At 39.3% G+C, this 144,179-nt stretch overlaps 3 protein-coding genes and 2 long non-coding RNA genes across 8 annotated transcripts in view; 2 read left to right on the top strand and 3 right to left on the bottom strand.

Annotated features, from left to right (window-relative positions):
• Positions 1-15,194: 15,194 nt before the first annotated feature.
• CCDC39 (coiled-coil domain containing 39) lies at positions 15,195-35,149 on the top strand. Of its 2 annotated transcripts, none has more exons than XM_035334954.1 (20): positions 15,195-15,294; positions 16,549-16,668; positions 17,755-17,901; positions 18,958-19,116; positions 20,073-20,165; positions 20,251-20,379; positions 21,951-22,142; positions 22,933-23,036; positions 23,398-23,530; positions 26,341-26,535; positions 27,256-27,420; positions 27,846-27,983; positions 28,592-28,800; positions 30,040-30,163; positions 30,817-30,976; positions 31,902-32,008; positions 33,250-33,390; positions 33,531-33,710; positions 33,946-34,043; positions 34,785-35,149. In XM_035334954.1, the coding sequence occupies exons 2-20, from the start codon at positions 16,558-16,560 to the stop codon at positions 34,948-34,950; spliced, it is 2,751 nt and encodes a 916-aa protein (XP_035190845.1). In that variant the 5' UTR covers positions 15,195-15,294; positions 16,549-16,557; the 3' UTR covers positions 34,951-35,149. The 2 variants fall into 2 exon arrangements, with proteins under 2 accessions (XP_035190845.1, XP_035190844.1); XM_035334953.1 differs by lacking the exon at positions 15,195-15,294 and adding an exon at positions 15,326-15,979.
• A 715-nt stretch (positions 35,150-35,864) lies between these two features.
• TTC14 (tetratricopeptide repeat domain 14) lies at positions 35,865-45,362 on the bottom strand. The gene is made up of 12 exons (XM_035334956.1): positions 45,139-45,362; positions 44,935-45,056; positions 44,555-44,754; positions 43,879-43,963; positions 43,666-43,795; positions 42,958-43,110; positions 42,113-42,184; positions 41,043-41,162; positions 40,827-40,949; positions 39,954-40,071; positions 37,886-37,995; positions 35,865-37,329 (listed from the first exon to the last, which is right to left on the bottom strand). The coding sequence occupies exons 1-12, from the start codon at positions 45,303-45,305 to the stop codon at positions 36,372-36,374; spliced, it is 2,358 nt and encodes a 785-aa protein (XP_035190847.1). The 5' UTR covers positions 45,306-45,362; the 3' UTR covers positions 35,865-36,371.
• Positions 45,363-49,902: 4,540 nt separating this feature from the next.
• Positions 49,903-52,327, bottom strand: LOC118171675. The gene is made up of 2 exons (XR_004753312.1): positions 52,079-52,327; positions 49,903-50,609 (listed from the first exon to the last, which is right to left on the bottom strand). It is a non-coding gene; the product is annotated as an uncharacterized LOC118171675 (long non-coding RNA).
• Positions 52,328-52,373: 46 nt separating this feature from the next.
• On the bottom strand, positions 52,374-117,196 carry LOC118171677. The gene is made up of 4 exons (XR_004753314.1): positions 117,079-117,196; positions 99,763-99,875; positions 78,684-78,693; positions 52,374-52,397 (listed from the first exon to the last, which is right to left on the bottom strand). It is a non-coding gene; the product is annotated as an uncharacterized LOC118171677 (long non-coding RNA).
• A 23,906-nt stretch (positions 117,197-141,102) lies between these two features.
• PEX5L (peroxisomal biogenesis factor 5 like) overlaps positions 141,103-144,179 on the top strand; it is a 103,072-nt gene continuing 99,995 nt past the window's right edge. For all 3 annotated transcript variants that reach the window (XM_035334960.1, XM_035334962.1, XM_035334964.1), the window contains exon 1: positions 141,103-141,474. In XM_035334960.1, coding sequence (XP_035190851.1) covers positions 141,454-141,474 — 21 coding nt within the window. In that variant the 5' untranslated portion in view covers positions 141,103-141,453. The remainder of the gene's footprint in view (positions 141,475-144,179) is intronic.

Here is a 144,179-nt window from a genome sequence, read left to right on the forward strand (position 1 = left end):
AGAACACTGTAGAGACCTACTGCCCTCCACAATATCAGATTTTTACCTGCAGTTGACTATCCTTCCTGATATTCAGTATCTGTGAATCACACCGTACATTTTGACACAACTCTTCCCCTATGCAGTCAAGGCCTAAGCAGTTAAACTTCATATTGAGGTCTTAATGGAACGCACATAATGCGAAGGCTTTAGACAAAGTGATACAAATCAGCTGTGCTGAATTACAATAATGTAATGTTTATATTAAGGGAGCACACAGGGATCCTGGTCAGAACACCACTCTGATAGATGTTAGATGAACAGAATAGAAAAGGTCATCCTTCCTGCAAAAAGTCTGCAATTAAATATCAGTTGTAGATGTATCTTTGAGTATAAAGCAATATGCTACATAAATAGCTTGCACAAAGTCCATAGACTGAAATACATTCTCCTAAAACAACTACAGATAATTTTGAACAATAGTGATCGTGGTTAAAAGAAAAAATCAATCTCCCTTTGCAGACTGTTCTTGAACAGAAGTTAGGAGTATTCACTTTATATAACTTACCCAGATGCACCAGAGAAAAATGAGTAAAAGCCTGTCATGAATTAAAAAATGTTCCAAACATGAAGAACACCAAAAACTATGACTTCTTTCTGTATCCTCTCAAGTACAGAATGTCCTGTGCACTAGTAGAGGACATCCTATACTATAAGACTGTTGAAATACTGTAATTAAAGGTCTGTCAGACTTTCCATTAAATCCCTGATTTTCAGGGTTTAATTAATAATAACAGCGAAAATTAATGTGAGTAGAATTAAAGCCACTGTCATAGCTCTACTGCATATTAATTCATGATTTTAAGTCTCTACAACATGTGGGACTGATCCAACTTTCCCTCCTCAGGCAAAACTCCCATCAGAGGGGAAACCTCTTTGAATGTAAAATTCCTTTGTGGAGACAGTGGATATTTGTCTGAGCATAAACAGTGTGATCAGGCTCTGAAATGCCTATAGCATTTATATGGTAAGTTAGAAGAACATTTCAGAAAGTCGGGAATTACTGAAATGCATAGAGTTACGGAAGAAAATTCAGGCCCTGGGAGTCAATGTGTTAAGCATTGTTCAAACTCATAAACCCTAAAACCCTAAAACTCATAAACCCATTCTAACCCATGAACATTCAGAATTCATCTGTCAAATCTGTCTCATCATAGAACCATATCAGAGTTTGGTTTGCAAGGGACCTTAAAGATCTAATTCTACCCCCGCTGCCATGGGCAGGGACACTGATCAACTCAGCATAAGCTTATGCATTTATTTTCAAAATATTTGTATTCTTAATCACTGCTAATTTTTCCTAAGCAAGAATGAAGGGATTCATCCCCTAATGGAAGATGTAGAATCTATATAAGTACTGGGAAATGTGCTTTCCCTGGAAGTGTGACAGCAAATCCAATGTTCTGTTACTGAAACAAAAGCTACGGGCATTTTGGATTTGAGTGCAAATAGTTTGGAACAGAGAACTTTCCATAAGACTATTTCCTGAAAACAAGGGCTGGTTTTTCACCAAACAACACAAAGAAATTTAATCTTTGGCATAAAAAGATCAAATAAAACTACCTTAGTGTGGAAGTCTAGAGAAGGACCTGGCAGAATACTAGATGATATTCAGCTCTCTTAGAAGTAAACAGTATTACAGCTCAAAAATGTGAAAGCATGAAATTTTCTTAACACTGCTGTGAGAAACAGACCCAGAAATATCAGGCATATGCAAAACATTGCAGTGAAGGGTGGAGACAGTACGTTCATGAATTGTTAAAAATATTAAGAATATTTTGTTTCACATAAAGGCACCTATTATAAGATAAACATTTTTGTCCAGGTTTCAAATGAATAGCTGGTGTCATTTTCTCTCACACTAAGAAGTGTTGTAGTGTAAATATCACATACTATATCACATACTTCAGTGGTCAATAGAGAATAAAGAGTTCAAATCTATTTTTGTGTAACAGTGTTAGGACTGTGAAGTAGGTCAAGGAAGTTCACAAGTGAAAAACTCCGTGTCATAAAGAAAGGTTGGTATTTGAAATAGAATGAAACCTCTACCATCTCAGGAAGAATCACTACCAAGAACAAAGTCCACCTGAATAAAAATTTGTATTGTGTCATGAATAATAAACTGGAAGCAACAGCAGAGAATATAGTATGTTTTCATTGACACTGGATATATTTGCAGCACTTTTTGTGCATTTTTATCACAAGAAGTGTGATTGAAGGTATGCAATCAAAAAAAAAGCATGCAGTTTCTCCTGTGATCTATCCAAATTTAGGGATCTATTGTGTTTGTCACTGCACAATTCACTAAAAGACACAGACTTTGATATGGAGAGCGTAAAAACTAAACAGATAATTTGGACAGAATGCTGGAAAAGAAAGCATTGCCACACCTTTATCAATCTAGAATTGAGGCTATGGTTCCAGAGCAACCTAAAGTAGAAATGTAACTGCTCGGCCCTGCCTTTGTCCTCCCATCTCCATGTGCTGAAAGGCCTTTTGTTGAGCTGGTTTAGTTCACTATTCCAGTTTAAAAGTGTGCCCTCAAAACTGAGCATACTTTTGTGAGTCTAAAGTACGGACATACCACAGCAAAGGAACTGGCAAGCACCTGAGGCATCAGGGGACACAGATGGGTGGCTGGGTGCAAGAGAATGGAAGGGAAGGACTCCTGTTTTGGGACAACAATCAGATGTAGAAATTAAGTCATTTATCCGAGTTAACTTAAGAATTCTATGGCATGCATCATATAATTTTCTATTATCAGAAAAGTACTTAAAAACAGATCCTGAACAAATTTAGGGTGAACATTTCAGGAGACTTTTTAACCACTTAAAGATCAAAAGTTTACATCAGCCATCTTACAAGGTTAACGAGTAAAAATCATAAAGAGATTTTAGATGGAGCTTTGCATTATATGAAATCGTTGACAGAGACGATAAAGAGTCATGGTTTGAAAACTGGGAAGCGTCCTTTCAATTCTGTGCATTTTGAAATGTCTCAACAATTTCAGAATTAAGAAAAGCTGAAAAAAAGCTTCAAGTGTAGTGTTGAAGGCAGTTGAATCAAATGGATGCCAATGCTAAAACCATGAAAAAGATATGCCTAGTTCTGCAACCCTTATGAGCTGAGAATGTACTCTTTCTAATCTGCCAACACCACTATAAACCAGTACACAAAGAACAGTGAGGCTCTTGATAGAGATGAGTTTACCAATAAAAACAGGATAATCAGTATTATTAATCTGGAGTGTATCTTGTCCTACTTTCATAATCCTTCAGAGTTCAAGGAATTAGGAAACCAAAACAAAACTTTGCATAGGGATATAGTTTGCTGTAATCAATGTCATGCTAAAATGAGGAATATGTCAACCAAAAGTGATAAACCTAGTAACTATATGTGTACATCCATTGCTGAGCTATGAGCTCTTGTGTTAGATTTAAGCTGAGCATCACACCATCCTCTTTCTCCTCTCTTTGATTCTGTAATGCTGAAGTCACATGGCAAACATCTGGTGATCAAAGTGAAAGCATGAACTGGATAATTTCTATTTGGACTTTGCTTTTTGGCTCCACTTATTCTTGCAGCTGGAGCATTTCCTTCCAACAGCTCTATGTTGTTTTGTGAGCAAAGCTGGCAAAATGCCACAAATTTATGAGAAACTTTGAAGGGGCTTAATGTTAAAGACTCCTACTTTCAAATCAGTACAGACTGAATCAATAACAACTGCTACTAAATGTAAACAGGCATAATGGAAATTTTACAAAGCGAAATCATTTGTACATAACATCAAAAACAGCACAAGGTCCTCTCTCCATAAGAGTGCAAATCGCATTTAGAGTAAGACCAGACAGAACAGCAAGATTACTTTATGATGATTTGCTGCAAAGTTCACTACACTATTTGCTTGATAATGAATTTCAGTCATATTGCCATGTACTTCAGGCTTCATCAACAGGAGTGCTACACTGTGAAAAAATATGATTTTAGCACGTTGGAACAAAGGTGAAAGAAGGAAAAATATCACATTGAATATTATTTGATTTTCTGCAAATATTAATTCATAGACATTTATGATTTTACTATAAACTAAATTGATGTTTCTAATGCATGCTACACGTCGAAACAGAACTTCTTCACTTGAAGTTCTTAACTTTCATAGTCTTATATTAATCGCAGTGGCGTTTTCGTTTGGTTTTATATTATTGCTGTGCCAGCAGACAAAACACACTATGCATTTCTAGGGAAGAATAGAAGAATAAAAACCAGGAAGATACCAGACTCTCTTTAATGCAGTTTGAGAAAATAAAGAAAGAAAAGAAAGAAGGAAGAGATGAAAGGTGCTGCTGGAAGAGTGAACATGCATTCCAGTATATGAAATATTGTCTGATTATGTGATACAATTTTGATTCCATCAGAAACAATAAATGGGAAGGGATCACTAAACACATTTCTACTGCAAACGGAAGAAAATAATTTCTAGTATGTTGCACTTACAGGAATTTGAACTTTCTGGGCTTGCCATGATTTACAGTATCCTATCTCTACTAGTAATAAATAAAAGACAAACTGTCTTCTATTGCCAGTGATACTTCAACATGCCCTCAAGACCAGATGTGCTATTGCTATGAGTGTGGCTTCAGGCCCAGCCAGAGGAAGCCTTCTGATCGATTCCATGCAGTGACTTGGTGTGCTGCGAGGCCTTCCAAACATGGCATGCATGAGCTACCTACAGGCAGTCAATGCTGATGGGAGATGAAAAGCTCAGGAAGCACATCATGCTCCAAGTGTGCTTTTTAAGAGCTGCATACACTAACAGCAACTGGTGAATAGGTACAAGCAGCCTTCTTCTGGCTTTTGTAAGTGTATAAAGGTATGGCCCCAATTGTAAGTCATTAAAGGGTTTATTGGTCAGGTCAGGATACAGAAGCTGTAGCACACAACAGGGGGATAGCTTGTTTTTTTGTGGTTCAAATTCCCATGGGATATAACAGTTACAGTACTACATAGCTCTCAGTCCTTCTCCTCTTACATTTAGACTCTGGCTGCTTCTTTTCATAAAGCCAGTCTCCTGAAGTCTGCGGCTATGCTTTTGAATTAACAGAAGTAACCAGACATGGAGACAGGGAACAGTTGCTTTTAGACAGGTCTTGCAAAGAATTTGCAAGGGATTTTTGAAGAAAACTCCTCTCAGAAATGAAACTTTTCACAGGAATTTAACAATTTTAGCAAAGTTTTTAGAGGGAAAAGTATCTCAAGTCAGAGACAGGATTTCTGACAAAGAAAAAGAGGCCTGTCCAGCACCTGGGGATATAGCCTAGAATGTCAAAGATGAGCATTCAATTTCACATTCAAGTGACCCTGAGGAAGTGTTTGTAAATTTGTAAATATAACACTCCATTTATTAGAACACCTATTTTTTTTTTTTTTCACATTGTTACCAAAATAGAAATTACTTGGATGCATGAGAGTCCTGTATATCCCAGTCCTGGATGTTGACTTGAGTTACGACCTTACAACATTGAAGCCATGCATAAAAAGCCATCCTGAGAAAGTAAGAAGTACCGTGCTGGTTGAATGCACGGGATGCCTAGAAACCTCAGGCATAAGGGAGATGTAAATAGGAGCTTATCATGAGTTCAAAGAAACAACTGGAAAGTTGCCTAAGGAGTGTGAAAGTACTCTCACAACACCCATTTGCCAATGAAGTTACTCCAGTGAGTTCAGTGAAAGTATCTGCATTTTACACAGGGGTCAGAGAAAACTGAAGCTGCTTAAACCATAAAAACCTACCTTGTACATCTTATTATGCAAATTAAATCAATCAATCAATCAAACAAACAAACAAAAACACAAACAAACAAAAAACCAACAACACATGGAAAAATAGTCCAAAGAACTTTCTCTGCATGTGGCTGTAAGTCATTTAAGTTACTCAATGAGACGGGATAATGGCCATTATTTTTCACTTGGCCAGTTCATATTGTGACACGGGGAGAAAGACAGTCTGTCAAGTTTTTGTCTGCAGCATCTAATTTTTCACCACACTGCTCCTGCCCTCCCTCCATTGTGTCAGGAGTACATTAGGTGTTGGAAGGGCAATGAGAGACTCAACCAGTGGGTGGAGAGGCTGGAGAAGGAACTGAATTATAGGCAGCCTGCAGAGTCTATCTGAAAGGCTGTGCTGTTTTTCTTTATGACTGATATGTATCTATGTCCCCATGCCTTATTACACGGAAGGGATTAGAAATAGGATTTCTGATATTTCAGCCGACATGTCAGGAGAGATCATTTCATGCAACTGTCTGTGTTGGAACTTAAATTCACATAGTCTGCCTTTTAAAGCAATCATACATATTTTCATCTGTACTCCTAGGCTCAGAACATTAGGCATATGACTGATGGTGTAATAAAATGTACCTCAAAGGGTCTAATTGATAGGCAGTCTTTTACATTTGTAGGTGTACCTTACTCCTGTGACATAAGTGACCACATGAAATGGGAACAAGTATTTAAAAAGCTCCAAAATCTAGGTGTATCACAGTTTGTAATAGTTTGGAAGTTGTTTTATAAATTAAACATTAGGATTTTTGTTGTTGTTTTTCTTTTTGTTTAGCCAAGAGAGGGCCAAGAAATAAAGAAACAAAGTAGGGGAAAAATATTTCACATTAACTGTAAGCTATCACTGTCTATAAATATAAATAATGCTGCCACACATAAATCTTAAAAATAAACAGCTTACTGCAACTACCAATAAAACTTAATAGTATTTAAAAGGTTAAAAGGAAATTACAGGATCATAATACCATAATAAGATTACACTATATCCTATATAGTATTTTGCTGTACATATAGCAGTAACATGACAGCAAATATGCACTTTAGAAATATAAATTAACTAACTGTAACATTGTGTGACAAATATTAAGTGCAGTAACAGGTCTTAGGACCATCTGATCTCCCCATACAAAACATTATTAAATTCTTGATAGCCTCATTGTATGTCTCATAGGAAATGTATCATTTTTTATGTCCCTGTGAGAATATGCTTTGAGCATTCCAACTATAATATATGGGTGTAAGATACTCTAACTGTTGCCTGTTGAGGCAGTAGCAATTCAAGAAATAGTACGTTGAAAAATTGCTTGGATCCTGCCCTTGTGGTAGAATGGAGGCACATTTGGTAGGTTATATGCATTTCTAGCACTCCTGCATTGGCATTCTCCATGTTGAATTCATGCAGACCACTGTCCACATCAGATACAATTTAGCACAGTCCTGTTGGTTCAGATGAGATAGTATCTAAGGATCTGTTTCACTGCTTTTATTAAGCTTGTCCAGAATGAGTAACAACTCTCCCAGTGAGAATTTCACCATAAGAATCCAATTGATAGTTTAGACCAATACAGGCCCTTCTTCTGGGCCTCTGAATAGTACTAAAAATATTAATTAGAAAGTTCTGCTTGCTAAAAGGTCTATGTACTGAAGAAAACCAAGCTCCCTCTCCACTGCAAAAGACTGAAAACATTTGATTTATGGCAGTATTCTTTCAAGGTGTAATGACCTTGCACAACAGAACAAATACATGGAAAAGAAGCCCACTTTGGACCTGCAATTATACACCTGAACATATATTAGAATGTTTTTGTCTGAAGCATAAGTTCCATCTCATTATGTTGCACTGTGTGTAACTTACTTTCACTAGCCCTCAAATAGATACTGTTTGCAGTAAAGGGACCACACGCATGTTTATATGATGAACAACAAAAGACCTTGGTTCTCTGGAGGAGGTTCCTGTCACTTTTTCTTATGCTGCTCCCCAACAAAAGCTGTTGCCTTGACAACAATGGGGCATTTTCTGGCTCTACGTATTCTGGTGGGAAGAAGGCCAATTTCTTTCCACAAAAAAACAGAACTGGTAAGAAATAAACAAGTAATAACTGTTCCAATTCCCTCAGTACTAGCAAAATAAGGAAGAAAACAAGGAATCTTATTACAGATGCAGGATTTTATAAGCCAGAAGCAGAAGGATTCAAGCACTGGGGATTTATAGACAAAAGTTGGGAACAGAAGAAATTGCAGTGTCTTGAGACTTCACCAATATTGGGAATGGCTGTTGTGAAGGTCAAGGCCCAGTTTGGTTCTTCTCTTTGACCAGCTTCTTGTAACTCTAATGCCACTACCTTCCATGGCATTGCCCTTGCTTTACCATTATGGTTTATAAAGAAAATGGTAATTAAAACAAAACAAAACAACAACAACAACAACAACAAAAAAAACACACCACAATATAAAAAGGATCCATTTGTAATTTCTGCTACTTTTGCATACAACCTTTGACAACTTTATGTTGAATTTTGTGTCCCTTTTTTTTTTTTTTTTGAGAGCAAGTCTTCTTCAAGGAAATGCATTTCCAAAGTAAAAAAGAGGATAGGAAAATTGAAGGTCAGGAAATTGATCACAGTGTCTGCATTTCTCTGGAAAGAACAGGAGACAGACTCTGTTTATTTGTAACATAGAGGAAACTATGAGTGTGCTGCCTTGAAGCTCTGCTTTTTTCTGTATCCTATAACTGACCTGGAGACTTTTCAGCTATGGAATATTCATTTGTATGGTTGTTCTGTACCAAAAATCTGAACACATCCACAAGGAAAATCACATTCCTCAAAGCTAAAGCTTGTACAAAGAAATGTAGATATGCTGTCATAATCTTTAAATTTTTCACTACTTTAACCATATATCATGCTTTGTACCATTTCTCTTGAGTTATCAAACCTTCACCTAGTTAAACCACAACTACTGGCAATATAGATAGCTTACCTAATGATTACATTATGTGCATCCTTTACTGAAATTGAATTATTTTGGGAAGTATCTATTATTAATTAGAGCTTGATTTTCAGTCAAAAGAGGCTTAAAGAATCGGTAATAAACAGCAATGTACCCTGTATTGCAAAGAAACTGCAGTACATAAATAGACATGTCTGGCAAAAGCACCTAACATCATTGAAGTCCTACCATACATTTTTTATTGTATTTTATTCAAGGAAATGAAAGACAAAGGCTGCTGTAATAATACCTCTGCTAGCACTGTAAAATCAAGGTGCAACATCTATGGCTATCTAAGGCCAGGCTTCATGGTATACCAGCCTGCTAGTCAAACTAATAGCATTTCTATTTTATATTAAATGGAAGGGGATTAGGATAAGAAAACACCCTTTATTGACCAATGAACACAAGGCATTGTTTATTACATAAAAGGTAATTGCTTAGAGGATATTCCCTCTGCTTTTGCTGCAGCAAATGTCTTGGTTTGCCATTAACCCTTCTCCCATTACAGCGTAGTCACATATGTACCACTGCTCACAGGAGCATAGACAGCCTTCTGCATGATTGAGGGCAAGAACTTCGTAATGCACTACCTTTATCTGTCATACTTTGGTCTACAGCAGTAAATTTCATATGCTTCTACAGACTACTGCCTGGAAATATGGTAAAGATGTGGCCTTTTATACAAAGATAAGGTACAGAAACGATATCCAGAAAAAATACGGTAATAGAAAAGAACAGGCTCAAACAACAATGAACAGCTCACAGTCAAATCCAAAAGCATTAGAAAATTTCAGGCTGTGTTGGCAGAGTACAAACCCATCTTGGATCAAATTATTCACCCATTTACTGTGGTCCCTTGCTTGGCCTGGCAATTAGTTCAACTGTGGAATGCTACTTAAGGGTACATTCACAATCCCTACATATTCTCTACAGCACAAATGGACTTTAGAATGGAATAACTGGATACAGGCTATTCCTTGTAAATAGAATACCAATTACTTTCTTGTAGGATGTTAAATTTTTGTCTGAAAATAAAATGCAAGTAAAAAATTCTTACCTCTTACTTTGTGTTCCAGGCAATCTGAGGAAAGTTAGTCAATGTCTTTGTGCCTCTGTTTATCCATCTTTAAAACAATGATCTATGATACTACTGCGTTTATGGGACTCACTGACTATTTTTGGGTCTGAGAGAATTATGAACTGTCCTGCTACATGTAACGTATATATAATGGAGTTTGGGAATTTCTGTGCACTCTTGTAAAACAATGCTTTCTCGTTAGGCCATCTTAACATGGACAAAACTACTCTGCCAACAAAAAGTTACATTACCAAAACACACTTAGGCAAATCAGTATATATGAACAAGGAAGAACCAAACCTGATCTTTCACATGTTCTTGAGAAACTCACTCGAGCAGACTGAAGGTAGAAATGAATGTTACTGGACCATCCTCATCTGAGTTGATTTTTCCATTCTGTTGAAAAAGAAATGCTATTTTTAGAATTACGATTTGAAATGCCTGAGTTAGAAATATTATGAAAAGCAAAAGTATATTATACCCTCTTTTTTCTTAATAGTTCTGATTCGCCATTGCATGACATTATTTCTACAATAATATACTGTGAAATATTACAATTTGTCTAATCCTATAGTGATGTAAGCTACTCTGTGAAGGCGTAAATAAAACTGGTTTATCTAAGCAGAAAGTCTCAGTCTCTTCCCCCAGACTGTTGAAAATAATTTTGGTTTTAATTAGGAGCCCCTCAGAACATAATTATTCTGACTGACAACTTTGCTGTAGAGACTCCCTTCCTGTCAGATGGGTTTTATTCAGAAAGGTTATTTTGGCTAATAATTTTTGTGACCTCTTCTACCCCTCCTTCACAAAGTTAAAAGCTCGAGTTAACACATGATGTCTTCAAAGGAAAGGAGCACTCTTTTAGAAATATACTCTAACCTCAATCATAGGAATAACTTCCGGAGGAAAAAAGTAAAAATTTGTTCTCCTAGAGTAAGTCCTTGGCTTTACTGCCAAATTCCTGAGAAGGCTAATCTAATCACAGCATGAAACAAAAGGGTGATTTTTAATAAGTTTTGTGCTTGAGTCTGTAGGGTTTGCTCATCTAAAGCAGAGTGCTGCTTATTCTTTTGCATTTGCCTGCTTCCACCCAGTGTAAGCAGATCTTTAGTTGCCTTTCAGCTGACTAGTGTCAATGATAGTAACAATACGTTTTTATTTTTAGAACACTCAAATCTAAAGGCAAGTTAGCACTGCACATGTATGCATGCACACACAAATGTAAGTAATATCTGAACATTTCCAAAGGGCAACAAGTCCTTTTGGAATAGTAATGAATAGAGAAATCATCTTGTGCCCTGCATGAGATAGGTGCATTTCAAGATTTTCCTGTATAGCTTCCATGAAAATTGGCCCCTAAGCAAGGGTGTGAGTCATTGATGAATACAGCTCTAAGGCTTCACGCTGTGCAGCAAGAGCTGTAAAAGGCATTAGAGGAACACAGGGGAGGAGGAGGAGAGAGAGAGGGGGTTAGGAGGTTATTAAATAAAACCTAGTAATGGTTTTACATGAACATTTTCTGAACAGTGTTTTGAAAACGTACATCCTAACCCACTGGGCACCGATCAGATTGCTGGCTGCAACGCCCTCTGTTGGCTGATGCTCAAAGGGGCTGTACAGATACAGTCATCATCAAAAAAAAAAAAAAAAAAAAAAAAAAAAGCTTTTTTTTCTCTCTCTTTTTTTTTTTTTTAAAAAAAAAAAAAAAGAAGAAGCTTTTTGCTTAAAACGATTTGTTGTCACAGTTACCCTAGCAGAGTCTCCCAGTTGAAAACTCAAGTTGTAACAGTGAAATCACCCGATGTCAGTATGGCTTATAGCAATTACTAAAATCAATATTCCAGCAAAAGGATGGTTTTCTCCGTTGCACAAATATCCACCACACAAAAGCCTGCATCCACAGCACTGTATCAGCACAAGTCACATCCTTTACCAGAACAACTGTGCAAAGAGAATCGATTGGAGACAAATTTAAACTTATTTAAATTTTCATTGGAATTTGGCTTATATTTGTCTTATTTTCTTTAGACCAATAAATTAAAACTGCTGTCAGTTTCTAACATTCAATGGTTAGCAATTTTTATATGTAACTGATAACACCTCAGTCTTGGATTATGAGCAGTTTACCCTTTTATGTGATTGTATCTCGCCTATCCAAGTTGGAAGCTCCAGGTTTCAATACCAACATTTTAGTCAATATGTAAGTCATTGCCAGGCCAGATCCTCCATCCTTCAAACTTCTGACTTGTTCTGATCTCTCTTCTCATTTTTGCTTACTCTACTGCGTTACCAGTCTTAGTATACCCATCTGAAAGAAAAGATACAATACATCCCATAGTGAAACACCTTGAGACTTAGATGAAAAGATTTATATATAAAATTTATTGTAAACATCGATTACATGACACTAACTGGGTGCATTGTTTTAGTTATAAATAATCCCAAAGCCCTTTAAATCAGTCTTTTTTTTCAGTAGACACCTTAGATCTACAGGCAGGAAAAAATGTTTTCTTGTATTTTAGGTTAAAAAAAAAAAAAAAAGAAAAAAAGAAAAGAAAAAGTATTACTTGTTAGAAAGCAAATCATAATTAAAATATTTTCACACAAATAACTGTTTAAAGAACTTGGGAACAAACAAAATAATATATATATATTTGTTTTTTGTATAACTAGTACAAGAGGAGCCATAAGTTTTAAAGGCAAGAAACGCTCATTTTACATTTACGTACATTGAATTGGCATAGTGGTCTACATAACTGAAAACTCGATTCAGAAGGAATATTAACACAGAAAAATAGTTGCCACATTACAGTTACTTTTGTTTATTCTACTAACTTTAAAAATAGCACTGATACATTTTAAAAGGAAAGAAAAAAACCAGTGTATTTTTTTGTAGAATAGAAATTATATTTTCCCTTTTAAATAAGGAGTTTGATAACTGAAAAAAAAAAAAAAAAAAAAAAAAAAACACCTGAAATACACAGACATGCAGCACCATCTGCTGGATTAGCATGTCTGTCAAAAATTTCTGCACTTACCAAATATACTACTACATGCAAAGGAAGGAAAAAGCCATACAAACAAAAGCATACCATGGAGATTTATTTAGTCAGTATCATGCAAGAGAAATTAATGAGCATGGAATTTCCATGAAAATTGTGAAATAATACTCTTTATGCATGTAACATTTTATACTTTTCAGACACTGTATATAAATACCGTACTCAAAAAAAAAAAAAAAAAAGTAAGTGGAACATTTATGATTACAACTATTCGAAAGTATGGTATGTTTTAAATAACTGCATTAATTTGATTGTGTGCATTATGGTACATGATTATAAATGACCATTTTTTCACTGCATGTTTGTGAACAGAACTGACTGTTCACCTAATAATAAACAAGTATCCAAAAATTTGCTTTCTTATTATCAGGCACTATGTGGCCTTGTGTTATTTAGCACACAAGCTCTGCTTGGGTAATACAAAATGATCGTGTGCTCATCACTGCAACAATACTTTTCATTACAGATTTTAAAACCCTGCAAGATGATTTGCATTTGTTTTTCAGATAATGAGTAAGAAAAAGTTCTTGTTCTGGGTACAGGAAGAAGGATCCCCTAACATGTATAGGGTGACATGTCATTGCAGTCTCTGCTGTACATCTAGTAGTTTCTGGCATCTTTGAAATTCAACCTTTCCATTCTCTCGGGTCACCTAGCCACACTCTAGCTCTTAGCACGCTCCTTCCAGCAGGTCAAAAAGCACAGTACTCAGCAGGCAGCCCTTTCACCTAACACCTTCCAAACAGCTGGAGCTTATGCCTTGTTATCACAGCAGTGAATCACCTCTGCACTGATCTGTTTTCTGATTATCCCCATTTCTGATACACTACTGGGAGTTGCCAGTCCTAAGAAAATTAAAAAATTTTGAAAAGCTATCCATCTTCACATATCAAGTTTCTAGAAGTCTCCTCTGCATACACTAGAATCAAGAATACTTGTATCTTAATAAGCCTGATTTTTGTGCCTATAGAAATTGCCCATCTCCTTTTTAATGGTCACGTATCCATCTTAGCTATATTTTATCCTCCTGCAGATGATCATCTTTGTCTTGTTTACACCGGTTACGTAGGTCAAATCACTCCACGTTCCTCTAGAAGGCACTAACTGCATGCAGCAAATCATTGCCAGCATCAGACTGACATTGTTGCTGAGCTGCAGATGTAGAACTGTATGGCAAGGCGCTCAAACACAGCACGTTGGCAATCACAACTTCATTCTTATCATAGGACAAACAGAAATGTGACAGGAGGCTGCTTGCTCCCTATTACTGTCTCAATCAACTACATTTTCCTGCTGTTTACCAGGACAGGGGTATGATCAGTGAAGTGACCAACAATACAAGATCAACATTAATCTGCAAAACACGACAGGTCGCCATTTTGATATATTCTCATAAGGCCTGACTTCCACTGTTTTTCTGACTTTTTCTTCTCCAAAACATTATGGCATAGCATATACAGATGTTTTAGTCAGTATTTCCTGTCAGTGTTGCTACTATGTTATAGGTCCATGTTGTGTGTTAAACCTCACTGCAAACCCCTCACTCTGCCAAACCTTCTGCAACAATTTGCCTATTCTCCTTCCTCAGGCACATTTCAATCATGCCTTGACTGAGTCCTTTAACGTCTTTTCATCTATCATCCCTTTAAAGGCCTGGCAATATTCACCCAAGCTTTTCAAGACAACTTTTCCTGACAGTACAAAACTATCCTTCCTCATGCTGTAGTCTTAGCTACTTCTTGCTGTTTATTCTGCATTCTCCTTTTTGAGAGAAGATTATGCTGATGTAGAAGTAGTTTGGCTAATTGGATGTTTCAAGCAGACTGCAGAGCAGTTACCAACAGAGGGTTTCTGCAGCAAGACTACATTTCCCTCAAAGACCGGCATGCCTTACTTCATCTAGGAATGACAGAATTCAGTAGTACAGGATGATTTCACAACCCAGACGTTTAAATGGGTTCAGGTTCAACAAGATACTAGGCCAGTTTACAAAGAATATAGCATTAGTGTTCATAATCTCTGGCTCAGGAAACCTACCTGTTAAAAGAGAATGCTAGAGATCTGTTCAGAAGCAGGACATGTACCATGCCCATGTGTGGAAGCGTTAGGCATTAACAACAACAGGTGAGCTGTGCTACATGGTTTGACCGCAGATTTTACACAGCTGTGACAAATTCATGTTCTGGCATGAAGCACTGAACTAGGGGGAATTCTGGAGTGCTGCTAGCAGTGTGTCAGCCAAAAAGGCATTTCAGTCTGAAGAGTTTGAGTTCAGCAAGGTTACAAGCAATTACAGACAAGGTTGTCTTCAGATGACTCTGGTAGGTGCTACAAACAGACCTACTTATGAGCTGATATAAGCACTTAGAAATTTTCAGATTTCTGAGAACAAGAAGTCTGAGAGAATAGAAAAAGGGAAGGGAAGGCTGTGTTTTTACCGTCTCATAACAGAGAAGGCAAGTTTGGGGGTCTGTCAGACTGACGGTGTCTGTGGTATCTGAGCTCTGAGGCGGGAAGCGCTGACTGAACGCCCGGGCTGAGGCGGCAGGTGCCTGCTGGGTGGCGCTGCGCGTCCCATGCTGATCCCTTCCCGGCTCCGGAGGGGCCCCGCAGTCACCACACGGGGCCGAAGTCCCTCCGCCGCCCCGTTACCGGCTGTGGCCCCCTGTGGGACCGTCTGAAGGGCGGGAGGCCCGCCGGGGTGAGGCCGCCAACGGCCGGGGCAAGGCGGGCCAGGGCGGGCCGGGGCGGGAGGCGGCTCCCGGCTCAGCCACCTCCCCTCAGGTCGCTCAGCGGGGCCCCGCCGTTGCTAAGGGGCCCGTCAGCGCCGCTTTCCCTTCGGCGGCCGCTGCCCGCGGCCATGGATAGCGCCGGCAGCTGCTCCGCCGCCTCGGTGCTGGCCGAGCTGCAGTGGGACGATGGCTACGCCGTGCCTATGGCCAGCGCGGAGAACAAGGCGCTGGAGGACGAAGTAAGCTGGGAGTGAAGGGAAGGAGCCGGCCAGCGGTACCCGCACCGACCCGGCTCCCCCAGCGGGCTCCTGAGGGGCTCCCTGCAAGCGGGGACGGCCCTCAGGGGCTTGGGGGGCGGCAGCCGGAGCTCCCTCACAGCGCTTTAGCTGCGGGTAGGGAGGGTGCGAAATGCACCAAGTCGGGAAAAAACAATGAAAAAATAAAAAACTGCAAGGAAAAACGGGAAGCGAGGTCTTCGGCAGGGTACCACCGCCCTCAACAATGGCGAGCGGGGTCCGGGCCCTCGGCCAGCGGGAACACTTTGGGACCTATTTGGGGTTCGGGTGAAGGATGGTTCAGTGGTGTAATCCTGTGATAGGTTTGATTATCTCGATAAAGAAAGGTACTTAACGACTCCAGTGTTTTTGTCAGTATTTTTCTTTTTGAAATCTCTCATGATTTATTTGGAGAAATCACGGCAGGCATTCCACTTTGAGTAGTAATTGCAATTACTACATATTTTTAAGTAGTTGCAGGTACAAAGCACTCAACTAAAAATGGTTAATTGACAATTCTGACTTTTAAATAGCTGCAGAAGATGCAAAAAGAAAAAATGAACCTGCAAAATCAGTTGACTGACTATGAAGAGCGTATAGAAGCAATGGCGTCTCATTTGAAAAATGTAAAACAAGAGTTCACCTTCACTCAGGTAAACTGATATATCTGGTACAGACATTTCATGAGAGATATTTAATCCAATTATCTTTCTGTGGTTGGTATCCTATCTATATGACAGGTTTGTTAGAGATTTGTCTGCCCTTTCTTCCAGACTTTCCCAAGAAAAAAAAGTTAAGCCATGTATCTCAGTGTTACTACTTGGTGGTCAGTATAAAGACCATCCTAGATCAAATAGTTGTACCTAGAGAAGAAAATCAAACAAAGAAACAAAAACAAACAAGAAGTATGCATTTTAGAATTCTTTGTGAATGGGCACTTTGGTAGATTTAAAAAAAAAAGGAAAGAAAAAGAGAAAAGGAAAAAATCAGTGTAAGGGAAGGACAGACACTAATCATTATAACAGTCAAGAGGTAATTGTAAAATTCCAATGAAGAGTTAGTTCATGGATATGAAGAATGAAATTAGATGGTTAAGGTGCAAGTCTGTACTTTCACTACAAGGTAATTGGCTAAAATAGGTGGTTTAAATTTCTAAAAAGTCCCAACTCAAAGCTGTGCACCTTTCAGGTAAGATATGCAAAGTGAAAACGTCTTAAGAAACTTTCCTGCAGCTGAACAACTTTAATGTCATTGTGCTAGATTCAAGTTTTAATTTGCACCTGAAGAAAGAGGCAGCACCTACCATTCCAGAGAACTAATAAGTGATAGATTTGTATTATACAGGGAAAAAACCTCTCAAATCACTTTTTCGGATTAGACAATATACTGCTATAGGCCAGCCTGGTGGTGTTTTTGTCTTAGCACAAAACAATATAAGCATTTATTTTGCTGTGTCTCCTGAATCTTACGTAAAGCTGCTGGTGATCAGGAGACTAAGATACTGACTTTTGAAAGGTTATGAATTTAGGGTGAAATAACTTGTATATTGGGATTTTAGTGCTATAAATGGTTGATCTGTGGATATCTGATATAATACAGTGTGTGTGTGTATGTGTGCTTGTGAATACATATATATATATTTGAGATACAAAAATCCAAACAATAATGTTTTTCTTTATTTTTTTGGTATTAAAAAGACCTATTGTTTATTGTAAAGTAATGTATTATTTATTCTCTAGTCTCTTTACAAAGCCAGAGAGAATGAAATTGAAACTGAACAACACTTTAAAGCCCTTGCTGAAAGAGAATATGGACATCTTAAAAATGAGATTAAACAAATGGAAGATGAGATAGTTGCCTTAAGAGAAAAGAAAAACAGTCAAGAAGTAAGGTTCAATTTTTTTTTTTTCCAAATAACTTCTGTATTGCAGTTAAATTTTATTACTTTTTTCCTCCCTTACATTTAGAAACGTAATAGTATAAGTCAATAATAGCTATTTATAATTTAAAATTATAAACCATAATAAGTGATCTGGATGTGTTTTGTAATGTGTAGGTGAGTAGAATGACACTGAGGATCTCCTTGCATAGACTGGTCAAGACTTTGAAAATAACAACTAGGCATTGAAAGACTTCCATTCTTAATGCCAGATAGACAGCCACACATCCATATTAATGTCTTGTTAATTCTTGCAGGTATTTTCTTTATGTTTTACAAATTAAATTGTTGATGGCAAAGTTTCTTTCTCCCACAAAATAAATTCAGGGTATGATTTCAAAATGAAAAGTTGCTTTACATTTTTTTTATTATTTTTTAAGGTAATCTAATGCTATCTAACTATAATATTTTTGTGTTTCATTGACTTTTTTTCTATGAATCATTTAAATTGTTCAGTTTTCTTAATTTTTTATTTATTTATTTTAATTTTTCTTCTCATTAAATCTGTTTGTAATCTCCAGTTTCTCAGAAAGTGTAGCAGAATGAAGGTATCCTTGCTACTCAGCTGCATCCAGATTCCATCATATTTATATTGGGAAGTCTCTTCACAGTCATATGGGACCATGTGTAAATTTGTATGCAGGATCTAAGAACTGGGCCTTAGTGTGTGAGGGAGAAACTTTACCCTGTGATGCCTCAGATCAGTTTATTATGTGGACCTAATATCCTGCATATAGCTTAGGTTGACTCTTCTGTTTGAAATTATTTGCATTTTAGGTTTGTGGTAACTTATTGTCTTGTTTTTTCTTTAGGATGTGTGTTAGCATTTCCCAAATACAGGATACATTTAACAAAAAACCAAACCTATTTATCAGTTCTGTTGGCAACCAGCTGTGTGTAAACTCATTACGTGTGGTAGCTTGAGCCAGTTGTTTCAATTACTAATCAAATAAAATGTTAGCCATCTAATATTAACCTTTAAATTTATTCAAAATTTTATTAGAATACTATAAATAAAACCACAAAGAAGTTGGAAAGCTTAAAACAACAGATGAACTGTGATGAGGAACTTCTGGAGAGATGGATAAAGGAATCAAATCGTAAATATGATGATGCTGAAGCAATCCAGAAGTATGCAGAAAAAGATGAAGGGAAAATAGGCGTAAGTAGAAATGACGGTAATTTTCAGAAACAAAACAGAACAATTTTTTAGCATCTGAAGACTTTGTTATCAAGTCAGGTAAGACTGACATAATTTTTGCACAACAGGATTTTAAACTCTGATAATTTCCACATAGCACAAGAGTGCTAAGAACTATATATAAGGCTCATTTCAAAGGTCAAAGAAAATAGGTTTGACAAAAGATGAAAGGCGTAATTGAAGACTAATTTATTTGTTCATCTGGGTAAAATTTAAGTTTGAAGTTTTCCGAGTGCACAAATAGCTAATAAAGCCTCAAAGTGATTAGAAAGCTGAATTACAGTGAATTAAGTGGGGCATTTGTTCAAAAATGCATGCCAAATATGGGCAAGTAATGTAGATTTTCCCATTAGACTAGAAACGTTAATATTACTGAGAGGAAAGTATGGCTATTTCACTAAAGCTTCCTAGAGTAATGAAAGATGGTATAAATACACACCAATCACAAGTTCAGACTTCTTAAGGGTTAGTTCTCTAATATAATATTAGTTTAGAGATAAGTATCCTTTCTTTTTAGCCTCTAAATACAGTGGGGAGAAAATTGATTTTTACTCCTTAAATACTTAACACAAAAACTTTAGCTTACACAAATAGTCTCATTGCTAACTTCTATGTCAGCAAGTCACGCAGCATGCTAGGAAGAGTTGAATTAAATAGTTGGTGCTGAGGACTCCATATACACGTTATATATATGGTGAAAGGGTTCTTCTGGCCTAGCTGCTGTCTGTACCTAAGGGCTGGCGAGAAATTATGGCCTCTTGCATGAAGAAAAATTTGAAAGGCTTAGTTCTCAGTTCTTTGTTCTCTAAAATCAATGCCTCAGTAATTCTATCCTTAGTTCTAGCAGAGCTTTAAAAATTGAAGATATTGTGTATTTGTTTTCAAGTACGTTATATTTTCATATCGTTTCATTTCAGGCACTAACCCTTCAAGTAGAAAAGTTAACCATGCAAGCAAATCAGAAACGCAGAGCTCTTGATAATGAACGTACAGAAACCATAACTGCTCAGGTTTGTGCATAAGGTTTTTGAAGATATCCTTTTATATATGAAATCTTTAAAATCAGAAATCATTGGGGTGATTTCTTTTAAACAGATAGAGCTTGACAAGACAGCTGAAGATTTTCGCCGAGTTCACCAGGAAAGGCAAGAAGTCATCAGGCAGTGGGAGAATGCAATACAACAGATGCAAAAAAGAGATCAACAGATTAATCACTGTGCTCTGGTAAGACTGCTGTTAACTGGATTTATCAGTATATCAGCCTACTTCTCTATCTGTGAAATTGATAGGAATTTTGACACAGATTTTCATATATTATTGAAATGGACTCAATTTATTTTGAAAACAGTCTCTCAGTGTAATAGTGTTCTGCTTGATCCTATATAAGGTTTAATTTTCAATCTGAAATTTGTTGGAAAATGCAAAGCATGCCAGTTTCAGTACTGTTCTTTTGTCTGATCTAAGAATCAACAAGATGGAGTGTAGTTTCTTAGTGCAAGGACAGTCAGCTGCAATGGAAATAAAGTAGCGAGCATTTAGAATTGGAAGGAATTAGTGTCTCTACTTCCGTGAACAAATGTATGACTAGCATTTTTGGGGTCAGAATTATGATAAACATTAAGATTAAAAATTGCTCCTTTGCAGAAGTATGTTCTGCAACTGGGGAGAACTCTTGTAATCAAAAAAGATCCTGTTAAATATTGTGAGTTAGTATTACTTTTTAACAGTCTTCATTGTTTAATAGGAGGCAGAAAAAGAAAGTTTTATCCTTTGTCAGAAGAGGTATCAGCTCCTCAGAAAGTTGTGGAGGGCAATAAGAACAGATGCACCAGAAAAAAGGCTTGAAGGATCACTGTATAAAGAAATTTTGTAAATGTGGACTCCAAAGTAACAATGGCTTTTCTGAAGGGGCAAAAGAGCATGATCTTACGTACAAGAAGACTCTACCTAAATCCTTAGTTCTGCTAGTATTGCATGTTCTTGCTGAAAGAATTTAACTTTTGTATTGCCTATATAGAGAAGTTTAGTACCCATGTAGTTTAGGGTAAAACATGGTTTACCCTTCATAGCTTAAACAAGCTTAAGATGTAACACTAAAAATGTAATAATAGAACACTTTAAACCAAGAGAAATACTACCAAACAGAAAACGTAATGGTCTAATTTGGCTGAAATATTTTGGATTTCGTGGTATTGCAGATTGTAAGATTCCTAAAAAGAACAAAAAACAAATGCATATATTAAAAAAAAACAAAACAAAACAACTCCCACCAACACTGACCAAAAAAAAAAAACAAACCATTTCTGGCCACCCTTCCATATATTATTAGTTCTACTGATGCTTTTGTAAACTTTTTTTTAACATTAGAACTACAGTACAATTTTCACAGTAGCTAATCTTTTACTTAACCTTACAAAATACAATTTTCCCTGAATAAATGTAATTGTGTGAGCTAAGGTAAGCATCACTACTGTTGTAATATACCTCTGCTCTTTTCCTTCATTTCAAATCTATCTGAAGATTTGTTCACATAGGGTTTTCTTTCCGCTATTCAATCCATACAAATTATTTCATGTAAGTTTATAAGGTCATATTTTATTTACTGCTATATTATGGAAGTCTCCAATCCAAAACAATTGCAGGTGTTGTGATGTATTAGTGGAATAAAGTAATTTACAAATGATTTGAAACCCCGGCTATCTTAAGCAAAGGAGCCTTAACAGCAATCTATCTTCTAGTTTCGCCCTCTATTAATCTAACACAACTAATGCAAGAAATGTTTTTTATCCTGATAGCTAATAACAGAGATAAAACAAGAGATGCGAAAGAAAAGAAGTGTGCTGAAAGAGAAGACTTCCTTTTTAATGAATGAAACTAATAATAACAAGGAATATGAAAAGAAAATTTCATTTGCTAAGCAGGAAGCTACTAGCCTCCGGAAAGAATACCAAGCTCAGGATACTTACAGAGTTCAGCTGGAGGATGAGGTAAGGATGAGTTCAGAAAACCAGACTGAAACTATAACTTTTAACTTTTTACTAGATGGAAGAAATACAGGAATAGCATTTGCTTTTCTGTTCTCATATTAGACTTCAATGATTCAATAAAATTTCTGGGCTTCTTCATTTACTCTTGATTATTAGGATCCTAACCCTGGACTTAATCCTTTCATTGACAGTGCTGAAGAGAAGCAAACATACAGCCACTGGGCTGAGCTTGTATTCTCTGTTCTCTGTATAGGTATAAAATGAATTAATTTTCTCTTAAATGGTGTAACACTATTATAGGCTTCAGAAGAAGGTGTATCTTGCCTTTAGCATATATAGACTACAGTATTGTAGAAAGATGAGAGAAATCTCTTCTGAATAATTGGTATCCTGTGCTCTCACAAATGAGTGTTAATAGACAAATATTTTCACATAACTTTCTAATCACGAGGCATTAGGATAGGGCCGTCCTGTGAAAAAGCCATGCTTTTTTCACACTTTGTTACTTATATTTAATCTGCATTTGTAGCGATGGAATGAGCTGTGTTGCTTCGTTACTTAAATGTCTGTAGAAGTATTTCTAAGAAGTAGTTCAAGTCTCATGAATCTGTTGAGAAGGGATACACTTGTATTATCTGAGTAAGTTTTCTCTTAACAAGAAAATGGTAACACTGGGCTACTCAGCAAGCTTGGCAATTAAAAAAAAAAAATACAGCTTCAGTTGCATTAATGTTGGGTAGCTTTTCCTTAATGGGTGCTTCATGAACTGATATCCTAATTAATTTATTAGCTGGACATTTTGAAATCCAATGTGGACAGAACTGCTTCTGATTTGGAGTCTTTAAGAATACAAGTAACCAATCTGAAGAAGGAAATTCAGAAAAAAAGCTCCAGGTAAGAAACAGACCTTTAAAATACAGTTTGTAAGAATTACGGATAAAATCAGATCCTTGATCTAGCAAAGAACCTTAAATAATGTTGATTATTAAAGCCTGCAACTTTCTGTTTACTTCATGTCTATTTCATGTCTATTTTACTACTATTTGTTGCAGTTTCTGATGCTGGGAAACTTAGAAAATATTTCTGGTAATTTTTGTTTCTGGATGGAGATGAAAATGTCAGCGAGGGCCTTAGTTTTTATAGATTTGAGTTCAGCCTGCTTTCTTAGGCAGCTGCTCAGTATATGTTAGTAGGTTTTAGCAGTGTTGTGTGTGCAATGTACATGTAACTTGTTAAATCATCTAATTTTGTTTAGATTAAGCTTTCTTAAAGAAAGAAATGCAGGTCTTTCCAATAAGCTGAAGCTGGTGACTGAGAAGACACTCAGTTCAGAAGACAATGTTTTGAGGATGGAAGAAATGCTAAAGGAAGAAGAGAAAACTGTCAAGGTAGAATGTTTTTGATAGCTTCTGCAAATGAGGCTTCATTTGAATTTGCAAGCTCTATCTAGAACAAATACTTGTATGTTAAAATGCATTGTAAATATTAATGTGACATGCAGCTACTTCAAGTGATGAAGTAACCAGCAAGTAGATGGGTCAGTATCTGTGCCAGGAAAACTCTGAAAGAAAGTAAGTGGTCCTAATGCAGCAGATGGTGTCCCCACATATCATACAGGATACTGGAATTGTCATTTTACAGATCAGATATAAAACCAGTAGTTTGACTGCATTCTGAGCAGTGCATTTACCTCTATCAGCTAAATGTTACCTATAGCTTGGCTGGGTTCAAATGAAAGCTATTTACAGGAACATAGCAAATGTCATTATATGCTAATGTTTTGCTTCTGGTTTGTAAGACTATTGAAAAATTTAAAAAACTTATTGTGCTTAGTTCTTTCGGGGTTCATTCAGTTTTATAGGCAGCAAGTGTCCTTGAAATTCTAGGCCATTGTTTTCCCATCAATAAGGTTAAGTGTTGTCAGATTATTTTCAGTAACATTACCACTGAAAACTTCTTGGTTTTAGTAAAACACAACCGAAACTTACTGAAGTGCAAAGAGTTAGGATTTTAAAAAAATATCTTGCAATGTTTTATGTCATATTTGGTTGGCCTAGCCTCCTCTAGCTATTTTAATTCTACTGCAATATACTTTGATACATCTGATTTCTGATGTTGTTGGCTCTTAAATAATTACTGGCTCACATTAGAATTCATTTTAATGATAAATAAAAATTTTGGGAATTAGCATATACAAGCTGTAAAATTTGTCTATTTCTTTTTCAGCATGTTTAATAGCACTTTATTTAAAAATAACTTTTCATATTGTATACTAAGTACAAAAATAAAAATATCCCAATTCATTATCATCTGATGAACTGCAGTGGCTTTTGAATAAATGCAATGTTGTAATGCAGTCACCTGAACTTTCCTGTATTTCAGAAAAAGTTTCTAGTGTTTTGCATTTTTCTCCTAATTCTTTTGTTTTACTATTTAGCTTCTGACTGAACTTGATACAAATCCCTTTTGGATTTTGCTGGACAACTGAGTATTGCATGTGCTAACGCACTCTCTGCTGTAAGATGACCAGGTTACGTGAGAGTGACAGAGCAGGTGTTGGCTCCATCTGTGCAAGCCACTGTATATACTTCTTTTTCTTTTCTGTTTTGTTTTCTGCATCATGTATGTGAAATAATTCATTTAGTAGATGGAGCTTTATTTTTCAAACTTTCTAACTACACGGGCATTAGCTGTACATTTTAAATATACATGCACAAACTGTAGAGGGGATGTCTTTGCTTTATAGAGTTTCCCAAATTACAGACTTTACTAAGGTTTTGGTTTCCCAGAGAATTTTAAAACAAGTTGGAATGCAATAATGCTCCATTAAAAGGAAAACCTTACTTGCTTCTCCTTAAGACTCTTACCAGGGTGGCTAAACCATTAGCAGGGTTTTTCCACTTGCATCTGTGGCGGATAACCTAAGATGACACTGAGCTTGGCAGCTCCACTGCTTCAGGGTAGTATTTTAACCTGGATTCGCTATTCTTGAACAATATCTGTAATGTATTAGTCAGAAGGATGCTTTCCATCAACATTAGACACACCATGACTATTTGCGGCATCTATTAATTTACTGTGAAGAGATACTTACAGGAACAATGTGGATGAAATCTCACCATTTTATGCTTTAGTTCTCTGATATTTCTCCCTCTTCTGTCTGTGGCAATGCGCTGTTGTGGAGTGAAGCTTATTGAATATCCTATCACTATTGACAACTGCACTCAATGAGAAAAACAATTTCTAATAAATAAATAAAATTAGATGTGCATGGGCATGATCCTGAGCCCACTAAAATCAGTGCAAAATTCTGTAGGCATTAACAGATTTAGTATTAAACTTACACCTGCTTTTCATTTGAGTTCTGGATTTGGAATTGCACTTGACAGCAAATTTGAATACAAAAAATTCTGATGGGAGAATTTGATTATAAATCCTTAAAGGAGTTAACTAACTCTACACTGTTACTAAAACCAGCAAAATGTTTCACAAGCAAAATTCACAATGTATACTTAGAAAATCAAGAGCAAGTATATTTTAGAATCAGTTTGAAGAATGAATTCTGAAGTGTTTTCCTGTATTGATTAGAATGTGCATATTCGGTCTGTACCAGACCCTACTAAAACAGGCCCTACTAAAACCTTATTTCCTGTACCCATTAAGATGCTAAACATAACTTATCTCTGAGAATAAGGAACTGATTTTAAAATGTGTAACTACTTTTTCAAACAAAATTATTCCAAATGGAATAACTAAAAGCGATATAAACACATACATACACACACAAGCCGAGTTACAAGTTTCAATAAACATTTGAAAAGATTTGTATTATATTTCTCCAAATGCTGACATATACTAGAAGCAATAAGCATCCTTTTTTTTTGAAAGGATGACAGGAATTCAATTTTCTGAAAGGCTGAAAACAATACCATTCCCATAATGGAAAGAAAAGATCATGTAATAGCAGAGTAGAATCCAAGTTAAAACAAACAAAAAAAACCTTCTCTTGAAGTCAAAGACTTTTCTTGACAGCCATTTTAAAGACCTATGACATTCCATGTTCCTATTAACAGATAGAATTTGAAATTTATATCTGTTCCTATTAACAGATAGTATTGAAATTTTTTATCTTCCTATATGTGATTAATAAATCATCACAACTTACTTCTTATGCACTTAACAATTAATTTGTCATCAGGAAAAGGAAATGGAACTGAACAAGTTAAAAGAACAATTTTTCAAGAAAACTCAGGAGTTAAAGGTGCAGAAGGACAAGGAGAAGTGCGCTCTGGCAGAAATTGAGGGATGTCGAACATCACTTAAAAATCTTAATAGTCGTCTGCACAGACTTGATGCAGATGCACTAAAACAACAGGAATTAATGTATAACCAGGTAAAATATTAACATCTTTTAATATTATGATTTTCCCTTGGGTATAATCAGAGTAAATTGCTCAAGTTCCATAATCTTTGCCAGTATCTTAATACTGCCCAGCATCTTGGAAATTAATCTGAGGTCTGCATTTTTGTTTCTAGTTGTATTAATAAAATTGAAATAACTAATACTTGCTATGTTTCACATATATTACGTGCATGCGTGTTTCATTATTTTTTGGATCTGTTGCTTTATCCACAAATTTCTCAAATCGATTCTTTACTTTTCTTTACTTTGATTCCTGTGAACCACAGACACCTCGGGGTAAATTTTTAAAGCAATACAAGAGGTACAAGCCAAAATCCTTTTATTTACTAATTTGATTTTGTGCAAATTTCTTATGTACCACTTTGTTGTTTTTTTTTTTATATATATATTGACATCCACTGGTAACAGCAAGATGGCAACTCTACTGTAAGCCTCCCTTAGAGCAGACTGTGCTGAGTGTGCTTTGTTATTCTAGAAGATTACTTCTGAACCATCTTTGCACATCAGTCATCTAAGAATATTTTGCTAATGTTTTGCATTTATGAGGCCTATAAGCCATAAATTATTATAAAACAAAAGCTTATTTGGGTAGCTGTCCTAAAGCAACATTTAGATCCAGCATTCTAGCTTTATAGGAAGGCTGTAATTGCTTATCTCAGACTATTAATTCTCCTAAAATTATTTTAACAGGATTTTTATATTCAGCAAGTACAGAGACGGCTGTCACGGTTAGAAGGGGAGGTTAATGCAGAAGAAAAACAAGTTCTGGAAGCAAAAATTGCTGAACTTAAGAAAACCTTAGAAGAAAAGAAAAACACATGTGATGTTTTACTTGCACAGCGTAAGAAACTTCAGGTAACTTCCTTAGAACTTCAGGTTGACTGTGTAATAACTAGAAATGATGTTCCCAGGCTGGAGTATTATCAAAGTCAGGTGGTTTTATCAAGATGAACTAAGAATATCAAAGTCCTGGTCAGACATGCCAAGTGATTTTTTTTATATAGACCAAAATACATGAGTGTATTAGTATTGCTTTATTGGCTGAAAGATCTATATTGCACAAATAACAATGTCTGGACTCCAAATAAAACAAGCAATGACATTAACATTGCAACAGCACTCTATGCCAGGACTGCAGTGCTCTTGGCACTGCTTGCACAACAGAATATGGACGAAAGATGATGATTCCTGGTCCTAGCACTTTATATATTCAAAAATTAACTGGTAGGTTTTGGTGTAACCTGCATTTAATGAAATAAATATAACTTACTTGGAAACAGAGTGATGTCCAGTTTATCAAGAGAGCAATGGAAAAGACTGGAGAAGAAGCAAATGGTCTGATGATCAAGATAAATGAACTAAATCTTTTCAATGAGAAATCAGATCAAGAGTTAAAAAAAGCTAAAGCCGTTAAGCAGGTACAGTATTACTTTGCAATTTTTCTAACATGGGGTGTTTTTTTGTTGTATGGGGGAGGGAAGGTTACAGAGTTTGGAATCCTTAACCAATTTTTTTTTATGATTAAAAGTGTTTGAATGCTAATGAACATATTACTGCTTTAAATGAGCTTCGGTGTATATATAAGTTTGCTCATATAGCAATATGACCTGTAGGCCTACAGAATCTAGAACATATTCTAAGATGATTGTAATAACTCAGTCAGATATTAACTACTTCAGTAGGTTCCTGGTAAGGTCTGCTTAGTTTCTTTGAAACCATCTGTTATATTCTTACCATTCATAATGCTAAACTGAAAGTTGTAGATGGAAAAGTCTAACAACCCACAACTCAGTCTGAATTTGAATAAAACCATTCAGGAAGCTATCTACCCATATGCACTAACCGTGCAAACTGTTAGCAAATCGGAAATGAAGAACCTCTTACATACAGAGCAAAATGACTCTTACAGTTGTGTATATAAAGGATAACATGATAGAAGCTTTACATATTAAAAAAAAATCTTATTAACTCTTATACCTTAATAAAAAATGTTTTCTTATTTTGAGACCTTTTTGGCATTTGTTAGGAGATGATGATTGAAGATAACCTCCTAAAACTAGAATTGAAACGCCTTCAAGATACTCTGTGTAGTAAGACAGAGCAAGTTCTAACACTGGAAAAACAAAAATTGGAGATAAACAAAGCCATAGCAGAAAGAACTGAGGAAATTAAGGTTCATAAGGCAATGCTGGATTCCCAGATCAGACTTGTGGATCAGGAACGGCAACGCATAAGGTAATTATTCTTTATTTTAAAAATCTCTGTTGCAGCAACTCAAAATCACGAATACAACTTAAAACATACTGTAAGATATTTCCCTAAAAATCCTAAAAAATCATCCTCCAGTTCTTTCATCTTCAACATAATTTAAAAACAAACAAACAGAAAACACAGGTTGTTAAGTTTTTTATTAAATTAGCAGTTGCTATTTTTTTTTTTTTTTTAAATCAAGTACCTTTACAAGGGAACTTGTTTAAAAAGAGAAGCATTTTACCCAGTTTTACCATTCAGAGGAATTGAGGGTGAAGTACATCTTTTTTCTAATTCACATAGTAAGACAGTTGAGGCTACCAAGCAATCTTTTCTCTGAAAACCAGCTTGCAGCTTTAACCACTAGGCAATTTCTCTCAGTCTTTACTGTCCATTATTACTGGTAAACAAGAGATTACTGTTTATTCTGTTAGTGAAGATTAATTAAAAACCTGCTGAAGCATGTATGTCTTACTTCTTGCCCATGTATTACGATATGGGAGACACCCTCTTACAAAGCAACCACATAAAGATCACTTTTCCCTTCTGTAATAATCATAGTGAAGTATTTGGGACAGGCTTTAGCTCTGAAATACCAATACCTCTATCTAGCCCCAAATCAATGCTCAACAACCAAACTGGTGAAGTCTGGCAGGCTTTTTATTCACTCCTCTGCTAACCACACCCCACACAATAGGAAATTAGAGTGATTTAGTGTGACTAAAGCTAACTGCTCACTGAGAGTGCACTTATTTTGTGTGTTTTTTCCTTTGATAATTACACAGCTAATTGATACTTCCATGTAATTTGATTTGGGGTTACTGCCTGCTGTTGCTTATGCCCATCTAGTAGTGGCAATATTAAGATAACATCAGCAGGGGGTAGCTTGTACAGCTGTACGATTTAAATGCCAAACCTTTAAATATATTCAGGGAGTTCTGTGGGGCAGTCTTTCGTGATATGCTGATCTGGAATATGAAAATAAATTTGTCTCGTTTTAGAACTGTAATAGAACTGTAGGTAAGCAGAAAACCTGTGTCTAGGAGAACACAGAAAGCATCAAAAGCTAGGAGCAGCACAACTGCTGCCTTGCCTGCATCCTAGTAGACAGACAGACTGCTGGAGTAACACCAGTAATTTAGACTGCTATAGCAAGAACTGCCCAAAAAACACCACTAGACAAACATTTTCTCAACCCATTTATTTTTCCGCAAAATACATCAGTGCTGAATTTCAAGATCGCCTAAATAAAATCGATAAATTGAGATGCAGATATGAAGTTCTTACTGTTGTCATGATGCCACCTGAAGGAGAAGAGGAGAAAACTCAGACCTACTATGTAATTAAGGTATTTTATTAATATTATGTTATAATTCATTATAATTCAAGTATTTAAGTTACAGATTTCCCTGGGCTCCATTCAAATAACTACGACAACCTTCTTGCCTACTGCTTAACTTTGTCTGTTTTAGATTTTCTGACACTGATTATTTAAGTAATACAGCAGTTTCAGATGAATCTGTGGTCAGTCCTAATGTCAGTGTCAGCAGACTTAATTTCAAACTTAATTTGAATAATCTCCATAACATTACCAGGCACTGAATCGAGACTGATAAGCCTGTAATTAACAGGGTCTTCTTTCTTAACCTTCTTGAAAATAAAGACATTTCCAAGCTTCCAGTTGACTGAGACGTCTCCAGATTCCAAAGATTTTTGAAAAATAATTGAGAAGACGTCTCGTAGTGACATCAACCAGCTCTTTCAGTACCCTGGGATGAATCACATTGGGCCCCATTATGTGCATCCAAATTTCAGCGTTGTAAACAACTACACTTGCCAATACCTTGTAACACAAATCTTGGTCCAATCCTGATGACATCAATAATCTCAACATCTACCACAGATGTTAAACCCTAAATGTTGAATAGATTTTTTTATGTATAATTGTCCTAATGTTTTTAGTATGTATTCAGTCACCTCAAGTATCAGTTTTATTTTCAGGCTGCACAGGAAAAGGAGGCCCTTCGACGTGAAGGTGATGATTTAGATGCAAAGATCTGCAAAGCTGAAAATGAAATTGTAGCTCTGGAAAACACACTGCGCATACTTAATAACTGCAACAGCAATTACCGAAACTCTTTCAAAGAAGTCACCGAGACAAGTATGTAAAATGTAAATTGCTATTTGCTGTACGAGTTATGGATGATGGTATAGCTCTGGCATACAGTGGGGAAATTCAGTGGCACAAAATAATGAATCACAGCCAAAGACTAAACAAATTACTGGGAAAAGTCATTACTGGGAGAAAGGAACACCCAGTGAAATATACAGGACTATTATATAATACTGCACAGTACAAAAAGCACTGCTTTTTCTGCAGTACTGCATCTCACACTGCTACTAATTCAAATTCTGGAAGGAGAACAAGCTGTGCTACTGGTCAGCTTCTTTTGGTGTAGGCTGAGCTGGGTCACAAAACTGTACCCAGGGCAAGCAGGCTGCTTCCAATGGTAGCTGGTACAGCCAGTAACAGCGTAACAGCCAGCATTAAGTGCACTCCAGTGATGCTGACAAAGTAGCCACAGTTATACCTGATTTTTGCATGGAAGAGGAGGGAAAAAAGTAGCAACCTGTCATCTGTGGAGGCGATGAGGAAGAACAAGAGAAACTGCACGTTTGGGTAGTGTCAGCAGTTTAAAATTAAATACCTAGCTACAAATGTTTGGATAATGGAACTCTCTCAAAATTCTGCAAAATATCTTCATCTTTGCTTGTTCTCCTTCAGTGGAACTTTATTTAGCTTACAAAAAACATCACCATGAGCAATTATGTAAATGTAAGGCTAGAAAACAGTGCCAAAGGCAACTTCTGTGCTTTTTTCTGGCTTCCGGAAACACTGGCTTTAAAGTCATTATTTTTCATGAAGCCAGTTACTTCTTCCACAATGATTTGGAACATACTGTAACAGTAATATAGTAACACTCCGTGATGCAGTTACTTTAAAGTGCAACTTATTTTAAAATGAAAATTGAGTTGTATACAGTACTTGCTCAGTGTCAACTCTGCCTCTTTGTTTGGGATCACAGGCGAGGAGTATGAAGAAAAACTGAAACTAGAAGAGGAGAAAAGGGCTGCTGATGAAAAATACAGATATAAACGAAGACAGATCAAGGAACTTCAGGAAAACCTCCAGGTAAAATACAAGCAAAAGTCCCAGTTAGACAAGGCTGCAGGATGTTGCCACACAAACCATCTAATTGAAACCATAGAGCATTCTGGAACAATATTTTGCCCATTTTCTTTTACATCATATACTTTGTATTAATGGATACTTTTTTTATTTTTTATTTTTAAGAAGGCTCTACATCTCCTTTCAATAATCATTTAAGTGTTTATCTGAATTTCCTCAAGTCACAATTAAACTCCAGGCTTTTTAGTCAGGTACACCTTGAAGTTTTTGAAATCCCAGGTTCACAATGGCAGATGTTCCATGCTGGCCTCCACTATTTTTGTGTACTGTACTGTATCATCCTGTCCACTACTGCACGACTTAAAATCCACATATACGGTCTTCCCTAGCATTTTTTTTATATTTAGTACTCAGGATGTTTCAGTTTGTGTACGCAGTATTACAGCTTACCAAAAAAGAGAAAAGAGAAAGCAAGCAGGTTGAGCACTAAATGCAGGGAAAGGATAACCTGCCTTCAGTCTCCGCATCAGGGACTTATTCTTGGCTCCCCTTGTAATCAAAAAGCACACTTGGCGCTTACAATATAACACTTAACTTTAACATATATCCCACATGATTATTCTAGGCCCTGAATTGCCAGATATATGTCAGCAAACACTTTTTGATCATTCTACCACAGGACATAGACCTTACTTAAGAAATAACATCCCTGAGATTGATGAAGAGGGACACCCATCCTCAGCAGGGAATAAGCCCTAAGGTATAATGAGGTGTCTAAAACATCCCCTTTCCTACCTTTTTATTTATTTAAAAAACAGAGCCACCCTTGCAGAGCTGATTTTATTCACACTAGTCAAAAGTATTCAATCTTCTCAGGAGAAACGAATGAATAACGTTATTTTCTTAGTATAGGTCGCACTGGAAAGTTAGGCACTGCAGTGTTCAGTACTATGCCATATAAATCCTTTGTAGACAACTCACAGCTACATCCGAAAACACGTACCTGTAATTTCATTATTAGTACCTTTAAAGTCAGTGTTGATATACTGAAATAGCTTAGTGCTCTTTATCCAGGTATGACAGTCTGACAAGCATACTTGTGTTATCGTTAGTACTAATTGTTTGAGCTACATTTATGAACAAATCGTCAAGAGGATCTGTTACTGCTCCTAAGTAACCATAAAAATTGAACGATATCCGAGCTATTTTATAAATTCAAAACAATTATTCAAATGAATTTGCAGAGCTTGGAAAAAAATTTGGATATACTACTGAAGCAGGAGGCCTTATTGCAAGAGCAAAAGAAGGAAAAACAAGCCGTTATATTGCAGCTGAACAAAGACATAGAAGAACAAAAGCCAAAACTAGAAAGGGTTATCAAACAGGTCAGTATGTTGATTAATGATGACTTCTAACTTTATAGTGATAAACAGCAATATGGTTAAAACCACTCAATTTAAACTCAGCAGGTTTCTTTAAGAGTGCTGCATTTTCATAGTAGCATGTTTTAAACTTATGTTAAAAGTGTTCCAGGCTATCCAGAGAAATTCAATCGTTAAAGAAAACTAAAACAGAAACACAGGAAGAAAGAGACATTGATCTTCGTGCCTTGAAAAGCTTCAACAAAACCATCAACAAATTGTTAGCTGATGTTCTAGAAGCAAATCCTGATTTAACTACATCCTTTCAGAAGTACTTTCACCAGGTGAGCTTTCTGGTTAACTGCCACCTAAATTTTGACTGGTATTTGAAATCTACTGATAAAGTGCCTTTCAAAGGCAAATCCTTAACTCAATGATAAAGTATACTTACGGGAAAACAGCAAAAAAGTGCTCATCTGCTTTCAATGTAACTTCAGATACAAAGGATTAGAAAATATCCTGATATGCCCAGTCCATCATACAACCATTTTTAACTTTTCATCCCCTCACATTTTCCAGTTCAATTTAGAGCTGCCTACAACCGCTTCTGTTGGTGGTAGTCAAAGTTCCCGATCACCATCCACACAAAGCTTACAAAGCTCACTAGCTTCTAGCAGGTAAGTGCTAGCAGTGTTTTGCTGTTGGTTTTGTTTGTTAGTTTTGGGGGGGTGGAGGATGGACACAACACCAGTAGCCATTTGGTTTTGTTTTAATTTAAAGCTTAGACCAACAAAATTATTCCCTACATGATAACATTCCTGACTCTTCCAGGTTTTCTCAATCTTGTCTCTGCTTACTGAACACTCTATTAAAATGTTTCTACCTATTCTCTCCCTCCTTTAAGTCTACTAGTTGTTTTTTTTGTTTGTTTTTAGCACACAATTAAGTTTACTTCAGTATCCATCACAGTTTAAAATAAAACAGTAACTGCCAAAGAAGTACATTGTCCTCTCAAAGTTTGACTTCCAGCCAAACTTTGCACTTAATTTTGTGAATGCCCTTCCCTATTTAATTAGAGAAGATATATATATACACGTGTATATATATACATAGTGTGTATATATATATATATATATATATATATATATACATACACACACTACGTTATTGATACCTTTTTCCTCTGTTCATCATACATTTGACTAACAGTACTGCTTGAAACATACTGAATCAGCTGTGATCTAACATTCCCCCAGGTTACTTAAACCATAGCAATGACCACAAAGATTTTTGTAGTGGATTTGCCTAGGACAAACACCGGTGCTGGCTGGCTTTATTTTCAGCCACCATTTAGAAGCTCCACCCCCTTTTAAAAAATAATGTTTCTGTATACTGATGAGTAAATTTTTGTCTTTCAGATCCTCCAGAAGCACAAGTTCAGGCTCTAGTCAGACTTCATTGCTCAAAGTCATAGATCTGAGCTTATCTGTCGACACTCCTGCAGAAGCAGCTGCTGCCAGTTCACAGCCATCCAGCAGAACTAGCAACTCTGACAGTTATAACCACAAAAGAAGTCCTAAATAATCTTCTGAAGGTGACAGTGAAGGCTTTACACTATTTAAGGCTTCGAAATTGGTTAAGTTGCAGCTTAATTTATACAGGTCTACTGGCAATCGTAGCACTTCTATCTGAAACATATGTTTTAACTTCCATCTAAAGTATGCAATATGTTATTTAAGAGAAATTTTAAGCATATATTTTACATAATAAATTAATCTGTAAATTACTTTATTCTTTTGCTGTTGAATAACAAAAGATCTGCAAAACCCTTCAGAAACCCTTCATTCACACTCTTAATGAAAATGGCTTTGACACAGTTAGCCATTTCAGTAAAATTACTGCTGCCTCAAAGCTTAAACAGGTAAGGTACTCCCAAGTAGTCAGCTGACTACAGTATGCTTATTCTGTACTTGCAAAAGCTAGAGTAGGGGCGGTAATGATGTAAAAAAAGCAACAAGATTAACCCTCATAACAAAGATCTTAGTTTTTCATTTAAGTATTTTCCCTCCTTAACAGCAATACGGAGCACTTGCAAAAACCTGAGTAGTAGTATTTGCACTTCGTTTCCATGTCAACCTTGACTTTTAAACAAATGGTCATTTCAGATCATATCTTAAGCAAAAGATGATGACAATATAAAATTATAGTCAGTAAAACTGTACTACTTTGCAAAATTACACAGTACCTTTTTGGCGACTGACGTATTAGGAATTATTCTGAAAACTTGAAGATGGGTGTTGTATAGTCAGCCAGCTGTTAGCTATTACTTCAGGGATTGTTTTAGGTTTGTTTTTTTAACAACAGAAAATGTGTTTGTGCTTAAATAACATAATAAATGTGCTTTCTCACAGATGGTGGGGGGTTCAGTTCACTTATGCAGCATATATAACTAGTGCACCAGCATCAAACATCCCAGTGACATAAACAAAACCAAGACACAAAATTAAGAAAATTTAATGATGAAATGAGCTATATACATTGATGGAATATGAGTGTCATTTACTTACTCCCCTTCAATACCTGGAAGTTAAAGTTTCATACAAAAGTAGTTAACAGTCAGTTGTACCACAGGGGAAGAAGGAAAAAAAAAAAAAAAAAAAAAAAACACAACAAAAAAGAAAAATGCCTGCTTTTAAAGTGCGTATCTGATGTAAGTTACACAACTACAGTCGAAGAGAATCAAACAATTTCACCCCATTACCCAAAGAATATTGTACAGGAACATCCTAAGAGCACAGGAAACCTTGATTTTAAATAACAACTGGTATTTCACTAAGATATCCTTGCATGTCTTTCCACTGTACAATCTTTACCTTAAGCCTGACAATCTGCAACACGGAACATATTCTGCTTGTTGCTTTTCATATGCATTTCAAGAGCATTTGTTTTTCCTCAAGAGAAATATAGATAAAAAATAATTTAACTCTATCCAGCAGAAAATCATTTTATGTACTTTGTTTCTTCTGCTTACTTCCTTTTTCCCTCTCAAATTCAGCAATTTGATTGAATATGTTAACTAAGTTCTGGGGCAGGTTTCTTTTAACGCCACTTTCTGTTTGTTCTGCACCATTTAAAGTTTCCTTGTCAGGTTCCTCTGTTTTATTAGACTCCTCATGACTCCCTTCCCTACTCTTATACCCACTTTCACTTCTATGCTGACTTAATGCATGCCTATCACTACCATAACTTCTATCACCTTCATGAAAATAAGTGCTAGAATATGATCTGTACTTTCCCATTGACTTGCCAGAATAGTCAGACCCTGATGGAGACATGTAATACCTGTCTTGATCTGAGCCATGCTTTTTAAAGTGTTCTCTTCTCCCCTCTACGTCCCTTTCTGATTTCCTAAAATAATGTGTCCTGGTTTTATCATCTGACTTATAATATGACCCTGAATATCCCCTCCTACTGGAGAAAAATCTGTCAGTTTTATGATATTTTTCACTTTTGCTACTACTTGCCTGAGTTCTGGAACTACTGTAAGAATCTCTTGAATCTTCAGACCTACCTCCAAAAGTGTCTTCATCATCACCTGAAGTCCTCGACAGAGAACAGTGTCTGTCTTTCTCTCTTACCTCTGTTTTTGGACATGCTAAGCTGTCCTGCCTTTCCAGCAGTTTTTCCATTTCAAAACTTTGGTTCAGGAAAGAGGCAGAGGTATCAGCCGGAGGTGAATACCACTCCTCTTTCCTAACCTGATCTTTGTAATGTGAAGAAGCTCTAGAAGAGCGTTTTTTGGAACTACGGGAAGACTCTGATCTATGCCGATGCTTTTTCTTATGTTTCTTGTGATCAGAGGAAGAGGAGGAAGAAGAAATTGATACGTCTGATGAAGAGTCACTTGAGGACGAAGAGGAGGAGGAAGAGGAGGAAGTTGATCTTTTCCTTTTCTTCTTCAACCTGAAAATGTAATTAACCTGTGAGATAATCTTTAGAATCAGGCAAAAAAATTAAGTAGAAAGGAAATCTGTACTCCCCAGATTGAATCGCAAAGTATCAATGGAAATTGGGCCTGACCCAGCAAGACAATTTCAACTGTCATTTCTTAACCAAGAGAATTAAGATTGAATCCACTGAACACTGTATTATGAAAGGCATCTTAACACCTTTTCAGTGGTTAATGCAGGGACAGTAACACAGTTAGGACTGCAGATAAGGCATTAATAGCAAAATTTAGTAAATGCTAATGTTAGAGCTTATTTTACCATCAGCCTAGGTTAAAAGAAAGTGACTGGGACACAGCCATGGAATTGTGTTGCTTTATCTTTATGCATCATCCTTTGTCTGTAACTGCTACCTGACTTGTGCTTTAACTATCAGAAATTCTAGTACTTAAAATGGGCCCCTTAACAGCCCATAACTTACTGGTTTGCAGCGCTTTTTTTTTTTTAATGAAAAATTTCACGTGCTGGCTTAATAGGCTCAAGAATCAGTATACTGAATACAACAAGGTTACCTTTTTTCTTCTTTTAAAAGCTTACGCAATTTTTCTGCACTTGTTTCTATTCTCTTTTCTTTCTGCCTCTCTTCTTTTGCAGCTTGCTTCTCCCTCATTTCCAAAGATTTCTTTTTTGAACCCAAATATCATTAAAAAAAAAAATATATTGGAAGTGTTAACACAGGTATTTTTCCCATGTCCCCAGCCCCATTCAAATGTGTAATTACAGCAAGGATGTTTTACCGGGATTCCCAGATCAAGAATTAATATTATTCAGAAGTTTGGCATTGGCCGTTGTGATAATCAGGTTTATGTTAGTGACCATATTGCAGTTTTTACCCATTAAAAATATATTTGGGCAGCCATTGCAGTGGTACCCGTGATCCAGCACACCGTGAAGCACATACCCCAAAAGGTATAGATGGTGTATGCAGGAAACCCACAATGTTAGCAATATGGGGAAAAGAGGGGAGGAAAGGAAAAAAGATTTCAGGGAAAGTATCGTTATTGTAGTTCACAAGTAAAATATGGCAGAGCCCATTGTAAAATGTGTTCAAGTTGGCCATGTTTGCATACAAACCATTTTGTAACAATTTCACAAACCAGTTTGACGCATAGTTTACGTAAGAAATCATGTTCCAAGGGTTTGTTGGTGATGAGCAGCACCAGATGTCAGATACAGCAGCAACGGTCCAATTCAGAAGAAAATGCATCAAAGAAAAACACATAATCAGTATTACAGGAAAACTCACTTTTGTGTTGTTTCAGCCATTCTAGCACAACCGTGATTGTATCAGACATACATATTAAAATACATATAAATGCAACGGTGTCTGATTATCGGCTGAACAATCCTCAAAGGCACACTGCTAAGGTCTACTAAAGATCAGACTTCTGCAATCTACAGCCCTAAGTAGTAGCTCTATTCAGAATAAGCAGAAAGGCAGATGATCGCTTTCAAAACTTAGCAGTTGCCATAACAGATAAACTAAAGGAAATCCTTGACTGAACAAAAGGCTATGCAAACCCACAAACAAAAGCTAGCATTGTGTTTATCTGCTGTATCAATGAGAACAATATCAGAAAAAATCTGAAGGAGGGTAAAGTATCACTACTTGCTGAATATGTTCTTCGTCATTTTAGAAAGACGTCAAGATCTTTCTAAAGCAACCAAATGCAGACAGTGCTCAAATACCATACAACAGTTTATCTATAATGCAGTCAGTTTTTATCAAAAAGCTTGTCATAGCTCCTCTTTCCCTTCTTTCAACATGATCTGTCAGCATTATGGCTCCACCAACTGAAGAAGCGTCAGGCAAGGCATCTACCTCAGTCTCTTTACTTCCTTATATGCAGAAGCACAGAACACAAGCCTGTTCCTCATTGCTATATCTTAAGCTGATCCTCTCTGGAAGACAATACAAGTAAAGGAGGTAAATAAAAGGAAAAAGGAAAAAGAGGACAACACAGATTAGCACAGAGACTCACCAGGGCTCACCTGGGAAACATGCTGTGTGCAAGGGAAGAAAGAAAAAAGACACCAGAAAAGAAAGCTAAGATATTCAAAAATGTCTGTCTGCTCTCCAGTCGTGCTGTATTCCTTTAAATCACCTACTACCTTCCCCTCCTGCGATCTTCCTGCGAGTTAGCTTTGGCAGGTGTTACCCTATCTTCTTCCAAACAAAAAGCATCCTGCTGGTATGAGGGCACGCAATACTTTTTGACTCACTTAAGGGTTTTGTACTTTGCATGTTTCTACTCACAGAATATTTAACACTAATAATCATGCTTCTGTGATGGAATATTCTCCTCCATGCTTTAGCTAAGGCTAATGGTTTTATCCTCTTTCCTCATCTCCACTGTTGGGCATTTCTTTACTGTCCTGTTCAAAACAGCAGTCATCAAGAGGTACCTTTCTTCTGGTAGGTACAGCCATAATGCTCACTATAAAAGATTTATTATTGTGGAGAAGGGAAGCAGAGAGTAAGACAAACGATCAACTTCAAGCCCCTCTGTTCAAAAGGTTTAATATGATTTTTGTTTTTTATTGTAACAGAATTAATATGAAGAGAAAGTAAAGAATCACCTGTATGTGCTTTTGGAGTTTCGTTAAGGCCTCTTCAGCTTCCTGAAAAGTCTCATCCAAGCTTAGGGCTTTTTTATAGTAACTCTCAGCATTCAGTAGTTTGTCTTCTTCTTCCAACCTAACATTCAAATGAGAATTTATATACAGTTAAGCGACAGAACTTGACAGTTTCTTTTTAGGACAGTCTTTCTTACTTGCACTAGAACGCTGCCACTGCATCCCTCCAAGACCCTATCATCCTAGCCCATCTCAGTACAGAAATAAATCAGTATTCGATGCATTTTTGTCTCCTAATCATCATAATATTCTGTAGAATTTCAATTCCAGTTTCAAATACACTATGTAACTTCTTAACACAGGTCTTAAGAAATCTATTCCCTGAAAATTCAGAAGCTAAATTCTGCAATACAGTGGCTAACAAATATTTAACAGAATACGAGTGACAGAATGTGATTTTGTTACAAACACTTTCTTGAAGTGTATATATATATATATAATATATACATATTCCTATACATATAGGAATATCTTCCTTATATGCAGAAGCATATTCCTATACATATATGCAGAATATCTTCAGCATATGCAGAAGATGTTCCTATACATATAGGAATATCTTCAGACATTTCACAGAACTTTACACAAACCTGGTAACCTACTAAGGGAAAGGATATCAAATCTTAACTATCCTGTGAGGATTTTGACTAGGACAGAGTAGAAAGCGTAAACCATCTGCACAACAGGAGTATTTCCAACACACACACACACACCAGGAAGGCCAGATGGCAATCTGTGCCCTAAGTTGGATCGTATTAAAGAATGTTGTAAGAAAAAGCATTAACAGCCAAGCAAACACACAACCCCAACACTTACTGCCCGCCTCTTTCCACAAGTGTCTGACACAGGTATTTTCTTGCATTCCTGTGGGTAGGACAGTTTTCTAATGCAATTTCAAAATCACTTATGGCTTTGTTCAGACTTCCTTTTGTTGCATACCTAGAATAACACAAAAGTTGCACGGATTTTAATGATGCTCGTCTTTCACAGAGTAAGAAACCCACAGACCTACAATGAAGCAAGCAGACTTACAGAGCTCCACGGGCCACCAAAGCTTCAACGTTCTGTGGATCAATTTCCAAAGCCTTGTTGTACTCATTCATGGCTTCCACGTGGCGCCCAACCTTAAAATAATCAACCCCAGCCTTCACACTGGAAAAAAATAGAAAAATACTATGTATGGTTTGCCTGCAGATTGTGTACTCGCAGTAACTCACAAATTAGGGTTCCAAACAAGCAATAACATTATCTTGTTATAACGTATTTAAGGCTAACATTTCAGATTAATGTGATATGGGCATTCTGCATTTGCCAAAAGTATTAAATTATTGGAAGGTAAATTATATAAATTGAATTTCAGAACTTTCATTAGACACTTTTCTCATTAAAGATTAGATTTACCATTACGATTAGCCTCTTCTGTAATTAATTAAAGTTGCAAAATGCAATTGTTTTTTTTAAAAAAAACACTGCTTTTGTTGACATAGCAACCAGAAATTCTAAGGGTTCACTTCCATTTTTTCGTAATTGGTAGATTCAAGAGAAGTTTTTCCACAAAAAAAAAATTACATTCTTAGGAAAACAAAGTCTCTTACTTCTGTATACTCCACTCTGTATCACAAATACAATGCATATCATAAAAGCAATAGCACCCATTCCCAGCTGCTGTTCCAAATGCAGCCAGAGAAATGCATTTGATTTTTCAAAGGCAGCAAGAGCGTTTGTTAAAGCATACAGCTTGGGATGAAATGGAAAGACAAGCTGTATTTAGTCATCCAACGGCTAAATGAAAAAAATTCAAGTTGCGTACTTAGTATGGTCACAAGTTGTGCTCTGATCTCATCAATAGGCGAGCATGTTACAGCTATTTTAAAAAACATTCTCCCTTAAATGTGACAAAGTTTGAAGATTCACTCCCAAAATCCATCTATCGTGTACCCACTTGGTCAGGGTTACTTTCAAGCAGGCCTTCTTGGTAACATCGCAGCATGTGTGTGCTGTGCAACATACAGTTCAAAGTGTATTTTCTTTCAAGAAATACAAGCCACAGCCTAATCTAACCTTACAATAAACTCTCTATAAGAAAATAACCTTCTACATACCATTTCAGGGCCCAAGCTTCAGACTGCTTTTTCCTCAATGCAGGTGCAAAATCTTCTTCATCGATATTTTTCCTTTAAAACGAACAAAAAACCCCTCAAGTTGACTTATTAACGGGCAAAATTAATCTTACAATATGTAATGCGTTTGAATTAAGCTGAAACATTATTTATTGGATGCATTACCACTCTCCTGCAATTGGGCATGTTCTTTCATATTTATACATTTTTTTTCCCAGCCTATTTTAAAGCGCTGAATTGAACCAGCACAGCTGCAGTGCACTTAACAAAAATATAGCATATTCACACCTGCCTTGGGGCGTAATATATGGAGGACCACAATAATCATTGCATATATATGAACACTAAATATGTGTATATATATATATAAATATGTGTATATATATATATACACACACACACATATTTGGTGTTCATATATATGCAATGATATATATATATATATAGCATAAACATTTAACTTAAAGGACAGATCTATTACTCCAATAAACACTGCGGATAAACTTATGTTTTCTGCCATATTAAAGCTTAAACATCCTGCATTTCAATCCAACGATGTTGACAAGATCTAAATAATAACTTCATAAAACCTTGGCATTAGACATGATGTTTGCTAAGGTGTCTTATTTATTTAAACAGAATGGAAATTTCTTACTCCAGAGGAGTATGCTTTTAAAAACATTTAGGGACACAATAGCTGCAATCGTGCAAGTTGAAATTTCAGAAAAGCATCAAGTGGTTCAGGACCTTCACTCACAAGCCTATTTCAATCGATCAGAATAACCTTCACAAAGGCATAGGAGAGGAATAACGTAAAAATGACTTACATTTGAAGACTTCTCATCAAAGATGGTGGATTTGATTCACTTATTCCTAGTTTTTCTGTTAAATATTCAATTAATGATGGATTATCAAATCCTCGGGAACGATGCAAAACCTCTTCAAATGTCTCTGCTGAATTAGCAACTTCTATGCTTCGCCTTAAAGTAAGCACCAATGTACATAAAACCTCATGGACACTACACTCAATTCGATATTTACATTTAGCCCTTTTCATTAGCATAAATTTTCACACCATTTAAGCAATACTTATTTCCTTCAGCCTAAGACAGCTTTTGAAACCTATTCTGACACCAACCTAGGCATCTCTAGGACATATGAAAGCCTTCAAAAATTGCAGACAGCTGTGTCCTTCTTTCTACTAAGGGAAATGTTAAGAGTTTAATATGTCAGTCTCTCAACTCTTTTTTTTTTTTTTTTTTTAATTTAAACTTATTGTTTACTGTTGTTAACCCAGGCCCTCAAGTTCTGCATTTAGAGAACATAACCTCATTGTGCTTTTTACTTTTCTTAAGTTTTGGGACAGATTTTGAAAAAACAAGCACACCCAACACATCTAGAAAAAAGTATGTGAAAGCAAACAATAACAAAATGTATGGAGTTACCTAATTAAATCAGAAACAACTGTGACACGTTTAAAGGACAGACTGTCAAAGACTGAATATATCTAGTTAGTACAACTGAATTATACTTACTTATAATGTAGAGGCAAGTCATCAGAGGTGATTACTCCTAATGTTATACTAGAGAGACTTGGTGGAAGAGCTGAGCTGTAGAGTGATACCGTGATCTTCTCATGGTAACGATCAACATCCTTGACTGCAGCTACAGAAACAATATAAGTTAAGATAAAATGGCAGAAGCATCTCGAAAATGAGAAATTCCCGACAATGTTTGTGGCTACTTGCCTCGAATAATGTCTCCAGCTTGATAATAAGATAAAGGATCTCCGTGGTTGCTTTGAGGAGGCACATCTCTCAATGGACAAAGAGCCTGCAATAGAGCCAAGGAAGAATTGCATGAGTAAAAAGCAAGCAGCCTGCATCACTGAACTTTCCGTGTTTTCACCATCAACCCACAATCTCACCTGCACAACTATCTTTGAACATGTAAACTTATCTTGTAATGCATGTCTACAGATGTTTTTAAATACAGAAACACTTATCCCTCTGAAATAAAGCATGTAATAACAACATTGGAGCCAACAGACTATCCCAGTTTTCCTTATGCTTAATAGATAATTAGTTAAAAGCATTTAAACAAAGTTTTTTTTTTTTTTCCCCTCCCCAAAATTAAGTTTAGTTTAATCTTTAACGTATGTCAAAGTGGTGATAATTAAATGTATGGTCTGGTTCAAATCAAAATCTATGCATCCATAAATGAACTTTCCAACTGACAAGTAACACATTTTGAGTAGGGGACATAATGAAAGCGCTTACTGACTGAGCAAAGCATCACAAGTTGTCCCTACCTTCTGTTAGCATTCACTGCCTTAAAGCTCAGCTTACGTTTACTCCTAGTACTCCGTTACGAGATGCAAGACAACCCCATACCCATAAAAGAGTAATCGAAGCCATATCTTACAGTGATTTCCAGGTCTGCAATCTGCCGTATGAAACCACTTCCCAGACACATCAACACCATGAAAAAGCCAAATTCACGAATGGAAGTGATCCTCCCAATCACAACGTCACCACGCTCGATGTCTCGAAAAAATAATTCTCTCCGGAGCTCGCCGGGAACCTCCATGAACTGCTCCAGGGGAGGCATGACGGCGTAACACTCTGCAACACACGAGACGTTCAGTTAGAAAATGACCGAGTTGCGACCCGAGAACACAAAATAGCTGATGATAACAGTAAAAAAGCCAAACACCAGCTTTAAAATACGGTGTGTTTATAGCAAAAAGAGTTTACGCTTGGCCTAGAAGGCACACCAGCAAACAGTTAAGCCCCGGCCCTCACCTTCATTTTCCTCGATGTTTTCGGCGATGGGGCCGTTGGGCTGCCAGGACTGCGCGAAGAGCAGGTCGGCCTTCTGGGCGATGAAGCGCTGGATGTCGGCCTCGAGGCCCGTCACCTCGCTCCTGCGGGGAAGGAGAAGGCGCTGAGGGCGGCCCCGGGACCCCCTGCGGACCCCCCCCAGAGTCCCCCCCCCGGCCCCCTCACCATGCGGCCGGCGAGCGGGGGGCCCCCCCGCGGGGCGACTCGGGGGCGGCCCCCGGCGGCGGCAGCAGGCCGCGGAAGTCGGGGTTGTCGTGCTGCTCGGCGCGGAGCAGCGACAGCAGCGCGGGGCCGTGGTAGCTCAACGCCTGCCGGAGCAGATCCCGCTCCATCCCGGCCCCGGGCCCGGCCCCGGCCCCGCACGGAAGCGGAACGGCCGCGGGGGGCAGCGGGGAGGTGCCGGGGGGGGGGGGGGGGGGGAGGGAGGCGGCGGCCGCAGCGCCCCCTGTCGAGCTGGAGGCCTCGGGGAGGTGCCCCCGGTTGGGAGCTCTGTGCGGGACCCCCCCGCCGTGCCGCCGGCCCGACACGGAATAAAAAGTGTGCAGACAAGGCCGGAGAAGGCCCCAGCCCGTGCCCGGCCGGGCGGTCACAGCCGCGGCGCTGCCCCGGGCCGCCAGGGGCCGCTGCGCCCCGCGGCAGCCGCCTGAGGGGAGGCGGCGGGGCCGGTGGAGCCCTGGGGGGCAGGGGGGGGGGGGCGAGAAGAGTCCTCAGGGCCCGGGGGTGTTCGGGTGCTCGGCCCCGGGGCTGAGGGGACGCGGTGCCGCCGCCCGGCTGCAGTTAGTCCCCAGTTAGGTGGCTCCTCCCGGCAGCAGGTCACAGGGGAAGGGGAAGCCCGGTGCAGGAATGTCGCCTCTGCCCCAGGCACAAGGAGCCCGGCGCCGCCAGGCCGCTAAGGCCAGGCCACTTACAGTTACGGACTTTTCTTAGAGACATTTTCTTCTGCAAGTAGAAATCAATTGCACTTGAGGAAATTCAGTGGTTTAAATCAAGTTAACACACGGCATAGCAAGTTACCTCTGAACACCAGGGTTAATTCCATACGTAAAGTGATTGCTGCTCCAGCTATCAACAGGGACAGCTGACAAGGAGGCAGCATGTCAGCAAAAGAATGCTGTAAAGAGTGATTCTGGAAAGCTCTTTTCAACAACAACAAAAAAATAAATAAGGATATAGTCAGCTATACTACATTTTACCCGGGCCCAACAAAGTCTGCGGTTCCTTTAATCAAACACACCAACGTAGGCCGGATCATTCCATCCTCAGATACAGCTTTGCCAGAGCAGGACAGCTGCTGAATAAGAACCTCTGTGCATGGCCCCACCTCACCCAGGGCACTCACAAGCCCTTGCTGTCCTTTCCTCTCATGGCATGCCGCCTGGCTATTCTCTGTGCTCTTTAAAATCTCTTTATGTTCTCAGTGGTGTTTTTTTGTTGTTGTTGTTTTTTTTGTTTGTTTGTTTGTTTTTCTACACAAACAAAGGGTGTGCGGGAGGCGTCCTGCTCCTGCAGGTGCGAGTGGTACAAGCCAACACATCGCCCTACTCAAAGAGGAGCGTTCCAGATACTCTGAAATCAGAAATGTCCGAATGAGTTTGATGTTAATTTTCTGACAGTTTAGCTCAGTGCATGATAAAAGGCAGCTCCTGAGATTCATCACACACCCTGTAGCTTCACAATACAAAACTGTGACTTTACACCAAGCTGCCTCTGAACCCAGGCAGGGCCCCTGAACAACCCCAAAACTGATCGGTGTGATAGAGTTTTAAAGCGGACATGTGAAACACTAAGCAGATTTTCATCAAACTCCAGTAAGCACAGCTTGAGTGCAACAAGGTCAAGCTGCTTTTCAAATGTTCACAGGTATACCATATCAGTGGTAAAGCTTAGAAGAAAATTGCATGGAGGAAAGGATTTTGTGTCAAGAGCCACATTTTATCACTGACAGAAAGATTAGATCCTCCAAGATCACGCTTGTCAAAATGTTCTTTTCTGCAAAGGTTGGACAGATTTGAGGCAAATTTTAGCCTATTGCAAATGGGAGTGAAATGTGCAACCAAATATGTTCTTTGGCTAAGAAATACGAAATTAATGGTACTAATGAGAACTAAGGTGTGGAGCTGTACTTCCAGCCGTTTTGTCAGAGTGGACAACTCTGCCAAAAGCAGTCCTGCTGTCCAGCCTTTCTGATAATTTATGAGGCAGCGAAGGGTTTGTTCAAAGATGATGTGATACCCGATAGACTATTTTAGTTTAAGAGTGGTGAAAGGAAGTTTGGTGCAAAATAATTGCTAGCCAGTTAGCAGCTCTCCTTTGTGAAACACATTATGTCTGCAGACATAAGCACCAAATTCTGATGGAGGAGGTGTGAACACAACACCAAACTCGGAGTGGCTGTACCACCCAGGCTGTGCACATTCATGCATTTCCCTTTTTAACACGTTCCTCCCAAATCTAACTTTGGCATGGTCTGCGAGGTTCAGTAAGGTTTCAGTGACATGGAGACTCACTTGGAGATAACCTGAGCACCTGGTTGTGGTGCCATGGACCTTTCCACTTCTCACATTTCTTGAAACGCGCAGACAAAGAATACTTGGTCCTGTGTATCAATTATGCAAAGACGGACAGTGGAAACTGCCCAGGCTCTGAATGAACAATTAGACACTGCTGGAATACAACAGAAATAACAGTTAAGAAATGTCAGCTGAGAACCCCCTGTGACTGTCAGCAATTTCTGTCAAACTCTGCAGGCAGTGGCACCGCTGAGCCTTTGTGCGGCTGCAGGGATTACTGCTTGAGAGCTTGGTGCGGCATTTTGTGCCTGCAGATTAGTGACAAGGGTTTGAAGGTTTCAGGTGAAACTGAAAATATTACTCAAGGAAACATTGACATTGACATTTTTTTACTTGCATGTGAAAAAAACAGGCTGTCATGAGTGAAGGTTTGCTTATTTGACAGGAACACCAGTCAGGCAATTGAGTGATAATCATGACACAGACAATATGCGTACACCCACCTGTACAGCACGCAGCATGTCGAGACACACTGCCTACAGCGCAACTGCCTGTGATACGCAAGGGACTCAGCAGAAGGTACTCTGCGCAGACAGGTTTCTGTGTTTTCTACAAACTTTCCAGCCTCTCACACTCCACAGACTGATGGTATCTGCTGCTTTATAGTGACAGAGCTGTCATGTTTTTGGAGTAAACCATTACAACTTACAGTCAGCACCGCAGCTTTCTGGTCAGGAGATAGATCATTACTTACAACCCCAAATTGGAGTTCCAGTACATAGCAAAACACAGGAACAATATTTGATCTCAAGTCTGCAAGCGCTACGAGATTTTTAACTTCAAGCATATGGCTCTCAATTATTATCAGCCTCTCATCATCAGTAGAGCAGCATTCACATTTTCATTGTAAAGTTCTTTCACCACATTTTTCATCTTTCAAAACTGTCACATGACGTATATGAAACTTCCTATGGAGTTTAAAGAAGTCCCTAAAAGGAAAAAAAGAAAAGAAAAAAGAAAAAAGAAAAGAAAAAAGAAAAACCACTCATCTCTTTCTGTATCTCATAGCCAGTTTCTCTACCCTTCCATTTGTGCAGCATACGCAATAAATACTAAAAAGCTATTAACAAATATTGGAAATTATTTTCTTAAAAAAAAAAGCTGTCTTAACTCATGAAGAGTTAAACAGTTGGCAGCTTCTCACTACAGATTATCTCCATGTTTGCTCCTATTTTATGCAAGAACAAATAAAATTGAGTTTTGTCCTAAATAGGTGAAACTTCTATTAAAGTCGATAAGCTGAGATGGTCTGATATAATGCCCAATTCGTTCTCCTTTCCTCTAAGAACTGTCTAGCAATACAGTGATTAAACAAATACTTTTGCAAACAGAAAATAAGTTAATTCTTATATTAGCTGGATGGTATAATTCCACTAGCTAACAGCTATGGATAGTGACCTTCACGTTTAGTAAGGGCACCCATTAGCCTCCTGACAGAAGAGGCTTTGCTTTCCAATGAAGCAGCAAAAGCAGAGACTGAAACCACAGTATGGAATCGTGAAACACCAAACTGATGGATGCATATGATATCTACTTCTTTAAACATTTTCATTTTCTGTGAATTCCTCATAGTGTTAAATCCAGAAAGCTGGATTGATATGCAGACAAATTAACATGCCATTAAAAAAAAAAAAAAAAAAAAAAAGTATATCTGCACTGAAATAGATAATTATTTGGTTTATAATTTTAATCATTAGAGGTTTTTTTTTTTTTTTTTTTTTTTTTTTTTTTTCCTTCTTCAATACAACCAGGCAAAAGTAAAATCTGTTGCCTTTTGGCTCTGTGGACAAGTTGCAACAGCTTAGACAGCCACAACTGGCATTGATTTTAATGGGAAATTTTGTGCCTCTGATGAAATTTGGAAGATTTTAAAGATTCAGGCTTCAGGTCAAGCATGAAAGTCAGAAGTCAGTCATTAAGTTCTCTGTGCTTGCATTGCTGTCTACAATTAGGAAAGCATTAATCACTTCACATCAGTGCAATCAAGTGTCAACATCCAGACACTGTTTGGCTGTGGCTGTTGAAATGTAAATAATAAACATCTGTTGATTTTCTCCAGCTTCTTGTCTTAATAAGGCGGTTGAACTCAAATACATAATCACGGGGAACAGAAGGTCTGAAGCAAATAAAATCTGACACAGAAACAAGGAAATAGGAAATGTGAAAAAAAATACTTCTATGAAAGAAGGTTGTGTATATGTGCAGGTAAAAATCACTGACTTCAACTAGAAATGAAGAGACGCATGTCAGAAGCACAGCATGAGCCAGAATTTGTCTCTCTGTCTCTCACTCTTTTTTTTTTTTTTTTCTAGTACAATCTCTAATATTGCATTCCAAATCTAATGCGGAGTCATTCATCTTCTATAAAACTGATATAAAATTCTTCATTTTTAAGGGATTTGGCAGCTAAAGTCACTCAATGGTTCCAAACAAGGTTTCCAAAAACATATAAGTAGGTTAGGTGTGCAAATACCTTTGAAAATTCTGCCCTAAGAAAGGATGATTAGTAGTAGTACCGCAAACGAAGTTCTTACACATGCAAATGGATTGTTTGCTGTCACAACGAATTACAGACGCAGCTCTGTGCCTGGCTGATTGTGAGTGCAGCATAAACATATAAATGTAGAACACTGGTGTTTCAAACTCTCCTCTTGTATTGTGATGATATGATCCTCCTAAGACTGACAACTCTATACATGAGGGACTGTGTGTACATGTGTAGGAGAACAGTAAGTGGGAGAAAGAAAACCAAATTTTCCATCTGTACAAAATGTCAACATACTCTCTATAAAAAGCCAGCAATAAAATCCTGATAAACACAATTCAGTCTGGTCAAGTTCTAATTTGCATCTTCACTGACGATGAGACTTCATCAGAGATCCAACACGATGTTTCCTTAACTTGAAAATTTAGAAGGAAATAATGTGGTCCTTTCAAAAAATGCCCTGAGACTTGGCTTATGCTAGACAGTACATATACAAATTTACAAAAGGTCACTAATCCAGGAGAAGGTTGGTCCTGAAAGCTAACATTTCGAGCAAACATGGTTGAATTGTCATGTCGGCTCTGCAAAATACAAGGAACATTTTTTCTTCAAAAGCAGTGAATTCCAATAAAGTACTGCATCCAAATAGCCTTGGGGGCCCTGCGATCCAGAACAGATTTGGAAACTTCCAAATGTGAGAAGGTTTCTCCTGATACCCCAAGTGTCCTTTTGATATTGAGTGCCAAGAGAAAGGAAAAGCCTGCCCCAGCCAGGACTAACAACTCCCTCTTGTCAGCGATGTGCAGCAGGAAGACAATTTTTGCCTTCATGCTTTAAAATAATGACCATAGAGAAGAAAAATATAGAGTAAGATAAAAGAGCTATTTAGCTTCACTGATACCAGAAGTGCAGTGTGGACACTTATTTGTAATTTAGCTGGGGGGAAAAAAAATAAAAATAAAAAAAAATCCTTAGGTAGAGAAATATACAGCATAAATAGTTTACATTTTCAGAGGGGAGCATCCTTTGGTACATCAAGCTGTCACGCAGCTTAGCAGCATGACACATCTTAGTGATTAAATGCCAGCTCCATGGCAAAACCCGAAAAAAAACAAAACAAATGAAATTTTCAGGGGAGAAAGCCACTGTTCTCTAATCTTGTACACTGGCTCTCACAGCTGAAAAGACACAGCAGCAGGATGGTAGAAATTAAACTCTATCAGCAGGTGAACTGTAGTTTGAACAAACCACTTCACAGTCTATCTCCCTTCAGTCTCACTCGGCCATTTGGGAAAAGTGCTCCATTACTTAAGAAATTGACTTCAGCTGTCAGCTGTGTGCAATGCTGGACCTCGGACAGCAATGATGGAAGTCCACGTAGTTTGTTTGCAAGCCCCAAAGCCAGCTGAGTTACCTGAGTGCCCAGCTATATGACATCTGCAGTGACGAGGTGTCGGGGAGCAGCGAGGGCCGCCAGCAGCGGCAGGGGGTTGAGCCGGGCAAGGAGGCCGGTGAGAGCGGGGGTCCCACCGAGGGGCAGCAAGTCAGGGTCAGGAGCGGGGCTGGGGACTGCGACCAGGGACAGACACGGCCCAGTGAGCACCCTGTGAGCCCCCAGTGATGAGGCAGCTCCAAGCCAAAGAGTAGAGCCAGGATCTGGCTGTGAGTACGAGTCTGGAGGTCGGAGGCAGGCGCAGACGCAGCTGTGAGGTGACAGGGAAAAGGGAGTAAAGGCCCAGCTTAAAGCAGCTCCGAAGGGAAGGAGGGGCAGGCCTCACATCCAGCTTTCCTCACAGCAGGTCTTGGCAGCAAAGGCTCAGCCCTCTAAGTCTTCACCTCGACCAGCTAAACTCCAGAAGGGCATGGGCCTGTGGCTGGAAAAATCAGTTACAGCATATGATGCAGGTCCCTTCACCAGGCAGGTGCCTTGCATGAGACTCCCTAGCTGGTCTGAAAAGGGAAGTTAGCCGTATTCCTTGAAAGCCAGCACTTAGGCCTTTGCTGTTCACTATTACCAGTCCCACCAATGTGTTGCCATTGGAAAATTCACCTTAGGTTTACTCCAAATGGTACAAAACAGTATTATTCTGGGGGGTGACTTAGCAGTGCTTATTCACCTTTGCTTTCTTTGCAGTGTTTGCAAGTCACAGGGGTCACATTCAGCAGCTGGCCATGAACAACGCTCTCCGTAGACCACAGAAAGCTCCTGGGAGCTGAGCACAGGCACTGCGGTCAGATGGGGCTGACCGACACTTGACGGGACAGTGAGTATCCCATGTATCCTTAATAATAACATGTTAATCATGTTATCATGAGTATCCTTAATCATGTTATCATGAGTATCCTTAATAATAACATGTTAATCATCTCTTAGAATCATTACTAACCCCCAGGCGTACAAAAAAAAAATAAAATTAAATTAAAAAAATCAACAGAGGACACTTCTACAGGGCAAAACATAATGGAAAACTAAAAGGATCCTGTCAATGAAAATGGTCTCATCACTTATCCTAGGACACAAAAACAGCAGAAAATTGGTATAGTTTTATACTACCTCCTGGTATTCACCTCAAATTATTTGGGATATAATTTGGGATATAATTACATAGGTTTTTATTTACTTTATTTAAATTTAATAATAATGGAAATGTAAAGGCATAACTTAGTCTTGGCATCATATGAACACAATCCAACAATTTCTTAGCCTTTCACGTTACTGCTCTCCAGAGTAAATATGAGTAATACTACTCACGGTAAATATGTAGATCTTGATTTAAATTTTTTTTTTTTTTTAGATAGATTAGCTAGCATTTCTTCCCAGTTGATCCGTTTTTGTTGTTGTTGTTGTTGTTGTTGTATTTCGTCAATTTTTTAAGACCAGATGAGCTGTTTCCCAGTTGCTTTCTATCCTTTTTTCACAACTCAACCAGAGCACACCTGTAGCATAATCAGGAGGTTTCATTACGATGAATTACTTCTTTTCCTCGACTCTTGGTGAATGCCTTTTCTTAGGAGCTACCAGTGATGTCTACTGTTCAGTTAGTCACATTATTCTAACTCAGCATTCACCCTGTTGTTAAACTGGACCTAGATTTTTCTCTTGACTCTCCACTAGCTTTAGGAAATAAATAACCGTTTGTCTTCCATTAAAAGGTATCATATCAATTGGATCATATTCCAGGAATGGAGACAACTGTAATTTTGGCATATGTATGCACAGATACACATATGAAAATTACTGTCATTCAGTGCACAGATTATAATTTTATATTTCATACTCAAAATCATTTCAATCTGTTTCTAGTAATGTGGTAGATACTGCAGCCGCTGCTGCCTGCAGCAATAGCTCATGCAAGTTTGCAGCCTTGCATATTATTACAATACACTGTGCAACCATGATATAAACTGCCCTGGATGGTGATCCACAATTTCCAAGAACCTTCTGCAAATGCCTAATAACAGAATTTGTCTCAGTAGTCATAGAATTACTTCTGCTTAATGTCTATCTACAGAAGAAGCTTGAAAGCCTGTTTGAGGGAGTTATTTTTAGATCAGTTGTCTGTTGATAAGAAATTCTTCCCTTCTGCATGCCAGCCAGAGCACATGAGAAGGCACTGAGCTTTTGGAAGCAGAGCCACCTGCATCTTCCTGGCCTCAGACTGCGTCTCTGCTTTGATTCTGACAAATAAGACATCATGTAGCAAAATCCCACTGTTTGGGGCTTACAGCACCTGCTAACAACATCTGGTTATTGCTATTTAACTAGAGCTCAGATTCTTTTCTTTTCTGAGTTGTGTTTCTTCAAGCTTGTCCTCACAAAAGGTCATGGAATAGGAGGCCTCTTTTTGTGACCCGTGTACAATCCTATTGATTTACCCAGTGTTCAACCCACTTAATTTCAATTTACCCTTTTATGACTTGTTTCCCTCAAAGTTAATAAACCTATGCTAACCATTTTAGTTCCAGCTATTATTTATTTCTGCCAAACCACAGGGGAGAAAAATGAACGGGGAGCTCCTGTGCTGTGCCTCTAAGCAATGCAGCAGAGAAATCCCAGCCCGTGGCACAGCGAGTCCTGATGGCTTAACCAGGGCTGGAGGCAGCTGCAACGATGCTGGGGGACTGCACAGCTGCTCCCGTTATGTGAGCACACCAGCTGATCCCTGCAGTAGGTTCCCATTGCACAGTCCCCTCGGGAACACCTGCCTTTGCTTTTGGCTTGGTAGGGGGAATTTAAATTAAGTTTGGTGAGCTGGCTGGGCTGCAACATAATACAGAATCTATGCAACAATGCATAGTCTGATTGATGATACATCTCTCAACTCTGGCATGTCTTTTACACATAAATCCCGCAGGCAGCTTGGCATGGCAGCAGGCACCCCGTGGGGAGAGCCCATCAGTGCTGCTGGCCAGCTCTACGGCATTCAGGCTCTGCACGCAGCGCCGCGGTCTCGACAGCAATGTGGCCGCTTTGGTAGGGTGCCAAGGCTGAGGTCATAACACCAGCTTCACGGGGAGGCACATTAGTTCAGGAACATTGCATTAAAGAAGTGAGACTGCTGTCGATTTCTTTGTGCAGGGCAGATGTGCCCTTCGTGATGCCTGAGTAGCTCTCTCCGGGCTGCCCTCTGCTGCTGTTGTGCCTCTCTGCAACAACAGAACCCATGGATTTCACCACATCCAAGACAAAACAAATCAGGAGAGATCAAGATACATGACAATTTAATCACAAGCTTCTAGGACAAACCTATTCTTAAGTGATATCTTGAACAGGGCTCTTGTGACCATCCCCTGAACTTATTTTGCAATGTTCTGGGACCTCCTGAAAACATGCTGAAAGCTGAGTGAATTCAGAAACCTGTGGTTCTTTCCACAGGCTTTCTGGTAACTTTGATGTGGGAAGGTCAGAGTTCCATGATGGCAAACACTGCTCAGTTCACAACACTGACAGCAACACTGAATTTAGCCCAAATGCATTAGTCCACAATTATATTTTTCAAAACATTTACAGGAAAATGTTCCCACGCCTAATGAACATCATTCAGTGCTTCTTTCTGCTGACCCTGAATGTTCTCTCTAATACCCAGTTCCAGTGGATATCTCTATCATCTGTAGCATTTTTTTTTTTTCTAGCAGTTATTTCAGCTCTTCTCTGAATTTGAAACCTGTAGCTTAGAGCAAAAGAAACATTTGAGGTAAGGTAATCTCAGAAGTAAGGTTTCAGATGGCAAAGTAGGGCTGAAATCTATCACACTGTGGTCTCCGTTTTACCCCTGTGCCAACACTGATTTTTCCAAGAAAAACAAATGCATAACTATAGATCCTGTACCAGTGTTATTTTAATTAGGTTGGTAGCAAAGAGAAAGCACGATATATAATTGCTGACTGACTCAAAGATAGCTACAACTACAAATAACAAGAGCCAGGTTAGAGCAGGGCACAGTGCCTGGAGGTTTTATGAGGCAGCAGATCAAACAGCTGAACTCTTGATAGACTCTGCAGCTTTCCTCTGCCTGCTGTTTCCCAGAACAGCGGATTTGGGAGCCATTTGTGAGTCACCGGCCAGTTCATCTTCACAAACCATTAATGTCACATCTGAACTTTGTAAAAAAAAAATAAAAATACAAAAAAATCAATCCAACTCCAAGCTCTTTCCTATTTCTCAAAGAATGGTTTCATTGTAGTTTTTGAAAAGGTTTTGGAATGTGCATTTGAGGTGATTGACAGGCCTACATCTGACAAGTTTGGGTGGGAAGAGCCTGTACAAAAGCCCTTAAAATGTTCTTTACAGTCATTCTGCCACTGACTAAATATTTTTATCGCGATTGAGCATCAAATGCAAAGTGCCATTTCCTGCATGCTTCTTGAGGGCTTTTAAATTTTTTTCCGTTGAGCAAATTAGAACAGCAGTAGTAATTTCCCACAGTTCCCCAGGGAACTAATGCATTTCACTGCAAAGAGAAGCACGAGGACCTAAAACCCTACAGACATTTATTTTTTAAACAATTTTACTCACTGATTTTGCACCTTGAGGAGTCAAGTTCAGAACAGCCTTTTGTGTGCCACAGCAATGAAGAAAGTGGCCATTGATTTTTAGAAATGTATTATTAATTGCACGTGCTTGTCTGCCTGGACTCTAATGCGTAATGCTTTGAAGCACACATCTAACGAGACCCAAACTAAAACATGCCAAAGGTGAGGAGGAGGAGGGGAAATCATCATACAGGGATAAAGAGCAAACCCTCCACAGCTCTGCTGATTGATCAGCGAAGCCCGAGGCTGAGGAGGGTTACCTGCAGCACCGCTGCTGCTGTTCTCATTCCCTCTAGTGTCACCAGGGCACTATTTATCTCCAGACCAGTCTTGTTAATGCTGGTTCCCCAGCTGTGAAAAGCAGGCAAAGATGCGAACAACAAGAGCTCACCTCTCTCTTGCTCATGTGCAAATGCTTAACAGGAACACAGCTCCTCAGATCTAATTATAGCCCAAAATTCCCTCTGCTGACTGTGAAGAGGGATGGAGTAAATCTTACCTGGCTCAGAGTTAGATTTTGACTGAAATTACTGCCTGCTGGAAGTACAAAATATTTTTTTTTCTTAGGATGCTTTAACCTCTTTTTTTTTTTTTCTTTGTCATGTTTTGCTTTGTTTTGGATAGTCCGCATTTTTTATAATATTAAAAATATCATTAATGCTGTGAAATGAGTAAAAAGAGGCTTCTAAGAAGATCATTTGTTAGGGTAGCACACAGTCTGACCTATCGTACATTGCAATAACTTACAATGAAGGGAGGTGAGAACTTTGAACTTTACAAGAAGACCTTGTGTACCACACGTCTCCAAAGAAATGTGTACACTCATATGCAAAACAATTAAATACAACACAGAATGAATCTTGTAAATCCACCAACTGCCCTATGTTTTGTTTAAATCTCTTCATATCACTTTGGATTAAAACCAATTTTTTCTCATTGTCAGGATGGGTGTAATGCACAAAGCAATATAGAAATATGATTAAAATAATAAAAATAATGCAATTATAAAATAATAAAAATATATAAATAAAAAAATATAAAAATAGTACCATTTTCCTATAGCACTTGCAATCAGTAGGTCTCAAAGTCATTTAGAAAAGGGAACTGTATGATCATCCTTAATTTCTAGATGGGGAAATCGAGGCACGCAGAGGTGAAATCACTTGCCTAAAATCCTCCACTGGGTCTGAAGTCTCAGTGCACAGAGCAGATTTCAAAGCCTTTGTTAAAGAATTCCAGATGGAAAGTCCTTATATTCAGGTCCATTCATAACCTAAAAGTGAAATTCAGGTTCCTGAAGTACCCAAATACTCAAAACGAGCACCTGATGTTCCCACTGAATGTCATCCTCCTTAACTAGGTAGAATAACCTACTGTGCTAGGTAAGTTATATAAAATTAGTAAGATTTAGTGTCTGCCTCAAAGAGCTAAAATTACAGTCCTTTTGGTTGCCAAAAAATCTTTCTTACATCTTAAGGGTTTCAGAATTTTGGCTCCCTTGCTATTAATTACATATCTATTTCACAAAGTTTTCAAGAAACAGCTACCTCAGAGATCAAAGCTGATCAAACTAACAGGGGGTGCAGGGAAGGGGTTGTATTCTCTTTAATACATTCCTGTGGTTTTGATCAAAGTATGCAGAGAAGCACATTAAGCACAGTCAGAATTTAGTGGGATGCATGTATATTCAGCTGACAAATAGAAAAATAATCTCTTCTGGCTTATTGGATACATAAGTCTGTGTTTATCCTCTTTCTGTCTCTCATCTTCATTTTTCCCTACACAGCGTTCATTATATATGTGCAAACTGAATGGATTTGGGGTGTTCAAGACAAGAGTCTAGTGCATAAACCGATTAGGGACACAACTGCTCCAACTGCTCTCACTTTACCTTTTCCATTATGTTCTTGATTGCCAAACTCTGCTGCCAACAAAGCACAGCTGTAACAGCACAGTAACGAGTTGCATCAAAGGTCCTTAGCAAATATTGGAGAGTAATTGTTAATGCAGGTGGCCCCTGGCCTTGCTTGTTTGAACAGAAGTATTGCCCCCATGCGTGGCTCCACTGCTTGGAAGGCCGAATGCAATGCTTCAGATGTGTCTTGTCTTGTTTAGGAATGGGTCCAGAAGGCCACTGCTGTGTGTATTAAAATGGATAAAACCAGATTCACCTAAGCAGCAAACTGGCTGCCAGGCAAATTTCTACTGCTGAATGTTCACAAATACAACCAGCAACAGAAGCAAGGAAATCTATACATATCTTTAAAGTACTTGGTGCACAGAGGACCATTATATGAGAAAGTAGTATTCATATAGCTTAAAGCAGATTCCTGACCAGTGTAATTACATCAACGCAAAAGTTTTTTGCATGTCCTATTATCTTATTGAGCAGTTTGCTGCCAACTAGATTAAGATGCTTCTAACAGCTCAACATAAAATGAAAAAAGAAACCACTTGAATTAAAAGAAGCCTAAATTTTTCTGCACGAGCTTAACTATGTTAGATTAAACTCATACTTTAAATTATACCATTGCAATTCTGATGTAAAGATAAAGCTCTACTTAAATATGTTCGTTAAAGACATGGAAAAATGAATACAATAACAAAACATGGTCAAGAGCCAGAATATGCATTTATAAGGCTTCATAACAACACTAATCTATTCCTAAAGTTAAAGAAAACACACACGGTGAGGTCCTTGTCATGCTTGTAAAGACAGAAAGTCTTAACATTTCATTATTAGAAAAACACAGAGAATTTTGTGGCATTAGTCCAAATACTAGTCCTAGTCTTTGAAAGAAAAGTCCAGCTTCAGAATAAAAATAGAAAATTCAACATTTTCTGTGAAAAGCAATTAATTTATTTATTTTAGAGAAATGGGGAGAAATTCTCTTCAGCTTTTTATTACCTGAGAAGCAGCTGTCTGGCCCTTGGCTAGGAACTCCTCCAGGCCAGCAGCCTGAAGTTGCTCAGTATCAGGCCAGCTCAATTTGTTCCCAAAAGCACAGAAGTCCTTTGAGAAGATGAGGCATGATGGGGAATCATGTGGGACATGCCCAGCATCACGGCACGTGGCACAGGCCATGGTCCATCTGCTTAGGGTTACACAACAGAGATGCACTCGATGCACTGGGGGGCAGTGGTGATGTGGGGCTGGAGTCCTGCTGTGAGCATCTCCATTGTTCTTTTGGCAGTGGCTTGAAAAGGAGAGGCGTGGATAATTCTGTAAGCTGGCATGTGGAATGGTTATTTGTCCTGTCCACAGAAATCAGGGAAAAAAACAGCTGGGAAAATTCTGGACATGGGATCCGACAGCTGCACCCGGGCAGGGTGCCCACGACCAGGCAGGCTGCCCTCCCAGGCTCAGCTGATTTCTGGGGAGAGCGCTGCCGTAGGACCCAGTCCATCCAAACATTTACAATTTGACATTAGCAGCTTTTTCCAAAGAAGCACATTCCTCCAGAAAATTTCCACTAAGCCCCTATTAAGTGCCCAGATTGAAATGTGTGTGTGGCCAAATGGCATGTTTCTAACTTCATTTTATCTGTGCACCTAAATTCTCCCTTTTCCATTTGGGAACCTTCTTCCTGTCCTGAACTCTGCTGTGCCAGTCGTTACACAACACTGCAGTGCTCTTCTGCCCTCTCAAGTGCTTTTGTTAAGTGGTAGATTATTATTCATTTATAGTTAGATAGCTACTCCCTCATAAAGGGCCTCGCTCTGCTTTTACATTCCTCCTAATTGTGAGCTGCTGCAGAGAAAATACATAACTGGTGAACAAACGGGGGAAAGATGAGGTCAAACCCGAGCAGATGAGGTTCTCAAGAACTAAAAGGATTTATATATATAAATAGAAGATTACATTTCCTCATTAATAAGAAAGTTTCTTAATTTTCTCTCTGAGGCCTTGATTCCACTTGTCCAGTCTGGGTGAACTTTTGTTTTCAATGCCTATCCTTGGTGTTTTCCCCTAACGTTTATTAAACAGTTTAGCTTGCAACTCACTTGCTGGCAGACAGAGAGCACTCGGGTGGATGTTAGTGGCAGGGATGAAGCCAGTTCTCCAGTTTCAGGCTGAGAAGAGCCCTTCAGCTCCATGAGGATGAGGACATCTGGCCTAAGGCCCAGTGGCCAGATTCTGCTTGCGGATTCTCCCACATATATAAAAAGTGACATTATCACAGTCAGGGGGATGAAAAATTCTAATAACGGGAAGAAAAAAAGCCTTGGTGGGGAGGGGTTAAGAAAGTGGATTACTTTGGGTAGTTTTGAGCAACTATTCTCAAGAAAGCACTTGGGGACAGCTAAGTTTAATGAGGCTACAGCTTGTCCTAGCTGTGGGTGGTTTTGTTTCAGCCACAAACCTCTTTTCTTCTCCTCTCACGTGTACCCAGGAGCAGCACAGTGAGCAAATACAGCCAGAACTGTTTGGAGTCAACACAGCTGCAGGAAGAAAACTTCAGTGGGTACGTGAGGCTTAGGAAGAGGTTCAGGTTGCTGGCAGATTTTTTTCACTTTTATTTATTTATTTATTTATTTATTTGGGTTAAATTTTAATCAGGCAGAAAAATGAGAGTCTAAGAGCTGTCTGAGTTAATTATATTTTGTGTTTTCTGTACTCACCCACAATTTTTTTTAAAGTAGTATCCTCGACTCGTTGCATTTGTGACAACAAAGTGGTGGAATGACTCCATTTCATACATAATTTATCGAAAAATTTTAAACTGTACATTCCTGGAGTCATTTTCATGTATAATTGAGCTTAACTTGCATTTGGCTTATTCTGAATTAGGAAATCTTGTATTGGCTCGTGTCAGATTTATACTTGTGGTATCTCAATAAGAAGCCAGCTCTACATCCTTACTAATTTTTAAAATTTCCCTGAATCTTAAAATGAAATTGAATTGCTGTGGTTTAAAAATCTATACTTGGTGTTTGAATATATGAAGATAGATTTTTGGCCATTTTCTTACTGCCTCTTGAATTATGAAGTTCTCCCAAAAAGCCTTCTAGCCACATAGACTGGTTTTAGAGAATTTTTGCTAGATTTAAAGAAACATCAGAAGAACAGTAAACTAGCAAAAGCAAGTATGTATGTATATATGTATATGTATGTATATATTCTAGGCCTAACTGTAAACCTAATACTATTTGACACTCTGATGTGTTTGCTGAAGAAATGCTGAGATTCTACAATCCATAACACTGCATACATATGGATAGCACCTTCCTTCATAGCCTTGCGAGGGCAGCTGGTCTTGCACAAAATGGGACAAAGAGCAGAAAAATGGGTGCTTAGAGGCTGCTAATTTGGAAAGATGTGAAGTTGCCTTCCCAGTCTTACTTATCACACAAACTCTCACAGTAGTCACCAACGTATCCCAAAATAAGCATTTGCAGCCCTAAGTATAGCCTTGAAAGCAACTAGAAACTCATAACATCCCTCCCATTAGAAAGGCTTACAGTTTAGAAAGCAAATAATTTGGCACAACACATCATCCCATTGCAGTCAGTTAGCAGAATATCTCAAAGAACAAAAGAGCTCAGCAATGCATTTCTATTACTTTAATTAGGATTAATCTCAGGTTTCATCACCTCAAATCCTTTTGGCCTAATTTTGATTTATATTGACATACTGAGAAGGAGCAGGGAAGATGGGGAAAGAGAAAGAATATTCACATCCTGTAGCGTCCTTTGCTTCACTTCAACAAACAGTTCCAAGTCATAGCAGTAAATGATGTGACCTTGTACCACAATAAAGTAAATAAAAGGGAAAATAAAAACATTATGAACAAAGGCAGCACTTGGGAATGTCACCACGTTTATAATAGTGTCAGCATTCCTGTAGGACATCGTAGTGTTAAAATGCTGATATTCTAGGTTTGCAGATTTCTCTGCAATATGGCTTCATGTTTTGCAGATAGAAGTTCAAAATTCCTGAAAAAATATATATCAAATGATGACAGTGAATTTACAGAATCTGCAAGTGTTCAGGATGCTCAGAAAAGAGCATTCTTGAAATCTAGCCATTGATGTCACATGAGATTTGAGAATTTGAAAATTAGGGCCTACATTTTTTGTGCCTGCTTTACAAAACATTTATGTGTCTAACGATGAAGAGAAACATCTAGGGAGATTTATAGAAGCACCTAAACATTGGTTGTTAGTCAATGAAAATTAAGCATCAAAGCCAATCAGATGCTTCTGTAAATCACACTAGATGTCCAGCTGCATATTTAAAAATAGAAAACATTTATAAATCAAGTCCTTTGAAGCTTCAACCTGCTGTAAGGTTGAAACTGTATCAGCTATCTGGCATCTCAATATCCAGGGATGGATTGCTCTCAGCCTGAATCCGTATTTTAAAGATGTCCCTTACCTGGATGATGGAGCAATGAAACACAGGACAAATCACAAAGGAAGCATCATAAAAAGTCACTGGTTACTTGATTTCTGTAGCTTTTTAATTGATTTGCGCCCAAGGACAAATTTTCTTTTGTTTACCACCACTTTCTTGAAAACCTATGAAAATAAATTTCTCTCAAGTATTCATCATATGTGGAAAGGTGAAATAGCCTTTCAGGTGTCATTGAAATGTCGTGAAGTGTTTTGAGGAATTTTCTCCACTGAGGTTTTATATGCACATAAAGCCAGGCAAAAGTGACAGAAATTTTCTATTAATTTCTCCATAAGATAGAAAAGACTTTTTCCTGTTTCACTTACTCATGTGTTGTCTAATATAGACTTGCTAGGAATATACAGGGAGATGGCACATGTTTTGCTTGGAACAGATGCAAACTTGGATCTAAAATGAGAGGTGTGTTGTGTAAGTTGTTACTGATGACATATGGGCATGACAAATTCAGGACAGATTGTCATTTAACACCACCAAGAACCTTACCCTTCAAATCAGGCTGGATGTGACCGTACTTGATTACAACTCTGCCTGCACTCACATCTTTGTGGCTAGGAGGAATTGTTTCAGCTCCCTTGGCATCGTGACAAATTCACCAAAATCACATATGCCATTTAAAAGAATCACTTTCAAGACCTTGCTCTTTTGATGCTATGTATTTCCTTGTGCTCCATCACACCTGCATGTGTTCAGCAGAGTAGGCACGCAGAGGAGCACAAGACCCTCGGTCCTCTGTGGCGCTGAGGCTGACTTAATTCTGACCTGGAATACCACTGGACCTGGAATATCAGGAATACCTGATGCCGACATCTGGATCCCCACTGTTTCATTTCCAATTTTATATGGTATTAAGTGAGAGACATTCTAACCTGACACTGCCAAATAGTGAGAGGAAGCATCACGCAGACAATGTTATGGCCATTCTTATCAGCAGCTGGGACATGCTGATTAGAGGAAAGCTGTTAGACTTTAGCTGCAAATCTGAAACACTTTGCCTGATAGACAGTCACCTACAGGTGACTATGGATTACTGATGGGAGAAATGGCTGCTCTCCATGGAGCTGCTTTCTGGCTTGTAATCAGCTCCTTATTACCTTATCAGTTTAATAAAATTTCCAAAGAGACCTGTGCTGACCTTTATTACAGGGTGGCATGAGGAAGAGCTCTCACAAGAAAGGGAACAAGAAAGATGAGTAGCACGTAAGCCACTTACTGTGCTGCTCCTCAGACAATGAGGAGCTCAGGGAGAGATGGGCACATGGCTGAGCAGCTCGTCCAGCTGCCAGAGGAGACAGAGCAATCATCTGAGCGTCTGAGCTTGCACAGGATACCTGGCTCCATGCAGCCGCACATTTTGTTTGAACACAAGACTGGTCCTAAGCGATGTTCTCAATTTCCATATTAATTCAAGGACTGCAGCCAAAGGTAAAAACCCAAAGTCTCCAGAGAAGGGGAAAAAATGTTTTGACTTCTGAAAGAAATCAATATTCGACTCTGCATTGATTAAAGTGTGGAAACCCATGGATGGGTTCCAGATTCTGTGAAGAAATCCCTTAGGAATACTAGAATAGCTCTGCATTACATTCAGCTTAGAAACACTTCAAGCAGGAGACGAAGTTAAGCTGGACAATTCTGCAAATAGGTCATCTTTTGGCTCATACATCTTTGTGTAATTTAAAGCAGTCTGATAACCCTGTGAACTCTGCCAGCAAAAACACTGCTCTTCCTACACAATTCCCTACCTGGGAAAATAATGAGGGAATGAACAGATCTCAAAAGTCATCAAGTCCCAGCTCCCAGTGAAAGGTTACAAGGCACTTGGATACTATGGTGAGAGGAAAATTTAGATAAACTGAGAACAGAGCAGACCACCTTCAGTTGCATTCCAGCTTACAGAGCTGAATCCTAAAGACCAGTCTGTGGCCTTATAAAAAAAATACATGAAATTAGAAGCAAATCTGCGGGTGAGTTACAGGAACACAAACCATAAGGAGGCGGAAGACACTTCATCAGGTTAACCACTCTTAGAACAGGACGTTCTCTTCCAGTTCCAGCTGTGCTGTGCAATATGCCGCCACCCCCAGTCTAATCCTGCTGCAAATCATCACATTTCCTGCCACAGAAATTATGCTGCCTCAGATCTGCTGCCAGAGCTGTGACTTTTCCTTAACCTGTATCAGCTAAATGAGGCTCGTTAGTTGAAATGGCTGTATAGTATGGTGTTATTTTGTTGTTGTTTGTTTTCCCCTAATCCATCTAATTTTGAATAAATGGGTTAGGGAGCACATGCAGAACCTGCTGGCATGTTTGAGGAGGCTGTTACCTTCAGCACAGGAACTGTAAGTAGGTGCCGGGGGCTGTTCAACAGCTCACTGGAGCTGTTTGCAAAGTGAACCTCACATCTCAGCTTTCTTCAGTTACCTCTTGGCTCTTTTGTCATTTTAGTTTCACTGAAATCGTAATGCTTCTGGGCAGTCACGAAATTTAAGTCTAATGGAAAAGAAACAGAACCAGAAAACAAGAGCCAACAATTTAAGGACTGTAATAAAATCTTGCTTCATCCAGTCCCACACTCACTGATTGCTGCTGCTCCCATTTAATTAAAAATCGACACCAAATAAACCCTTTTACAAAGATAGCATTAGTTCCAGAAATCAGCAACCAAATGAATTTTTCAAGAGCTTCTGAAATCTGTAAAGATCCAGTAAAATCCACATAATCATCATCATACATGGTTTCATAATTAAACGCTTATTAAAACATAAGAGCACACACACACACTTTCAAAGTCAAAAAGCATACAGCGATCCATGCCACACTCCATTTACACAAAAGCCTGGTTAAAAAAGGAGCAAGCTGCCATCTGCTGAACCATCTGCTTCATCCAAGTCCTATTCTTCATTTACGGTCACTGGGATAGGAGCTTCCACAGGCAAAAATGTTTAGCATCATCAGAATCCCCAAATAAATATTTAATACTTTCTAATACTGCCCTCAGCTTAGTCACAATAATGGTTTCAGGACAAATTCTGGCTCAGGACACAGATTTGACTTAGCTGGATATATACTTGAGGATTGAGGACATGTTTTTAAACGCTTCAAGTGCTAACGAGCTGATCTGGGGGGTTCTGCTATTCCTATTTTAGTGCTTGCCATGGGGTGAGCAGATCATAGCCTTGGCAGAGAGCCATTATGTGAAACGAGAGCATTGTTTGAATCTGCAGGTTTGTGGCCATTTGCAAAAATTGTTAGTCTTGCCTGTTGATCCCAGTGTGCTTTCAGCTTGAAAAGAAGCAAGAAACCAGCAAGCCATATATATATTACATGGCATTTATATTCCACATAACCTGCCAGCTGTGTGCTTCTTTCTACATAATAACTGATAAAACCTGAGCCAATGTTAATGTGTAGCCTACCAAAGTGTCTGGGGACCCAGTCTCAACTCTTGCTCTTCTCATAAACCAAGGTGTCTGCAGAAGAACTGTCTCTGTGAACGTAGTGACAGCACGGGAGGGGAGAAGTTCCCTTTAGCTGTTATGGATTTCTTTATTCGTTTCCTGTCATCTACGCCTGCCCAGGCAGGCAGAAAACTAGGCTTTCTACCTTTACGCATTGAGAACCCCTGCACGCCCAGGGGACAGCTGTATCCCTGTATTATTTACTGTGCAAACAGCAAAGGCTTCAATCGACAGCCTTCGTTTGCAAGCAGTTTGGTAAACTTGAAATCCAAAGCAGGTCTGTGTGATGCTGACCAAAACAGTGCATGTCCTAAATGCCAGGTGCAGATGTTAGTACAGCAGTCAGAAGGCACTGGGGTTGCCAACAGGCACTCTGAAGGGCATGTATAAGAAGAAGAAGAAATTCTTATTCTTTGGCCATTCATTTTCTGAGTGCATTTCAGTGGATTCTCCCAACAGGAGACTGCAATAGCCTTTCAGCCCAATTAGCATTTTCCCATGTAAGTCAGTGTGTTTGTTATAGGACTGACAGTGACACCTGAACAAAAGGGAACCTTGGGTCCTTTCACGAGGTTCCTATAGCAACTCTGCACTCTATGCTGCACTCCAGCAGGTACAACTTAGGGGAAAGTAAAGCAGCCCTAAACTCTCTCTGTGCACTCGGGCTTCTGTCTTCAGCTAGGGATTGGCCTGGTTTCATGGCACAAAGCCATTTGTTGCTCTGGTACATCATGAGCTGGCACATCCCCAAAGGGATATTCTTGTAGAAAGGGATGTGCCATGGCAGACAGGCATTTCCCTGATCATTTTTCAAGGACAGAATCTAGAAGAAAGCCAAAAATGTGCTGCTACTTTGGCACTCTCCCACCCCAAATGCCCACTTACTAAGAAGAAATTCCCAGGGACATCGGTGTTTGGTTAGCTCAGTCACTAGAACAGCAGAATGCAGCTAGAAAGGCTGACCATTTAACTCGGAGGGCTTTATTTCCCAGCATCTTGTAAGCTGAACCTAGCACTATGCAAGGCAAAGGTAATGTGACTGGAAGCATTTTACAGTCATATTTCTTAATATATAGGATAATACAGGGTGTAAAGCATCAAAACATTGAACTAACACATTTAAAGTTCATGCTAGTACATCTTCAGTCCAAAAGGAAATCATTTACGTAACTGTTAGCCATTGTTTATATAAGTATTGCACAAATTTATCACAAACTCCCAGTCTTGAGGAATGATGAGCTATGATAGCGATTATTGCTGAACAATTCTCAAGGTACCTATTCACTAGAAAGGAAATCAAGACCTAAAACGAGCAAAATGTTGTATTTAAAGGGGGAGACCAGAGCAGCGTGCTCATTAAAAGGAAGGGTGAATGCTAATTGCAGCTAATAGCCAAAGCAGGCTCACCTTCCACAGCAAAATGATTTAGTGCTTCCATTAGAATTTCCACAAAGGCCTGACAAAGCTTGAAAGCAAGACTGAGGAAACTGGCATGGAGCTGTGCACTGGTGTAGGAAAAATACAGCTCTGCTTTGAGTGTAGGAACCTGCAGAGGTAACGATAAGTGGATAATGGACAGGATTAGCACAAAAACTGACTGCCCCACTGGTAGAGTTCAGAAGCACGGTTTATTCTTCCCTTTAGGGAGAGGGAAGGCATCCTGGGCAATATATCTGAGCTGGAAAAGGTACATCCACAGAGAGATGATGGGACTTGCTCTGACTGTCCTTTCTACCATTCACTCCTGTAGTGAATGGAAGAGGCAAACATAATCCATATTTCCTCATGGTTTGCTAACTGTCTTTCTCAGTCTTGGCTTCTTGTGAAAGCCCAGCTGTGAAGGCTGCACATATTCTAGTTTCTGTACTTCATTTACATGGAGCAAAGAATGAGGATATTTGGAGACAACAGCGAGGTGAGCAACTCTCCTGAAAGGTATGCAATTGGCAACACTTTCAGAAGACTGCGTCTTTGCGTAACTCTCTTTTTTACTGCCTTGTGCACCCTTCCAAAGGCATGGCAATATACAGCCCCTTGGGTGTGAACCATTTTTCAGGTTCATCATTGCTTTCCTAGTATATCATTGAGTACCTTCACAGTCAAATGCCCTCAAATAAATTCATACCATTCTACCTAAAACTAGATATTTAAGAGTGGTTACTTTGCACACCAAGGATTTGCTGCTGGTGGAGTTCCAGATCACAACTTGTTTCTGCTGATGACAAAACCAAACTTTTACTGAAGAGCTGCAGCTGATAGACAGGGAGCTGACTGCTGATCCAATTTTGCTTTTCCATCAGATTTGTTTCCCAAATTTAAGCCAATTGTTTTGCATTGGCAATAAAGATGTCCCAGAGGTACAAACAGTGGCACTCTCTGGTCATTACGTACAATACTGATGAAGAAAACTGAGTCAGGTTCACTGGCAACACCTAAACACTGCAGTGTAGTTACATTTGGCTGTGGCAAAGGGGAAAAATAGCACATTTAGATGAAGTTCAAGTTTTATTCCCTCTTTAAAGTAAGAGAAGATTAAGCCTGTATCTCTAAAGCTTCATGAGTTCATTAGGAATGTAATAAATAATTTCTTATCTTTCAACCAATCCCATTTCAGAAATAGTTTCTCCATGAGTCTTAATTTTGAAAAGCAGGCTCCCTTCTGGGGATTAAAATAAACATTTTCACTAAGTCATTATGAAATAATTTCTGCTTCCTTTTCACACTTATTCAACTGCTACATTCATTAATTTTTGAAATTTCTGGTTGTAAAGATCATAAGTCTTGGTGGAATTAAAGGCTAAAGAACTTTATAGAGTGCTGCACTCCATTATAAATCATTCTGGACTGCATGGCCAACCTCATTTTCCATCATCAGCAGAAGTGATATTACTTCCTGTATGATGAAACCATTTAACAAAATTCAAAATTATTTTCCACCAATCCTTAAAATTTGTCATCATTTGAACCAAGAGGATCCTTACGTAAAATACCCGTGTCTTTTACTTTTCAAATATCACCTAGCAGATGGCTTGAGCTTGATGCTTCAGTGTGTTCCTCCCATCTCTAACTGTGGTGACTCTATGTTGTAACGGTGTTACAAGAGAAATAGAAATGCAGCCTGTAGAAAATATTCCACACTCACAGTGGTCAAAGGAAGTAAAAACATCATTTTTTTCATTTGAAAAATTATTGGGTTGATTTCACCAGATTTTATCAGGAACAAATGACTAGATTACATAGCATGTAAGGAGATTTTAGTTTTTGTGCATGGAGACCATGTGAATGGCCTTGACCAACACCTGTCTCCTGCCTTGGAAAACAGGACCAGTTCTAATCATGTAAATAGAGGTAGAGAAGATCAAAATTTTTTTGTTGTTGTTAAAAAATATGTGTTTATCAGACTCGAGATACCTCCAATGAAGACCTGATGGAAGCTGATGGGTTTCCATACACGTTTTCTGGATGGTTTCTTGCAAAACCCTGGCTTCCCAGATGGTGCTGGTGTGCAGGCTGCAACTCCAGGCTACCTATACAATATAGAAAACCTGGGGACTAGGAGCAGATCAAATTTTCTCTGGACTCCTTTGGTTCTAGAGTCCTAATTCAGGCTAGGTTTGGTGACACTGCTTTTGTGAGATCTCCAGGATGACACCTGCTCACTACAGGTTTTTACAGGATGCAGCCGTACAGAACCTGCTCAGGCAGGTCCACAGGTACACCTGAAATGAGGGACTGCAGTTACTGTATTACACCGCTGAAACACAAACAGCTGTCAGTCAGAGCATCTAGCAATGCTCAGCAACACTCCATTGCAGACAGAGAACAGTTGATCTAAGTGAAACTGCCCAGAGAATTTATGAAACCATTGCGTTGCACAAGAGATTGGCTTTGTCTAACCTTGCAAAGAAGTTTTATGGAATCCTTATCGACTTTAAATCAGACTCCGTACCCATATCCCTACAGAGACTGTTGTGCTCTCTTTGTTGATGATAAACTGTTCAGATATAGTCTGAAAAAGAAAAAATATTCCTGCATTGATTCAGAATATAACTCTATTAGTAAATTTCAAAGCTGCACTTCACTACAGGCACAGAATTACTGGTCTGTAAACACTGTAATGTAGTCAGGAATTGAGGATTTTTGCCTCCCGCTGTCTTGCTTTTTTCACAACGCAATCAACTGTATGACTGTGGTGCTTACAGGAATCCTTGCAGATGCCACTGGTAAAATATTTTAGTCATGTCGAATGTCATGCTTGTAAAACACTCTAACTCTGTCCTTACCATTGATTACACAATTGCTACCAAGAGCTGAATATTATGGATAAGTTCATAAATCTCAGTGCAGGCTCTTGTACAACTTATTCATGTTTTCTTGGAGTTCTCAATCCAAACAGTAGCTGTGCTTGTCACTCTCAATTTGAGAAGGCTCAGAGATTTCCTGAATGACAGCAGCATGATTCAGACTTTCTTTAAATCCTTCTGTGTATTGACATTGCAGTAAATGGCAAGTGTCAGCAGAACTGTCTTTATGAATCCTGACTTATTGCTACTGTTATCTATCACTGTTACTGAACTACAGCAGTGCCTGGACCCCAGTTTGTGATCAGGGTTTTACAGCATAAAGCAAGATACACAGAAAGCTAGAGGAAAAGCTGACACCCCAAGAAATTACAGTTTAGGCAGACGATGTCACAAAAGATGTGACCAAAGATGTGACAAAAAAATAAAATGAAGTATTGGAGCAGCTTGCTCAGGATTACAAAGCAAGAATGGTAAAGCAGGAAATGGAGCCAGTGCTTCTGAGCAGCTATATAATGCCTTAACAATAAATTTATCATCTTCTTATGATAATGACTGGCAGTCCCTGTTTAATAAAGATTCCCAAGAGTCTAGGAGTATTTCATAAACCTGTCTCTAACTTGCAAAAGTGTGTTGTGGTTTGTTTTTTTTCTTTTTAATACCTTAATCATTAAAGTTGCAGAGCAGTTATTTATATCAATGGCAAAACAGAAAGAAAAGGGAAGACATGCGTAAGTTTTGCAGGGTTACTGTATAATGAAGACCATATACTGAAGACCATATATGAACTACCCACACAGGAAAATAATAAATCACAGAGCATCTGCTTTCAAATCTTGCTTGCTGCTGAACTGCAGTGGTGGCCATGGTCTATCTTTTATATCTTTCATTTCCCGTGATGCTGATCTCCTTTTCTTCCCTGCTCCCTGGTTATTCTTTCAATTAACAGCTTTTAAATATGCCTTTCCTGCAGAGAATTCATCCTTCCATCAATTTTCCTGTAATATTTACATTGTATGTGATACTAGCAGAGATTACAAGCAAAGCCTGTAATTAAAAGTACTGAACTCTCCTCACGCTACTGTCTTCTAATACTGCTCCAGCAACATAAAAGGGCCGTAAAGAAGGAGAGATTAATTTGCTGAAGTATCTGCTCAGGGACTTCCTTCTTGCCTGTGGTGTGCAGAGACCTGGAAGAGACTGCTCACAGTGACATAAGCTATGGCCAAACCCCACCGTGCTGCATGTTTCCTCTGCCTCCTGCAACCAGCAAGGATCCTGGGGTGAAGAAGTAAATTGCTACACCTTGAAATCAGATCACTACATGCAGAGACCAAGCAGATTCCCCATCCTTTTCAGAGCAAGGGCACGTAAAGGATGCCTGGACTCCAGGCATTTCTCCCACCCTCTGCTTGCATAAGATCTCGGAGTTGATATCAATTTTCTAACTGTATAATTCCACTGACTTCTACAGACTCATTTCTGCTTTCAAACAAAAATGGGGTGTAAGAACTCAAGCTTGAGAAAAAAGTCTCCTAAAATACTCTAGCAGGCCAGCCCTGCAGTCCCTGGCACTGCTTTTGATGGAAATTTGCATGCGCATACAAAAGCAGATTCAGAAGTTATTAGTTAGATTTAAGCCTAAATGTAAAACATCTGATTTAACATTACACATTCCCATGAGTTTTGTTTGTTTGTTTATATGCATAAGCAAAATCCAATGACTGCCTGTTAACATATTATTCAAGACATAAAAATCAATTAAAATAATTTTCTACAATTCACTCATAGCCAAATGCTGACACAGTTTAAACTGGCTCGCTACCTCCCTGAAAAGCAATTGGAAAACCAAACTAAAGACAAATACGGTTTTAGCCACTTTGAGAAAAAACTTGAAGTGTTTTTCCTGCACTTTTACAAAGCAACTGAAGAAAAATGAATAATTTTAAAGTTTGGTCAGCTTTTAAATAAGCTTTGCTCCTACTGGTCTAGATTAAATAAAGCTATTGTGATAATTCAAATGAAATGAATCCCGGTTTTAGAGGATTTAGTCCAACTGAATATAGCTGGTAATTAAGAAAATAGCAGATCTAGTACTTGCTCTTCCCTGCATATTCTTGTGGGCAAAGAATGTGCAATTTCTAACAGCCCATGGAGGGCACCTGAATTCAATCTCATCTGTGGAATACAAAATAAATCAGTCACTGCTCCCAGTGGCAACCTTCAGGGATATCAGAAGAAATTAATATGTATTTGTATTAATGTTGGGCAGTGGTGACTCCATCTGTGGTTTGGAAAGCCCTGTCACTACAGCCACAAAGGAACATGATGGCAAAATAAACCTCAGGGGTTATCAAAGTCCACACAAGATTCAATATCTGCTCCAGTCACAGCAAAATTTAGGCCTGGGAAGTAGGTGAGGCCGAGCCAGGGCTCAGATTTCAAGATTTAGCCTTATTTGTTATTGTTCTTAAAGGACTTTCTTTGTTCTTGCTTTTGTTAGGCTGATAGATGTTAAAAAGCGCTGTACTCTCCACTGATCCTACATTCAAAAAGCCAGTGAGCGCTCATTATAAAGTAGGAATTAAAATTCAGCAATGAAATAATTTTCCGTTTCATGACTTTACTAGTTAGTTTAAGTACAGTAACTTATTTCACTAAGCAAGAAAAACGAACAGGTTAGAATACCACAGCAGAATTTCAAAGGCGCTTTGTTAACAACAGGAGTTAAGCATTTCTGTATCTTTATAAATCTGAGCCATGGCATATTTCCTGCTAATCAATGAACTAACGCAGAGTTAACCTGTGTTGGAAACAGGGAACTGTGCTATGGTTCACAATCAGCGGGTCCCAGGTGAGTCGGGCTGAGACAAGTTGGTCTTACAAAGGAGAGCTCCTCCTGCTCCAGCTGCTGCTCAGCTCCCTTACTCCACAGGCCCATCCTCATCTCAGAGCTGCTTCACCATTTTCACCACTCCTCCAAACACTCATTAATCTACGCTGTTTTTCCCTCTCTGCTCATGTTTGAGGGAAGGTTTTTACTCAGACACCCTTTGCTTATTGGCCTATGTGCCCTGCAGCCAGTCTGCCACGGAAAACTTTTCTCTCTGGCACCCCTAACATATGTCCCAGCCATTTCCATCCCTCCTCGTCTTTTGAAAGATGAAGTACTACTGAAGCGACAGAGCTTTGTATACCTAATAAACTTATTTAACATCTCAGATTTCTTCATTAACTATTTGGTTGTTTATTTACTTGCCTGCTTGTTTTTTTCTAATGTGGTTGTTACAGCTAAATGTGATTTTATAGATTGCCAGAGATCCTCAGCAGGATTTGCTTCTGGCTAAAAACACGCTTTTCTGTAGGAAGAATATTTATCCAGATCCATGCTTGTTATAAATCATTGTCACTAGCTCCGTATCAATGAAGCATTAACAATATGCAACAAATTATTAAATGTCCTCCTTGGTGTCATAGGCTCACCACATCTTAAAACCTGTAGGATGAGCAAGGAGAGACTTAAGCAACAGCTTATCTTTAGCTGCATGCTTTTGCACAAAAGAACTGACGAACATGTGTAGGTGTTTTGCTGAAGCATGGCTCAATGGAAAGTCAGAGCTGATCTTCCTCTGTCACCACTCTCTGAAGTTATGCAGATTAAAATGCTGTACAAGAGCTTAGGCAGAACCAGTGAAAAGCCAACAGTTATAAATACCTTCTTACGGGTTTTCGTCTTTTTGGCAGAGTGGAATTAGCTTAAGCAATTTCCGCGCTTTTCGTAGAATACCCACTGAACAATCCCATTAGAGAAACAGAAATTGAATGGGCAGCCAATCGTAAAAATAATTGCTCGACCTTTATCCTTTCCAGATGATTTTTGAGAATCTGAACTCAAGAGCCTTCCTTATGCTAAGCATGAATTGATTTGTCTAAAATTGAATTAATTTCATTTGGGAACAGTCATGTTTGAAGGCAAAACGTTGCTTGATCAAAATTTATAATTTTGGCATCTGGTTTTTGCCTAAGTACAGTCAAAAAATTAAATACCTGTCTTTTGAGGCTGATTATTTCTGTACCTGAGAATGAAAATGTTTTCTATCACCACTAGCAGGAGCAGGCTGTTTGCTACAAAGACCTCTGGACTAGCAGCTCTAATACGAAAGAAGGAGGTGTAAGTCGTAGAGCTCTATTCTCTCCTTACATAATGGGTAAGATGCATGGCCTCTCTATATTTGATTTTCCCCACTGACATAATAGGAAGGAATATACTTATAAGCCCATCTGACAGACGTACTTTCACATACATTATCAGTTCAGAAGTTTGTAAACAGAATTTTATCGAGACCAAAAGCTGTAATTTCAAAGTTTCCAAAATATAAAATGCACACAGACACAGGAACAGCACAGAGACTGTCTGCAAGCTGACCCTATGCATCAGAAACAGTTTCAAGATTACCTACATCTTTTTTAAGGTGTCCCATTACAGAAGGCAGCAATACAGGAATTAAAAGGAGGAGGTGTATTCCAAATATTAACACAAATTTATCTACAAGACCACAGATGTATCAGCTAATATATTTGTATTGGTAAGACTGATGAAGTCTTTAAGGAAAAAAGAAATGATGTGATTCTACAGCCACCATTTAGGCAACATTTATAGTTAAACTACTAGACCCCTATTAGACTAATAGGGCTAAGAACTTGCTGTTTCTACCAACTTGCCCTAGAAAATTCAGGATGCTTAGTGACTTGGAATTCAGACCTGAGTCTGTCCAGAGAAGGACCTCACAATTACACCATATATTAACATGCAGCTGCAACGTCATCTCTTTTTAAATCAAACAGTAACATGCAAAGAACCATTATTTTCATCTTTTCACCTGTTAGTCAACTGTGATCATGTCTATTGATCTGCACTGCAGCAATACTCAAGATCCCAATACCAAAGCTCTGCTGCCCTAATATTTTTACACACCAATTTCTGTCGTGTCTGCATGTTACATGGCTGTTTATATGCACAGTGAGTGCACACATATTTGTGTCTTTCCTATTACTTAGCCCTGTGAACTCACCTTTTGTATGAAAGTGCTGCAGAGAAAAGCATTTCTCTCCCTGTAAATCACAGTCTCTTTGGGTGTCCAGAAAACCATCAAGATAGTGACAATATCCCCAAAACAACAAGCTCCTTTTAACTGCCAACAGTATCAGCTTGGTCTAGTTCACTGTTGGGGTGGTTATTCAGTGCTAAAGGCAGCTAAAGCTAGTCAGCTGGTCACTTAATAGTTAAAAATAATAATAAAAATACACCTGCCAGTGACACAAGGGAGAGTTGCATAAAGATTCATGAGATCAACATTTTGATTGCAAATCTCTGAGACATCCCCGTGTAAGCTTTCTCAGCAGCTGGACAGAATGAAGTCTCCAAAGGGAGAGCTTCTCCCAGGAGGATTCAAAAACCACTTCTTATATACATCTTGTATTGATAAATCTTTCTTCTGTAATAAATGTTTAAACTCCCTGTACCCATTCTGTCTTTCTGTTCATGATTCAGACAGCATTTAGCAAAAGAGAGCAATAACTGGCATCCCATTCATGTTTTGTTAAGTCACTGCTGCCTGAAAGCCTTGAACAACCCTTGTAGGTATTCTTCAGTACCACACGAAGGAACTAAACCTTCTGCAAAGAAGTGTATCCTTAAGTAGAAATATAAAATGGGTAAAGATTAATAGACATTCATAGTTCTTACCAAAATGATCAAATCCAAATATTTCTTGAAACGAATAATAGAACCAGCAGTAACTATTTAAACCAATGGAATCCAAGCACATATTTTGAATACTTTACTGACAAAGGGTGAACTGAGAACCTGGCAAAATGTTTTGCTGGTCTGGGGCCTTACTGAAAGCTGAATGAAACTCCTCAGCTGTTCAGAATTAGATACAGGAGATTTTAGAATCAGCAAACTCCTTAAGATATGAGGATGGGTCTCTTTTCAATGCTAGTGAAAATAATATACACTTCTCAAGTTCTTTACTCTCACCTACTCTTCACTAATTGGGAAAGGGCTTTTCCAATTGCTGACATGGCTTTGGATTGCTCAACAGATCTAATTAGCATTAAGTCACTTTATCTCTGAAACAAGCATTTTTCTGTTCCTGCTATCTTCCAGCAATTAATGGATTAGTGCTTATTTATGTCTCCAGGCCATTATTAAAGTTTGTGCTTTAATCTGGACGTTTGAATTGATGGTCCCCTGACTCTGAAAAACCCATTGCCTGTGAACTCAGGGGAGTGAACGCAAGAGACGGAAGGATGGCAGGCCTGGAAAGATCATAAAAATACACAAAAAGGAAGTAAGTCACTGAATAGCAAACCCATCACTAAACAGAACTCAAGTTTGATATCTGATACAATGTGTGAAGTAAGGTGTCTGGAGACTGCAGGCACCATCTCAGACCGCAGCACAGAAGTCCTGCCCTTCCCAGCATCATCAGACCCCAGCCAAAGCCACTGAGCCTCCAGCACTACGTGTTGCTGGAACAGGACTCGGAATCAGCTTTTAAGAATACACAAAAGTAGCAACAGAAAGGAAGTCGGCAGTGTAGAACAAGCTATATAAAATTCAGGAACTACCATTTTACATGCAAACTGATAACTTACCTTATAGTATAGTGGCTGACTCCTAGCTAACTGTTTGCAGACAGAACAATCTACAGCACTCACGGGACGCAGTGTGACATGGGGGGAGAGAAGCAGATAAACAGGTAAATAATGATTTGTAGAACAGTCAGTGTCTGAGAACAGGTTGTGTGGATGTTCCTCAGTTGACCAAATATGAATGAACAACCCAGTGACCAAGCAACACAGTGTTTTTTTTTTTATCTGCAAAACCTGAAAATCATTCCATTCTATTCTCAGCACACTGCATCTATTGTTCCTGTTCCTCAGAGAGTACATGCACTTGTCTGAAAAGGCTATAAAGTGAAACTGGGAAAAGAAAGCACCAGTGAATAAGAAGAGGTGTTTTTAGAAACCACTTCTTCAATCACTTCTTTGGTTTTTGCTTTCAGTCATAGTCTGTTTCCCAGTGGATAATAATGCTAAAAGTTGGACGGCACCCACACACAAGTATCCCCAGTCTGACATAATAAAGATAATTCAAGAAGCAGAGACTCCCTTCTGAGCTCTGAACAGCCACATCTCTCTCAGTCCTTTGGGCTTTTCCTTTCTCACTCTGTTTATTTCCTCTCTTTGTATCCATCAGTTTGCATAAGCACAGAAACCCCTTCTCTTCCACAAAACTGCTCAGACAGCTGCCTGGCTAGAGATGAAAGCAACCTACATTACAGGGACCGGAGAAATGTCACAGCTTGTACTGAGAGAAAAATGTGCTACCCTGGTGCAACCACAGCTCACTGGCACGGGCCAGCGCTGGCCAAAGTACTGGCCTATTTGAGTCTCAGGTCTATGTGTTGAAATTAAGATGGCCAGTATCTTACTTTGCTTGTTTCAGCAGCTCAAGAGACACATCCCAAATCTTCTGCTGAAATCAGGAGACTTTCCATCCACTCCAGCTCAAAGACTGCCCACGCTGCCTCGGGGCCAAGCACAGTACATGCCAATCTGTCCTACTTGTTCAAAGCACACATATTAAAAGGCACAATCTTGATGGTCATCAAGACTTGGTAGTCATCAACAAACTACCTGCTATGCCTTTTGCTTCTTCCTAGTTTTTGCTTGAGTTCAAATTTGGCTGAAGCTGATCCACAAAGAGCCTGAAAATCTCATAAATTTGGAAAAATACCTCTCTCCCCTTCCAGCACCGTGCCCACTCCTGCCAGCTTTATGATTTGACTGAACAACTCACGGCTCACAAAAGTGAAGGCCAAGCCATCAAAGCTGTTATTTTTCCACTTCATAATTCTCACATCATTTTGGGGGTTCCTAAGAGGCTGGCAGACATTTTCAACATCTGATGTTGGCAGCTCTGCATATTGCCCTAGCTGAACTCGCACGAACTCAATCATCCTCAGTTTAAAGGAATCTCTAAGTACATCCAATAAAACCTTCACATACAGACTGACTTTCATACCTTCCCTGATAAAAGACAGTGTTGCTCACAATCGGGCTGAAGTTAAACACTTTATTTGCACTGACTTAGAAAGTGAGAGCTACTTACTAAGACATAATATTCAGAAGGGAAATCAGTGGGAGAGCAGCTGGGGAAAAGTGTGCCGCTGGATGAATGACTAGTTTAGTCTAGTTCTTATAGCAAAGGAAAGTTATGCAAGAGAACGGATCCTACAGACACATTACAAAATACAAATAATGGTCAGTTAAAAATGAATAATTTCTTCAGTAGCTCCTATCACGGATTCCACTTTTCTGTCTAAACAGGAAAATCTTTCTGAAGTTCCAAGACTGGAAATTTGTCCAGTTCTTACAGACTGACGTCATTCTCTACAAAGCAAGATACTTGAATTTAAAATGCTGTATTTCTTAGCACTGGAAAGTCTTGGCTGTATTTTCATTCTAATTACTTTCAAAACCAGCTTTTGACTGTGCAGCAAATGAGATAGCTGGCATGTCAGAATAACACTGCAATGCTCCGTTACAGCCTTTTTGTGCTGGAAGGCGAGACAGTCACGGCATGCCGCAATATTCCCACTATTTTTAAAATGAGCAGTATTTCTACAGCTTTTGTAATAGACTGAAAGACTCTCCAGCTCTGCTTAGTATGACTTTGGATAGTTCTTCTGGTTTGGAATAGAAGTTTTTATAAGGAAACAACAGATAATTCAGAGCAAAAGACTTCTTTCTCTCTCCATAGTATTGCATGGCTTGCTTGATGCATGGGGCAAAATGCAAGTTTTAGACAGATTCCAGTGTCTTCATACCACGCAGTCAAATACTGGATGTCAGTGTCAAAGGGCTGTAGAGCTGAAACCAGCAGAAAAAGAACAAAAGTAGGCATCCTTCACACAGACGGTACTTGCAGAAGCATCCAAAGCAGAGCGCGTGTCCCTGGATGGGGTACGTCGCACTGCCCTGGGGGCACGAAGGCGCCCTGCGGCCAGGTGAGCCATCGGCAGCAGCACTTGCAGCCTGACACCAGCAAAATAGCCAGCAAAAAAATATTGCAGCTGATCAAAGGACCTAGCAGAAAGAAAGTAGGGTGGGGGAAATTGCCATTGCTTTCATGTTTGGATATAGTATCCAGATGCTGTACCAACACTTTCCAGTCCTTTGCACTTTCAAAAATATCTGCAGCCATTGGGCCAGGCTAATTTGTCTCAGGAAACGTGCTCAGCCCCTCTGTGGATAGGCTTTCAAGTGATTATTTTCAATTCACTTTTGCAAATGTGCATATACACTTCCCATGAATTATAATGACTTCCAGATATGGATTCAAAGATAGAGTCCATGACTAAAAGAGCCTTACAAATAACATACTGTGGTGGCTTAAGTGGTATATTATGCTTCTTCATAATTGCAAAACACTTTGGAAGAGGCTGTTAGTTTCTTGAACATTCCCCAGAAAACCTTCACAAATAATTATTGACTTGCAACTCTGTTGTTCTTGGGAGATGTTCAATATTCAAATTCTGATGTGCATTGATTGGAAATTCCAGTTATACAAAATGGATACTTGTATTCTGATTCTAAAGAAATTCAAAACTAGAGGTTTTTTTGCCATATTTTTATCAATTTAAAACTCACATTCTGCAGACTCCCTTTCAATATTTGTTTTATTCTTGCTCCTTCAAAGAATGTTTCTGTTGGTGAAATAATTTCTTAGCATATTTGTGAAAATGGAGCAAAAAACATGGTTGAGAAAAGTGGATTAATAATTCAAGTTCACATCTATGATTACAAATTTGCAATGCTCGTTTAACTTAGAATAACTTTTGCTAATATGGCACCAATGTGAGAATTCTCTGAAGTTGTTTATGTAGACCCTAAAATATTACCAGTGTAGTTATAGAGTGTACAACAATGTTCAAAGGCTCTCAGAGAGCACAGACTTAGAGAAGACACAAGAGGACACATATACAATATCAAACATAAAAAACAGTGTTTGCAGTGCTGAGAGGCATATATGGATTGCCCAGCCTTGAAGGAAGTCATCTTTTTGTACGGACACTGCCAGACTTGACTTTTATCGTGCTTCAGAAATCGTTCTAAAGAAATCAAAATCGTTTTGCCTGAAAGGGCATCACATGGCATTTGCAATATTTCCCTACAGCAGAGCACAGCAAGGGCTTACCTTGCAGGATTATTTGAACAGCCAGCAATTCATTGATTGCTCAGTGCTGTGAAGACAGAAGTGTTAGGTTAGTGCTTAATATTCTCACAACTTTTTTAATGATTATTTGTTCCACCATCGCATCTGCAGTGCCGCAGATCTAATAGAGGAATGCACCTTCTGGAGAGACTCCAGGGCACAGACTTTTTAAGAGCTAGACGCTGGCTTCATCTTTCAAGGCATGTGATGTGACTGCCATTTGTGGCTTCCCTTGAGATGTTTGCATGGGAAAGCCATCCCTCCCACTCCTCTGGAGGGATCTGTGCCCCTCTATGCCCCTGCATGTCTCTGAGAACTAGCAGCCCAGAATCACATGTGCCTTCAGGACTTGCTGCAAGGAAATTGCCAGGAAGGAGGACAAAACCCTGAACTGCCTTTTCGTTACAGGGTACCCTTGGTGTTGTTAAAACACCGTGTCGCCTTACCTGTTGCTGGTTTTGGCTTTTGCTTATTTTTTCTTTTTTTTTTTTTTTTTTTTAAAAGTCATTTTGAAAATATTTTCAAGCAACCTGAAACCACCAAAAATGCACTTGGTGAAATTCCATTCAGCTTCCATTTTTCACTGTCGGTGCATACTAGATTGGCAAAGTTAGCGAAACTTTGTACATTTGGTTCCTTTTTTTTAAAAAAAAAAAATTATTTTATTTATTGCATTTGTCAGTTGAGTTTCAAAATGATGAGCTGGAATCTGAACAAATTCCTTAGGCAGACTTAGGACCAGGCTATATAATAATTAAAAAATAAATAAATCATGATAACAGGAAAGGACAACCTTCAAGATAAATAACCTCTCTCAGAGGTGTAAATGGAGGAGTCACAATGACAGTGAAGATTAAGTCTAGATGAAGTTGAAGACCATTATTCTGAACAACTTAAACCTAATCATCGCAGCAGAGATACTTTGGAGAGAGAAAATAAATCACGGCATGGGATTGGGATTAATTGTTCTAATTTAGGAAGCAGCAGAGAGGAAGGGCTGATGGATGGGTTGTGCACACCTCTACTGGTCCCCATCACAACTCAGAGCAGACTTCACTGGGTGGTGGAATGAGAGGGCTACAGCTGTCAGCCTTTTTGGTACTTCTGTAATGGGTTGACTAGCAAGAAAGGTTTCTCTAAGGAGGCAAAGCTATACCACGCCTCTCTGACAGGGCAGGTCTCCAAAGCAACTGACTGATACCACCTCCAGCTCATCCTCAGTCTAGGCTCTGTACCAGTAGCAGGTCTTTCCATTCATTGCCAATGCTGCAAACCATAACACCCTGCTGTTCTAGACCCTTGGCTACAAGAAAAGTGTACCTTCCTAAGGTACAGTTATGTCCTTTTCACTTAGAAATGGCCCACAGGAATGATTAGGGAAGATTTTGAGACCAATTTCAGCTTCAGCCCCTCTGACATTCATTGGCTTCCAGCACTCACAGAGTTTTGCAAATGCAGCATTAAAGCTTTCCTGCCTCCTGTCGCTAGTTATTGCAGCCCTATGGGATATGGAAGGTAAGGGGCTGGGTTCTGTTTACCTGTCCAGTGCTATAAACCCACACATTTGGATGGCTTCAGCCTCCAGCATGGCCACAGGCAGCACATTGGAGACCTGGGTTTTACTGCTTCTCCATGACAAAAATAATTAACCCCTTCTTTCTTGAAGAATATCACATAAAGAACAGAGAACACTGACAAGGTTTTTTGAAAGGGCCAAGGACTGCAGATAGTAATGATGCCAGAGGACATTTGGCTTACACTAGGGAAGGTGAAGAAATAGTAACAGAGAGAAGGGAAACAAAAAGGAACGAGGACAGAGGAGTCTGGTGAATGCACCTGCTGCTACACCAGCCAGCACAGAACAAGTGTTTCATCTGTCCTACAGAATAGATGAAGGCAACAGAGACAGTAGGGAGTGGGGAGATGAAAGAGGCAGACTTGGCAGGAAGATGTCTGCGCACAGAGGGATGGAACTGCCTGCGCGCTGCTCTCCCTCACACCTTGTTCTCGTGCTGTGGCAGGGTTAGGAGGATAAAGGGTTAAGACAGGGGCTGCACTGCTTTAGAGCCCTTGCTCATGAAAGGGCCTCTGACCTACATGAATGATCCTTACTGGAAAAGAAGAGCAGGCTGAACTTCAAAACAAAAGACTCAAAAGAAGGTGAAATCTTAAATATTGGAAATAACAGAACAAATCATTTCAATTCTTCCATCCCCATCTTCTATTATCTGCAACTATATCCAATCATAATTTTGATTGTGTTAAAAATATGTTTTTGGTGAGAAAACTATTAATGTTAGCTTAACGTCATCCAGCTTCACATGGTACCTGTTTCTGTAGTGCTCAAGGAATATGTCAGTATGTACCAGCAAATACCGAACAGAGCAGATTGGTTAGATGAGGCATGGAGATTTGTGATTCCATTCCCCAGGTTTGCAGGAACGACAGAGCCGTAACCTTCCACTGCTGCGTGTAGAAGAAAATGCAGACGAGAAATGTGTAGGAAACTCCCTCTTACTTTCCACACTGCATTTCTGAGAAGAGCCTGAGAAAACACACACACTCCACCAAAGTGAAGGTTAAACTCCCCATGATTACACAGATTTATTTGGAGCTTGAAGGAAATGTAAGAGAGCATGATAATGAGTGCAGAGCCCTGTTAACAGACCCCAAGAGAGATTTTCCAAACCTGCAAGGAGCAGAAACAAAGCAGGAGCTGTATGCACACTAAGCTTAGGGTGGGTATGGCATATTTAAAAGGTTTTTCTTGGAAAGCTACATCTTCCACCTTGGGATTGAGCCCTGTAGAGGGTTCTGTAGCCCCCCTAATGTTTCCTCAGAGTGATAACACGACAGTCACTGCATGTCTACGGAACAGACTGGAGTGTGTGTTCTGACTTAACAGCCAGCCCTCAAAGGCAGGTAACCAGGCTGATGCAAACACACCAACAAAGCTGTGCACTCAAATAAGAGACAAAGCTGACACATACAGCAGAACGCTGCTGGATAGCAAAGAAATCAATTCTGCACACCCAGCGCTGAAATATGGCTCAAGCACAGCTAAGTTTTTTTGCTGCTATCTAATATACACAACCTAAAAACATCTCCACCAGTGCCATAGCTGGTTTTTGTAGGCGGATACACAACTCTGCACGTGTTGATGTTATATGACCCATCTATAATGACTGGCAAAAAGTTTAATCACAGGTTCCTGTTTTTCCTTACCGTCCTTCAAGATGCAGTTTGTTCCAACATGAGACTCCTGTTTTCCCCACCACTGTCTGCGAAATACACGTTTCTGGTTGCATCACAAATTGCTTTGCCAGCACAACTGAGCCCCACGTACCAACTCTGTATGCCCTAAGACCAGATCTTCTCCAGGCGGCCTTCAAAGTGATCCCTAAGTGACCACCTGCGCCTGGGGGCTCTGCTTTTATCCATACTGCAGGGCCCCTGTTCCCATTCCACGATTGCTCATCTGATATCCTTTAGGAGATGGCCACTCAAATATGTTTCCTTGGATGTGGTTCCCGACAACCTCAGCACATGGCAGTCATGTCTGGTAGGTGTCATTGGTTTAGGGTGAAATTCATTTTGTGCAGCAGCAGTTCATTAAAAGAATGTTTGTATACAACATTTCCTAACCACTTGTTATTAATATCTATTTATAGCGATGTTGTTTATACAAGTTTGAATTTGATTTTCTTCTGGCTAAAATTCTGAGGGAACAGTTATGCTCATGAAGAGTTTAACAGAGCTAGAGTTTCAAAAACAAAACAAAACAACAAAACAAAACTTTTTAGACATTCTTTTCATAGAACACGTAAAGGCTGCTGGATAAAAAATAAAGATAGTTTAGTAAGACAGCAAATAAATAATAGATGTCCTGCATAGAAGATTAGAGCTTTTCCTCTCTCAAACATGTTGGCCAAATGCAGAAAAGCAAACTCTAAGGAGACTGGGTCATAGTTAATTTGTCTGTCAAGGGAGCATATGAAATGATGAAACCACATTTTCACCCTCCATAAAAAAGCGCAGGAAGGATATTTACTTTGCATGTATAAATAACACATTTTATTGTTCTATTTTAGCATTTCTTTTCCTCAGACCACCTCCAAGAAGGTTTCCATAGAAACTTAAGAAGGAAAACAAAGAGGAATATAATTTTTGCTCAGCTTATATTGGTTTCAAATACCACTGCACTTACATCAGCAATTTGTCTCTGCATACAATTTTATCAGCTGAAAATCCAAGTGTTGTTGATTAAAACAGCAATTTTGATTTAGCCCAGCTATCAAAAACACTGCTTGCAATTCAGTTTAAGACTTCTCTAAGTTATGGCATTTTAGAACATTAAAGATGAGCAATTTTTGAAACACCTATAATGAGCTCTATCAAATTAAAATCTGCTTTGGAACCAGTACAGTCCTCCGTTCTCTCTTTTCTTCCCTGGTGCTGATGTAAGGTACTGTAGTCAATATAGTAAATCTTTAAACAGGTTTCAAATATGAATCTTTCCCCTTTTCTTGACCTGTTTCATACTGGTAATTATCATAATGATTTCTTGAGAGAGCCTGATCTCTGATCCTTCCAAGGGATGTGAGTTGGCCACTTGCTGAGAGTGATGCAAAGCCTGTGATAGCACTGGCACACATTTTTTGCAACTTCAGTGTCTTGATTTCTTTCCTTAGGTTTTTCTTCATTGCACACTGCTTTTCCTGTTCTCTGACATTTCAAAGTCTTTTCACCAAAGACGGAAAACAAATAAAATATAAAGAAATCAAGACAATTTAAAAGATTCCCAAAGGCTTCAAGGATGCAGTCTCTTTTCTGCATGCAGCTACTTATTACTGTTGTTCACTTCTGACTCATTTATACATGCCTGAAACCATTTTAGGAGAACCAGTCCAACATCAACTGAATGCTGTTTTCTGAGGAGAAGGCTCATGCTGAGATGCCTGGAAGATTATAAATCTGAGCTAGAGGAACACATAAGTAGTTTCACTCAGAGACCCCATTCTTTAGGGAAGCTGCAAATTAGCAAACCCTTTCAGGATTCCAATTTTGATACAATTTCTTCCTGCTTATAGAAGCTGAAACCCGCTGACCTCTCACACTGTTTTTCCTAAACACCAGTTGTTGGAAGACAAAGTTGTCCTGGAGGCATGAATCTAGCTTTTACTTTTATTCAGTTCTAGCTTTGCTTTTCACAAAGAATAAGAACAAATCTGTTGCAGTACTAGGATAAAAGAACAAGCGTTTTCAGTTTTGGTGCCCAGGATCTGTTATTCCCACTGCATTATCGGTTCTGGGTGAAAGAGCGCTATTTATGCCCATACAGCTACACAAACTCCTGCAGGCAGAACGGGTGATGATGAAATTGTACGTTCCCTTCTTAATTCAGAGGGATCAGCATAGATGGCCTACGAATTGAGGCTTGTTCTCTTAGTTTGTTTCTTACCACAGTTGCTTTGGGGATGGCAGATTTTTCTTCTGTTCTGCTTTAATCAAAAGCTTTTCTTTCAGAAGAAAGAAAAGATGACAGAACCCTCCCTGAAAAGCAAGCACACGGGACTAAACCTTTCCCAGGAGCTCTTCTCCCTTTTCTCAACTCACACACAGCAGGATGCAGGTAACAATAGAGAGCAAACAGCAACATAATAACCAACAAAGTCATTTGCTGGGGACTTTGAAGCTTGGACTCTAAATTCTAACCTTGTTCTAAGGTTGGATACCATATCGCTTTCATAGTAGAGCGAGTGGTTTCAGATTTCCTTGCATGTGTTTATTTTTAGGCCAGGTCTGCTAATGAGCCCAAAGTAAGTGGAAAAAATCCCCCTGGTGAAATGATGTAACAAATATGAGCCCTGAGCTTGTGCCCAACAATGGTTAACAATTTTGGCACTTGAATGACGGCCAGAACGGGCTGAGTTTCTGTTCCAGCCATTTTAAAAAAAGAAACACGTTGGCCTATCTTTCCTCATTCTCCGATAGTGAAATGTAAAAATAGAACTATGCACTCCAGAGGGCTCCAAGGGCTCCTTTCATTAATGTGAAAAATCCATCATTTATAGCTCTGCACCGTGAATAGGTTTGGAAGACATTTAATCACTAGTAAAAACGCCACCACCCCAAGCCCACTCCTGCGGCCGTATATATAGCTCAGAGCTATTCATCTGGGCTCGTGGGGAACTGCTCGAGTGTCCCATATATTCTCCATAGTGAATGAGAGTAAAGGAACATGTAGTGAGAACTGCTAGTCCAGAATACAACTGACACTGAAAATCCATAAATAATTACTTGGAAGGGTAGGCAAATGATAGAGCTTGCTTACTAAATATAATATATTTTGCCTGAGTAGTTTCCAGCGAGGATCCAATCATACTTCAGATCTCTGTCGCACTTCTTGGCATGATATATGGCAAATGGAAAAGCAGCTAGAAGAAAATCCGTCCCGGTGTTATGGACTGGAAGGTTTGTATCCCAAGGACTAATCTGTATTAAACTTGAGATCCTTCCACTACAAGATCTGAAAGTTCTGCATAGTTTTGTGCTTTCCAGTTACAAGCTGAGGCAGACAGGATAAGGTTTTGCTGTAAGATTTTTCTGATTTGAAATGTTCTGTGTGTAACCACAGGGAGCATAAATAGGTTACGCTACCTATTTGTTGGAAACACATATACAGGGTTCTACTCTTATGGAAACACAGTTTAGATTCCTAAAAGTATTTCCAGTGGTCTGCTGTCTCTTTACACTGCAATTAAATGATGGATTTAGATGCTGGTGAGATCTCCATGTTTCTCTTGGCTTTCAGCAGTGGTTTGCAGTACCAAGCCACCACAGATTCTCAAAAAACTGCTTCATTTTAACAACAGCATTTTTATTAATATCAAAGTTCTGGTTTAAAGACTTGTATCACTGAAATGCTAGGTACTGATTTAGAAAATGATGACCGTGATATGGAAAGTTTGTACTTCCTGAGATTGAGAGAGAACAGAGCAGTTAGTGCACACACACTCTTTTAAAGACAGAGACACATTTTACAGGCTTTCCACTTCTGACAGCACCAAGCAAAGTTTCTCAGATTTGACAATATATAAATCTACTCTTAGACCTCCTAAAACTAAATCAGAAACACTGTTAGTGCATGAGAAACAGCAGACATGGAGTAGTCTCTTACTGCCTTTTATAATTGTTGATAAAATCTTGTCTTGCTCCTTTTGCAGTGGTGGGGTCTGTGTTGGATCTGGTACTGTCTGCCCGTGGTGCCCCAGCTCCACCTGGCTCCAGCACAAGCTGTCCTTCAGCACACAGGATGAATGCCCACTTCAGCTCAGTGCCGTGCACCAGTTTTCATTTGGTGGAGAAATGCCTGCATGTGATTTCTACCCGATTTGCACTGTTGCTTCTATTAATAACTGCCATCTTGATTTCAGATGAAGAAAACTGGCACACATACTGGCTGATCTGGTTTCTGTGAATCCTCTTTTTCCATATTCAAGCAAGGCAGGGAGCCTGAGAGCGGAGAGAGCCCTTTGCTGGCAGCACCATGCTCGTGAGGCAGAACAACCCCACAGCCTCAGCGAAACTGACAGTCATCCATCCCTGTACCGCCCCACTGCTATCTCCCACGTGTCAAAGACACTCGGGGAAAGAAGCTGAATTAAAGAAGAGGTGCCAATTTAAGGCAAATTAGGTAGAAAAGCTATACGAACTGGATGGACTTTCTGTCAGAAATAAAGGTGGCATAACTTGGTTTCATTAATTCATTTCAAAGTGAATTAAACTGAAGCAAATTGAGGCCATTTAAATTCTGCCTGAGTATATGGTTTCACTAATGCATTTCAAATCTAAATTCATTTGGGTTAATTTTATTGAACATCCCTGAGTAGACAAGAGAAGATATAATCCAGCTTTAAGCATCTGTCCCTGGATTTGGGGATTTATGCATTCTATTCAATTTCGTCTTCTTTCTTTTATATATCTACCATTGCTATTTGAATTTCAAGATAAGTGTCCCATAGGGTACTGCGAGTTTTTTTTCCTTTCAGAGAGAACCATCTGGAGAAAAACAGCAATATTGCCAACCACTAGCATTAAAATTGTGAGTCAGGCCTTAAAAAATCATGAGATTTATTTAAAAGCGTGAATCTTTCCCCCACAAATGTATTTACATTTTTAGTGTGTCTCTGATATTTTAGATGTACTCCAACCACATTTGCAAACTGCAATACAGGAAAAGCTGGCTTGCCTACTAACAGCTGGACTGCAACAGCCACAGCTTTAATAAAAACACCAAATATCAGGAGCCCCATAATGGAATCCTGAGAATGGAAATTGTAGAAGTCAGGAGCCCTGGCAGGACGATAACTGCTTATACTTGGGATCAATATAAATGAACCTCTTCAGTGGGAGGCTGGCAATCCAGAGGCAGCTAAGCTTGAATCCTGCACTTGTTTAGCTCTGATCCCAGTACGGAAATGATCCCTTTTCTCCTCAGTGCTAGCACAGAGCTGCAATCCTGCTTGCTAGAAGAGGATGTCAGTGAAAGGTAATGCTTGGTTGCTTTGCTCAACTCTGATCAAATGACCTTGACCTACTCCTCTGACATATCAAATTTGTCTGTCTGGTATCTAGATTTTCTCCAGAATACCTCTATTAGAGGTGTTTTAATCTAGCATTGACTTTGAAGCTTTTATTTCTTAATTCCAGTTCAGAATACACGTCTCTCTAACAGAGACTAACAGAAACCTCACCGTATCGAGCGCTCTGCAGCCAAGTCAAGCAGGCCAGAGATTCCCTTGAGGGACTTATGAAAAAATACCAACAGCTGCTTCAGGCCGCAGGAGTTTCCTCAGAAGAAAACTTTAGAACAAGTTAATGCAAAGAGGGAATATTTCTGACTCACTCTTTTCTTCATTCACTAGATGCTCTTTCACTTCATGCATTCACGGATTCTGTAGTTGAGACATGAGGGACACAGCAGAGATGTCTTTCCACAGGAGCTGAGCTCAGTCAGAGCTTGTGTGGTTTGGCTAAAGAAGGGATTCTTGGGAATCTATGACACTTGGTCCAAAGTGCCTGGAAGCAAAGCAGCTCCAACAGATTTAGTCCCACAGGTGATGAGGTCTGAGCCAAGCCTCCAGAGGAGCCTTCTCATGGGGATCTCTCCCAGCCTCCAGCACAGGACCTGAGCTGCTCAGGCACTGCAGGGGTGGAAGAGAGGAGAGAAGAGCTCCTTTCCGCTCAGTCTACACTTTCTGCAAGTATGACAGCATCAAACCTCAAGCCCACTCATCAGTACAGATGGGTTTGAGAGTCAAAGGGATTTTTTTCTCTAGCCCCACTTGAAAGAATTATTATTTTTTTCTAGCTTGTGCTTGCTGAATGCATTAGCAGCCCTTTAGTGTTTGGCACTGCATGGGAGCTTTATACTACATACAATACAGGTTACATAAGAATAATTACTGGCCTGCATGCTGAGATACTTGATGAAGGACATGTCTACATCTTTTTCTTTTTTTTTTTTTTTCAGGCATAGATATACCATAAACAAAGACCATTAATTATAAAGCAGCTCCCTGGAGCAATGGAAATTACTCGAGGAGTAAGAATGATTGAAGAATGATTGCTCTGTGCAGGCCATGTCTAACCAAGATGCAATTTGCTTCCCTTTGCATCATTCACATCTGTTTTCCTATACTACCTCTCCTGTATTTTACTGACTTTTTATAGCAAACCTCAGTAGAGAAGGCTCAATGAGATCCATATCCGTTCCTCACAAGATGTGTACAAAGTGCAGTAATTTTTTTATTTTTTTTTTTGCGGTGTATTTAAAGACATTACCACAGCCCAGGGTTACAAAGGGGCATTTCTGAATACAAAAGCCAGGTCAGGATTTTAATTCAGACATATATAATCCTTCTTTACCCCACCAATAATCAACTACACTGTAGACAGAGTAGCAGCTCTTATGTTTCCGTCAGACTGTTTTTGCAGGGAAGCTTTTATTTCAATATGAACATTATAAATAAATTACTTGAGGGCAAATGAATGGAAAGCATATCAAATATGATTATTACTACCAAACAACATCTTTACTGGGCAGATTCCCCTGTCTACAAGATTGCCTCATGACCATTCAGGCTGGAGCGATGGGGCAGCCTGTCTCTGTGTGAACTTCATGATCCAGAAAGGCCTGCCTCTCGGTAAGCAGGGGGTATATTACAAAAATCCTGACATTTCTTCAGATTCACGGTTCCCATGACCTCCATGACAAACCCACAGTGTAAACCTCATACTGAATTAATATTTACCCAGGGCATTTCAAAGATAGTCCAGGCATTGTAAGCATAAGTGCTGGGCTCTAGCAGATAGCTATTTACACTTCTCTTGCAGTCACCCCTGGGACACATCCCCTGACTCCACAGACATGACTGAGACTTTCTATCCATATGAAAATTCTGCCATCTGGGAAAGCATTCAAGAATCCAATCAAACGAAAAAGTCAGCGGTGATAATGGCCATTTACACATCGGACTACCTCAAAAGACAAAGTGACTATGTCCTGACCACAGCACCACGTACAACCTCTGTAGCTTTCCCCTCCAGTTTTGAACGTCCAGTTGTGCTGCATCCTGTCCTAAGCTGCCGGGTGGTATCGCAGTGCAGGCTTCAGCACTTGCCGTATTCTGCTGCTGCAAAGAATGAAGTCATCCCAGATGGTATGCAACGATATATTTGCTTATAACGTGACTCATGATTTGGAACCATAAAAATATTTATTTATTTTTGTACACTATATATTGCTGTGGTACATCAAACCGTTCTGCACTCTCTCTTATGTGGGTTGTAGAAGTAGCACCATGTTGAGGACATCGCCCCCAACATGTCTTGTACCTCTCAATCCTTCTCAGGCTGGGAGGGAGCAACCCGAGCAGGCAGCTGCTCTCGGCAGCCTTGCTCCATGCTACTCACTGAAAATGAGAACTGAGAAGTCCTTTCCATAAACACTGCGCCAAAGCACAGAACAAATTATTTGATCCAAGCTTTGGTTTATATCCTGCTTAGAACTCAGCCCCAAATTGGTTTAGTAGTTCAGGAACCCTGAAGAGGAAAAGTAAATTATGTGCAATGCAACTAAATTGAATCTAGTCTAGCATTTTAGATCAAATATTCAGGAGTAGCTATTAACATGTGTGAGAGAACTGAAGGTGAATTATGCTCCAGAGCTAATTGAAGAGCTTCCTCTAAAGGAAAGGAAACCTGTTTTGATACTTTATTTTGCTAATGAGAAGCAACGTAAAATGACTTCCTAGTTATTATGCTGAAATATGTCATGCATATTCAAAAACTATCTCTGAGGAACTGAAACAATTTAGATGAGATGAGTTACTGAATACATGAAAGGAATTGACTTCACGATCCAGCTAATGGTTAGATAGGCTCAACTGTTAAAAATAATGACTGAACCAAAAAATGTACATTCACATTAACTGCAACCACTGATAGTTACTGTGAGCTTGCTGGCTGAATGGCAATTTAATTTTATTTCAACTGTTTGCTTTTCATTTGTCTTAAAAAAAAAAAAGAAAGAAAAAAAAAAGAAAAAAAAAGAAAGAGAAAAAAAAAAAGAGTCAATTTATGTTCTTTGCACATGCGGAAACTCAGCATCAGGTTTCCTGGAGTTGGCTTATGACCAGGGTATTGTCAACGATTTTCTAAGGTAGTGCTTTAAGTGCCCAAGAGTTTTGACACTGTAATGGTGAATGTTCACCCATTAATTCTGGTTGCATATTTGGCACTCTTCCACATCATTCTTTCAAAATGAATTCAGCAGAAATTCACGGGTTATTTACTTTTTTAAGCCCAACACCATAAAAATATATGTATTATCCAAATGGCATCTGATTAAGAGAACTGTACCGTACCTTCCCACCATTACTGAAGTTTTTAACTAGCTCAAAGCAGATTTGCCAAGTACTACATTAGGGTACACGTCAGAATAAGCTTCCAAACTGAAATTCATGAATTCTCAACAGTTACAATTAATTGAAAATCAGTGATGCCTGTTAACAGCATCTTCCTGACCCTCAATGTTCTTCAGCATCCTCCATGAACAAAATATAAGTTAATGTGCCCAGGAAAATTTCCAGAATCAGCTCTCCTATCCCTTACCATTTTCTGTGAGCTGGCTAAAAGAATGTGCAATACATAAAACAGCCATTGGATGTAATAACCAGGCCTTGAAAGGCTGGAATCATTTTGCTGTGGGAGCAATGCACTGCTGGATCCAAAGAGATTATGAGATCCCATACTGAACGCAGGAACAAGTTGTAACTCTTCCCTGCTTTTTACTCCAAATGCATACAAGTGCCACAACAAGATCAGTGTTTGCACACAACCTCATTTTCCTATTTGACAAAAGGCAAACTAGCTTAATTTTTTTTTTTTTTTTTTTTTTTTTTTTTTTTTTTTTTGCATTTTAACCAAAAAGGTACAGCACCACACACCACTGGTACCAGTTAAAAAACCCCTGAGGTGGAGAGCAGAAGGCATGACGTACCCTAGATGCCCAAAGATTGTCCAGCCGAGGATTTGTAACTTGTGCTGCTGACAGATCCTGACCTTCAGAGCAAGACTGCAAGGACAAGGGTCGGGGAGTCTGACTCATTCTCAAGCTCTATATTAAATCTGTCTCGCTCAGGATATCTAATGCCTCGCTGTTTACAGAATCGGTGTCTGGTTTATTATCTTCTAATATAATATTTTTGCAATTGGAAGCCTGTATATTTTTGATATGATGTGAAGGCAGTGACTAACACAAGGCCATCACCCCTCCTTGCCTGGAGTCACTGTGGCTGCAAACGGGCACAGGTTTACACCCCCACACAACCAGCTGCAGGGTTAGGGCCCTACCTTCTATTCATCACACACACAAATCAGGGAAGCACAGATCAGCAAGAAAAGCCTTCATAAGAGAACTTCTGAAAAATTTCTGGCACAGAGTTTTATGCTTCACGTGTACGTCCTATGAGGAGGCAGAAGGGAGAGGGGGGCAGTGCTTGAGCTGAAACATGGAGAAATCAGGAGGCTGAAATGAAAGAAGTTTTAAGGAGAAAGGACACTTAGAAGCACCTAGCCCCCAGGTAAAGAAAGGTAAAATGCCTTCACTCCAGCTTTCCTAATCAAATTAGACAGATCTGCAAGGTATAGAGTATTTCTTGCTTGTGGAAACAGATAATTGCCCAGTTTGCAACAGCAGCGACCTGCTACTGTGCTGACTAGGGCAGTTTAAACATAGAAGTCATCCACAGTGGCCTCAAGCTCCTAGATAAGTAGTGAAATTCATCTACACCCCAATTGGCTTTTGTAAGGAAAGCTTAAAAAATCTCTCTGTCTTAAAATTAAGTTACCAAGCCAACGCTCCATTTCTAAAGTGACACTTCACCTTTCTTGGGTGTCCTGTGAATTGCGATAGCTTGAGCTGATGCAGCTAAAGGAACACGTCGAGAAGACAGAAACAGCCATTGCCACAGCCCTTATTAGCCATTCCCGAGCATGGCAGCTATTATCTGCCTCAAGCTATCTGATCCAAATGGATTATTTGGATCCTTCAGTTGGTGTTACTCACCAAAAACCAAGGGCAGGAGATACGCTACATGCCCTGGCACAGAACAGAATAAATTCACTAAGCTAAGGCTACAAATAATATTCACTTTGAAATATGTTACAGAATAATGAGTATTTCAGTGTTAGACCTGTTACACTAAAGTGAACATAAAGAATTTAGGATGCAAATACTTTTATTTCATTATATTAGCATGTATTATGTGCTTTTGACTAAAACTAAAAAGTTCATATGTGTAAATTTATCTTCTGTTACAAATCACACAGGTTATAGATATTCCTGCTGCCCCTTGAGTGTCAAGCTGAACTCAACCCCAAACCCTCAAAGCTGAATCCAATCAACGCTTCAACCTGAAACTACATAAAGACTTTACGTTTTACTGACACTTAAGAAAATGTTCAGCTGCCTTTGTCTCCTTGTTTGCTCAGGAGATTGAATGAACTTTAGGAATATGTCTGTGAAGCAAGGCTGAAGTCTTACTGGGAGCACGTGAAGATCCCATTTCAGTCATGCTGGATGATTTCATGTTTCACGAATATAACACAGGCTTCTGCTGCTTGTTACTGTGATGAATGCAAACAATGAAACTAATATACAAAAAAAACATTAATTTATGAAACGTAGTGCACTGAAGGTGCACTAAGTCAGCTCCCAAAGGGTAAGCCTGTGACAGAAACTCTTGGGCTAAGATGGTGCAAGGAGAACAAGGCTTAAGGCAATACTGCTGCTTTAGCAGTCAAACTTGGTCTTAATAACCTGGACACCTTTATGTGGTTGTGCTCCCAGCCTGAAATGTGTCACACCAAATTGCAATGCTCAGCTTTATTACCTGAAATTCACACTGAATTCACACTGACCAAAGATCTTTGTTATACGGTAGACCACTGCCACTCTTAACATGTAGCATATTTGGTATCCGAGAGACTGAATGCATTTTCTATTAAAAAAATTAAAAAAAAAAAAAAATCCAACCCTCTATATCATTAACTCCAAAGATGTGTTAATAATCCAGGTGGATTATTTCATATTTGATCCTGGGGATTCAGAATGGAGCCCAACTCATTTATCTGCCACTGCACCATCATTACCAGCATATCAGGCACACACACACAAATTTATGGGGCTGTGTCATTTGGTCAGTAACATAAATATATCTGATTAACAGCCACAAAAGGCTGACCTATTGACTAGAACTGTGCCATCATCTCCCCAGAGCCAACTTGCTTTTTTCTTTCCTTTTATTTCACTGCTGTCCTTTACATTGAAAATAGCTTTTCCTGACTGAAAGCTCCAATCTTTTTTTCATGAGGAAAAGCCTTTGTAACCACAAAAAACAAGTAACAACTCAAGAAGAGATAAGAGAATTTTAAAATATTAAACCAGTATTTCTCACGTCTGTATCTGTTGAAAGTTAGATGGTTGTGCGTCTTCAAGATTAAATGTTTTAATTGAAAATTTCCTGAGGTTTATAAGCAGTTTGTTCATTCGATGGCCATTTTTCTTATTACTAGCATTTATTAATATAGGATACAATGGAATATAACAAGTTAGGAAGTGATGGCCTTGCTAAAGCCGAATTGGGCAGAATGCTGATATTCTCTCTGCTGGTAGAGAATGTGCAATAAAAATATAAAACCTGTGGGCATTCATTTTGACAGTGCAAGGAAAGTGTGTTTATTAAAATATAGTGCTTTCAGGATCTGCTTTTTTCTTGAGAGGTGCTCATAACTCACACTAGTTCATATTACACCATTAGTGCATAAAAACTTGTTTGCTCCCGGTAACAAAAATTGGAAATATTTTTCAAGAGCAATTGCTGCAAGGCAATCTCTGCATTTTCATCACAGATGCCTGTGCAGACTCTAAGCTGAAACTACTGCCCATAAAGTTACTCCGATTAGCACATCAGCCTGTTCACTAACAGGTCAGTACAATAAGTACTAACAGGTTCGCACAACACAACTGGAACAAATGAAGAATCAAATTATGATCTCATTAATCCAAGCTACCTCCTACTTTTAGTGGAAAACAGTTTTGGTTCTTTCCCTAGCAGCTTGCTTTTTTTTTTTTTTTTTTTTTTTTTCCTTTTTTTCCTTTTTTATCTTTTCTTTTTTTCCCCCTTTGGCTCTGTTGAACAAATACAGAAACACAGGCAAATAAATCTACATAGGATGAAAAATAACCTCAAGACTCAGTATTTTTCACATGCTTGCTTGCCCACCTCTTGCCTTCCTTCCTAGCAGGAGAATAGCAATCTGGTATTGGCCCCTTTCGCATTTATGAAGATAAAGTAGCCCACATACAGGGAAGTAATGGGGCTCCCTACTGTTCCTTAGTCACTTACGTGGAAGAGAAGCTTACAGGCTCATGGCTGAGTACAGCTCTTACATGACAAAGCACTTCTCTGTTCATTTGAACCATTCCTTTCTACTCACCATAACCCTGCTTGCTTCTCAGCTCCCTCAATGAATAAAATCCATGTCAGTGAGCACTGGGCTCGGGAATACTGCCCAGGGACTACTTTTGCTGGTGACAATTCACCTGCAGCTTCCCTAGTACAGAACTTCAAAGACCAGCAGAGATGGACTTGAATTCAAACTTCAGACAGAAGTCTTAAAATTTTCTATTTGGGAATGTGGTCCTAAGTCCCCTGGTGCCTTTGAGAAGTAGAGGAAAAAAAAAAAAAAAGTAAAAAAATAAAAAAAAAAAGTAGGGTATTTTATTCCGCAGACAGTTTAGCCACAAAGCCACTAGGAAAGAGATGAACTACCTGACCCTCAGTCTTCTGGAAGAAAGGCTAAGCAGCTCTGCCTTACAGGTTTCATTCCTGATAGACCGGAAGGTGGCAGGAACTAGAAAGCATCCGCTGACTTTAAAATTTAAATCTTGAAAACAAAGAGGTGCCTATTCAGCCCGCAGTCCTATGGTTTCATGTTAAGTCAACTGAAATCTGTCTATGCCATGGTGGATGACTTAAACATCGTGAACAGATACAGCTCTTGAGGACATCAGCTACCAGCTCCAAATCACTCACAAAAGCCACTTAGAGACTGAATTTAGGACTGTGATTTAAATGCAGCATTTCTATGAACAAACACACACTTAGCAGCCTGACCATTCAGACACTGGGAAGTGGTACTCTCCAGTTCAGAAAATCTGTGTAATTTATTATGCAATTAGCAAGCATTGTGGTTACCAGTAATAAAGCTAGTTTAATTTATCTGAATTCAATTCAGAAAGAAGTCAGTGTAGACTATAAATAAAAGGTATTATATGAGTTCTCTATCCAGACTTAAGAAGACAGTTACATTAAAAAATATATGTATATATATTTGAAAACACCTTTTTTGGAAATCATACTGGGGACTATTTTAAAGCGATTCATCAGGATGACGTAAATGTGTGATACAGTTCTGCTTATGATGTATAGAAAATAAAGTGTGGCGAGTGTTTTAAGTGAAAGATTTTACAAAATCATCAGTGCCAAGTTGCTCATTCTTCATCAAAAAGGCTTTTAAAAAATATGGAACCAGCTACCAAAATTAAGACAATTTCATGGTACTTCAGAAGAATGTAAAAGATCAAGCTTGTACCACATATCAGAATATATTTGAAAAATATAGTGCGTATTTGACTGAATTCTGTTCAGTCAATAGAACTATGGCAACTTCTGCTTTGGAAAACTGGGATCTCAACGGGACAGTGGCTGATTTGGAAGCCCTTAGTGCACTGGGGCGAGGGTTTTCCCACTTGATATCTAACCATAATCAGTTATTTGTTCACCCCCACCTTTATTTTTTCCTCACACAGTTTTCTCTATGCACGGCACCTTCTAAATTTTAAGGACCGAACTATCAGAACCCTGAAAATATGACTCTACCTTCAGACTGACAACACAGATAGCACAGAGATATTTTTCCCTGAAATTTCTCTACAGCTCCTAAAACTAATTAGTTTAAAATCTAGATTAATACATTAATGATAAATGAGATAATTATCTCTAGTTTTATCTTTGTAAACAGAAACCTACAGAAGTGGCTGAGTTACTGAACACAGTGGATTGGCTGAGTTTTTCACAACTAAAAATTAGATGCACAAGCTTAGAGAGAGTGAAAGCTTTCCCCCCTCCAGATGGTAAGCTGCCTAGGCAGTAATTGATTTTAATCACAGGCTCCTGACAATGTTCTCTGCCTAGGAAGGGTTCAGTAGCTACTGATATCTGCAGCTGAAAGAATATGGTGCCTATTTTCAGTCATTTTATGGTCCAGTTCCCAGTGTTCCCAGTGAACTTTCAGTAGCATGGTTTATAACATGATTATCCCCTCTTGTTCTATACTGCTTAGTTTCAATTGTTGTTGGACTTTAAACTGAACTTCCGAAAACGCCATCTATCTTTTCCAAGCCACTGACAGACCCATCAGTTTAGAGATGCATATTACCTACTCCACCTGGTTTGACACATTACAATATCATATTTTCCACTCACTCATATGTAACATGTAGCCAAAGCTCCTTGACCTCAAGTTTATAAACTGGCTTCAGTACTCTTGCCAGAAATTGTCTCCAAATTTCAACCCAGACCATTTAATTCCAGTATCCCTTTAAAGTGAGAACAGTTAAACATATTTCTCCCTGCATTCCCATCTTTCCCAGCTGGGAGGACCATTTGCAGTAATCTTTCAGAGACACCAGAACACCCATTTTTCGTCTTCATCTAAGCCCACAAAGTATGTGAGACATTATGTTTACTACAGCCCACAAAACTTTGAAGTTTTGTGTATTCCTTTAATGCTGTAATAGGCTGTCCATAAATTCTCTGACTGCTTCTCCTTTGTTGCCTCTGAAAACATTGACAGATGTCCCAAGACTTTGGTCAATGCAAGTGCTTGTGTGCCCTGGGTTTCAGATTACGTCCCCAACCACGAAATGTTAAAGAGCATTCTCTGATGGTACCCTTCAGAAATTACTAGGTATGAGTGAAAATGCCCATTTTAACGAACTGTTGGAAGGGATTAAATAATCACAATCAACCCATGATACTCTCCTCTGCTACATTTCTCACAAGAGAAGAGAGATTAAAGTTTTCGCAATACCTCAGCAGCTCCAGTAAGACATCTGTACTTCAGAAAAAAAGAGATGTAAAATTATTCACTACTGGGTCTTAATGAAGGACTTGAACCAGCCCAGATTCAAGTACTTTTATTTTTAGAATAGATTCAAATATTTCCAATGAAGAAATACTCAGATACACAGGTAACACAAATTCGAGAAGCTCTCTACCCTCCGCAGAATAATTTCTGTGGGCTTTACAGATGCTATGGCATAAAGAGGAGTTAAGTGCATCACGTACTTGAAACTATCACATACTTTTTCTTTATTATATGTATCATTAGGAAAAAATATAACTGCACCACAGGCATCTCTCAAATTAAATACCACGTACAGTCCCTTCATTTGGTTGATACACTCTAATGACATACTGGGTATAGCCACAGATGTTCTTTACTAAGTTGTACTGAAATCAGTCTAATTTTGATACGAAGGAGGTGGTCTGATTTAAGGACTTGATTTTCCAGCATAACAAAACCATTAAAAGAAGTGAAGCCTCTTACCACTCGGAGTTCCGATGGATAAGCCAATTTCTCTGTCATGGTTTCTGCCTTTTAAACCGGAATTTCAGAAAGGTATCTATGAAGGTAACTTCCATCAGCTATTTGGGAGGCATCTGGAAAACAGAAAAACATGTCTCAGATTTATAAGCAACATTAAGTTAAATTGCAATTAAGTATTCAAAATATCACTTTAATATTAGTGACAAGGTAGTAGAGGATCAGCACCAAAGAATCAACAGGGATAGTTACCCATAAAGTTTTTTAAAACTGAATCTCAGTAGCTCAGGGCAGGGTAGTGTGGTATGGCACAGAGTGTAAGATCAACTACGTCCTGACTTGACAGCGTGCCAAATTTCAAAGCTGTCTGATGGCGTATGTGATGTGAGCTCATGGCTGCCATCCAGTTCTCAGTCAACTGATGTCCTCATCTTACCCACTGACACTATCCAGCAGCCTCAGCTGAGGGATGGATATTAGAGGGAACTACCACATCCTGTTCTTATACATAGGCAATGGAAACTTTAGGCAGAATTTTTTTCTGTTGTTGGGAAAAAAAGAAAAAAAAAAAAAAAAAAAGAAAAGTTTGAAACTTTTTCTGGACCAAAACTGGTGTTTTTAAATAGCAAGAGTGCTATTTTGTTAAATGATACGGAGAGACTCTGCTGGTTTTCCAAAGCCATGCCCACTCTGTGTGATGCAATATTGATCTGAACAGATTTGTTCTCGCACTGGAAGCTGTGCTGCTCTGTTTGCAGAGTGCTCCCTTGGCTACTTCTCCCTGCTCAGGAGGAGATGAGACAAGTTCAGAGGGTGTGTGGCTCCCATGCAGCTACACTGTTTGCAAGCACTTGCTGAAACACATAAGTAGCCAGTCTCACAAGCCCAATAAACGGGGCTGGGGAGGAGCTATCAGTTGTGTAAGTCACATAACGTCAGCACCTCCTTGCTGCTTTAAGGACCACATCATTTCCCAAATCGTTGCAGCCCTGTGGCTGTGCTGTGACAAGTCACTGCTGGCACAGGCTGCATCCTTGTACACCTGTCTCATGACTACAGCGGCAGTAGAGTCTGTGACTCTAGTGCAGACGAACGTATATTCTTTAGGATGAGTAATTAAGCACTGAAATGCTCTCACCCTGAGGAGCAGAAGAAGCAGTTCAGCTTTTAATACATATCAGTTCTAGAAAGCATGTGAGCTAGTAGTCCTTGCAGGCAATTACATCCAATTACAAACAACTTTCTCAGATAAAGTAATGTTTTCTTCAGGAAACATCATCAAGCAGATTATGGAAATTTGCATTTTATTACCATTACTGCATTTTTTTCATTGTAGGCATCACACAAACCTGGGCCCCTACTGGGTTAGATCTGTTCAAACACACGGAAACAGCCACTTCCCCCAGACACAAAAGAGGGTTCGTACTGTTCTCATTTTGTAATAAATTTTATAGACAGCTGAAGCACAGGGGATGTAAGTGGTTTGCATAAATCATACACAGGTTATGGCAGAGACAGCAGACAAGCCCAGCTCTCCCTAGAACCAGCTCTAGTACCAGGACTGCAAAAATCCCCCTTTCCCTTTAAAGGGCCGTAACACCCCGTGTTTGGGGGAGAAAAAAATGCAAGTGATTCTCTGCAGGACAGGAGCTTAATGGCTTGTCACTGTAGTCAAATAATTCAATGTCAAATGCCAATTTTGTTTTTAATGATGCAGCGATGTACCCAGCTCCCACACACGTTAGAGGTGCCTGGGTCCTGTGGAGTCTCACTGGAAGCTGTGCAAAGTGGAATTCAAACATCCTTCACCACCTTTTTAATGAAATAAATTCATCTTCTAATAGAAGAGAAGTCCTTCTGTGCTTGAGTTCTCCATTTTACATTCATACATACTCTGTAGCTTGTCTGTTTGCATTAAAAGAAAATCCTTTTGATCAATGCTCTGGCAACAAAATTGCACTCCCCTGCATAGAGCACCCCTCAGTCAACCCGCAGTGTAAATGATAGTTAATAGATACAGACATGCTGTCAAGATCAGCTATGCATGTGTTAAAGCTTAACTGTCTCTAAGGTAGCAAGGAATAAAAGCCTTTCAGGTAACGCATTACCGTCTAGCCTCATCTGCAATACATTTCAGTACAAGCAGCGAGGCTCCTTGCCTCCTCCTCATGTCCTGATTTCCCTTTGCATCAAGTCTCCAGCAGGGTAAATGGGAAAACTTTGTCACTCACAAACTGGTCAACCGAGAGAAAGGAAACCAAGGTATCTGACCAAAAGTATGCTTTGTCTTAGTGTCACAGGTGGCACCAGAAAGCAGGAATCCAGCGATTCCAGCGCATCACTGGATCATCAAGCTAGGTTGCTTCTACTGTCATCCAAATGGCGTGTCAGTGGTAATTCTAAATAAATCGATAAAAAATTTACTGGCAGCACTAATGGGGTTTTACTCTTCCACATCAGTATTTCTCAGTGAGGAATGAGCTCCTTAGCACATGGTGCAGAAATGACCACATAGTCACACAAATCCTCCTCCATTTGCTGAGCTGCATCCACTTTGCCAGAAGCAGAGATTATAAAAGCAGTAGGTGGGCCCTGGCAGTCCTTCTCCAAGCGCAGGCACTGTGGGGCAGGAGATACTTCCATGCACTCCTTACACAGGAGCATACAGAGGACTGGTTATTTATTTGCATATAAATTTATCTGGAATTTCAACACTTTGAGATTTAAAATAAAATATGCAAATCTACCTTTGCATTTCCCAGCCAGCTACAAAGTTAACTGCAATTTTTGACAATCAGTATTTGCAATTTAAATAAAAAGCAATCAAACTTTGAACTTTTTTCTTTTTTTCAGCAAGGCAGAACACTGCCGTGATGAGTACAGAGAAAATTATCATGGTAGTCAAAAGGAAAATTTCATCCCCCATAAGAACAGGGGTCTCTGTCCTTTTCAGTGCAAGGGAGCTACACCATAGGCTACCTGTTAATACCCATCATAAGATCAGGACTATGAAGATCCATGAGGAAAACCAAAAAGCAGAAATACCAATCCAAAGAGATGAATGTGCTATGGCTGGTTAGGAAAGGAACACTGAGGACAAGCAGGATCATTATCTTATCAGACTAGTGAAGAACAATATTTTTTACATCACAAGCAATGTAAGGCAGCAACACCGGCAGTTAACAGCAGCATCAGTATGCAGACATGGCCAAAGGTCCCCGAAGTTAGTGCACAAAGCTTGTCAGCCTGAGAGGAGATTTAATTTGTTTTGGAAGTTCTTACGCAGCTACTGCCTTTAACTATAAAAAATATTTCAAAGCTCTGTCATCTCCAGCACTGTTTCCAGCTGTGTTTAAACAAATCTGATTTCCTTTGTCATCATATGCAGCTGTATCTCCCCTCTCCTCGGCTTTCTTTTGAAAGCAGTTCGCGGTGATAAATTCAAAGAAAATGCAGCTTCATTCCAAAGGGGTTTCATTTCTTCCCCACTCCGACGGTCACTGACCGCAGACACATATCACAACAAAGAGACTGAAATTAGGTGAATTACTTCATGAGTACACCTGCCCGTAAAAGTATGGTGTATCAGTGTCAGGGCACTAATCACCCCCAGTCCTCTCTGCTCATAAGGATGACGTATTGGTCTAACGTTGCCTCCTGTAGCAGGAATACACAGAAAACAAGAAAATCCCTGCACCAAGCCAAGACAGGTCTCACACACACACCTTGAAGGCCCCACTCAACAAATGGGATGAGAGGATAATCATTATAACATGTTAATGCTGGTTTGGAAAAGGTTTGGAGAGAGGAAGGGAAGGCAGCAGTTATATGATTACCATCCACAGGCGTTCACACACTGTCGTTAGTGGGGAAGGTGGGGGGAGAGAAGGGGGAAAAAAAAGGAGGAGCAGCATAGAAATCGAAGCTAAAAATCAAAAGGCCAGATTATAATGCCTGATTTTCCAACATATGTCAACATCTTGGAAATAAAAAGCGGTGAGAAGTTCACCCTCTGTACAGCATAACTGCTAGCGGGGGACTGGAGTGAGAGAGCCCCCAGTTTCATTCACAGGTACCTCTGAAAACCTGAATTAAGCAGCTTACTGTGCTAGCACATAATGTGACCAGCTTTGCAGAGATCAATGTCTTCTCTACAGATGCCTGCTCACCAGCTGAGAAATCAATCAACTAAGCCTCAACAACCGCCAGAAGAGCAACCAAGGGCATGCAGCCCTAATACTGAATTTAAACAGAGATTACAGCTCCTATTTCCCCAGCAAAGTGTTTCAGCATCAGATTGTAGGAACTCCCGTTCAGAGCCACTGTCACAAATGCTGGACAAGAAGAGAAATGAGGCCTCGCTTCAGTGTGTCTGAATTGTCACATCTAAATAGCACGAGGCCTTTTCCCTGCTATATATCCCTCCTTCTTTTGTGGAATGTCCTCACAGATCCTGACCGAGGCACAGAAGAGCTAAGTGCTCTCAGCGCGCAGGATGCCCCCATCCTTTTGATGAAAACATTAAGTCTCCACACTCAGCGTCCTTACATGTGGAACATTACAAAATTCACCGACGTGCACAGGCTGCAGTTACTGATAAAGTCCTTTGATACATGCCCATAACTAAAGAGAGATCATGTTTTTATAATTGCTGTGGGCTTTTAGTGGAAGTCTGAAAGAAAGGGAAGATACCCAGCTATCTCCTGTGGGGTCTGCTTTCGCTCTTTGGAGCTGATTTTGCATTCCGAGAGCTGAGGGAAGGGGAAGGAAGAGAGTAAGAGAAGAATTCAGCTGGGTGAGCCTGATTGTTTCAGAAATACAGAAAAACTTGGTTGTTGCATAAAACAACTTTTGGAAAATGCTGTCAAGTCCAGAGTGCAGCGCTGGGGAGGGCTGCCGCTCAGCTCTTCGCTCCCTCATCCAGGGCTTGGGAACAGCTGCTGCTCCCGTGGGCTCGACCTTGGCAGCTGCCATGCGCTCATGGCAGTCACTGGTAAACGTGGGATTTCTTAAGACATTTTTTTTTTTTTTTCTGACAGTTTAAGATTTGAGATTTAGAGATGACCATCTGCATGCTGCAGTGCAGGAAGACACATGCAGGGAGGACACCCTTTTTTGTTCTAATACTCTTCAATCTGTTGTGAGAGTTACTTCTGATTAATCGAGTTAAACAATCTGGTGTGCTTTGCTGTTCCTATAAGTTAATGAACTTTTCAGTCATCTTACTCATCAGCATGTAAATCTAAACCCACTGTGATTTAGAGAAGAAAAACAGGCAATAGAGAGGGTGCTGGGCTCGACCTGCAGCAGTTTGGATCTCAGGCAGTTACTGTCAGACTAATTACAGACTACGTGAAATCTGCATTCAGTTTCTGCATTTGCAGATATTTACTTCCTAATAATTGCCTGAACAGACTGAGCTACCATATACGTACATGCATATATATATAAATCCTCCTCTCAATCCACTGGTCCATCTTCTGCACTGCAGCTTCCCATACTGGACCACCATGGGCAGCAGTAACAGCCCGCAATATACATTTCCCATGGTTTTCCGATCAGGGTGTGCACCCCTCATTGACCAGTGAGACATCTTCTTGTCCCACATTCGGCCCAGCACCACCATGACATGAGAGCGACTGCTTCAAAGACACGCGTCCCAGAGCCTTGGGGGTGTCATTGGTCTTTGTGTGAATGCACAAAGGCAGGAAAGATGGGCTTTGCCTTCTTCCACTCTTTGCTGCCATCTCAGCAGAGACCAGTATGTATTCTTTGTCAGACCTCCTAGAAAGGTCAGACAAGTTTGTTCCATCCATTTTTACCTTTTTTTTTTTTTTTTTTTTTCCAAATACGAAGCCATATTATGACACCAGTGATAAAGACATCAAAAGTTGTTGTCAGCTCCTGAGCAAAACCCTGATGATATACCACTGACAATGCCACTCAGTACTATATCTCACAATTCATATCTCTTCCCTGCATTCAAATCCATCTCTGTATTTACATGTATTTGTTAGAACACAGAAACATATATTTCAGGATTGAAATGCATAGCTGGAAAAATTAAAGCATAAATTACCCAGGCAAGACTTCAGTCTGTGTGTGCTGTATTTCGCATCCCATCTCTAGAATTTAACTTTGAGAATTTCCTGATAAAAAGCAGAAGAGAGGCAAACCCCTTCCAAAGAAAAAAGATTAGAGGAACCTCAGAGAAGGGGAACAGCTACTCAGAATGATCTGCTCCTTTGTAATGTCATAATTTCAGTCCCTCGCTCAGCATCTCAGATTGCCGCCGACAGAATGGGAGGAGGTTGGGTTAGTACACAGTGGTGCCAAACAGCACTCCCTGCCTTAAGCAGGGATTTTAATAAGCAAACAAAATGAAGATAAGAACATTCTGGAGAAAAAGAAAAAAAAAAGCTGGGGGGGAAGATTGTTAGGGATCAAAGAGGCAGGCATGACTTGGATTCCAACAAAATCAATCATTTTAGGGTTTGGATCCCTGCTTCTTACTAACTATATGAAAAAAAATTTAGACGATAAAGGGAAGGACTATTTCACAGCTCAGACTCAGATTATTTTTTTTTCCTAAATTTTAAACTCTACAGGAAAATGACATATTAAAACTTATATAAAATAATCATATCTTTCTTCAAATTTCATTCATTTCATTAGCTTTTCATCAGCAACGTACCCGAGACTTTAAGATAGTTAATGAAGTTTTGGCTGATGCAAATGCAAAGTCAACCGTAAAAAGGCTCTTGTACTTTATATGCCACATAATCTTTCACTGAGCTTAATATTTCTATGGTCTACATTGTACAGATATGACTACAAGATAGATTTCAGCTTGAAAATGGATTACACAATATTCCTAGCATTCAAGGCATGCTATCAGTAAAAAAGTTTAAAGAGGAGATAATATTTACTGTGAACTACTTCTTCCCTATCTGAAGTGGAAAGTGAAGCATTCTGTAGCTAAATGAGAAATGACCAATTTTCAGAGCATAAATCAGCGTTTTAATTGAATTGAATTAATTGATGGTATTGTAAGGAGAAGATTTTCTGTATTTTTTTTAGGAATATCTAATATGCCTTGTTCATAAAGCAGAAGTTCGTAAAAGGGGAAATAACAAAACTCTTTCTTGCTGGTTAATCTTTCTTGCAAAAGTCGCTTCCAGGAAATATCTAGCACCTATGTTAATGAATGCAATCATTCACAGGGATGCCCAGGGGCTTAGAGCAACCTTACATGAACCCAAACTGCAAATAAACGCATCTCATATATTGAAATAAAACAAGGGTTTCTGTACTAAACTAGAGTTATCAATAGAATAGGCAATCATTTTTAGTGGGGAGAGCACATTTTCTTAGTCCCGACATGGATAAAGTGTTTGGCTTTCATTTCCACACTGTGAATCATCTGGGTATTCCCTACAGTTCAACAGAAGTAACATACGATCCTGATCCTATTAAAAGTATTGGAAAAATTCTCTGTAATTTATTGGAGCAAGGATTGTACTCAATGTATCTTTTTTTTTTTTTTTTTTATGTGTGTGCATATAAATTAAAAATATGCTTTTGTCGATACATATCTGAATGACCCCTGTGACTTCAGAAGGATGAGTTTGGAATCACAAAAGCAGAACTAAGATAAGAACATGATCCATTATGTGGATAGCAATTTCCAAAGCAGGAGAAAAATATCTGTTGCATGGAGACAGAGCTAAGAAGTCATATAGGAAACGTTTTCTCTCACAGTCTCTCTCACGATCAGCTCAAACAGAAAGCTTCATTCTGCTCTTCTTTTAGAGCAGCCACAACCTTTACCTCTGATGAAATATTTGCTGGAACAGGAAGAAAAGGCTCAGGATCAAACGTTGTAATGACAGCTAAACAATGCTGTCCTTCGGAACATTTTTCTGAAAACCTTTCACCTTCTTTCAGTGCAGTTAATTCCACCAAACAACTTTTGCTTTACCAGCTGAAGTCTAACGATCGTCTGACTGCACCAAATTTCTACAAGACCTGATTCAGGAAGGTACCTGGCCACATATCTGATTTTAAGTGCAAGGGTAGTCCTCTTGCAATCATCAAGTTCCTAATGTTCTTAAAGAATGGCGTTGGCCCAAGAATAATCTGATTTTCTTAGTTGAGCATTCATCCCCAAAAGATGTGCATTTTCACATGGTCCCTTTCCTATTCCGACCCTTCTGAATGTGACTGCCTGTCTCCATAATTAACTTCCTGTTCATTTTTACAATTCCATTCCCAAAGTAATTAGTTCACGGGCTGCTCCAGCCTGAATCTGATAAATTTTTAAAGCAGCAATGGCTCAAACCGTGGCATCTCTTCATCTCTTGTAAATACCACCTTCTAAATATTCACTAGTTTTTGGAATAAACGCCTCTGGCAAGAAGCATGTTAGAGCCCTCCAGGTGGTGATTAAAACATCCCCTCCTGAAACACTCCACTGGCCTGGCCTTCCCTGAATCCTTTCTCAGCTTGATAAATTTAAACTGCTCAGCGTCTCAGAGCTTAATGGGGAGGAAATGAGGGTAGGTTTTAGGCTGTTCCTGGGCTGTCCTCTGGCTATTCTTACCTGGAGCATGTCTGAGAGACTGCCTAAAGCTACAGGAAATACTTTGTACAGCTTGACTAAGATCACTGGGACATCGCATTCTGCATTACCTAGCTGGGACATTTTGACTTAACAAATCTGGCTATTACTGACAAGAGGCTCATTTCTCCTCTCTCATGGCACATAAGACATCTTTCCTTTGTCCCTAATTCAGGATTACTTTCAAATCATACTTCAATGTTGTGTACAGTCATGACTTTATCAAATTCATTTCATTTATTCTCCTTCAATTATCTGTTCTAGCTTTCTTTCTCTGTGTCTCTAACTATTCAACCACTCTATTTAATTTGCAAAAACACTTGGGGACAGAACTTGCAAGAAACAAAGTTGGAGTACGAGGAATCACATTCTTCTGGTTTTTATTTTTAGTCTTCACTGTTTTGGAAATTAGTTTGATGTTAATTCACTGGAAATGAAGCCAGTTTAATTTACTGATTGGCAATCCTCAAGAGAAACGTTTAAGATTTTTGTAGCCAGACCTATTAATCTGGAAGTACCTTCTCTATTATTAATGAACTGCCTTTTGCTTTTAGCACACTGCTATCAGGAACTGAAGATGTTATTTCGACATGTTTGAAAACATGACTTTCTCCAGGAAGTTTCATCTGCTCATTTATTATGTGCCTTGAAGCTCTCATCAAAGGTAGATGACAGAAATGTTCTTCCAGATAACTGCCCTAAATCCTCTGAAGAGTTTTGTTTATGTCATTATTACAGTATAAATGATTGTACTGATATTAATAAGGTTTTACTTTCTGCCTCCTTTCCACCTCTTCTGACATGAATTTAAATGCACACAACTGACACTTTTTCTCAGTTCCAAGATCGACAAGAAGGTTACTTTCAAGAACCTTCATGATGGAAACTGCACTGCACCAGAAAGGCATTTAAAATCTGATTTGCTTTTGGTGAGGACAGCAGCGAAGTGCTTGAAAGCTGGGGAGCACTACAAGCAGCTTCTGGGCTCCATGTGTAAGCACATCGCTACTGAGTGGCTGCTGGAGGCACACCGCCGGCAGCTGTCCCACCCCTCCTACAATGAGCAGCCTCCCATCCTCTTCCTCCTGCCCTCTGGTCGCTGCACGACCTCAGAGCTGCTCCTGCTTTTAATTTAATCTCCTAGTACTAAAACCCACTGCTAAAGATTAGCGACAGACACTTTTCATTCCATTCATGTGAAATCCAGAAAAGACAGATGGCACACCCTCGTTTGGTGACCGCAGCACGGGCTGCCACAGGTGCAATCCTCTGAGGCCAGGCTTTAGCAGAAACCCCTTGTTACAACTGAGGTCACTTTTTCAAGTGTGCAGCTTTCTGCAATCTTCTAATGTAATATTTTTGACAAAACTGCATTAAGAGCTTGGCACACTAAGTACACAAGGTGGTTTAGCCAGCTTTCTTTAACCAGAAATTTCTTTCCTGATATTAATTACATTTCGCTTGTGCTTTGGGATCTGAATCCTAGCAAGAGCTGAAGAAACTCTGGATTTTGTTCTCATGCTCGTTAGAAGCAGATCTGTGCATTTTCATTCCATTTCCCATGATACAAGGTCCTTGACGTAGTCACCAGCATGGAGAAGGAACTCACTGCTTCTTTGCACACCAGGGAGAAATGGCTGATTAAAAATTTTGACAGGTTTGAGGTCCGCCCAGTTTGAGTGGTTTTGTTGCGGGACCTGGTAAGGCTTGAAAATATTACAGAGCTTGGGGAAAGCCATTCGCTGTGTAGTAATTGCAGTTCTATCCTTGCTTTGTGTTTACACATTATTATCTGACTGCCCATTTAGGAGAAATAATTAGAACTTAGCTAACTGTAAATAAGACAGATTTGTTCTTTCTGGCAAATTCCTTAATGCAACTGATTACCCTTGGCAGAAAAAGCTACAATGGCATGAACCTCTTAAATAAAACCTGCACAATGATCTTTCCATCTGTCTAACTGCCATAATTAAAGAGATCAGCAATGCAAAGTGCTTTAGATTTGGTTCTCAAGCATGGATGGCACCTATCATTAATTTGACTGACAGACTTCTTTGTCTCCATTGCACCTTTATCTTCATCGCGCTCTTATTTCCTGCTAGAACAAGGAGGCTTGCAGAGGACCAACAAGTCTGACAGATATACTCTGCTTTCAGCTACACCAGCAGAACCTGGAACAACTTCATTCAGTTGCATCAACAAACAAAAATAAGCAAAATTTTAATCATTGGCTGCAGACAAATCCACAGGTTTGTAATGAAATATACGTCTGTAGGAGACATAAGGGAAATAATCAGTCTTTTTATGTGAAATAAGAGGACTGGCTGCAATCTAGTTTATATTATTGCTGGAAACATTAAATGCTAACAACACATTCTTTGTTACAAAGGCAGTTATTCCTGAATTCTGAAGAGCGATATTTTCCACTGATTATGTCAATTGCATTGAAACTTGTGGTGTGTTGCAAAAGACTTCTAGGAATATCTAGCTATACTAGTTGAACTGAAGTAAGGTAGTGAAATTAGATAGTCTGCATAATTTCAGTATAAAAATCCATCCTTGGGGAAGGATGGCACTGCTGGTTGGAAGCAGTGGTGTATGAGGTTCAGACTACACAGATCACTTGTCTCTATTATCATTGTTTCAGAAAAAAATGCCACTCTATCAAAGATATTGGAATTTGGAAGTAAAATCCTGCAGATAGATTACTCATTTAGAAATGTTGCCATTTTCATTCAGATACAGTCAATATTATAAGGATTTAAGTAAACAACTTTGTCTAAAAATGCATTTGCTTTGACAATGACAGAGCCCAGACCATTAGGTTCAATACCAGTTAATAAAATATCTACAAAGCACATATCCTTCTGGAAAGAGAGGCAGTCTTGAGGGTAGAAGTCCTTCTCTACCTGAGCATCATCCAAGAGCGTTAGTAGGGAAGGGCACTGCCTCCTGGGGTCAGAGCCCGATGCAGAAGAGCCTTTCCCTGCTGGTAGAAGCTGGCTTGAAGCAGAGTGCCACACGCCAGCTTTGCCCACCCTCTCATGGATGCCTTCAGCCCCTGCTGCTGCTGCTTACCATTGCCAGCAGCACACCTCCCACAGCCTCAAAGCAGACAAGTGCAGTTGCTGTAAATGTTATGGGTTGCAAAAGATGGCACTTCTGCTCCTCCCCAAAAACACGCAGCTGAGAACTGGCAAACTGATCTCCAGCCTACAGAAAAACTCACATGGGGAAACGTCTCCTCATTGGGTGTGACCTCTCGTTTACAGAGTTTTTAAGCCAAATTACCTCATTCGATGCACAAAATAGAAGTGAATATTTAGGCATGCAATAAAGGTTTCTTTTTCCTCTCCCTTCTCTGTTAGATAGGCAGCACCTGCCTCAGAATGATCCTATAGGTAGTGCAGCAAGACAATTTTGTTTAACCATATGGAGAAAAATGATCTGGGCAGCTGTTCTCAAGTCTCAATGCATTTGCTGTCATTTTTTTTTCTTTGTCAGATGTGTGTTATTCCAGAGAATTAAATACAGGTGATCTCAACTGGGGAGCTAATGATCAATTTGCAAACACTAATGAGAGAATTCTCATTTATCTCGTGTTTCCTTTATGTTTTTGTAGGGCTTCAGGTTGGATAATACACAGGTCAAAGTGGAATACTTTCACCATGTCAGAGGTTAAATACTGGTTTTCTCCTCATCACCGAAGTGTTTGTTTCTTCTCCTTGTGCAGAGCATCAAGCCCCTCATGCTTGCAGCAGTTTCATAAAAATATATTATTCTATAAGACTTTTGTCCTAATTTAGCACTTCAAAACAGAAATGAACCTAAGGAGAATCAGAGGGAGAGGGGAGGATGTAGTAGAAAGAAGTTCCTAAAGCAAGAGCAGAAAGATAAAAATAGAATACACACACAGCAGAAAACAGAAAGCCAATCCAGATTTTGTGGGTAAATCCAAAGGAAACTGCTGTGATTCTCTGAACATCTCCATTTGGAGATGTGTTAGAGCTTTCCCACACACATCTTGTGCTCCTTTCTCAGTTCTGGGAAAAGTATTCCAAAACCTCCAAGACTTTGTATCTCCCCCCCCCCCCCCCCGCGACTTCCTCTGTTCTGCCCAAGCCAAGACGTGCGGCTGAGGCACATCTGCCTGGCCCTCCCTGGTTTCTCCATATGAATAAGCTGCTCAGTGGGACTGAGGAGAAGGGCAGGGATGCCAGAGAGTTCAATCAGGTTCAACACTGAGTTTCCACAGCAGTGTCTGGCCTCATACAGCTAGAGCTGCCCCTCCTCCAAGAGCCACAGCCAGCAGCCTGGGACTGCTTGCCACTGCTGCCCCATGCTCGAGGAGACAAGTCCAGCAACACCAACCGAAATCCCTCCTGAAGGCTCCAGCTGCCTCATGGTCTCTCCTGGCTTCTGTAACACACCCAGGGGAGCAGCCTGCCTGTAAACAGCCTCGCGTGTCCTCACCTGTGTGCGGCTTTTCTCTTTATTTCTGGCATTGGACATGCTCCCTGCGTGAAGCTTCATTAAGGCTGATTTCCGCATGTGCAATGCAGAGGGGGTGGCCTGGCCACCACTGCACTGATCCCTGCTTCCACGGTCTGACCCACGTAGAGTCGGGCCCTGTATGGGATCTGCAGTTACTGCAGAGCCAGTTCAGAAATCCGTAACCATATAAACTGAGTCAGAGCCCAACAATATCAAGCTAAATAAATCCCTGTTATAATGTTAATCAATTAACTTGTGGGTTCTAAGCCTTCAGGTTGCAGTGTTCATACTGCCAGCATTTTGAACAGTATCATGCTGACTTGATAATTATTCAACTTACTTCTTTTTAAAATGAAAATAGACTCCCTTTGAATCACCTGACAACAGTGCTCAGGGCTTCAGCAAAACAAACATTCACCAGCATGTCAAGATGCTTCCATTGTTTGCTAGTTTCCGAACAGAACTGTGATCCTAGAGCAGGTTTCTCTATGAACAGAAAATAAAGGATTGTGCTGTTAAATCCAAGATTGCAACTGAAAGTGCTGGTGGGCTAACCACCCAAGGAAAGAGGTCCACAGTCCTAAGGTAATTTATGTATACTGGAAATCACAGAAAAAAATGATTATTTTACAAATAATAAGGGAAGGAAACTTATAAAATCCTTGGCCATTCTTCTACTGCTCTCCTAAAAACTGTTTTTCCTTGTAAATGAGTCTATCACAGATTATTTGAAATTAAACTTCACGAAATTCAAAATCAAATGAAGACTGTAATGTGCTACAACCCACGTAGTCTCTAGGAGCAACATGCAAGGCCAAGACTAATCTGAGCAGCACCTACAATCCCAGTCTTGCAACTGCCTGTTATAATTAATGCTCAGTCATAAAGAACGGCACCAATCTATTTTCACAGATACAAATGCCTCACATTTTAAAAGCCTTCTTCAAAAATTGGCACTGACTAGTCTTGAGACAGGAATTTCTACGTATTAAACAGAGAAACATGTTCCTAGAAATAAATGTAAGTTATTAAAAAAAAAAAAAAAAAAAAAAAAGCTGTCATAAACCAGTCCAGCTCACTGATGATCAGAGAACCAAATGCTGGAATTTCAGCTGGAAAGCAGCAGCGTTTCACGTGCAGCACAATGTGCTTCAGAGCCAGGTTTCTGCATGCTGGATAAATTGCAGCTTTGCCACCCTTTGCTGCAGAGAACAAGCAGAGGAAGGATTCTGTTTTTGCAGGTAACAATTTACACACAGTATTAAATTCCCTTTAACTTTCGCTGCTATAACATCACCAAATGCTTGTATACTTTGGTGTTCTGGCCTCCTCGGTTAAGCTGGGAATTTAGAACAAAGAATATTTCGGATCCAGTTTCAGTACCAGGAAATAGAGAAGTCAGTGTTGATGCACACATTTCCAAAGCTGAAAGGACTTCATTCTAAAGCCATAAATTATTCATTGCATATTCTGACACATCGGGGAAGAGACCTGAATATTCATGTGCCACACAACTGGTGAAGTCCCTACAAATTTGGGAAATGATGAGACTGTGGAAACTTTCCTAACTTTCCTCATGGGAAAAGCTGTGCCATGGAGGATTCCACTGGTACAAGACTTGCAATCAGAGCAGAGGATGCTGTGGGACAGACTTGAGCCTTGAATCAGAGTTCCTATTTTTTAAATCAGTTTCCTCCAGAGCAACTGGGGATGCCAGCAGTCTGAGAGCTGCACTGTTAAATCACAGTCACTCATAAAGGATTACCAATCACGTTGCACTCATTTGCTAATCAGTTTGGAAGTTGTTTTCACAATGCAACCATATTCAATAATGGAAACATCTGATTTGTTATTCTCTCTTGCCATAAATCTTCTTCAGCCATTTATAATGAGACAAAATGAGTGCAAAGTGTAACTATGCAAACTTGGTGATCAGTTCCATCTATTGTGCATCGATAAAAGTGACTGGGGCCTTCCTAAGTGTCTGACAATTAAGTCTCAGTAAAACAAAGTAACCAGTTCTATAACGACAATAAAAAATATTACAGAAGTCTGTTGCAGCACTGGCCAGGCAGCAGGAAATCCAGACTACAATGTTCCTCTTCCTTTTGAAAACTCCTGTCTGATCTTGGACACCTACCTTAAAATTTGTACTTCATTTCAACACTTCTTTTTCCCCCATTTTCTTCAATCTGTCTTAAATTCTAAACAATTAAGACTGTCTTCTAACACCTCTTACAAATATGTCCTGTTCTTGCCTGGGGTATCTCAGAAGGACAACAACTTCGCTATTAACCCTTAAATCATAAGCAATAGTATCAAGATTGCCCAGAATTTGCCTTCGCTTCATCTCTGTAGTTCAATTTTCCCACTGCAATATTATTATTTTTTATTTCTCATGATGTGTAATGAGGCATATATTGGCTTTGACAGCCCAGTACCTCTTGGCACACAGTGCCAGGAGAGCACTAAAGGTTGTTGAGCTAAACAGCTGATAGCAGGCACCCCCTCTACAAATGACTTGGATAAGACTAAATGATGTGACGAATAAAACTGATGTTAACTGATGGTCATTGCAAAGCGCTGTTTTCAGGAGGCTCTTCCCCACAACGTGTTTCACTAATGCAAAGCAACAGGAGAGCAAGATAAAGTGACTAAGTGTATGGATTAGGTTTATCGTGGAGACAATGAAAGCTGCCCTAAACACCCAGGCACCTAATTTCCATGAGTGCAAATTGAAAATAAGTGTTAAGAGCTCCCAAGTTGCCTTTAAAGAGCTCAACCCATAGAAGATATTTTCTTCTAATGAAAAGATTTTTCAGAGCTCCGTTTCTCACTTACACTCCCAAAACGAGTCTCTCTCTCTCTCTCCCCTCCTCTCTCTCTCTCTCTTTTTATTTTTTTCCCCAGACCTGGCTGTGAGGCTGTGGTTATGCTTTGGGCAGCAGTACGGCCTCAGCAGGCTGAAACAACCACTCCATGTGTCTTCCTACCCTGTGTCATCTCTGTAATCTGCCAGCAACTGAGGTACACCAGAAGCTTAAAGTTGGAGCTTCTCATTTACTTTAGAAGTTGCTGCTCACTCTTTCATATGAAATAAATAAATAATCACAAACTAAACCGCAAAAACACACACACAGCTGCTGAACTGAACTGCAGCCATAAAGTGAACTATAACACACGTGTTAGGTATGGCAATCAACTGCCCTTGGACAACACCTTACAGTCTTCATTCAACGTTCCAGCTACTCATTGATATAGGTAAGTAAAATCATCCCCATGTGAACAAGACAAACTGAGGACCAGAAATCCAAGACCTGTCTGAGTTTTGCTTTGGTAACTCGATGCCTTTGGCAGGAACAGCAGCATGAAGGAGCGACCCTGAGCGAGTCAGAGCTGCTTTTTCCTTCCCGTTGCAGCCTAACCATGCCCAATATGTGCTGTTTATTATTGAATGCAGTGCTGAGATCAGAGCTAGGTGTTTCCTAACAACAGTCCCCAGATATTCATAAATACTGTTAAAAATCTGCAGCAATTTTGCCACGCGCAGTGCTGCTGAATGCAGACTGCCGCAGGTACAGATGTCAGATTCAGAATGTGTGAGCTCAGCAGATGAGCCCCGTGCTCTGACACCGATCATATGTGCTGTATGAATGTCATATACATCGTGTGAGCTGATACAGCTCTCACATCACTGTAAATATCTTTAGACTAGTTAAGCTAAATTACCCATTTATTACTGTGAGAAATAAGTATGATTCAGACATCTATTTTAGGGTGAAATTAATCATGCTCTAAACTCCAATGCCTGTACTAGCCCAGACTTTCTCGGGAGTTAGGATCACTGTTCCAGGTGAATGCACTCCGTCATAGCCAGTGCTGATTGCCTTCTGCAGGATCACACAGCACCACACCGGTGCGGAGCTGGGAACAGCCCTTCAATTTCCTGCCTCGGCCTGATGCTTTGTGCTGGTATTATTGCCCTGCTTTTGAAACTCAGGCAGAACAAATCTTAACTTTGTCCACAGATACAAAATAAACCACAAGTTAAAAAAAAAAAAAAGAAAAAAGAAAAAAAAGAAAAAGAGAAAAGCGCACACTGAAGACTCACGTATGTAAGAGCGACTTCTCATTGCCGCTCACCAAATTAATTCCCCCTGCCGTGAGCAGGAAGGTGGCATTTCAGCCTAGTGCGCTGGTATGACATTGCTTAAGGAGCAGAAGCACATAGTCCCCGTGAACCAGCCTCAGGTGGATTTAAATTACTCTCTGCTCTTTCGCAGTGACAGTTTGTGATCTCCGATTTCCGTTGGTTACTAAGCTACTAGAAACAAGCATATTGTACATGGGTAAACAGTTATTGTATATATCTGGGTCTCTAGCCAGCCTGTAATGCAACCTGTCTTTAGTGGTAATGCACACTGTGTGCCTTCACGTGCACCTCTACTGGCTACAGCAGCTTAGCCATACTTAAATATGCTGAAATTTAGCTTCAGAAAGGCACAAGAGGTTTTCGATGTTATTCTGGTGAAAGAAATAAATCCTGAAAATCTGTGGGATTTCCTCATTTAGATAAAATATTGGAAATCTTGGAGCTATTTGGCATCTCTTAACATCCCCATCCTTTCTTGGACAGCTGTCTTTGCTTCAGGGTACGCGGTTAGCTATATGGAAATGCAGGTGGGACACTCCCCAGGAGGGAGTTACAAATAACAAAAAGCACCTCCAAGGACAAAGGAAGCTTCATAAAATAGAGAAGGTTTTGAATTGCATTTTCATGCATGGAAACAAACCAGCTGCATAGATCCATGCCCATTCTGTGGTCCTTGAGCCAAGATGGCAGGAGCAGTCTTTTTTCCTAGACCCCGAAACTGCAGCACATACTTTTCCACAGAGATCCTCGAATAGCTGTGAACAGCGTGAAAGCATGAAAAATCCACTCATATTGCAATTAGTTCTATGTAGATCCAGTAGCAGAGGAAATTCAGACCGACAAACAGAGCCAAAACACTAAGTGGTTTCTCCTTGTGTAACAGAATCCTTCCTATAAGCAAAATAACCTTTTAATTGCAGCAAAGGCTTTAATGATACTTACAGCTTGTTTACAAAATAATGATCCCTCCTTAATCATTCTGTATTCCTCCTCTGTCGTACTGCATATTGATACATTCTGGGCTCTTTAAAATAGGATCTTGCTTATATAACACAGGCACGAGTGAAGTGAACTTGAGGTAGAAGCCTTGGCTCTACAGCAATTCACACAAAGAAATACCTGTATTGCTCCATGGCTGCGAGCAACATTGTCTTCACTGAAAGTTTTTTTCCCAATTCATTCTCAAAGTTCAGTATTTTTAATCTTAATAAAAGTGCATAATGTACTGCTCCAAGAGTCACCACATACCTTAGGCTAGAATACCATCAGCTCATCATTCACTTCTTAGGAAGATCAGTGCTACACAGCTCACTTGAACTGATTTTTCATTTTAAGATTTTTTTTTTAAGAAGAAGTTGCTTTACATAAACAATTAGATATGTTCATTAGGCTCATGTTACTGAACTGTGACTGGACCCAGCTTAAAGAGTGCTCCCTGGAAACTTCCCAGGGCTGAGGTGTGGCAGCTCAGCAGGTATCAGGATAGGATTAAATGCTGGAGATGCTGTGAGGATCATGGTCCTTTGGATGATAATTTTGTAAGGAAGAGTAATAGGTGAAAATGGCAAAACTGAAGGGTATTAGGCAGGAAACTGAAGATAAAGAATCTCTACTGTAGGATTCCCTGAAAGGCTCCCAGTAGCTCATGTGTGGAGAAAATCCTGGGAGCAAAATCTCCCTGTATAAATGAGAAAATGGTGTGAAGGACATTTCAGAGTCAGTGAAAGGGTTTACACAGGATGACTTTGGCTTCACGTAAATATTATGGGAATCTGGCAACTGATAACAGTAAATTTTTAAACTAAGGTAGAAAGTTGGAACAAAAGAGTACATGGTTTGGGTTGCTCTGTTTTCCAGGGTGAGGTAAAAACACTCCAGAAATGGGTAACAGAAAGTTACTAGGACTAGCAAGACTCAATTTAAGTGAAAATATTATTATAAAAAGCACAGGAGAAATTTGTAGAAGATAACTAGTAGGATACTGTAAACTCAGTAAACAGTAAAAGAAAAACAAGTAGAAGAAAGAATTGTTCTGTAAGTTAAAGAAAGATCAGAGTGAAAAGAATCCCTGCCTTACACAATCCAATCCCAGGGCTGAAATTCCAAGGTCGGAGAGGAAAAGTACAGCACCGACGTTGTATTACCAGTCACCTGGCCATGGGGGCGATAGCAGCTATGACTTGCTGAAAGGCGTCAGGGGCTATGAGAACAGGAAATGCTATCTAAACGTAGAAGAGGTGACAGGCGTGATATCGAGATTAAATACCTAGACATCATTGACAATTGCTTCCGTGATTAGCTGCTTGCGATCCACTGGAAGAAAAGCGATTCTTGGCTTGATTCTGAGCACTGTATAGCACTGGCTTGTAATGTCCTTATCGGCTCACGGGAATTAAAAAGGCTCCACGAAGAACAGTCATGCACCAATGCCTCTGCAGTCAAGGAGTTGCCAGCCTGTCAAGCCCAGCCGTGTCCAGGCCCGGTGAGGTTTCCCATCAAAGAGGAATTCAAAGAGCAAAGAATACAAAGCAATTAGTTTATATTTTTATACACAGAACTATATGAAGTTAGTTCTTTGAATTTGATAGTATTTCACATTATTTTATCCATGGAGAAATAGAGAAGCCAAAGGAACAGAATACAGACATTCAGGATTTGTCCTTCCATAAATTCATAATGTATCACATCAAAAGCATGGCTTCTAAATATATATATATATATTGTTGTTAAAAATAAATAAATAGCATGGTAGCACATCTGCCTGCTAAAAACAACAACAGAGAGCTTACAGAGAGCTTAGCTGACTGCCTAACTAGTTCCTCTTGCTGTTCAAGATGTTATCTCTTTGCATTTGTACTCCTTGAAAACATGACTTTGTACAGAATCAAATGTTCCTCTATACACACAGCATGCACAGGCACAGAGACAAATGCAAGTACAGATGTTGATTCTGTGGTGTGATGCAGTTAATTTGAACTTGTTCCTAGCGATGCTCAAAAACCTAATATATTTTCAAATTAGGCTCTTGAGGTTTGATCATGCTCTCATTAAATACATCGACGAAACTCTCGGTGATTTTTACCAAGAGCCAGGATTTGGTCCTTAGGAAGATAAGAAAACTTAATGTTAAGTTCTGCAGTCTTCTTAAAAAGTATTGTCGCTATTCATTGATTTTTTCAGAAATAGCATCTCATAAGCAGTTACATCACTTGTTATCATAAGAAGTTCCTCTGATGCCTCACGCTTCCCTGAGTTTCTTTTTACTATATTTTCTTGTCTGGTAGAAGGATAAATGCAAAAGGAACAAGGCAGTTTTAAAGTAATTTTCTTTCATTTTAATTTACAGGTTTTTGTAAGATTGCAGTTGCCCTGTGCAATTTCTAAACCCATAATAATTTGCATACATTAAGAAGGTATGTGCTTGCAGTATGTCATTACTTCTGTCTCCTGCGTAGCTTTTCTATATGAAAAGCAATTCTGATTCAGAATTATGAAAAATAAGGTCTAAAAATACTGTAGAGAAGTTAAATTAATAATACTTGGCATTTATTCCTTCTCTTGAAAACATTAATAATTGGGGAGTGTTCAGAACCTGTCTAGTTCTGAATATAAGTGAAGACCCACTGGAGACAGAAAATGTCTCAATTTTTAATGCCATTTAACTGACAAGAAAGCAAAGGACTGGGTAGTTGAAGAGGTTTGCTACAGGTTTTCAAGCTTTGTCTGTATTCAGGCAAATTTAGGCTTTTTAAAAGTCCTCAAACCCACACAAATACCTTGTTCTTTTTTGTCACAAAAAGTTGCTACTGAGTATTGAGCAGTGTTAAAGTCCTGCCAGGGCTGACTCTCCTGATGTACAGCTACTGCACGTTCTGAAGTCTATGTGTGGAGCTAGTTGTGCACATTCACTCAGGTGAAAAAATAACAAAGAAATTGCACTTATTTAAGGACTGATTGCTTTAAATAAAGGCAAATCAGAAATTTAGAAGAGAACGCAAATTATACCCAGCGACATACATATCCATTATAAACTAGAAAATATACTCGCAACATACACCTGGAGGTAGCTCACCTTTCTGAACAAGCCAGGTTTTATGGCTTGGCTGGCAACACCACTGAGTTTAGTACAGGGCAGCTCTTGCATGGTGCTTTAATACTGCAACACTGAGATGAACAGCACTCCAGGGCAGCTTGTTATAACCACAGCAATAGTTAACTTTGTCTTCTTTACAAGCTTTATTCCTTTGGTCTCCCCTTAAATACAAAGATCCCTGTTGCCTTGAAGTATTTTTTTTTTTCCTTTTTTAAAAAATAATATGAGTGATGAGAATTAATCACAATTTGCAAAATTAATTTTCACTACTGCCTTATAAAATGACAATGAAAATTTATTTCATAGTTCTACTGGAAATTTCTTGTCTAACATACATCTTGGGTTGTTATTTGCTTTGTTTCATGACTGCATCAGACTGGTGGCTCACAGTAATCCTGTAAATCAAAAACTGCAGTTGGCTTCTTCCTGTCATTTTCAAATAACAACCCTCTGGCTTTAATCACATCTGTTTATATTTAAACAGTTGTAGGCTTCTTGCAGGAATTATTAAAGGAAGTTCTCTAGCTTGTGCTAAGCAGGATGTCAGACTTCTCATGCCTCCTGGCTTGAAAAGCTAATTCTATAAACCCATAAATCTCAGGGCATCCACCTATCTCTAACAGAGCTGATTACGGGGGGACTTGCCTAGATCAAGTTATTCCATAACTATTCCTTGCAACGTTCCTTGGCCCCTTTGCTAAAGCATTTTCAGAGTCACAGTACTGGATAAATATTGAAAACAATTATATTTGCACTTGCTTAAGTGCCTTGCTCATGACATGAGCTGGTTTAAATTTGTGAGCTTCTACAGGAAAAAGTAAACACTGAGGCAGGTTAGAAAATAGACTTGGACATGGGAGCCTGATTATTTAGCACCTTCATTAATGCTTTAGTAATGCTTTAGTCATATTCTTCAGAGAGCAAAGGACTATGAAGCCTACTGGAATTTTCATACTGATATGATCCAGATGTAGTCTCTGCCCAGATTCTGTTTAGTTTAGCATCATTATACTTTTACCAATATTTACTTATGATCACATTTCAGCTGTGCTCTTGTGTTTCTTTACCTGATCCTGCTTTTTCACTCTGGTTCATCACTTTTTCCTGGCTTTCACAGTTGAACTCTTTTCTCATTGTTCAAAATTGCCTTGCAGCTCCTAATGTTTATGGAACTCTTGAGTTTGGGTAGTGAATTATTTCTTACTTAAGATAAATACTTATTTCTACTTGCTGGAAATAATAGCCTAGCACTTAGATTTGGTTTTGCATTTATCATATCACAGAGCAGGATCTTTCCATTAACTGCAATCACCCTTCTGCAACTTTAGTCTAAGTTAACTAAACCTGTTCTACCCTACGTGCACAAACACCTTCTAGTACTTGCTTTTAGAAAGCACCTCTACACATTTATACTTCTCAGAGGAAAAAGAAACCTTGGAGACACATCTGATTTCCCTTCCCCTGCCTGACTTCAGGAGAAACCCCAAAAGAAAGATTTGCTGTTCTATGTGATGCAAAACCAGATCAACTGAAAAGGACTGGCTTTAATCTTCATTAATTTAGCATCTACTTCATATCTGATTTCTATGTCCCTTTGCTGTACGAAAGATGTAAAATAAGAAATATAAGAACCTTTGTAAGCTCCCACATAATTCATTTTTGGTCTTTCAGCTCAAACTGTATCAAAGTAATGTATCAATTTTAATTAATCTGCTTTTTTTCCTAATTTTTATTACTCATTTCCTTAGCAGGCCTATTATCACCTTACCATGGCGAGCTGAGGACTTGGCCTCTGAGCTGTGCACCTACCGGGACTCATCCTCCTTGCAGAACAGAAACAGAGAAGCAGAGGAACAAGACAGCCCCACACCTCCCCACCAAACTCTGTTGTACTTTCTGCCTGGAACACGCATATCACTATTTTGGGTAACAGCTCTGGGGCTGTAAGGCACCAACAGCAAGCCTGTCTATGACTGAAATGGTTGCCAGAGTGCTTTTTTCTAATTAAGCGTTCTGTGGTTCACATGCAGACATCTCCCTGCAAGCCTCCTGCAGTCTGAGGCTACCTTCTATTTAAGCTTTTAGGGTTTCTGCTGACAGCTTTCCCAATACTGAGAAGATCAGTAGCCTGGCTCTGTGTTATATGGTTAAAAAAAAAATAAAAAACAGTGAGAACTGGTCTGCAAATCAATCACATCACGTTACAGCCCTGTCTCACCCTATGACACTGCTCATCTCTAACAGTTGCCATCTTATACTCCAGAAAAGTGTTCTCAAGCACCCTCCTGTCAGAAGGCAACAGCTGCCAAGGCTATTGCACATTCAAGGAGCTGAGCGTCCCCCACTTCAGGTGGGAGACAGTGAAATCTCTGGATGTCTCCCATCGTCAAACATTTCAAGGACACTAAGAACCGAAGGACAAATTTTGTCCTGAAATATTGAAGACGAGCTGATGGAAAAATACCTGGCTCCTCTCTACAATGCTGCTCTGCTAAAGGAATGTGGAACACCGCTGTCTATTCCTCTATAGGTAGATGACCTCCTTATTACTTTGCACGCATTGCTCCATTAGCCAGCTCTGCTCTTTCTCATTCTAATCCTCAGCGAAGAGTTCTGCAGACTCCTGCTAATTGTTGCAAAAATTTTACAGTGCTGAAAATTATTGCTGGATCATTGCAGTTGCCTGTCATTATGAGTAAAGCCATTACCTGAAAGTATTTTGAATGGAACAAAGCAGTTCTATATCATTAGCATGGTCTTGTATGAGGAAAAATAATACAGTGGATTTGTTTGCAACATTCTTATAGCTGTTTTGGAAAACTTGCCCAGGGAACATCTACAGGAATAAAAGAGCATCACTACGCATGCTTCCAAAACTGTCAGAAGCTATGGGGTACCTACGGTGTGGAACACTTTGAAAGTACCAAACCATTATGGGAAATGCTGCTGACATATCCACGTCAAAACTTAGAGGGTAGATTTGCCTGAAAATAATGCGCTAAGGTTTTGTCACACACACACACACACAAAAAGTAATTGTTTCCAGTGTCAATCACTCTTTGTCTTCATTTCTTTACCCTTTCTTTCCTCTTTTTCCGTGCATGTATATATAGATATATATACATCCAGAGATGACATCCTGCTATACATGGAACACATGTGTCACCAGCCTTTGAAGACAGATATACGAAGTGCCAGCTGGATGTAGCAGAATAATAAAATGTGCACTGCTAAAAGTTCCTTTCTGTTGCAGAAAATGGTAAATAAAAGGATGCATGTGGAGATCATTTGAGATAACTAAGACAGATAGATTAGATGTTACTGATGGAGTAGGCAGCCAAATTCATACCATTAAGAGCTGGTCTGTTATTTTTCTAAAATACAGAAAAATAAGCAGTGGAGACACAGGAGTGACACAAGAAAGCCTACCACAGCTGTGTCTCAGCAGCTCCATGCCTCCTGGGACCATTCATAGGCTGGAGCTCAGGGCTGGGCTTGGAAGAACAAGCTGGGTTTACTATAGTGAAGACATTATCCAAATATCTATTTTTTCTCATGAAACTACTATAATCTGATCTTGAAAATATTTATTATCTATGGTATTATACAGCAGCATGATAAGAACAAAGGGGTTAGTGTGACTACTCGAAGTTTGGTGTGCCCTGGCAGAATCAGGCTTGTCCTTAACTTTGTATTAAATATTTGCAGGAAAAATCTGAAAATGTCAAAGTGAAGCCTCTGAATTTCATTTTGAAGTTGTAAAAAAAAAAAAAAAATGCCAGTTTCATGGGGACTTCAGTCTTTGAGGAGAAAAAAAAAAAAAAAAAAAAAGAGAAGAAATCCCCAAAACATAAGAATGGTTTTAATTTTCATTTGGAATTTCAGAACTGTATGCTTTCATTTTTTCATTTTGAATATATCTTTAACCTCTACAAATGTCTCATGATTCTGCTCTGACATAAGACTGACCTGTCAGACAGTATTTTATAAACCATTTCCTAGTTTGTAAAATAATAGAAAGCATAATTACAAACAAGATTTATCAAAAACATATGAACTAAACTTATGAAGAACTTCTCATCCCCATGCAACCTTAGAATCACCAAACCCTAAAATCTTGACAGAAATTTTCACTAACAAGAGCTCAAGACAATGTCTTAACTCTGTGGAAAAGTGTTTACTGAATGCATTGGATCAGTGAAATGCCTTTCATTAAGGTGAGAGTAAAAAGAGAAAAGTTTTGTGACAGTGACACACTGTTATGCACAAGATCACCACAGAGCACAAACACTTTCACATCCCTCAGAAATTCATTAATTTCACTGACAGACTATATAAGTAGACAGGACTTTTAACTTCCTTCTTTTCTTCAAACTGTACTTTCCTTTGTCAGTTTTCTTTTTCCCATTCCATTTTTTTTTCTAAGTGTTTCTAGCTCTTGCCAGATCCTGAGAGTTCTTACCATATTTTTACGTTTTATAAAAACTAATTTTGTAGCAGTCCTTCTTTAGCGGTTAAAAGTGAAAAACTGAATGCTGAATAATGAATTACAGCTCTTGTTAGGTAATCCTTGTCCTGCTGTTGATATTTCTTAATGCTTTTCTTGCTCTCTTTTTACAGCAGGGTTCCTCATGCTTTCTTTTGATCATTTATTATTTACAAGGTGCCATGTGTTCCTCATTCTTCACAAAACAGCAAACGTTCCAGGTCCCTGCCCAGAAAATCTTGCAATTTATGATCAAAATGATGTTGAATCCTGCTTTAAAACCCTCTTGAATGTTACAACACTGAACAACCAGTAGAAATGTTAACAGCCCATCCTAGCCCACTGCTGACCAAATAAACCAAAGACAACACCAAGGTCTCATTTATTACCGTTACCTCCTAATCTGTTGTCTTTCCATTACTTCCATGCCATTACTTCTGCACACTTATAGATCTGTAATGCAACTAGTTCATTCAATCCACATCTTGGTGCTGGAGACATGTCATTAAACACCAGTCAACAACCTTTTTTGCTATTCTCTGGCATGCCAATGAAATGCCTGGAAAAGTCATGAAGATGTGGAATTTAACTTTGATTTCTCATCACTCATTTTACACCGGTTAACGAACAGTTCATCCCGTGACAACAGAAGTTAAACCACCACCAGGCTTCTGAACTGTCTTGTCATTTGGGTAAGCATTTCAGGCTTTCAATAAGCCCGAGTTCTGTAGCTTCTCAGAGATGTTACACCGCTGAGAAAACACAACAAACATGAAACCATTTGCAGAGTTCAGAAAACAGGCTCAAATTTTTCAACACTGAGAAAGCCAAACAAGTGAATCTGTTATGTACTGCTAATAGCCATGATCATCTCAAGGTAGCACAGCTAGCTTTTTAACAGAACAAGCAGAATGGCTGGAAAAAGGAGACAAGCGATCAGGTATGTGAGCCCTTCTTCAGATCTGAAAGAGAAGGTAAATTTCAAGCTAAATACGAGCCACAAACAAGTCAATCTGGCACGTATTGGGCTTTCTGAAGCATTCTGATGCTGACAATACAGATGAAAGCTACAAAGATTATCTTCAGAAAGGCAGAAAGAGGGAGAGTTTATAAAACATGCAAGTGTTACTGGGATGAAGAAGAAGGAAAATTACCAACTTCTCTCTATAAAACATTTATTGCTAGATATCCTGCAATTGTGTCCTTTCTTGCTTTCTAAAGAAGAATTCATCTTCTTTCTAAAATAAGCAGTCCTGATCCTCATGGTCTCTTCATAGCAGATGTAGATAGAGTGTAGCTTAATAGAGCTACACTCAGCTCTGCTAAGCCTCTATTAGGTTCCTAATTGAACCAAGAAAAGTAACTTTGGTTTAAGGTCAGGTGCATTTCTGCTGCCAGGCTTTGTATTTATGGCCATGACAAGACCAGGAACATTTCCCTCTCTAGCTTGGGAGACATAGCTATAGATCAGAAACCATTATGCTAATCTAAGTACAGCAAATGAACAAGAAAAGGCCTCAGGAGGTAACAATCTAGATTCAACCTACCTCTGCTCATGTGTTTACAGTAACCAGGAAACAGCTAATCCTCTTATTTCTAACAACAGCTCAGTTCCTCCAGGACGGCCAACTGAGAATTGGCTGTAATTACTGATTGCAGGAAGTGATTACTCACTTCCCTGACCTAAAGAAACTAGGCTCCAGCCATACCTAGGGTGTTTATATATTTCTGTGCTCATATAAACACTTTTCTGAATCCCTCTGGAAACTGCAAATTGTATTTGGAGAACACTGTTCTACAGAAATGACAAATGATCTTATATTTCGGAGAGAAGACTTCAGTCTCGGAGTTGTCAGTACTTCGGAGTTCTCCATCACATTTAACTTTGCTCTGAGATTCAGTGAATTCCTCTGTCAAGTGGTGATGATGACCACAACCCATATCATCATAGTTGCAGTCTAAATTCGTTATCACTTACAAAATGTTTTGCAGTGCTTAGGAAAAAAAAAAAAAAAAAAAAAACTTACAGAAATGGAAAGCATTTTTGCTGCACTAATTAGCTGTGAGAGTGAGATCTTTACAGAATTGTAGCTCACACTACAGGGGTCCCTTTCCAGGGACTGAAGGCATCTTTTAAATTATTATTATTATTATTAATGTCTGAACACCTGTTTTTTTGTTGTTGTTATTATTTTATTTACCACAACCCACCACACAGAAAAGCATACAGAATGTATGGTGCCAATATTACTCCCCAAACTGTTGGCTTCGCTGGCCTTAGTTCTTCGCATTTACATCTGAAATTACACAGCCCTACTGGGAAGGAATAACGCATATGTTTCTTTTTGTCCAAAGGAAGTGCTGTGAAAATTAACATGTAGATTACACACAGGAATCACGACTAGAGCTTCATAGCTTGACGGCTCACAGCAACTGCTCAACAGGTTGGAGCAACAATAAAGGATAAGGAGGGGAGCCAGCCAACGGGAGTGCTGAGTGCATGGGAAGGAGCTAGAATTAAGGTGGGCAGAATGCAATTATTTAAATTGGAATTTAGATAAGACAGCAGAACCAACATGCCAGTAATGTGAAAAGAGAGAGATGAGGTACAGGAGATATTTTGATTACTGTTAGCTCACTTCACAGATTTTGTAGGGTGATAGCACAATCTGTTATCATGAAAAGAATTGTGAAGTTTTAATTGAACACATTAAGGTCTCTTTATCCACCCCTGGAGCAAAGTCTTCAATGTTATAAAGTCTGAGTGCATTTTCTAAATCTAGTTTGACTCAGTTTTTGAACCACCATTTGCATGAACAGTCCTTGAGCAGCAATTTACTGGCTTTGATTTATGAAGAAGAACCCAGGCTGGAACATCAGCACCCCGGCATCAGCTGTTGGAAGGATTTACAGCACACCACAGTGAGACACCCTGCGTGGCACAAGGAGCAGATAGGCACTAAGCAAGGTTCCCCTAGCAAACAGAAAGGGCAGACGAGCAATAATGCAGATTTGGCTGGAAATCACTCCATACGTCAGAGAAGGAAAATAGTGTAGAGAGTGAGAGAGACGGGACCAAATTTTTCTCTATAGTGTCTCCATCTATGGGTCTGGTTACAGAGTAATGCATGATAAAAATAAAGTGAATAAAGGAAAATTGAGTTGTTCTCCAACCGGGGCTTATCAAGTAGGAGTTTGTTGTTGTTGTTGTTTTGTTTTAGCCACAGCACAAATTCTTTACATGCCCTCCAGTCTCCAGACAGGAGCAATGCTTTTGTTCTTCATCAGCCAGACAGTTTCCAAGTTATTTTGTCGTGAACTCGTCCAGCCACCAGTACGCACTGCATCAGCACATGCCTCAGGAAACAGGGACTTCACACGCTACCCACATTCACCTTCATATCCAAGCACGTGCATATGCCTACTGCAGCTTATATCTTAATCACTGGTACTTTCTGGAGAAAAGTTTCAACATCTGCTGTGTCTTAATTATAGCATCTCAAGGGATACCAACCATCTTTCACGTTAGTTAGCAAAGCCTTTCCTGCTAGTGATTCTTTGGAGGCCAAATAGTTCATCTTAGCATTGCCACAACACAGCAGGTGAAGCACAAGACCTGTTTGCCTTCCAAGCCTTACCATGAGATTTATTTATTCGGTTTGCAACAGAAATGGTAAATACCCCTCTGCAAAGAGATGAATTCCACCTCAAATGAAGTGGAGTTGTTCAAGAAGGAGCAGGCCTTTGGCAGGTATAAATTATCACAACTCTGTTGTCATGGAGCTTTCAGAATTTATCCCTGCTGAAGATCCGCTCCAGAAGTTTGCAGCTTTCATTGCTGTGTATGTATTGTGGCAGTGAAAGGTTGTCTATCATGATGAAAGTAAGCGTGGCACAGTGATGTGTTTGTATTTATAACACTCGGTGTTTTATATTTGACTGTTATTCATTACTTCTTTTCTAATCACATCTGCTCTTGCTGCTTTCTGCATCTGAAATCCCCATTAAGGTGAACTGTCAGTAACAGCCTTTACCAGCCACTACTGGCCCTGTACATGGACAGCTAACGGCACGCACACCCCTCTGCCCCACTTTACATCGGGGAAAAGAGACGTAGAGAGACTGAGTTAGTGGCAATTTTAAAGAGAATCAGTGCTACACCAAGATAAGACGATCTAAGTTCCTTGACAAGGTCCTGGGTTTTCGTGACCAAATAATATTCCCTGACAAAGTGAGGACGTGCTTCTTTCTGAAAATGATGCAAAGACGTCATTACAGGGAATGAACATTTCACCTGAAAAGTGAACAGAAAGGGGATAATGAAAATCTGTAATGTGGCAATGTTTAGCAGTAAGATCTTTTGAAGTATTTCCAGCTTTATTTTTGTGCTTTATTCAGTTGCACAACTCCACAGAATAACTTTTATATAGTGGTCTGAGAAAAAAATAAAAATAAAAATGAACAGTCTTTTGCATTTTCCAGATGAGATTTGCAAAAGCACCAAGAGATCTCTGAGCACAAATCCCACAGCTTTCTGCAGGACTTGTACTGTTGCATCACCTGTGTTTGCCTTGAAAATCACTTTCTGAATCCAGTGGTTTTCCATTCTGTTTCTGGCAATGGGAACGGAGTTAGTTAAACCAGCACAAAGCCCTAAAGTAAACTTGGTTTGCCTGACAATCTAGAAGCCAACTTATAATGAATCATTTTGTCAAAAAACAGACTTTGGTGCCCAACCATGCACTTTAATCACTTGTTTCACAGGTGTTAAAACTGAGGTATTTCCCACAAAGGCATAAGACCAAATTGATCATTAATTTCCTATCTCAGTTCGTTAAACATATGATTGCTGTAGATAATCATGATCACAGGACACACAGCCTTTAAAGAACATTATAATCTATAGTGAGATTTTTTTTTCTGCCTTTGTATAGGGATCTCAATCACTTTTTGTCTCTGTTAAAATTCAGACATCCCAAAATTTTAAGAAATGTATTTTTTTTTAATAACGGAAGAAAAGTTAAGATTAAATGCATTTTTGCCCGGCTTGGGCTCAAAATGAACATCTCTGCTACAAACACGCTTTTGCATGTTGACCCAGGTAATTTGGGAATGACAGAAAAGCTGAAAGGAAAGATTCAGCAGAATTTATTTATGGTAGACTAGTCTTACATGCCAAGTCTCACAGTGCATGTTCTATTTAAAAATGACTTCCTTGCTATTAATCATGTGCAGCCATTTCTATGACAGCAGGAGAAAAGATGAGCTGGAGCTGGTATATTCGCACAGCTCGTGACCCTGACACATTTCCCTTGACAGGTGTCTATCACATCTTCCCCCACCAGCCTATGCTGGAATCAAACAGGGATCCCTCCTCTCATCAGCTAGGTGGTGTACATACATCTCTGCATGCTTGCTTTGCTTCCTGTGAAACGCTGCAAAATCCAGAGATCGTTGTGCTGCCTCTGCACATGATGCTGTATCAAAGAACACCAAATGATTTAAACAGTGACACAGAATCACTCAGGGCCTGGCCCAGTTAGACAGAAAAATTTAAGAGCACCTCTCATATTCTGGCACATGAGCAAGGACATAAAGATTTGGCTTATTGAGCTGGAGAAACAGACGTGTGCTCAGGATCCCACATACTAAGGTCCCAGAAATCTTTCCTGGATGTGCTTCCTTTTCAGAGGTATTACACATTTGCTATGTAACAGCAGAAAATTCCTGATGTGTGATGGGTAATTTTTAATCCCCATAGATGAGATTCTTTGGATTATTTCAGATAAAAATAAAAAATAATTTTTTTAAAAAAAAAAAAAAAGGAAAGGAAAGGGAATACCATTAATAAAAAAATTCTTACAGGTTGCAACTGAGAACTCATTATGTAAATTCAGCATTGGAAACATGAATTTCCCACTCAGCAGAAAAAAAAAAAAAAAAAAAAAAAGTAATGACTTTGGCAGCCAGTGCAGCACAGGAAGGCCAAAAGCTGTAATGAAAAAAGGTTTGATGGTTCTAAGGGCAGTGAGAAAAGCACATTCTCCATCTGATAAGGAATGTATGTGCGAGATTAGCCCTGGCTTCCCAGAAGAGCCCTCCCAGAGTGACATCAACCATCCAGAAGAAAGGGTTTGATATTCAGGTTTGCCACATGTAGGGGTTCAGTGCTGCTGCACTTGCACAACAGAAAATACAGCTTTGTAACTGCTTCTGGGCAAGTCACACAGGTAGGAAAAGCAGCTTCCTTTAACCCCCCACACTGAGCATGAAAGCAGGATTCACACACACATACAAGTGTATTAAAGAAACATGGGCTTAAGAAATCTCAGGCTTTCTCTTATTTTGTAGGCAGTTGTGTGGTATTAGGTAACAGAAGAGCTTGGGAATCAGTAAAAACAGTTACCATCCTAACTTCTGCCAGTGTTGCACTATGTAGCCCTTAGTAAAGCAGTTTAGAGATTACAAAAACAGTAGTTACAGTGATCAGTTGGTTCCTCTAATGTAGCACAACCATAGGAACACTAAATCAATTCCAGCTCTAAACAGACACACATTTTTCAGGGGAGGGGAAACAAAACAAAACAAAACAAAACAAAACAGGTCATCTTGATTTTTAAAAGTCCAGACAGGGAATCCACAGCAATCACTTAAAAGCAATGTCTATGGTTAATTACCTTCATCATAACAATGTGCACATAGACTCTACTGTTGCCTAATTTACAACTTTCCACCATTTTATCTTTTTATAATTAATATATTGAAAAGTCTTCTACTTTCACATTCTGCACCCAATATAGATACAGACTGGGACAAAGCATTTTTACTTAAGCTAAACAGATTCAAGAGCTTGGAAATGTTGCTGCACAGAATGTCCAATCTGTCCATCAGCCATCCCCTGAGGCCTCACCAACTCTTTATTCCTTCTTGAAAGATGAATCTGAATCTTCACATGTACTCAGATATTCAAGAGGTAATCCCATCACTACTGACACTGAAGTGCCATAACTTCATGAAGTTTCTCATTTTGCATCTTTAGGTGTTTGGCCACTGTGTGACAATGAAATCTTACATTCAACCCATTATATCCACCATGATCTCCCAAACACTTTTCTGACATTGTTTCTCAAAACAGAGTTGTTCATCCTGCAAAAGTAAGCTAAATTTTTTGTTCATATCTGTATGCATGGGTTTATTTTCAGTTTTACTGAAACATATATGACTCATGGATCACTTCATAAGTTATGTTTATTTCCAAAGTCCCAAACCTTATACCTTCTATATGAATTTACCATTAATGATTTTTTTAATATATTTTTCAGGTCATTAAAACAAATGAGAAACAGAGCATGGCCAAACAATTCCTATGGGATCCCATTAGATAATGATCCCCACTTTCCATATTAAGACTACCAGACAAACAATTTTAAGTCCCTTTAATGTGTTGCCCAGTTGAATTTGCATTATTCTCATTTCTTAATCAAAGGTTGTATGGTACCATGACAAATGTCCAAAGAAAGTCCATTACATCAGCACTACAACATTCATCGACCAAACCTCATATATCATAAGAAAGCTATTGAGTTAGTATGACAAGATATACTTTCCATAAACCAATGAGAACTGCCATAAATTACATTATTCCTGATTATTACTTTACTAATAATGCCCCATATCAGTCTTCCATTATTTTGCCAGGGATTGGCACCAGGCTGAAAGGCCTGTAATTACTAAGCCATCCCATTTAAAATTCTGGCACGGTATTTGCTTCCCCAGTGCTGTAACAATTAATGAAAAACAACATTAACAGTCCACAGACATTCTTAAGTTATTCCTTGAAAGCTCCCTGATGAATGTTATTGGAACCACTGATCATAAAATGTCTTAACTTGAACAGTAGCTGCTTAACAACCTATAGAGTTAGTGATGAAATGAAAGTCATTTCCCAGTCTCTAGTTCTACCTAGACCAAACATGGATAACAGTACTACTTTGAGATCAGCAGTTTAAAAATAATTCATCAGAGCTAAGTATTTTAGTTTTATAACTCTTCAGTACTGTGATACCTCTCCAATGGTTAAGAATATTCATACTTCAACCAAAATCATTCTAGTCAGATATATTCTTCCTTTTGTATCGAAGAGGATATGTGGTATAAAGTATCTGTGTATGTTTTTCATGCTGGCAACCCAGAATTTATACAGCAACATTAAACCTCTCCCTGCCAGGAAATCCCTTATGTAACTGTGCAGAGTCACTCCATAAGTGGATGCTTCACTGAATCCAGTAAATTCTCAGGGTTTGTCAAGTACAACAAAGAGCAAAGCAGTTAATATAGTAATAAAGAATATGTCGCCTGTATTATCAGTAATCACAGGTGGATAAAATCTAATTAAAGAGCAATAATTTTCACTTTGAGATCTGAAAATCATTTTTGTTCTTAAATTATTAGAAGAAAAATCTTGCAACTTCTGTCATTTAAGGTCTAGCATGATATACATACTAGTACTATAAAAATATTTTTATCATTATTAAACCATTTAAAACAGATTTTCATTACTTCTTTAAATAAGTATTCTATGTAAGCAATCTTTGCTATCTTCAGGGTAAGTTAATGTGTTTACATTGCCCTCATTGATGTGATTGCAACGTAGTGCAGACATAACAGAGCCAGCTTTAAACTGAAGCCAGCTTGGATACTGGCACCTATCTGGCCACAGACATCAGGATCTCAGAGTAGGCAAATGTCTGCATTTTTTGCAGCTTCTAAAACAAGTTTGGAACCCCCAGTGAGCTTAACATGCTGTTAAAATGTTCCTGGTATCTGATAAAACTAGATCCAATTTACCTAAGATGCTCAACTGTGATCAGAAATCTAACAGATCAAACTGCAGTGACAGGAAAACATAGACTTCCAAGTATTTAAGTTAGCTAGTTGTTTTCATAATATTTACGGCTGATCAAATTCACCCTCAGATACTTAGAGCATGGAGTGAAGCAAACTCAGAAGCATTAAGCAGAACTTTTAAACAGGGACAAACATAGTGCTTAGTATTAAAATAGGGGAAAAAAAAAAAAAGAAAAAAAAAAAAGTATAATAAGGGGATGAGCAACCAGGAGCCCAGACTGTTTTGCCTGTACAATAGGGTAACAGGCATTATAGGAAAGCAAAAAAGACTGGATATTTTCAATAAGAGCTTTATGATATAAATAGCTGGAGAAACCGTGGTGTAGATGAAATCACTGTTAGATGGCTGCATAACTGTACCCAGAAAACAATTTTTGATGATTCACTTCATCCTAGAGGGGTTTCCCAAGTGGCATTCTATAGAATGGCACATAAATCAGTATTTTGACTAATGATGTGGCTAAAGGAATAGAAAACATATTTCTTAAATTTGCAGGCAACATGTAGCTGTAAAAGCTTGTGAGAACCAGACAAGGATGTGATTAGAATTTATAAAAGGCTTGATAAATGGTTTTGAGTAAATAGGTTACACATCTATTAGTACAAAGGCAAAATTCTGCAGTTAGGTAGGACTAATAAATGAGGAAAAAAAAAAAAAAAAGTAAATGATTCAAAGTAACAACAGATTACAAACTGAACATCCCTCAGTAGCATCATGGTGTTGCAATACTCTACAGTGATGTACAAATGTAATAAACCTGAAGATTTTTTTCTGGTCTACTCAGCATCAGTAAAGACTAGAGTACTTGTCAAGTTTGGGACATTACTGAAGTAAACAAGTCTAAGGAAAGTAATAGAGATGATCAAGATACAGAAAGCCTGACCGATATGACAAAGTTTAAAGAACTGTGATTACTTAGTCTAGAAAACAGAAAGTTGAGGAAGATGCAGTTTTGTTGGAGTTTTTTTGTGTAGCAGATACAAAGAAAATGGAAATAAGCTCTTCTCCACATCCCCTTTGGTTCACACAAAATGGTTCCTCCTTTTGGCTCCTCCTTTCTTAGTCTAGGTAGGCAGAAGATCCTTTATGCATTTCTGTGTGGAAAAGTGTTATATACACAACAAAATCAGCCTCTGCAAACAAACAAAATCTCCTCTGCTAGGAAACCAAATATACGGCTGGACAAACAACAGTAACTGTGGTGTTAGCTGACACAACCACAGAGGATGAAGGCCTGACAGATCCACCAGAAGCCTGTCTCCTGTTACAGCTTGGTGTGGGTGATACATTAACGGATAACGAGATTCCTTCCCAGATCTCGCAGAAATAGGCATTGCTGAACTCAGCACAATATGTGAAAAGCCCACTCAGATCCCACCTTCCCCAGGGAAATTTCTCCACAGTTTCCCTCCTATGCAGTCATGAGTGGTGTAGGCCTTGCCCCCATGGCATGCCACGGCCTGTATGCAGGGCAGCGTGCGGCACTTACCCCATGCTTGCTGTACATAAATTGGGTAACAACAACAGGATATTCAACTGAAATAGGACTGCAGAGTAAGTAATTATGCTGGTCATAACTTGGAATAACGCCATATTTTTCTTCATTCTGCTGACAAGTTCTAGGCTTGTATTTACTGACAGAGTTACAGGAGAACAAAGCTGGTGTGAGCCCAACAGCATAAAGAATCGTCCTGTCAGTATTCCACTCAGGCTAGTTACAATTTAATTTTTGTTTGTTACTGACTTGTGGTTTTTACACTGAGTCTTGTTAATTAAATGTTTTATATGCATCATTAACAAAACTTTTAGATTTTTAAAATTAATTTTGGATTGTGTGTTGCTCAAATTTATTACTCATTACAGTATATAAAGCACCTCAAACACCTCCTTTACGGGCATTCCCTAAACATGTATCAATCATGTTAGCGTATAAAAGCAATGGTAAATTATACATACACAAATATAATTAATTAGTACTTTCATTGATGTGTGGTTGTGCTGTTCATACCTTACAACCGCAATTAGAAAACAAAGTATAAAGTGTAATTAGACTCAGTCATACTAACAATATTACAAATTCTTAATGCTCTGTTATTAATAAAATTTAAGATTGTTAATGCATTAACAACTGAGCTTAATGTTATGTTTTTCGCATCTCACTTGAGTCTAAGAATAAGCTAGGTTATTTTCAGTAGTTAATTTTTAATCAGGCCCATGTTTTCAGAAATTAGGCCAACTATTTCCAGTTAGCAGAAAATATTATTTATGAAAATATTTATTACTATTAATGTTTGTAAATATCTCTTTCTTAATGAAATACAGACATTAGACCTAAATTAACCCAAGGCGTTTCCATGTATGCAAATTACTTATTATCTCCATGGTTGCATGAGCTAATAGATTGATGTTTTATATAAAGTATATGCACGAGAACATTGATCTACTGTCGAACAAAGCAGCAAATCTATATCTTTATGATCAGACACGTTATCGTTGGATGCTGGCAACACAAACTGTTGTCATACATGAGAAATAAAAGAGATTTGGATGGACACAGGAAGCACAGCAGAGTGATGGAGACCACAACCCATGGTGAACACGGAGGTCCAAGTCCCCCAAAGTGCTCTCTTGCTTCTGAGGCTGCAGGAACACAGCACATCACAGGCAATAGCTGCCTCCAATGCCGCTGAACACTGCCCTCAATTTCAATTTAAATCTCTCCACTGAGCACTTTTTATCGTGCACAATTTACAGCTATGAAAACTCATCCTCTTTCAAACTGTGTCCCACATTGAGAAAAGCACCCCTATTAGGGAAGTGCACATAAGTAGGTTTCACATTGAGTATATATTTGATTTTCTGACTTGGAATGTGCAGGTCTGTTTATCATTCAGTGATTTCCCTAACAAAAATCATGACTTGCCCTTGCCATGTGGTTTCTTGGCATCGAAATCACAGACTTTGCCATTCCAAACACTTCATTAATGACGAATACTATGCTAACTGTTATTAATTTGGAGGCTATATGCTTCTCCTTGGGCAGTTTCAGAGCCAGTGATTTAAAACTATTTCTTAGATTGCCAAGATGACATAAATATTAGTAAAGCCTAAAGGAATGAAATATCCATTACTATTGAAAATCAACAGGCCTCCCAGTGGGAGTTAAATGTCATATTTTTGACAGTAACTAGGTAGCTACCAGACCCCCAAAACTCTTTATGCATTTCTGTATCTCTGAAAATGCCCTTACACTCCCATTGCCATCTCTAAGCTTCTTGGTTATCCTAATTTCCCCATAAAAGTATTTGGAAACAATTTCAAAGCATTTATTTGTAAAATAAAGGATTTTTATTTGACTTTTTGCAATTTTTTCCCTGGCAATTTAATATTAATTAAAATCTGTTGAGCCATATGGTGACTCTTCTTTTTCTTAACAAACATTATGACTTTCATATTTTTTTACCATGATTTTTCCCATTTTTGCCATAACAAACAGCAAAGCTCTGAGAGCTCACAGCACACAGACATCACTGGTTCAAGTCCTAATGCAGGCACACAGACTGCCATAAAAGGGACCACAACAGAAAAATGTTTTTCACAGAATCAAGGAAATGTTTTTAAACCATTTTAGGCAAGTGGACTCTGTGTGATTAAACACGCCCTGTAACAAAATAGACCTTTGCAGTCACATGTAGAGCAGAGTCATAAACAGCATGGATGCTGGCACTCACCTTTTTTAAAGCTGTAAATAACATGCCTTTATATTAATGCTTCAGAACTGCAAACTAATACTTTCTGCCCCACCCCCCAGAGCACATTTCTGAGATTTTATTTATAACCAAGCAATAAACATTATTCACCGATTAGATGGAGAGAGAAACAAGCTTGCTGAAGCTTCCTCTAGTAAATAGCTGGAGAAATAGCAGAATTTACACTTGGGGAAGCACAGCACAGTGTGTGCATGTGTGTGATTTGCACTGAAAGATATTTAAAGAACAGCTCCTCAAGAAGAAACCACTGCCATCCAGCTATCTATGCGTGCATCTCCCTCTGTCTCTGCACTGCACTGCCTGCTGCTGTGCCAGCCTGCTCCTCTTACTGACCAGTGCCAAGTGATTTAGCTCCCTGATAAGGCAAATGGTAAAAGCTGGATCCACTTGGCTGTCCTGGATCTGCCAGATCCTGCCAAAATGTGGCATCATTATGCCACTGTATCAACATACTGAGAAATTGATGCCTCTGCTTCTGGTGAATTAAGAAAAGATGTCTACTTCTAAACACACTATACTGTACAATTTCATATCTAGCATTTTTATCTTGCCAAATTCTAACAGGCTTTGTCTCTCATCCGGAAATAACATGGCATGAATAATAACTTCTGGATTAACAATTGTTGCACTGGAAGTGTAGTTCCTTCTAACATGTAGGAAAACTTTATGTATATATATAGATTAATATATGTATGTATATATATATTACTATATACTGGCATTGACAAATTTACCCCAGCTTCCACCTGATGAAAAAAGCAAGCAAACAACAAAAAGAAAATAAACAACAACAAAACAAAAGAAAAAAAAAAAAGACAAAAAAAAAAAGCTCAGTACAAGGAAGGAAGGAAGGAAAGAAAGAAAAAAAAAAGAAAAAGAAAAAGAAAAAAAAAGAAAAAAAGAAAGAAAGAAAAAAAAAACTTGCAGACTAGCCCAGGAAAGGACAGTGCAGCCAGATCAAGAGTGCAAGTTCAAGCCTACTGAAAGATTATTAGCCTAATACATCTCTGTTCAATAAACAGCAAAGACACTGAGGCTCTAAGTTTAAATAGGAGTGGCTATTTTTCATCTACACATGAATTTTCTTCTAATATAAGCAAAAATGTAGCCACATATTTGTGCTCTATTATTATTTGTGCTCTATTTGTGCACATATTTGTGCTCTATTATTATGTGCTATTATAGATCTCTCCATAAAATCAGTACTCCATATTTTACACTTCAAGTAAAACCATGATAACTCAAATCTGATCTTTCCATCTTTGTAAGTACAGGTCAACTGCATTATGCAGTGGTATTTCACAGTAAAGTATGCCTAGCATGCATGGACAATGCCAAAAAAGTATTTTAAGCTCATCAGCTCTTGACTGAGGTTTTCAAAGTAACGTAAGGCACGTAGGCAAAAAATTATTCATTTTGTATTTCTTTTTGTCACCAATATGTGGCTAAACTCTTAGGCTGCTCTGAAAATCATAGTGAGTTGGATGCATATTCACTGGATGTAAGAAGACAACTGTCACTTTTACTACCTAAAAGATAAAACACCCAAGTTTAAGCAAAACAAAAAAGATAAAATATAAAAGATAGAATAAAAGATTTTGGTGGTGCCATCTCTGACAAGTTTACAGACTCATGTTCTGCAACCCCCCTTTTTTTACTGAATAGGAACACTTCAAAAAGGCATATTCAGTTAGCTGAAATGAGGTCTGTGATGAACAAATGTTCAGGGATGAGAAATCCTTTTTGCACTGCTCTGGTGCTGGAACGTGCTTGAGGTTGGATTGCTCTGGTCAGTCCATGAAGTTTTGTGTAGTTTAACAGTAAAACTTGTGAGCTCAGAGCCAAGAAATTATGCAATATAGCAAATGCGAGGCATGGGATGTTTCCTGCACTACTGAACGTAGATACACTAGGTGGGACAGAAATTTGCAGTGAAGCAAATGCTTTAGCAGATGTGAAGTTTAAGGTTTGAGGTGGTGAAGGCTGGATCCAAGATAACACAGGTGGCACCTGCAGGATTTCACAGGCCTGTTGTGCCCGTTTACAAGGTGAGAATTTTGCATGCACAGGCTATTACCCCATTGCTTTCTGTTCTGGTAGCATCTTTAGTAAGCACAGAAAAACATTGTCATGCACTTGACATAGGTTTAGCTGGCTTCTTTCTGTCTTCACGTTTTGCAGCATTGTCAGGCTGGAACACGAGCATCCGGATGTTCTGCGTGGAGCATGCGGGGTCACCTTTACTTTCCCTACGTGGCGCTCGGTGCAGGGCCTGGCCCCAGCACACCTCCAACCTCCAGGGGAAATAGGAAAGCTGCCTTTGCGTCCCTACGGCTCGGGGCTGCTGAAGTTTCCCGGCGGCACCGGCGGGCAGCAGCCTCCAGCCCGGTTGCAGCCGCAGCAGCGGGGCGCAGCCTCCTGCCAGGCGAGGCAGCAAAACTCGGGAGGCTCCGTGCGCCAGCTCCAGCTTTTCCCGTGCTCTGCCTCCAGCACGCTCCGATTTATTTTTATTTTTATCACCACCACGCTCGCTATTATTTTTTTAAATTATTTTTTAATTGCTGCAGCGGAAGCCGTCAGGCCCCGGCGGGGCCGCGCTTCCCCGGCCTCCCGACGGCCCCGATGCTCGGGGGGGCTCCGCACGGCCCCGGCTGGCGGCGCTCCCCCTGCGGCCGGGGGGGGGGGGAGGCGGCGGTGGCGGGACGAGGCTCGGCTCCTCCCGGCTCGACCCGGCCCCGCTCGGCTCCGCCCGGCTCCTCCCGGTCCGGCCCCGCTCCGCCCCGCGGCGCTCCCCGCCCGGCGGCCCCGCAGCCGCCGCCGCCTCGGGCCGCGCCGCCTCCCCCCAGCACCGGGCGAGGGGACAGCTCCGGGGCGGCTCCGCGTTAAAGGGCGGCGGAGCGGGGAGAGGCAGAGACAGAGAGAGAGAGAGAGAGGAGGGGAGGAGGCGGCCCGCAGCGCTGGGTGACGGAGAAGAGGGAAGGGAGCTTCCAGGACAAAGTGGAGCTTTGGCAAAAATAGCTCTTTCCAGGGTTAGGCTTCTTTTTTTTTTTTTTTTTTTTTTTTTTTTTTTTTTTTTTTTTTTTTCTTCTTCTTTCAGCCGAGCGCCCCGGGGAAGTGCTCCCATCCCAGCGGACACCCAAGCTGTTGGCCTGAGGGGCACCTGAAGCAGAATGTACCAGGGACACATGCAGGTAAGAGGCTGCAAGCAGGCTGGAGAGCAGCAGCCCTTGGAATGGGCTCCCCCGAAACGGGATTCCGGGAAGTTTCCGCGGGCTGAGTGGAGGGGAGATGCCACCTTGGCACCGTGCAACAAGTGAAGGGGTGCAACACGAACATGGCACTCCAAGCCGGGGCTGGAGGGGCTAGCTCTGCTCAAGGGGGAGGACGGAAAAGGGGCTCTGTCAACTTTGTAACTAGGTGAAGTTTGGTGTATATTTATCCATTTATTGTGCCTGCTTGTTCAAACAGATTCAAGGGATCATTCCAGGGCACACATTGTTATGGCATGCTTTAAGTGACACATGTCTCTTGCCATCTTCTTGATGCATCTCTTCCTGTATGTCAAGTGAAGGACAAACAATAAGGGAAAAGACATAGCACTTGCTTTGCAAAATCTGCAAAGATTTCATGTCACACTGAAGCCGTTGATTTGCACAATGTGTTGTGCTTAAAGGTGACGGATTTCTATTCTGCCCTCCCAACATGGGATGAGAATTGATTTTGCTAAGCCCTGGAATGACTTTGTAGAATGAATTTCAAGCACGTCTAAGTGACTTCAACGTTTCAGGTAGAAATCTTGCCTCCTGATCCTACCGATCCACATCGCCACAGCAGAAAATGCCTCTCTCCAACAAAAACAAACCCGTGCCTTAGACGTGATGACTTTAACCTTGACTCCCGCTCTCCTTCACGTGGCTCTTCCTTGGAAAGCCAAATCTATTTTGGAGGAGGAAATACCAAAGTGGAGTAAAGGTTTACACGGATCTCCCAAATGTCTTTCTTTGCTTTGGGACCCACTCTGGCTTTGTGCTCATTGCCAGGAGTGATCAGATGCTTTTATCACGTACAGGGGCACCAGTCTGGCATGTGGCGTGTGTTAGTACTAAGGCTGTTTACAGGGAAACTGCAGTTCTAGCAAGTGTGAGCTGACCACTTCTCTTTGGTGCGATTCTGCAGAGCATTTAAAAATCTGCTGAATGGTCATCAGGGATATGAAACTTAAGTCAATGCCAAACACAGGACTGTGTACAAAATACGTGAGTTAAGTGAGGACTCTGATTCAGCACTCTCTGCTTTCCAGAGCTGAATGATACCAGTTACTCTTTCATGTTTGTGTTATCTGATCTCAACAATGATAAATACTGTGTCATAATATTGCTTGTCAGAGAGAGCAAACAGGTTTTTACAAGAAATTGAATCAAAGGAAGGAGATACTACTATTACATGCTACTATTTATGATAATAAGATTAGAGCATGCTTTGTTTTATGGCAAAGAAAACAGTCCTGTAACTGGTGTTAATTAATTGGATAGCGGCAAATATGTATTTATACCCTTAAGAAAGCAGAAGTTCTTTGCTATGGCTAATACATCACAAGGTTTCAGTTAGCACACACCACTTTTTAAAAGGCAATGTAATGGAATATTGAGGGTGCTGGCAACATTGTAAATTTTCTGAGTCATTAAAAGGCAGAAATCCAATTTGCAACAGAAAAACAGGTTAAAACATACAAATATATTATGACTGATGTCCTTTATTTTTTTTCTTTCAAAATACTTTTGTTTATCTAGCTCAAATGTAATTAAATGCTATCCAAATTCACTTGAAAAGTTTGCTGAATTTAAATACTATTCATATTCAGTATACCCGCCTGCTAAAAATGAAAACCCACCTGAGTGCATTAGCCAAACTTGTTAATGTATTTCTGCCCTGACAGGAAGCATTAACGGTCTTCAGGCAACACCTAAATAAAGCCTAAAGCATTAGGAAAGATTCTCATGTTTACTATATCCTTAATTAGAGCCTTTAAGTGAGTCAAAGACAATAAAGAGCTAATTATATCGCAATGAAATTATGTACTGTAACATTTATTAAGCCACGTTAGAGCACGAACTACTGAAGCTACCACACATGTACAGCGTCAAACCACACGCTACCAAAAGCGCAGGCACATCCTAAGCATTACAGGTCCGTGCTTAACATCTCCCAAGACTTTTTGTAAGACTTCTTTGTACTAACTTAAGGAAAAGTATTTGAAATTACCTGCCAATCTAAAATAAGGAAAACCATAAAACTATTCAATCCTGCGTGGATTGAGCTAGGCACCTGAGTCACTACCTGGACTCTTCGTTTTCAAAGACTGAGCACTCGCAGCTTTCACAGCTTTCAAGTGAAATTGGCATCTTGAAGCAGACCCTAACTGGGCACCCAGGTATCTAATTTATGTGCCCAAATGAAAAATGTGCCAATATATAATGCCTAATCCTACCATCTTTAAGGCAGAAGTTCTTCTGAACTTAGAGGGATCAAATCGAGGATCTGGTTTCGAACGCCAGTCATGGTTTCCCTTATTCCAGTGCTCTGTTTTCAGAAGTAAAAGTAAAATCTGCAGAAACGATTCCTCAGTCTAATTACTTTTAAAGATGTTTACAAAGCCAATGTTTTATTAATAACCTGCTCTAGCTCAGCTAATTCTTCAAAATCTTCTGAAAGGTGAGAACATTAGCAACTCTAACAATGTCATGAACATAATTATGCAAACTGAGAATTTACCTATCTCAAATAGGCATCAGGCATTATGAGCTTCAGCGGGGGAATTTCTAAGCTCAATGAATTCTGCAAGCAGGCATGAAATACGCTTTGTATTTATGCACTGCTGAAGTCACCTGAAGTGAAG

Source organism: Oxyura jamaicensis, chromosome 9 (assembly GCF_011077185.1).
Source record: "Oxyura jamaicensis isolate SHBP4307 breed ruddy duck chromosome 9, BPBGC_Ojam_1.0, whole genome shotgun sequence".
NCBI lineage: Eukaryota > Metazoa > Chordata > Aves > Anseriformes > Anatidae > Oxyura > Oxyura jamaicensis.

What these genes read in the sequence shown, in the direction of transcription:
- TTC14 (XM_035334956.1), bottom strand. Translation starts at nt 45,305, where the DNA reads ATGGAGCGGGATCTGCTCCGGCAGGCGTTGAGCTACCACGGCCCCGCG. An exon ending in AAACATCGAGGAAAATGAAG is followed by an intron (nt 44,755 to 44,934) that starts GTGAGGGCCGGG and finishes CGTGTGTTGCAG; the next exon opens with AGTGTTACGCCGTCATGCCT. An exon ending in GAAGCTTGGGCCCTGAAATG is followed by an intron (nt 41,163 to 42,112) that starts GTATGTAGAAGG and finishes ATTTTTTTCCAG; the next exon opens with TGTGAAGGCTGGGGTTGATT.
- CCDC39 (XM_035334953.1), top strand. Translation starts at nt 15,869, where the DNA reads ATGGATAGCGCCGGCAGCTGCTCCGCCGCCTCGGTGCTGGCCGAGCTG. An exon ending in AAGAGTTCACCTTCACTCAG is followed by an intron (nt 16,669 to 17,754) that starts GTAAACTGATAT and finishes TTTATTCTCTAG; the next exon opens with TCTCTTTACAAAGCCAGAGA. An exon ending in TTCAGAAGTACTTTCACCAG is followed by an intron (nt 33,711 to 33,945) that starts GTGAGCTTTCTG and finishes CACATTTTCCAG; the next exon opens with TTCAATTTAGAGCTGCCTAC.